Here is a 116109-nt window from a genome sequence, read left to right on the forward strand (position 1 = left end):
CAACAACTCGGAAAATCCCTGGTAATGGTAATTACCGCCTCACATGACAATTGACATTTATTCTTTAAGGGTGAAGCAAAATGCTTTTCATATTCCCCGCTATCTGTCGTGGATTACAGTGAGGGTAAAATTTACGAGCAGTTTGCTCGCCCTGAATGGGCATGGAGATTATGTATCGCTATAGGAGGCTAATATAGTTTTTGGTCTTCTATATTTGAATATGTCCGTTGGCTCGTATGCTGCAGCTTGTTGAACCAAATCGTTGGGATGTGTGGACGTCTTTAGAAAAAATTTGGAAGCTAAGGATTGTAGATAAGAGAGAATATAGGGAATATTTGTGTCTCTGTGGAGTTGGCTGTTTCTAACATACCATGGGGCGTTCAAAATCATTCTCAAGCACTTGTTCTGCACTCGCTGTATCTTAATAATGTTAGTATTAGAGGTGTGGCTCCAGGCTGGAGAGGCATAGGTGATTATAGGACGAATCGTCATCTGGTATAGCTGCAATTTGATTCTGTTGCTGAGTTTGCTATTTCTATTAATTAGCTGGTAGATCTGAGCTATGGCTTTAGAGGCTTTTGCACATGCAGACTTGATATGTTGGTTGAAAGATAGCTTTTTGTCGAGAATCACACCCAGGTAATTTGTTTCTTTCTGCCAGGGAATTTTAGTATTGAATAGTAACACATCTCCTGCAGGAGACATTGGCCTTTTTGAGAAAAGAACCGCTGAGCTTTTCTGGGGGTTGACTTCCAATCTCCACTTGGAGAACCAACCCTCCAGCTGTAGAAGATTTTCTTGAAGCTTTCTGGTAACGAAGTGGGGTCTGAGAGATCTGGTTAGTATTGCCGTATCCCGCATACAGTGCTAAAATGGAAGTCATCGGATTGTGTGGGATGTCTGACATGTATACAGAAAACAGCAATGGAGCCAGTAGAGATCCCTGCGGCACTCCAGCAAAGATGTGGCGCTGGGACGATGTAGAACCGTTAATTTTAACTTGCATTGATCTATTCTGAAGATATGAACGGATTAGATGAACCATTTTTAGTGAGATACCGGCTTAGATAAGTTTGTGCAGGAGTCCAAAATGCCAGATTTTGTCAAATGCTTTAGATAGGTCTAGGAATACAGCTCCTGTGCACTGGCGCCAGTTGTAGCTGGTGGTGATATATTCCACAATTCTGTGGATTTGCTGGGTAGTACTATGGTGTTGTCGAAAACCAAACTGTTCTTTAGGGAAGATGTTTAGGTCATTTACTGAGGTTTGGAGTCGTGAGAGGATGACCTTCTCTGCAACCTTACCCAGATTGGAGATGAGACTGATTGGATGATAATTCTGCGGTAAGTGTGGGTCTTTGCCTGGCTTATGTATAGGAATCACATCAGCCATTTTCCAGGTGGATGGAAAATAGTGAAGTCTTAAGATTGCATTTATTATACTGGTCAGATGCACTATAGCTTTTCGAGGGAGGCAGCAGCTTGATCACCCTGTTTGAGATGCTGTCTGGTCCAGGAGCTTTATTGTTCTTAAGTTTTTTAATAATATCATATAATTCAACAGGTGATGCGGGTACAATATGATCAGCACTGGTATCCGGGAGGTTTAGTGCATGCCTAACCTGTCTGTGGATTTTGTACAGATGATTGAAATCAATGTTGTTATAAGAAGGTTTGCACTGATCCTCAAGATTTTTAAGTATGGCTTCTGCCTTATCTGCATCTGTGTGGACTAGGCCCTGGTTTGAGATTATAGGGGGAGGGATCTGTTTTTATTTTTGATGTTTCTCAGTAGGCCCCAGATAGAGTGATCAATAGGTGAGATAGAAGCTAACTTTTTATCCCAAACTTCGTTTCTATGTGTTTTAAGTGCATCTCTTACTGCTCCATTCAATCTGTTAAGCACTGTCTTATCCTGAGGTGCGCGAGTGTTATGAAATCTCTTCCTAGCTCTGCTCTTCTCTCTGATCAGGTCCATAATGTCCTCAGGCAAACGATCAGGCTTGGGAACAGGTTTCTGGAAGGTTGAAACCATTATAGCAGACTTAATCTGTTGGGTGAGGCTAGTCACTGCAGATTCCACATCTTCTGGTGCGCATATGTGAGGGACGGGTCCTATTTGATCCCGAAGTGCTTTAGACAATCTCTCCCACGATATTCCTGAATGAGAAGGAGGGGACATGCATTCTTGCTCTCCCAATTGCAGTAGAATTGGGTTGTGATCCGACGACAGCTCGTTTAGTGATGTAAGGCTGTACTGTAGTTTAATGTCTTGCAGGATGGCTATATCCAGGATATCAGCAGTGCCAGATGTACTGAGATGAGTTGGTTCGGTAGGTCCAGCCAAAACAGCATGGTTTAATCCTGTGTAGCTAGAAAGGATGCGACCATTTTTGTTAGTAGATTTACTGTTCCATGCAGGATGCTTTGCATTGAGGTCTCCAGCAATGATGACCGGTCCTTTTACTCCAAGGATGGCATCCAGATCTGAGGTCAATAATGTCTTTAATGGAGGGTTGTATGCAGAAAAAATTTTGAGGTTTCCAATTGAGTTTGTGAGAACATTGATTCCTGTGATTTCGAGGTTAGTGGTAGTAGGGTTGGTTATTGAGTGATGATTGATATAGTTTTTGATAAGGGTGGCTGTACCTCCACCTCTATACCCAAGCCTGTCGTTTCTGTAAATCTGATACCCTCTGATTTTCAGGGTGTCAGCAGGCCTCAGGTGAGTTTCATTGATTAGCAGTATATCTGGGTTGTATCTATTATTGAATTCCTGGATTTCTAACAGTTTGTTTTTTATACCGTTGGCATTCCAACCGATAATCCTAAGAGAGTTTGGGACAATTTTTTTTCTATGCATCAGAGAGTGCAGATAATATGGATTGGGTTTGCTGTAGGAATCTTTTTGTGACACTTAAGAGGATGGATTTGAGTTGCTGAAATCCTGCAGCATGTTTGCAAGAGAAGACGTGATAACAGCTGATGGATTTAAGTGTGGATTATTCCGGTTCTGGGTTTGTACTATCTGATTGGAGCGGGCCACATCAGCATATGTTCTTACTTGATGTTGAAGATTCGTTTTCTTAAGGGGCTCAGTTAATGATGGGCGAGCACCTGTTGTCATGTATTCACTCTTGGAGAACTGAGTAGCCTGAGCTTCAGGAACTCTCGCACTAGATGACGAGGTAGATTGATGACTTGGATCATTCCATCTGTTTTTGGGGTAATGTATACACCCTCTGTAATTAGCAGGGTAAGGACCCCCACAATTAGCGCACTTAGCCGGGGTGGATTTTGGCTTGGCGCAGGTGTTTGTGGGGTGATTCTCGCCACATTTTAGGCATTTGAACTGAGCTTTGCATAGCTTCTGGGCATGGGCAAATTTTTGGCATCGGTGGCACTGCCCAGAAGATGATTTCTTTCTCAATGGTTCTGGGGTTATTTTGAGTCCACAGATTGATTTTAAATTATAAATGTCTTTGTAAATGTTATGAATTTCTACTAAAACTAAAGGCATATGTGTCTTATTTGATCTAAACATTCTAGTGACCTTTATGGGGGGTAGTTCCTGTAGGTTAAGGTCAGTAACTATTTCATCTGTGTCAATATCCTCGGAGACTCCTCGTAAGACTACTTTCAGATTTTTTTCGGAGGCAAGTGAAAATGTGTGATATTGGGTTCCTCTAGTGTCCAGTTCCTTTGTAAGATTTCTATAGTCAGCCACCGTGGTGGGCTGGATTCGTATTCCCTCGTCTGCATTTTTAGCAGACGTGTAACGAATCTGTGAATTAGCCATGATGGTTCTGAGTGTTGTCCATCTCTGCTTTTCCCTTAGGATAATCGGTGGCACCTTTTCATTGGGGTAAACAGAGGGATCTGAAGTGGGAACATCCTCGTCCATACCAACAACATTTGTTGACTCAGCAGCAAGAATTTTTCTCTTCTTACGTGCGTGGGTTTCTTCTTGATCAGAAGGATTAGAGGTAGAGACAACTAGATTGAGTTTTTCCTCCATTTGAGGGGAGTCTTCATTTTCCTCAACATCGACTTCAGGTGAGGAATACAAATTTAAGTAGCCGGGCCAATCCCGTTCAAACTTTTTGAGGAGCTTTTTAATAAAACTGAGTGCTAGCTTTTTATCGAGTGACTCGATAATAGTGTCGGGGTCGATCATGCTGGTAGGCCATGTCAGCTTGAACTTCTTTTGTAGTTTATCAATGAGTTCAAGAGCTGGCTCTTTATCGAGCAAATCAGTGAATACGTCTAGGTCAGGTACGCTCATATCGATTTAACTGCGTATGTGCGTTAATAAAATATCCCTGCCAGCAGAAATTTTTGTAAAATATCCCGCAGCCGCAAAGGACTGCCAGCAATATCAAGCACAGGCTTGTCAACCAGTAATAAGATGTTAAAGTACAACAACAATGGCGATACTAATGGTAGTAGGCCTAGCGTATCGCCTTTGTGAAGTCAGTTGACTTACCTGGATAAACCAGTATGGAAAATAAAATGCCTGTTTATGGCAGCAAGCAAATAACTGATATTACTAATGAATAAGCATAAATCTCTAAAATCTTATCAGTCAAATTCACAATTCACCATCAATAATACACGACACAAAACACTAACACGCGAGCCGCCATCTTAATCCCAAGCCTTGTCCCGCCTCACATGTAACAACAACAACGTTACTGGCTTGCTGGGTGAAGCATAAAATGCTTTTTATTTTCCCCTTTATCTGTGTGGAGAAGCTTGATGGGGGAGGTTGTGAGACTTATGCTCGCACTTTGTGAATTATGGAGTTAGCGCTGTTCTGCTGAAAGCAAGATTGCCTTGGGTCTTTTGTGTTTTTGATAGTCATGTTCACTATAACTGGAAGCTTGTCTGATTAGTGGATTGGGATGAGAATGTGCCTTGCTGAAGAACTTTTCCGCATGGTCATGAAGGAGAGAACGGATGTCAGGGGTTCCGGTTTCTCTGTGGATCTGCGTGTTTCTGACGAACCATGGGGCGTCTAAGATCATCCGCAGGCATTTGTTTTGTATCCTCTGTAGTTTCTGGATGTTAGATTTGGATGTGTGACTCCATGCCATGGATTCATATGTGATTACTGGTCGAATTACCATCTTATATAATAACAGCTTGTTGCGTTTATCCAATTTGCTGTTGCGATTGATCAGGGGATAGAGTTGGGGTATGGTTCTGGATGTCTTTGTGTCTCTGAGCTTGATATGGCTGTTGAAATTTAGCTTTTTGTCTAGCTGTACTCCAAGGTATTTGGCTTCTGTCTGCCATGGTATCTTTTTTCCGAGAAGTTCAATATCATCTTGGATGAAGGCTTTGCGTCTGGTGAACAGTGTGGCTGAGCTTTTGACGGGGTTTACTTGTATCCTCCAGTCGGAGAACCATTTTTCTAGCTTTGTGATAGTATCCTGGAGAAGACTGATCGCCAGGTGTGGGCGGAGAGATCTTGTCATTATGGCTGTGTCGTCTGCATATAGGGCTGTGATGGTAGTCCTCAGGTTCTGTGGAATGTCCGCCACGTAGATTGTGAAAAGTAAAGGAGCCAAAAGAGATCCCTGTGGTACTCCTGCCAGGATTTTGCGCCTAGTTGAGATGGTGCCATTTATTTTTATCGGCATGGATCTGTCAGTGAGGTATGATTTTATTAGACGCGTAAGGTTTGTTGGAATGTTGGCCTGAATGAGTTTATAGAGTAATCCTTGATGCCATACCTTATCAAAGGCCTTGGCAATATCCAGAAAAACTGCAGCTGTGTGAAGGTTCCAGTTGTATCCTTGAGTGATATGCTCCACTAGTCGGTGTATTTGTAGCACTGTGCTGTGCATACGGCGGAAGCCGAATTGTTCGTTTGGAATTATTCCCATTTGGCCTGACTTTTCTTGTAGTCTTGAAAGGATAATTTTTTCAGCAATCTTTCCCAGGTTGGAAAGCAAGCTTATTGGACGGTAGCTTTGCGGGAGTTGCGGATTGTTTCCTGGCTTTTTTATTGGTATGATGTCTGCTGTTTTCCATGCAGAGGGGAAGTGTTGTATCCTCAATATTGCATTGGTTATGTTAACCAGGTGCATAATAGCCTTTCTAGGAAGTAATTTGATGATTCTGTTAGTAATTCCATCTAGCCTTGGAGCTTTTTTTGTTGTTTAGATGTTTTATGATGTTGGTTATTTCAACTGGAGTAGTGGGGGTGATGCTGACTGGTTTGTCTTCGGACTGACTTAAGGTACGCTTGACCTGTTGGTGGACTTTATATATGTGGGTGATGTTTATATTATCATATGACGGGTTGCATTGTTTTTCTAGGTTTTCTGCTTTTGCTTCTGCTTTTTCTTTATCAGTGTGCGCCATTCCATGAGCAGTTTGCATGGGCGGTAGGGGATTGTGTTTAGTGCGCAGAATCTTCAGAAATTTCCATATTGTGTGATCTTCTGGGTTGAGTGATGATAGTTTATTGTCCCAATCCTGGTTCCTGTGGATTTGAAGTGCTTTTCTGACTTGGTTGTTCAACTTGTTCAGAGTTTTCTTGTCCTGTGGGACTCTTGTGTTGTGGTGTCTTTTCCTGGCTTTGTTTTTTGTTCTGATGAGGTCCATTATGTTTTCTGGGAGCCGACCGGATGGGTGGTTGGTTGTGGTTTTGGTCACTGCTTCTAGTGCTTTTTTAATTTGGCTTGTTAAATTGCTTATTGCTTCATCTATGTCTTCTTTTTTGTGAATGATTGGTACAGGACCAATGTATTCTGGTAGGATTTTAGCTAGCCTATCCCACGATATGAAGGTGTGCTGGTCTTGCGTGCCAAGTTTGATCAGGATTGGGTTGTGGTCGGATGATAGGTCACTGAGCGTCTCTAGTTTGTATTGATAACTGATGTTTCTAAGGATAGCTATGTCAAGTACATCTGATCTGCCATGAGGGCTGTAATGAGTGTGCTCAGTGGGTCCTGCTACCACAACTGAGTTAAGTGTTGAATAGTTGTGTAGTATGCGACCACTTCTGTTGTTGGTGGTGCTGAACCATGCTGTGTGTTTGACGTTCAAGTCACCTACTATGATGGTGGGGTCTGTGGTGCCGAGGACTGCATCCAGGTCTGTTGTCAGTAGAGAATTGCTTGGTGAGTTGTAGGCAGCAAATATCTTGAGGCTTCCAGCATTGTTTGTGTGGACTTGTATTCCTGTGGTTTCCAGGTTTGTAGTCTGTGGGTTGGATATGGCATTGTGGTGGAGGTATGGTTTGATGTAGATGGCAGTGCCTTCCCCTCTAGAGCTGAGTCTATCCGTTCGGTATATTGTGTATCCTCTCACTTTTGGGTTGTTGGCAGGTCTTAGGTGGGTCTCGTTTATCAGCATTATGTCCGGGTTGTGTCTTTGTGCGAATTCCTGTAGTTCTAATGTTTTGTTGGTGAGGCCATTGGCATTCCAGGCTGCAATTAGAAGCGAGTTAGAATAAAAGACATTTGATTCACATAAAAGTGTACGGTTTACCTGTCAAGTTATGGTATTACTTCTTTCCTTCCTGGATATCTCAATAATTAACCGTCTTATTCTTAATTCAAAATCAAATTCTTCAAATAACATAGTTCATGCAATGTGCTTAGTAAAGATTCTTTGAATTTATAAGATTATAAAGTTTTAATTTAAGAAATATCTTAACATTTCCTTCTTCGATTGTGGCAACGTAACATTTACAGCTTTTGAAATGTTATTTCTAAACATAAAGACAGTATAATTCTGATATATAATAAAGATAAACAACTGTACATTTATATTCATTACTAATTTTGTCAATTAAATAAACTATTTATATAAAATTCTCTTTTAAACTATATATGAACAAACACACATCCAAAGCCATTTTCATTCTATGAATCGCATTCATATAATAGCTTTCATTTATGTCCTCATCAAGTACATAAATCATAGTAAAAAAAAAAGAAAAATACATCATTTGCTGTCCTTTTACTGGTTGTGATAGTTGTGAAGAACTCTTTTTTGTGTTAAGCAATAACAATATGGATGATAATAGTTTGAATTTACCATCAACTTCGAAGAAGTCTACCGCAAAAGTGGCTACTGCAGCAAAAACAGAAAAAGGATCCCCACTCAAAAGAGGAAAAGTTCCTACATCCGTGGCCGAGATGGTAATAACAGCTATTGAGGAACTGAAGGAATTGAATGGATCCGATATAAAGACCATAAAAAATTACATCGCCGATCGATTTGGCGTAGATGTAAAGGGTCTGTCACCATCTATAAAAAGGTTTTTGCTTCATGGAACTAAAAAAGGCATATTGCTTGAGGTCAAAGGGAAGGGTACATCTAGTACTTTTAAAGTCACAGAAACAGAGAAAGTATTGCCAGCAACAACACAGAAAGGATCCCCACTCAAAAGAGGAAAAGTTCCTAAATCCGTGGCCGAGGAGATGGTAATAACAGCTATTGAGGAACTGAAGGAGTCGAATGGATCCGATATAAACACCATAAAAAACTACATTGCGGATCGATTTAGCGTAGATGTAAAGGATTTGTCATCATTTATAAAAATAAAAATGTTTTTGTTTCATGGAACTAAAAAAGCCTCAGATGTTTCTAGATATAAAGTAAGTATACCATTATGATATAAAGTACTTAAAGGTGTAAGAACATTTTGAGAATTTTAATGAAATTTTATAAAAAAATTAAACTATTTGCATAAAAATTAATTAAAATATAAGATTCATTATTATTTTTAAGAAAAATGAAATAAATTACGTGAATAACTGTGAAAATAGCGTGTATGACATCGCTCCAGTCTCCAACCAACACACCTTTGTCTATATAAAAAGATATTTTTAATAACTTCATAAAAAATGTGCTTAAAAGAACTTCACGCAGTTATATGTATGTAATTATTGTGATCATTTATGCTATTGAAATAAATTCTTATATTTATGTATTCAACGGTAATCCAAAAATCGGAATTATCCTGAAAAATAATTTAAAATTATTTTTTAGAGATGCAAATCGGGTCTACGCCTAAAAGTCGACTTAATTTTAACTTCTGTCGGCATTGATATCTTCGCTATCTGTCAACGGGTTTAAGATTGTTTCACAAGGCTTGCGATAACAACTAGCGTTTCTAAATAGCTGTTCGGGTCAAAGGAACGCCGGAATACTCCCCCCCCCCCCTCCCGCTAATGCACTGTTCACGTTGAAAAAGATGGCATTAGCATATCAGAAACAGACAGAGGTTGAGGCGAGGGGATCCGAATATAAGCGATGACGTAGGTATGCTGGAACTCCGGCTAAGCGGACACGTCATGCGTTGGTATTAGATCGCCGAGGTCCTCGGGGACAGCAGTCAGTCACTGCTCCGAATTGCGATTGTTAGATAGAAGGGACTTTTGCCGAGTATAATCAAGCGAGGCTGTATTGCTATGCCGGGCGATCCCTGCGAGAGAATGAATCAACATTCAGTCGGAAATAATGGTGTCAATGGTAGGGATGTTACAAGCAGGGAAAATTATTTATATAGCCCCCGGTCCCTTCTGGCATCTTACGAGGGTTGAAGTGAAAGTTCTCTGAGACGATAGAGTGAAGGAGGAGAGATTTGGAGCCCTCACAAGAGATAAGAATGCGTTTGGAACTGTTTGTAATAAAAGGAAAGAAACTGCGTTTTGATTTGTAGGAGTTTGTCTCGGAAATAAAAGCCGTTAAGCGCTGGAGTCGACATTTGTTTTTATTTATTTTCTGTTTGCGGTATTTATCCACTTGTGTGCTATCCAATCCGCGATTCTGATCTGATTTTTTCTCTCTCTTGATTGGTATTTTCAGAGAAATTAATGTTTTCCATACTCGTCAGCATAATAGCCATTTCAAGGTCTTGGCCCTGGAAGACTATAGCAAGCAAACGACGAGGGATGGTCCATCAAAGAAGGAAAAATCAGCCTGACTGGTTGTAAGAATTATATATTTGGTTTAATCCTTTATCCAAGTGTAAGCAAACAAAGTTTGCGCCTGAAGTATCTTCAGGACTGGGGGCAACTCGTGGTAAAGGTGGTATAAGTTCTGATCACTTGCCTTAGTATCCCAGAATGCAAAGCACATCTCTTTACGGACATGTATAATACTATGCATTAAGGGAAGGATCACTACCCAGACCGGTTTCGACCTTTATTGAGGTCTCGTCAGCGGAGCTAGACCCCCAGGTGGTGATACTAAGGTGGAAGCAATGTAGAAGTCATATTTACGTATACGAGTTGCCAAAAGGTGTCGACACTTATTATTAAAATTCTAGAGATAGGTTGATGGAAGTTTTTTCACTTCCAAAAGGTGTGACACCTTTTGGCAACTCGTATACGTAAATATGACTTCTACATTGCTTCCACCTTAGTATCACCACCTGCGGGTCTGGCTCCAACTGATGAGACCTCAATAAAGGTCGAAACCGGGTTGGGTAGTTTTTATTTATTCATATGGGGTTTCCTCCCTTTTCTCCCCCGTCCCTATTGAGGCGAGTTGAGCCCAATCATGGGGGATAAAGTATTTATGGCTGTAGATTCGTGTGTGTTCACGGGGCCGATTTGCGGGATGAAAAATCCCAGATAAACTGGGGGGGGGGAGACCCTGCTATCCAGGCCCAAGAGCGGCTAACTTGGCTATGGCTGAGGAAGATCCTTAAGTTCCTCATCGGCGAAGGGAATCGAAACCAGGACACTCCTTCCCAGGCATATGGTTGCGAAGCACAAAGCCACTAGGCTAACCGCGCGGACAGGTTGGGTAATGACCCTTCCCTTAATTTTGGGTAATGACCCTTCCCCAAAGAGATGTGCTTTGCATTCTGGGATACTAAGGCAAGTGATGAGAACATACCTTTGCCACGAGTTGCCTCAGTCCTGAAAATACTTCAGGCGCAAACTTTTGTTTGCTTACACTTGGATAAAGGATTAAACCAAGTATATAATTGGTAGCATAGCCAAGTGAAAAAACTTGGTTGTAAGAATATCGATCTTTATGCTTTTGTAGATTTGACCTAAAAGAGGGACGGTCAACTGCTCTCGAGCATTTTTAAACTTTACTCCAATTTTCGACCCATAAAACACTGGAATATTAGATTTTCCCAAGCCAAGCAAGGAAATGAGTGTCGTAAACAGAAAACGAAGTTTTATCGCTCGATTTAGTGCATCTTTTACTGATTTTTACCGGGAAGGTGTATTTAATCAACCCCTCTAACATTAAGTGAAACATCCAAGTAAGCGCCATACGGCGATTTTCGCTACCCCTAAATAAACCCGCATTATAACTATACGAATACCACACACGTATTAATTCTGTTATCGCCGTGAAAAACGTACCGAATATTTCCCTTTTTGTTAGCTACGCCATGAAAATTAATAGCGGGAGTTTTCATTCCGCCGTATTTTGCATTTTTTTTTTTTTTTTTTTTTTTTGTTTCTCTTTCAAAGGAGTTTTAAACGTAAACACCCAAAGCATAATAATAATGCGAAACTGCCGACTGCGGCGATCGAGATTTTTAAAAGAATGGGATTACCAATTAAAGAATAAGTTACTTAAACGAAACAGGAGGGTAATAGCGTTATTTAATAAGACGCTAATGATGGCGACTTTAAAAATACACCTCGCTTTGTAATCCAACTTTATTAGCATTTAATACAATGCGACGAATTTAGAAATAACGAGAAACGGTCTGCTCTTATTATCACGCGCTTCTTTGCATATTAATCTAATAAGCTGGAATCCTGTCGTTCGTGCGAGCGAACTGCGCATGCGTCAGACAAAGCTGAGACAAATCATTAATTAACTAATCATTATCTGATGACGCTAATGACAGACGCATCTGCTGCTTTAATTAGGTCTAAGTTTTTTTTTTTTTTTCTTCGCAAAGCTTCCCTTGAATTGATATCCTTCAAAAAACCATGTGGTTACTGTCAGTTAGTTTGTCACGAGCGATGCGATCCGCACTACAAACACGCCGTCGTAGACTGCTGTTCAGAAGCCGACATCGTCTGCCGTAACAGTTTTAAAATGATGAAGCTGGTCTAATTATAGACTTCCTTTTAGTCCGATGGTCGTCTGCTAATTTTCTGACAGGTAACACGACAATTCTATCAACCTCCTCTCAACGCATTTCACAAAGTACAGATAATTTTTACTGGGGGAGGGGGGGGGGGGCAATTTGATATTCATTACACAAGCTTTGTAGATTCGCGATCTCCAAAATTCGTGAGCGCGCAGAATATGAATAGAAGCGCGAGGAATGTTTCACTAATTGTATAACTTTATTCTCTAATTAACTGATTCCCCTTCCCCCCCCCCCCCAAAAAAAATAGCTTAAACATGCAAGAGTAGTCGTCACGATACACTACACTATTTAATAACAAAAATATGCGTGTTATACTTTTGGTACGATGCCTAATATTCGCGAAAAAAATAATATTAATATGAAGAGAAAACTTATTAAGATTTTTCCTCTTTTTTTTTTTTTATTAAAAATGCAGCCAGGAAAAGAGTATTAAATTAATATTTTCATACCTGATTCTCAAATGTTATCCAACTTTTAAAATAACAAAATTAGTATTTCAAATACACCAACTTTGTACAAGCGAAGCGCCTTAAATTAGCTATAATACGTCTGATCTTTTAGGTAAAATATCTTTTTAAATTGAAGTTAATTCAAAATTTCACTTAAAGCTAAATAAAAGAATAGCAAGAAAAGAACGAAATTCATTTACAGAAATTTATTGAATGGTTTTTTTTTATGCATGCATACATGCAGTTTTAGAATATTAAACTCGTAAAATATGTGTTCTGCGAAAATAAACATGATTTTGTTTTAAATAAAATCCATATTCCAGCAAAACATAACAATGACTGAAAAACACGTGACTTGCTGTTAGCAGAAGACAAACGTGTTTATGTGCGTATTGCCTTAGTTATATACGAAATATAAACAAATCAAAGCGATACGTTTTAAAACCATATTTAAACTGCATTCCTTTTAGTTTCCTTATATATGAATTTTTAAAAATAGTTTTTAATCTGCTTTTTATAATGAGACAAAGAAAAGAGGAAAAAGCAGTGCAATGAAAGCAAGTAGAACAGAAAATCACTTTTCGCCTGCTTCTGTGTTGGCTACCTGGAAAGGTTAATAGAAAAATTCTCCTTTTCGCAGATCGGTGCAGGTCGTTTACCTCACTGTCTTTTACGCCAAATGACACGAGTCCCAAAAGGAGCTTTGGTACTGATGGGTTTAAATTTTTCAGTGATTAAAAGTCGTGCGCAAATTTGATATTTATTCCACAGCAGTGACGTAAACGCTAGAAGTTCGTTAATGTTTTTCCCCCCCTCCCTTCTCCTCTTTTCCCCAATTTAGCTGGAACTGATACGAGCCTAGAAGCCATCAAGTGAGGAGATAAAAACGCAGTAAAATTCGAGCCTGGTGATACGAGTGTCGTTTTATGGAGCGACTCGTGAGTTCGGCCGCTGTTTCCAAACCTGCTCGCGTACACATTACAGGTGTATAGCGACCGTATGAAGCGCCAACTGCTTCTCACGGAGCAGAATGACACAGTTTTTATCTCGCACTATTTTTTACGCTAAACTGAAGAACGCTAACGGCAGGTAGAGGAAACAAATTTGGTTTTGATGGTAAACGCGAGAGTTTATCTCCTTTAGACAGTGTTTTACGGCGACTCATTTAGTCCGCTGTTAGCAATTTGATGACAGGCAAAACTGTGGGCGCGTGCACCACCTTCAGTGCTGGCAACGCCTTCGAAAAGCGGAGGTCGTTGAAGGAAGAAGGCCAGGGAATTTTAGACACTCGGTTGCGTACGGTTATTTCATGCTCTGGAAAGTTCGAATAAAACCCGATAGAGGGCTAAAAGTCTGTGATAATATTGAAGAACGCGTTTATAGTTTTCTATAAGTCAGTGAGCATCAAAACGACCGATTTTCGTTCAAAGTATCTCAAGGGAGCAAACAAAAGCGTTTTTTTTTTCCCTATAAAGTAAATGTAATTTTAATAATAATACAGTTATTAGCATTTAGTATTATGGTATGAAATGGCGGCCATTAATTATGCCTTTCGTAGCAGACGATAGAACATTGGGCAAGAAGCAGACGATTCAGTATTTCTCTGTAGAACCGATTAAATATTTGTTACTTGCTAAAAATATAAATAAGTAAGTATTGAAAATATGCTAAATCAATGAATAGTGAAAACATGAGATAGTATTTATTCAAAACTAGCTCTTCAGTGCTCATAAAAGGAAAAAATTAAATAAAATGCGACTCGTGTTGTGAAAATGTCATCATAATACGCATATTTCATTCTTGAAGACGTAATTTATTTAATTTTATATGTATTTCAGGGAAGTATGACGTCACGTTTGTCTTAGTCGACAACAAACAAACGAAATCACGATAATTAAGTTATTTACTTAATTTTTCGTGCTATGACTGCTAATTATGAAGTTACAGGTTCGATCACAACTAAAATGGAATTAAAAGCAGTGAGGTTGAGTATTTTCACTTTTAATGTTAATTCTCTTTTTAATTTTTTTTTATTTTAATTGTAAATTCCCTTTTAATGCTAGAAAATTGTGAGACTTGAACTCTACTATTAATCCAGAATATTAGTCTGTCTAAAGACCTTGCCAAACGGCTAAAAGAACATCTTTTGGTTTTTTGTGAACCTTTTCTGTTTCTTTCTGTGTCCAGAATACAAAGAAGCTGACCAAAAAAAGAATCCCAACACTCGCATTTCGTCCGCTCCTGTTTTGTCTCAATCCACACACCAATCTGATCGTCTTTTGCAGTTCGATCCGGGAACCTCATTAATCATTCACAGGGTGTCTCTATATTTTATCTGCGATCATTGGTCGTCCACCCGGTTATCGGCTGTCCCACACAATCAATAACATATCGCTCCGTGCCAGCCATCTGAAACATAATTAAGCTTGCTTGGATTCCATTGCTGTCCCTCCACGACATCCTGCTCCTGTTAATGGAATGCGTCATCCAGAAGATCGCATAAAAAGCAAGACCCCGGCTGGGTCGCAACAGGAGGTCGTTATGCATTCAAATGTGAGCGGGCTTGGGAACGCGATCGCTGATGGATGCATTCAATGGACATTAAGTTCCTCGTCCCGTGTAAAACGGTCAGGGGCCGTGTCAGCATTGAATTGACAGACTTTTTTTAGCCATTCTAGTGCAAGGGATTTCCAGTGTTGTTTCCTAATCGCCCAAGGATCCGTCTAAACTTATTTTTTAGTTTCTTTCGGTAACTCGGATCAAACTCTATTCAAGGGAAGAGATGATGCTTAATACCATAATTTCCTTTAGCCGAAAAAAAAGAGGGGGATGCCAATTGGGTGATTTTATACCCTGAATGATTTCCTGTCTTACCAAGTTTACATGGCCTTTTCCCTAAATCAGAATAAAAAAAGAAGGGAAGAATTGTTGACATTTTTTTTTTTTCTTGCAGGATTTTTATTTATTTATCAATCTCACTTTATCGGAGAGGACGTCTATCTGCTGCTTTGTTTGTTTCCACATATTAACAACGAAGATGGACGGTCTGCAGCGTTGACGTTCCTAAGAATGGTCATCTCCATCCAGAAGGTTGATCTCCACCTAAGACCCATAAGGTGCAGTAGAAAGATAAGATGGAGAGGCTCTAATCTCTTGCATCTCGTAGTTAGTATCCTATCTCTGTAGTTTTGTGTGTTCAAAGGCCGGTTTGCCTTTTTCGAGGGACGAAAAACCTGAATTTCAGAGAGAAAAACTCTTCACTTCTGTATGCGACTGGCTAACTCATCATTGACTGAAAAGCCCTGATCAAAATTGTTCTCGTCATAAACAGAATTCGAACCCGGGTCTTTCAAACCAAAGGGCTAGTCTATACCAACTGATCTGAGAAGGCTCCCCAAGAATGGCAGTCTGTAATTAATCAAATTTACGAATAACAATGGTTGTCACATACAAAGACTCAATGTGGGTGGGTGGGTGGGTGTGGCCCTTGCGGTGCTTTCTAGTCCTGGTATTATTACTCAAGCCATCAAATTAAGATTTTACCGTACTCGCTTCTAAACCCAGTTGTCCCTAAATGCATTTCCTTGATAGCACTTCGGACCATCCAGAAAGAGTTCCCTGGACTCAGCGCACTTTTAACTGATCATCTGTACTGCCCTATTCACGAAATGCGGAGTGTGTGTGCTCTTGGGCTGGTTCGCCGTTTGTCAGAGCGAAATCCTCCATATAAGACTGGTTGAACTCACTTTCAGCCGAAAGAAATTATTTGAGTGCATCGCACATCACTGACAGATATGCAATCGACATTTTTTTTATTATTTTCAAAGAATGTATTTTATTCAGCGATTTGTGGTAGATGTGCAGGCATCTACCTGGTTTCAGTCGTTTCCGACCGTAGATGACTTCGTAGGCATTTCCCACAAAGTATTCCTGGTGAGATTTTTACTGGGTAGTTCACCATCGTTTTCCCCAACCTCCCAATTTTATCGGGACATAGTTGGGACATATTCATGACTGTAATCCATGTGTGTGTTCACAGGACCGGTTTGCCTGTTCTGGGGAAGGCAAACCCGAGTTTCCTGGTGAACCCCTCTATCTCTTTATGAGACCGGCTAACTCACCTTCAGTCGAAAGAGACCAGATTAAAGTTCCTCTCGTCACTGACAGGAATCGAACCCAGGTCTTTCTGATCAAAGGGCTTCGTTTATATCGGCTGAGCTACGGAGGCTCTCGAGGCAGTCTTAAGCACTGCTAATACTTCTTTCTCCTGAAATTTCTTCAAGTAAAAGGCACCGATTACTGTGTGTAGAACGAGTTCTTTGAGATTACCACTAAAAACGCAGAAGAAAAATTAGCCACGTGATACAAAAAAGACACAATCCCAACTCTAGCGTATTTCTCAGAGAGCTTTTAAAGGGCATTTTCGGGTCCTTCGTTGCCCTTTTAATTTTTCGTCATTTTTCAGCGAAATTTGTTTTCCAGTGTGGTTGAAACGTGTGGAATGACACCAGAAAGTCATCGTCGGCGTAACAAGAACAAGAATTGGTACTTAGGTGAGCGCGTGTCACTTTTAAGCACGCACGAATTCTGTTATTAAAATGCCATTTAAAAAGGGTCCAAAGAGGAATCCCACAGCGGAATTCATAACCGTGAGTCATCCCGTTAGGCGCCTGTCATTAAGCAGCGCGCCGGCACATGACAGAAACATGACAGTAGCACGACAAGTTACACGCGAACACCACCTTGCAGCAGTGGAATCGAACAAATTTTACGGCCATCCCTTTGCGATTAATAATTCCTTCAGGAGAACGGATTGAGCGAAGCTTTTTTCGCTGGATTGACAGCCGTCATCGAAAGACGAAATCGGGGAAGACGCAAATCCACCGGGAATCGTGTTGAAGCGACGAGGGGGGGGGGGGAAGGCTCATTGTTTCAATATGAAGTCCATATGCAACGAAAATGGATGATCTTGTTAACGGAAACTCAGAATTAATCAGAGGATTAGCTGTTTGAATGCTGCAATTAAAACCATTCCTCCCAAATAACAGGATGAGCGATACTTAAAAATTAAGGAATAACTAAACGTAAATAGAATGATGGATACATAAAGATATAATGCATGAACGACTGACTGTGCGTGTGTGTGTGTTGAGATCTTCTCCCTATCGTCTTAGTATCAAACACCTCCATGGGAGCGAAAGTTAGTCAAGAAAGTTCACTCCCATTCTGTTTAAGTGACCATACCACCTGAGATTAGCTCTGCTAACGCATTCCTGGATGCTGACATTGTCAAGTTCTTTCCTAATATCCTCGTTTTTAATATGATATTGCCATTGATGCATTTGTTCATGCCTCTAATCTTTCTCAGGACTCTCATATCTGCGGTCTCTAGTCTTTGGTCAAGTGTTTTACTTCTGACCCAGCTCTCAGATCCATAAATTAAACTGGTTTGAGTACTGTTTTGTATACAGCTAATTTAGTGTTCCGACTAATTTCTCTCTTATTCCATATGGATTTATTCAATTGACTTCCCACCATACCAGCTTTGCTGATTCTGTTGTCTATTTCCATATTTAATTTACCATCTTCAGTAAAAATCGTGCCTAAGTAGCTGAAAGGTTTTACTTGTTCCACAGGTTCTCCATTCACAACACAGTTGACATTATCAATGATTCTGCCTATTTTCATTGTCTTCGTCTTTTTAATGCTAACCTTCTTATCATATCTATTACAACAGTTATTCAATTTAGTCAGGGAATCTTGCAAACTTGTAGCGGATTTATTTAGATGTATAACATCGTCCGCATAAAGCAAAGAGCTGACATTAACATCTCCAATTTTGATATCATGTTTAATACCACTTTCCTTCATAATGTGATCCATAGAGGTAATGAATAACAGAGGGGATAATGTACATCCTTGTCTGACACCAGGTTTAACATTAAACCATCTTCCTGTACTTCCTTCAATTCTAACTGCTGACTTACAACTCAAATAAAGACTAAGTATTGCTTGATATAATGCCCCATCAACACCATATAACTGTATTGAATAACTTCTCTCTTGGCACCTTCTCATATGCCTTTTCCAAATCGACAAAACTTAAATACAGATCTTTGTTATATTCTCATGCTTTCTCGAGTATTTGTCGTAAAGTGAAGATCTGATCCTGACCGCCTCTATTTGACCTGAATCCAGCTTGTTCTTCACCAAGCTTTTCTTCCACAATACTTGCATAGATCTTGCCAGGAACACTCAGTAGGGAAATACCTCTGTAATTCTCACATGCAGTTTATTTCCCTTTTTATATATGGGTACTATGAGAGCTCTACTCCAATAATCGGGAATTCGTCCCTCTGTCCAGACTTTCTGAACTATGCAGTGCAGCCACTGTAAAAACTCTTATACCACCATACTTCAGCATTTCTTTAAAAAAAAAGCTATATTCTCTTGCTTGCATATCTCTTAAATATATATTTTAATGTCACTGCCACATACGAGAGATTGGGAATTTGTTATTTCATGTACAGTTTTTTAAATTTGTTTTGGTATTTTAATTTGATATTTTTATATGACGATAGGAACACCAAGAATTGAAGCTTGGGTGCGAGCCCTTGGATAAAACCAGGAATGTGACTTCGGTGTGTCGACGACATTTTTGTCATATGGCGAAGATGTAAGAAACAAGTGGAAGAATTTACGGACCACTTAATCAATCTTCATCCGTTTTACAGTAGAATTAGGAAAGCCTTTCATTTGTAGTTTTTCCTGGGGATCTGTGAGCGGATCAAACTTTCAGGAAGCGATCGCTTACCACGACAGAGACATCTATACTACACTACATTCATTCTAACTTTCTTTAGCGCTCCACAGCCCGGTCGATGTGGATGACGCCCTTCTATCGGAAAAGATGTGGGTTCGATTTTTTTTTTTTTTTTTTTTTTTTTTTGTGGTGAGTGTAACTTCCCTTTGGCTCTGTATGATTGAATCATGCGAAGTGACTTTCTCCAATACGCAAAAATCGCTTTCTAATTTTTTTTTTTTTTTTATAAGAGCAATTGTACGGCAGGTGTGGCGATGCCAAACAGGTTTGGTTTTTCACTTTTAAAATTACAACAGACGGCATTGAGGCGAACAGAAGGAAATATTCCGTTTTCGTTTGAGTGGGATTTCCCCCCCCCCCTCATACGAGCTCTCTTCCACGGTTAGAATCTCCTTCAACAGAGAGAAATAAAAAAAAAAAAAAAAGTTGGGGGGGATTTATCATTAATTAAGACACGAAAGAAGTTTGTCTTCACGGACAGGAAATCGGCTGCTGTCTGTCTGTCGAACCTTCTGCAGTTGTACGTGCTAACATTTTTTTTTTACTTGCTTTTGAACGCCCCGTTTCTTCTTCTTCATTTGCCCTGTTTATCTCCATCGCGGGATCATTCCCCCCCCCCCTCTTAACCACCCACTCTTGACACATCGTATCTTTCAGTCCCTTAGATGCAATCCACCCCGACTAAGAATGGATCCTTCTTCCTCACCGCGCGCGCACCCACCCACCCACCCAAGTCAGTTATATAGATAGTGTCGAAGTTCCTGCTAAGCAGTACGCTGTCGCAGCACGTGGGAGCGGATGAGAAGACTCACCGTTCAATGGATCGATGGCAGCGAAACGTGCACGTGCTTGATGGAGCTCTCTGCGATAAGAGACGGCAACTAGTGGTCCTGCGCGCTAAAGGGGAAGCACCGCTGCACGGAGACGCGTGTGATGGGACGGGCCCCGATTCAAGAACAAACATCGTGCGATTTGTTCCCACGTGCGCCATGCCTTGATCGCCGTCCTGGTGCCTAGGAGGTCACACGTAAGCCCGTTCACCTGCCGACGATGGCCTGCATCAAGTACACGGTGATGCACGTGCATGTGGCCACCTCTTGGCCCGTTACGACGGTGTGGGTGCTTCTCTCTTTCCTGGTTTCGGTCATGTGCGCCGTGGCCTTCCTCCATCCCGAGTGGTACGTCCGAGAGATCCACGGACAGACGGATGTGCTGCGCTACGATCCGGCCTCGCTGCTCTCCACCATCGGCATGGTCAACGTGTGCTACCGGCGTCATCGCCTGTGGTCGCACCATCTGCACTGCCACAGCTTCGGAGAGGACTTCCCGTCAGCATCGTGGCAGACTTCGTACGTGCTGTACGGCACCGGCTGCGTCTTACTTGCGTGGTGTGCCCTTCTGGCTTTTTGTAGCGTGTGGGTGGTTGGCCATCGGAACCGTCAGTTGTTGTCGTTTCTCGTGGGACGAATACAGCTGATATCAGGTAAGCAGTCTTTGAATGAGAGTGCGAACGAATGTATTAAAGAGGAAAAGACAGAGTGAGAAAATCCACTCATTAGCATTCTTACATTAAAAAAAAAAAAAAAAAACTTCTCAAAACGTGCAGATGGTAATATCGTCTACACCGTTACATGCAAGGTTTTTCATTTAATTATGAATGTAAAGTTTTTTTCTATATTTTCCGCCTCTAAATTAGAAATCTGTGTGTGTGCGTGCGTGTGTGTGTGTGTGTTGGGGGGGATCTCTGAAAATGAATGTATGCAATCTGAATTATCAAATATTTGAATTTTCAAGTGAACGTATTAGATTTATGTGGCAACCAACGAACTTCCATATAGACTTAGATTACACATTAATAATTCGATATTGAGATTTAAATACACTAATCTGGCGACTTAATCAGTACTAAAATGCATGGATTAAGAATGTCCGTTATTTGTCTGTTATAGTAATTCAAGAAACTAGCCAATTTGTTTTCTGTCCTGTGGACGTATTTCTTTAAATTATATATATATATATATATATACTTCTCTTTTTTAAATGCATCTTTAAGTCATGCAGACTTTCTTTGGAATTCTTTTTAAAGTAATCCCTGAAATAACTATTTTATATAAAGAAATTGAAACTTTTATTGTCCTTGTAATCACCAGTTTCATTAATAATATTCCTCTAAGTTATTAGGTCTAACATAAACCGATAACTAAATAATAAAAAAGAACATTAAAAACCCATAAGGAGCAGATGTTATAGCAAATCACACGGCTTATCTAAATTTAGATTTAATTAGTTTAATTTAAATGAGCTTGGTGTATAGATCCTAGCAACCATAATTGTCATTTTTATCCCCGAAAGTTTTATCACTACTGAGTTTTTATTTATTTCGTATTTCTTTCTTAATGGCATTTTTTTGTAAACTTAAAAAAAAAAAACAGACTGACCCTGAGAAAATCGTGCAGGAAAAGCGCCATCTATTATTTCCTCACTCATTTATCTTTAATGTAATTACAATGTGTCGAGATAAAATGAGGCAGTCTGAAGTCTTGCACCCAAGCACGACATTGCATAATTAACATTATTTTGTATTAATGGACTAAATACGACAAAAGATATATTTTTATCAAGAAAAAAAAAATAACGATTTCTTTGCCAAAATATAACGGAAATAATGTCCATTATTTTTATAATGTTTTGCAATTAAAGTAAAATCTCGTATCGCGAGACGAGTGCCAAATCACGCTTTCATTTGCATGAAGGGGACAAACATGTGACCGAACAAAATGGTTTCCGTCTGACATCACAACAATGGATGGATTTGTGCGTAAAATGCTTATTATTAACACGCAAGAGATATTCATGAAAATTGACTTGTCCTGAACTAGTATTTCATGATTTCCTGTTCTTTCACGTCGTTGTTTTTCGTATGCGGTACTACTGGCGCCACCATTCTATAAAAGCACAACTTAACTTAATTATTTACAATAAGGGCTCGTTCACAAACCTCATAATGATATTTTTATTTCCGATTTTGAAATTGTTTATTTTTAGTTCAAACTCTCACAGTATAATTTACCTCCTGAAAAAGAGTTAATGTTTGTTAACATTTATATTTTAATATTCATTTAATAATGAAATTGAAACAATTATAATTAAATTATTTCTCATTAAATAATTAATTTTTCTATATTGTTAACCATTGATAAAAAAAAATTAATGTACTGTTTAATGTACAAAGCGTAAAAGGGTCGAAATTATGAAAAAGAAAAATCAGTTTATATAGAAAAATATCCAGTTTATTTAAGCGACAATCTTTGATTTGATTTGAAGGGAATTTTTCAAGAAGGTGTGATGGCCCTTACAATCAAATGACGCATTAAGATGCACCTTATACCAATCCTTGCTCATGTCGTCGACACACCGCAGTGCATTCGGCCCTTGTCGCTGAGGAGGGAAGAAATTGGCAGTCTTCTCGCGAGATCAACAGCGTCGCCGATGTGCTTGATACCTGATGTAGGGGTTACCCAATTATAGCGTCTGTTTGTTTTAGTTTCAGATCGATAGCGAGAGATGTAGAAAAGACTGGCAGATAATGAGGCCTTTGCTGTCACTGCATTGTTCGAAATTGATGCTGGTAATGACAAACAACGCTATGTCAATATTTACAGCGCTCCATAATTGAAATTTTAATGGAATTTTTATATAAAATGATAATGGAGCGTATTGTTATATTGAGCCTACAAGGGAACACGTATAATCCATCAGTGAACTTGTAGAACACGCATGCAATACGCCAGTACGGCTTAGCTTCTGAAAAACAAATATTGATAGACCAAACCTGATTTTTGCACTACTTCCGTCTCGCGGATTACAATAGCAACAAAAGAAACCAAAATATTTTGCAAACAAAAACAACAAAAGATCTTGGAAACAAAAAAAAAAAGATGTTGCAGACAATAGCAACAAAAACAAAGCCAAGAATATTGTTTATTATAATACGTGTGATATTCTTTAACAGATTTTTGAGAAGATGTTTGTATTTATTCCGTCATCTTTGAATTAAATCTATTAATAATATGAGAAATCTTCAACGAACATCCAGACAACACGGAATGAACCCCTAAGTCTGTCAAATTCTGCCTTTTTGTTGTTATAAATAATGCATTATTTATAACAACACACCCAACGAAGTCAGTTTCGAACTAGGCTAACGACCGTACTCGAAGTGGTCCAAGTTTCACTTCGTGGTTAGTGTGAGGAGGGAGTTCATTGAGGCTTTCTGTAAGCAGCACACGTAAAACTGGACCACTTTAGATAAGAGCAAAGGAAACACACTCGGTCCTTTGCAGCTGTGAAAATGGTGGGAACAAATACGGAGTTTGTCTTTCGGGGGAATCAGTCAAAAAGAAAAGGATCATTAATGCACAGCACAGTTCTTCTAAAGTTTCTTATTTTCTTACATGCATTTAGTTTGTACCAGGGTGGTCTGTAAAATTCTCGACCTCGGCCATAGATGGCAAGATTTTTTTTTCTACGTTGGTACATCTGTCGTAAGCATCCATGTGAAATTGCAAGTCATTCTATCAAGTAGCTTGTTTTATACAGCTGTCTGAAGCAAAAGTGTTGTCTGTATCTATCCCTTGAAATGGATAAAATTGAGTATCGTGTGGTTATAAAATTCTTTGTAAAAGAAGGTTTAACGCCAAAAGAAATTCATTTAAAGTTCATAAAAGTTTATGGGCACTCTTCTCCTTCGTTTTCGACAAGTAAGAAATGGGCTGCCGAGTTTAAACGTGGCCGTACCAGCCTTGAAGATGATCCACTTGAAGGACGTCCAAAAAGTGTAACAACACCAGAAATCATTGATTAAGGTCACGATATGGTACTGGATGACCGGCGAGTCAAAGTGCGTTAAATTACTGAGACTGTGGGCATTTCAAAAGAACGTGTAGGATATATTTTGCATGAAGAATTGCAAATGAAAAAGCTTTGCCAAGATGGGTGCCGTGTTTGCTCACAGCAGATCAAAAACACACTCGCATGAAAATCTCTGAACAGTGCTTGAAGCGTTTTAACAAGAATAAAACTGATTTTGTGCATCGATTTATTACTATGGATGAGACTTGGATTCACCATCACACACCAGAATCCAAACAGCAGTCAAAACAGTGGACAGAAGCCGGTTGTTCAGCGCCAAAGAAGACAAAGTCGGTTCCATCAGCAGGAAAGGTCACAGCATCGGTGTTTTGGGATGCTAAAGGTATTTTGTTTATTAATTATCTTCGAAAGGGTAAAACAATTACCGGTGAATATTATTCCAATCTATTAACCAGAATAGACGAAAAAATTTGTTAGAAAAGACCCGGTTTGCAGAAGAAAAAATCTTTCATCAGGAAAATGCACCTGCACACAAAGGTGTTTTGGCGATGGGAAAATTAAGGGATCTTCACTATGAATTGTTGGAACATCCACCTTATTCCCCAGATTTGGCTTCCTCTGACTTCCATCTCTTCCCAAAACTAAAATTCTTCCTCGCTGGTCAGTGTTTTTCTTCGACTCAAGAGGCGATTGCAGCTGTACAGGGGTATTTTGTAGATCTTACTGAGAACCACTACAGGAACAGGATAAGAGCGTTGGATCATCGCTGGAATAAATGTATTAGTCTTAAGGGAGATTTTGTTGAAAAATAAAACTAATTTTGAAATTATAAATTCGTTTTTTCATTGTTAGGCCGAGAACTTTTCAGACCACTCTCGTATGTAGTTAGTATGTATGTGTTTTTGTATTTTTCCAATCTGTTCTTAGTTCTAAATGAATAAATGGCATTAAAAATCTAAATGGCTATTTGAAATGGAGGCCTTGAAAGCATTTTGAAACGCACTTAGGCCTAACCGGAATTATATTTCAACTTCGTTCAGCGTATGTGTACAGGCGTTGATGACGTACATTGTCAAAGCTACCTATTTCTCTTCGTGCGCTTGTGTGTGTGAAGGGGGGGGGGAGGAGGAATTGTCAGTTTCGTGAAGTCATTTGTTGCTTTGTGAGAGAGAGAGGTAAGAAACCACAAATAGATCTGAGACTATTAAAAACAAACGTGGATAAAAGGGAAATGCAACCAGTATCATGAATTCAAATATTAATCAAGTGAGATCGGATATCTTAAATCTCCGAAAAAAAAATTGCATAACTGCGACTTTTATATTCCGGTTTATAAGGATGTGTCTTCACACTAAGTGGAGAAAATTAAAGAACAATAAGTCTTAGGTGTTGTTGAGAAAATGAAAATTCTTACTACCACAGGGTTGGGTGTTAGCAGCCTGGCTCATAAATAATTGCGCTCAACTACTAAGGCTTGGATTCTTTCTTTGCTGATGATGTAAAGTTACACACTGGAGTCACTTGTTCAGATGACCCGAGTTCGTTACTGGATGATCTGTAAACACTGACGAAGAATCGGGGTTTTAATTTTATTGCGAACAAATGCAAGTAATATCTGATTCAGCAAGATAATATTAGATGGATAAGAGTTGCTGAGACAGACTAGAAAAAAGTTTGAATACAAATATTTGGGTAATTTGATTCAAAGGGAATTTAATTTGATAAGACAACTAGAAGCTCCAATAGAGTGGGACTAATTTTACAGCCGTTATTATATTACGGCCCTCATCTTTATCCACCCACGTTTTTAATAGATGTCAAGAAAATTGAGGGTATTCAAAGACTGTTTGTTAGGCGTGGAGAAGGATATACGAGGTGTGGATATTAAATAACGAGATTGGTTGCAAAAATGTGGTTTATTATTACAATTGTACAACTTACTTGTTATCCCCTTCAACACACTTCCTCCATCTTCCAAGAGTAGAAAATTCATTCGAATTTTCCACTGTTGGAAGCAGTGCTGCAAGTCATCAGGTGTTATCTGCTTCCCAATGCTTTTCCCAAAGATTTCGACTTTGGGAAAAGGTAAAAGTCGCATGGAGCTAAGTCCGGCGAGTAAGGTGGATGGTCCAACACTGGGATCTTCTTATCAGCCAGATACTGCTTTACAGACGGTGGGCTGGAGCGTTGTCTTGATGAAGAATCCAAGCGTTGTTCATCCACAGATCGAGTTCCTTCTTCTTCCTCACTCGTTCTCTCAGCTTGGCCAGAACCTCAAGGTAATTATGTCGGTTAACTGTTTGACCCTCTGGTACCCATTCAACCATTACCACGCCATTGATATAAAAAATAAAAAAATAAAAAAAAACGATCAGCATTGCCTTCAGTTTTGACTTACTCATTCTTGCTTTTTTCATTCTCGGTGACGTGGGAGTTTTCCAGTGCGTCGATTATCTCTGTTTCTGGATCGTACTGGAAAATCCATGTCTCATCACATGTGATGATCTTCTCCTGCAAGTCCGGCTCCGCTGTCAGCTGGACTTCCAGTGGATGAGGTAAAAGAGAAAACAGCAGCGCTACTGAAGCAGATAACACCTGATGACTTGCAGCACTGCTTCCATCAATGGAAAATTCGAATGCAACAGTGTATAGATAGAGGAGGGAAGGATGTTGGAGGGGAATAACGAGTAAGTTGTACAATTGTAATAATAAACTACATTTTTGCAACCAGTCTCGTTATTTAATAGCCACACTTCGTGTATATCTACTCTATATATATTTTGTGAGTTCAATATATCTCATCATCGGCCTATGGAGTGCTTAGATTCAGCAGATAGTAGGAGAGGAAAAATAGATAGAGATATATAGTGGTAGAGTAGAAAAAAGAGGCCTCAGCTGACCTGTTTTAGCTGTTGACCCCCCCCCCCCAGGGGTGCTTCTAAAACGGTCGTTGATTTTTCACTTTGTAAAAGGAAACTGTAGAAAGACTGTGGAAAAAATCTATGGGAATGTTACAGGAAAGAAAGAAAAATCATGTGAAGGAACCAAGAGATGGGGGAAGAGCCTGGCCCGAGTGATGCAGCTCACAGGGAGTGAGCTGCACCGCCTCGATGTAGGCCTTCGCAACTCGGGTTTGTTCAGGTCAACCCCCTCCTGTGTGGACTAAAACAACTGTCCAGAGGTCTTTAACCTTCTGTAAAAATTGCACATCACCCAATCTGCCTGTTCCGTGACGTCTGTTATTTTACGCAGAGTGTTGTTGCATAGGCGTGTTCTGTCGTCTTCATTTAGATCCCCAGGAAATATTAGCTGGTCGGGCACAGTCATGGTAATGTCCTCTATAAGAAGGTTTTTCCATTGAAAACTGATACTTCCTCCCCGAAGGATGAAGTCTGGTTCATCTCCGTTGTACATTATTTTGAATAATTTGTCTGCGGTTTCGATGGGTCCGCTCATTTCCTTAATATTGCAAAAGCTTTACACGTATTAATGCCATATTGGTAGTTTGTTTCTTTTACAGAAGATCCCATTATTTCCTGTTCTGCTGTGACGTTGGTGGTCTCCTCAGTCTCTGATTCTGAGGTGTTTTTGATTTTTTCTTGTCCCCTGTTTCTGGGCTTGTAGGTCATTTACTGGTGTTGTTGGTCTGCGCTTCTTCCTCCTCTGTTTTTCCTGGGAGTTTCACTGTGGCGCTATTTGTCTCCATTTCTTCCTCCTCTGTATGTTCGCTTACTTCCTTCCCAGTACTTTCATATCATATGCCTCGCTTCTTCTTAGATTTTAATGCCGAGGTTTCTGTGGCAGCTGCCTTGTCTTCTTCGGCCATTGTTTTGACGTATGCATCCTTTAGAGTTGGAAAATCTCGTGCTGAGTTTTCCGAGTCTCGTTCTGGTGTGGCTTGCTGGCGTTATGATACCGCCCATCCTTTCTGGATGGGCCAGTGTCTACTTTGTGGTCGATGGTCCAATTTAAGGCAAGCTGATTCGCTTTTTTCTAGGGTATGGCCTGCTTTTAGGCAATTTTTACATTTCAGTCGAGGTCAGTCTGTCCCAAGGTGGGTGAAGGCGCCACACCTGAAGATTGCTTCTTCACACCAGGATAATTTACCATTACCCTGGTGTAAAGAAGCAAAAAGTATCTCCTTACCATGAAGGAAGATACTTTTTTCCCCCACATTCAAAACCTTCAAGTAGCTTGTTTCTATATTTTTAACCACCACTTGGTATCTTCCTCCCCCATAAGGGGCAAAACCAAATATATATATTCTCTGCACCTACGGAGTTCATCAGAGCTTTTGCTAACGTCCTCGCCGGTATGGTAGCATCCGTCTCGATGCCGAGGGTCCGGACGCGCGATAGAACAGTTGTCATAGTCGTAAGATTGACTGGAGGGGGGGGAGGGTCCTTAGATATCCCTACCACCACCGAGTGTTTATTCTTGCCCCAGTCCGGAGTTTATACTCTAACTGACTGATTAATTATCCAGAGCCTCGATGAGACCCGTATTTGATAATAACTGAAAAGAACAAACAGATACTACGTTTTTCTCTTAGCTGATAAGAACAGATACTACACTTTGATCTTAGCCAAAAGGCCGAGAAGCTATAATATAAATGATAAGCCTTTTTATGAAACGTTTTTTATGCCACATGTTTTATAATTCACATATAATAAAACATTTTTTTTTAATATATTGGTGTGAGTAGTGTAATTATTTTTATATAAAAACTTTAAGGAAAATTTATTTTTTTAAGTAGAAAAATATTAAACGTTGCAATTATATATAAGAAAGCAAAAACTTAAAATTATATCAGACAATTAAAGAAGAAAATTGAAATATACGTACAAAGTTCATTTTTACTGTTCGTATACAAAATACGTGGCACGTCTTCCATCAACAGGTTATGGAATTGGTGAATGGAAGTAACTTTAAGCAGAATTAGATAGTAGTTATGGCTGGAAGATAAACTAATTAAAATTTAAGTATGATTTGTGCAATTTGACAGTGTTGAAGGAACTGGTATTATTTGTGTGTATAAATATGTATGCAAAAAATGTGTTGACTGAGGAGGAGGATGAAGATAATCTGTAGGTGCATCTGAATCCCTCGTTCCATCTGTTGAGTATTTCGGCACTGAGTTTGTCAGTCTCGACTAAGACTTTGATTTTATTGTTTTTTTTACTTTCTAGCAAACATTAAATAGACCTCAAAAACGCATTTGGTAGCAGTTATATCTACTGTTTAGATACAATTATGAACTATTAGTATTTCATACCTTTTGCTACCTCATAGGAGCTAATACTCCGGGTGGAAAGCCCATAATAATGGTCAGTTCTGACATGTTATGAGATTATTCACACAGCATTTGAAGCTGGATCTGTTTTAAGACTTGCATCTTTCTGTCGTTCTTGAATTCTATTCTCATGTCGTACCTGATTGTTAGCAGTGGTGTCAAGATGATGGATTTGAGAACAAGAAAGGCCGCTTTTAAATATCCCAAATTGACTGGCCGGAACTAGCAGAGGTTTAGTAGTATTTCTTAATTGTGTTTTTATCGTATTTTTCCTTTGATTGATAAACAAGGCTCTCGGGTACCTTTTTCAAAATTCATTAATTAAAAAACACGACTAACACGAACCAAAGTAATGATAAAATCGGAAAAAAGGAAAAAATCGTGTTTTAATATGCATTCTTTACTTCGGTTGTTATCCATGTGAACTTTGGGATCGCGTGCTTATCATAAACGTTGGATTCTGCGCAGTATGGAAAATGAACACAACAAAGCAACAGTACCTGTTGTTCTTTTTTCAAACATGCTTCCCCTCTGACCCTGATACGTCCTTTGTCGGATGGGATAAAGTAGGGGGGGGAGTTCAATGATTCAGAAACTGAAGGTATTTTTAAGGTATTTTTAAGAAGCGTATAGAGGGTGGTTAAAAATTCCACGTACAAACTTTGAGGGGAGGTAGAGAACATCAAAATCAACCCTATTCACATAAGAAAGTATGACCAGAAACGCCACCCGAAAGTGATAGGTGGCGCTGTTCGCCAGCGCTCCAGGTGAGCAATTGGGGCGTCCTCGTTCAAGCTTTCGACATCGTACGAAGAACATGCGTCGTTTTACAAACGCTGAGATGGCAGACATGCCCCTCGTTTATCATATTATGTATCCAACTACTATTGAACTGTTCAGTTACGCTTAATAAAGTTTTTTAATCTACTTACTGCCTTGTGTTATTTCTGTATCTTTGTGTCCCTGTTAGTACCTTCCGGTGGCGCTTCCGGTCATGCTTTCCTATGTGAATAGGGTTAATTTTGATGTTCTCTATCCCCCCTCAAAGTTTGTACGCGGAATTTTAAACCACTTTATATATAGCTGACCCCTAAACAGCCGAAAGGCTGTAACCACAACAAAAAACACAATTCATAAACAGCTCTGCTGGTTCTCGTAAACTTTATTTTTAGTTTTCAAATCTATTGGAAAATCTGAGATTATGTTCGGAATTGTAATGGACTCGGTGACGTTTGGTTTCGTATATCAAATTGGCGAGAGGGTTTTTTTGGTTTTTTTTTCCCCTGGATGTTATTGTAAATTTTTTAAAGTCTCTATTTTGGTACGAGTCGGTTGACTTGAAGACAGTTTCCAATACCCGATTGAGTTTCAAGGAGTGCACGTTGGTTTTATTAATATGCATACATGAACGTACACACGCACTTCTAGCACTGTTTTGTGAGATCATTTCGTAACGAAAATATATTTACGGGGTTCACTAACCTCGCCGAACGCCTTGCTAAAGCAACCCCCGTATAGAGTTGTGTCGAGAGAGTCCGATGAGAATTAATTCCCTCGTAAGATGCGGATTAAATCCCAGGAGAAAACACGCATTCATTGAAACAGCTAGCAGTCGGCGTTTAAGACGCGCAAATAAGAAATTTTTCGTCTGTAGAATAAATCATTTTCTTTGCAGATCTCCTGGGAGTTGCGAGTATGGAAACCGTCGCGATGCTGTGATGTGCGAAGCCTCCCTGATAATCTTAGCAGCGCTCAACGAACTCTATCAAGGACATTATTTCATAAACGCACTGAATGGTGAAGCCCTTAGAACTACTCTCAGTGATCACTGCTTGAATTGCTCTTAATTTTTAGTCCCCTTGTTGGCAATTTAGGAGCAGTTTATTCTTTTCTGTATGACTAAAGACATGAGATAAACTTCCTAATATTTAATTAATTTATTTTAAGGTTTCCCTATTTGTTATATACGCAGGGCATATATAACAAATACGAATCGATTGCAGAATTAGAATTTATAGAGTTACATATTTAGTTTAATCCTTTATCCAAGTGTAAGCAAACAAAGTTTGCGCTTGAAGTATCTTCAGGACTGAGGCAACTCGTAGCAAAGGTGAGCAAAGCTTCACATCACTTGCCTTAGTATCCCATAATGCAAAGCACATCTCCTAGTGGACATGTATAATGACCTTTCCCATAATGCTATGCATTATGGGAAAGGTCACTACCCAGACCGGTTTCGACCTTTATCGAGGTCTCTTCAGTGGGAGCCGGACGTGTTATAAGAAGTATATAATTTCTTGGTATCTTTAATTTATAGTCTAACCAAGTGAAAAAACATCCAACATCTTTCTCTAATCCAGAGTAATCTAATAATAAGGTAAGACACCTTTTGGCAACTCGTATATGGAAATATGACTTCTGCATTGCTTCAACCTTGGTATGACCTGGAGATGCGGTGATTGATTCACTCAATCCAATACCCTTGGAGGGTGAAGTTCTAACTGAGGCTCGGCTATTGCTGTTACCCTCCTGCCATGATCAGAGCTTTAATATTGCTGTTACCCTCCTGCCATGATCAGAGCTTTAATTTAATAATTTAATAGCTCAATAACGCCTTATCCCTACACTGTCCTCTACAGATAACGGGGAAGATAAAAAGCATTCTTGCTTCGCCCCTTTAAGCCAGTCCTTATATTATATATTATATATATATATATATATATATAAGGACTTGGTATGACCTCTGGGTCTGGCTCTCATTGAAGTGACCTAAAAAAAATGCTGGAACTGGTTCGAAGCTTGGGTGACGAATGGCAATGGAGTTTTAACAGAGGCACGGCTGTTGCTGTTACCCCCCCCCCCCAGATGAAATATGAGTGGCTCTGCTCGGTGATGATGAGTTGAGCTAACGCTGTGAGTTCTCAGCGGCAGGGTGAGTCTGTTACTGAGGGAAGCAACGCTGAGTTTTTGATCTCTTGCGGGTCGCTCATTGTTGGGTGATGCTGGGGATCTCACGAGTTTTTGGAGAGGTAACCCCACACTGAACAGGGAAATATGAGTGGCTCTGCTCGGTGATGATGAGTTGAGCTAACGCTGTGAGTTCTCAGCGGCAGGGTGAGTCTGTTACTGAGGGAAGCAACGCTGAGTTTTTTATCTTGCGGGTCGCTCATTGTTGGGTGATGCTGGGGATCTCACGAGTTTTTGGAGAGGTAACCCCACACTTAAACAGGGAAACCGGTCTGGGTAGTGACCCTTCCTTAATGCATAGCATTATTCTATTATTATACATGTCAGCAAGGAGATGTGCTTTGCATTATGGGACACTAAGGCAAGTGATGTGAAGTCAATCCACCTCTACCATGAGTTGCCCCAGTCCTGAAAATACTTCAGGCGCAAACTTTGTTTGCTTACACTTGGATAACGGATTAAACTAAATTTATTATAGTCTAATCAAGTGAAAAAACTTCCAACAAAATTTATAAAGCTTTTGGATTTTTTTCCTCTGCATAAAATCTTGACTTTATTAAAGGTTCTTCAGATCCTAGATGGAATTGGAAATCCAGGTCTTTCAAACTGAGTTTGGAAAGCTCACGAAAGTGAATAAATACCGTAAATTTTGATATTTTTGCTTAGTGTCTGTGTTGCCTTGTGCAACGCACCTACCTCCATAGCACTAGACTGCTAGAAGAAAGACAGTTATGATTTCAATGCTAATCGCTGAGTAACTTTTCCTAGGTCTTTTCCTTTACCTCCATAGCACTAGACTGCTAGAAGAAAGACAGTTATGAGTTCAGTGCTAATCGCTGAGTAACTTTTCCTAGGTCTTTTCAATTGATTTCTGAGTTAGTCCCTGTTTGGTGTAGGTGAACCCTGTCATAAACTACGGTTTTTAAGCATACAACTGAGAAACCAGCCGTAGAACTCGCGTTATTCCAAATAGTGCGAGTTAGGATTAGGATCACAAAAATGGCGGCCGTTGTCAACCGCATACTTATCTTCTGTAGTCCTCCATTAATTAAGGACGGAGACTATAATTTTTCAAAATTTTAGTTACTCAAAACGAGTTCAGCCTACTTACTTTAAGGAATATCGGGCGTGAAAGAATTTGTATTTTTATTTTCTCTAAAATGAAATCAAACTTTTATACATTTTAGAAGTTTGATGGGAGTAGCCTGGAATGTTTACTTTTATTTTTCTCTTCGTCTGGTCATTTATTTTTTCTTACTATTCGCTTACCTATCACACGGGTATATATATAAGCTTTTAAATCCAGCAAACAACGTACATCAATTTTGGCCATTGAACTTTTAAATCGCCAACGGTAAAGAACAAAAGGGTGGAGATCAACGCAGGTGATGGCCATCTAGAAGAAAACGTCGAATGGATCGCAATCACGTGTTTTTCTTAAATGAAAATCACTTCAGATTACCGTTTTCTTCAAAACATTACGTAAGTTAAAGGCCCTCAGAACAATCGTAAAGATACGGAACTGTACAATCCGAAACTTCTGTATTAATAATAGCATTTTAGTGAAGTTAGGTCCCTTTTTGATCTTTCTAATAAAATCCGCATTTGAAATTACCCACAACAAACTCAAAAGCATTCCAACGAATCAGTACAATGTAGCAAATGTGGAGCAATATATTTTCTGTATATCTTGCTCATTACTTTATTAAATTTTTAATATATATTTATATTTATAGAATATACATTTATATGAAATATATTTTCACATACTTTAAATTTTTCTATCTATTTTTAAACTAACTAAAATAAAATGTAAAGTTTCAGCTACACCATTTTTGATCCTACTTAAAAAAAGTATTAAGTAGGAAGCATTGAGACCAAATGCTAGTGCTGGATGAATTGATTCGTCTAGCATTTGAAAGGGTTTTCAGAAGTTTTATTATTATATTTTTTGATCGGGTTCTTCAACCGAAATTTTAAACAAATTGTTTAATAAAATGTGATAATTACTCAGCCTCCGGTCTGGTTGCCCGAGTGGTTCTTGTTATAAAATTAGAACACAAAATAATAACATCTATTATTCGAAAAATCAGATCCTTCTTTTTTCAGAGCCATTCAACTAAAGATAAATACATAACATTTTAATGATATAAACGAGAATTCGAATATCGCTTAAAGAGGGTTCAATCGTATCAGCAAATATCTGATATCACATACCATCCTTTGATAGCCTCGCCACCAGATAGTTAAGATTTACGAAATGAAATTGCAAATTCGAGTTGGACATCTTCTCAAACGCTATTACTTTATTTACTTCAGAAATCTGCAAGAAACTTTAAATGAACATAACAGCAGACATCTTGCAGTCTCCTCCCACGTGCGGACTTTTTTTTTAGCTCAATTAGCCCACACAGGAAACTGAAATTCCACAGGGGTGGTTATCCAATTAATCCATTTAGTCATGCTTGCCCTGCTGGTGGTGATTTCAAATGTTAGATGATTATTTGTGCGTTTATTAACTCTGAGTGACGGTATACGAGGGGGCGCTGGGGGACATCACTGTGGTGTAGAGAGATGCTCTTTTGCTTTCCTTCTTAACAAACACGTTCTTTAACAGACGCTTCTTAGAATTGAACTTAATAACTTCTCGTGCACTTGCTGAAGAGCCAAGACGTTACGAAGAAAGATATTTCATTCAAGGATGTCTTAATTTAACGTAGCTTTTTAAGAAAACAAAAGAATGGGATTAAAATGCTATCGTTACGTTGCAAGTCAGAAAAATGGTCGCTGTTTATTTGCAAAAAAACTTTAAAAAATGTTAATCATACCAATACTTCTATAATCATTGTTTAAATATGCGATGGGCCCCCCCCCCCTTATACAGTAGTTATACGCAACTGTATAACTACTGTATAAGGGGGGGGGGGTTACTTACCGACTGCAAGTAAAACATTTTGGTCACAGCAACATTAAATCCAAAAATTAAGCTTATCATATTCTTTACATCCGCAAAGAAAAGCACGTGAAAAAAACATTCCCATTGTCAGGTAGGGAAAACTCTTCCACCTCCGAACCAGACTCGTCAACTCGACTTTAATTGAAAATTTTTTTATTAAGATTCTTTCATTCCAGGCAAGATCGAACCCGTTTCTTTCCAGTTAATGGACATCTCAGCTTTTTGGAAGTTTATTTTTCACTTGGTTAGACTATAATAAATTTAGTTGAATCCTTTATCCAAGTGTAAGCAAACAAAGCTTGCGCTTGAAAATATCTTCAGGACTGAGGTATGGTGGTGCAACACCAGGACGACTCCTTGCAAAGGTGGAGCAAGAGCACATCTACTTGCGGACATGCATATCCGCAAGGAGATGTGCTTTGTATTGTGGGTGATACTGAGACAGAAGTGATGAGAGCTTGGGCCACCTTTGCTCCGAGTTTCACCACCTTACCTCACACTTGGATAAAGGATTCAACTAAATTTATTACTCAGCTTTTTCTTTAAAGATGTTTTCACCGCTGTTGCATTCTGTTTTCGTAAAAATTATTTGGGGTGTTCTACGATCAGGTGTGAAGTCCAAAGCGTTAGGAGCTATTTGCAACGTTAAAGACTATCTTCCTGATTTGGTTTTAAGTCCGTCAATTAAGGGGATGCCTTGAAAAACAAAAACTCAGATTTCTCTTTGATTTCTCCTTCGTTTAATTGTTCTTTGTCAACACGCCGCTGGACTAACCTCCGACAACAATTCCAAGTATGTTTCCCTTCTTTAAAAATCCCCCCTGACATCTTTTTTTTTTTTTTTTTGCCGAGATCGCCAAACGAAGGCTTGTACGAGTTGGGGAGGGCGCATTCCTCGCTTTTATGCCGAGTGTGAATCCTTGAGTTCATTAATTAAAGACTTTAGAAAATCCTCTCCGAGATGGCGAAGGGTCGCGGCGATGAAAATAATTTACTCGTCATTATAGCCACATTATTCACGTGCCATTACGGCACGACCTTCCCCCCGGAGGCACCCACTACAGGTGTCGCTGCTGTTGACATTAATGAAAGATTCGCACCTCCTTCGACGTTCCTTTTGAGCGAGGCGAAGTAATTAAGCTCGGCACGTGCTCCCATCTTTGAAGGAATGGCGAAGGTGTACACGATGATTACCTTCTCGGTAACTTGTGAGGGATCTTAGCGGTCTTCTTAGGGTAATTAAGTCGCTGCGAACTCTCGGCGACGAATACTTCGCTGCGGCTCTTTGTGGCTTCGTTCGTTTGCCGAGGGATATCCCCCAATGGGATTTCCCCCCCCCCCTTATGCAGATCGGAACCACTGACGTGTGGCCGCAACATTAAAGACCTTTAGAAAGCGATGAAATAAGTCAAAGGCGCACAAAAACAGACGGGAATGAAGATGAAGGAAAGGGCCATCGACGCACGGGCTCCCGGTGAACCTTAATAGACGAGGATAAGAATGAGGCTGTGAATGGCTTCTTCACTGACTTTCACGGTTCACCTCACTTAAGTTGCTTTACCTCCGAGAAATTACACTAAAGACGGGCTCCGTACCCAAGGTGCGTCTTTCAGCATCCTAAATGCGTTAAGTGCACGGCAGCTTTCTGCTAATATGGACACTCTTTGTTTCCATTTTTGCGTCTTCGAACCAATTCTTTAACTTCTTAGCGGATACTTACAGCGATGGCATCCTCCCGAATGTGAATAAGTGTTGCTGGCAAACGAAACACTGTAACGAAGAAAGGAGGAGGATGCTTTAGCCACTGAGGGAAGTTCCAGTTCTTCAAATGGTCACAGCGCTTAACTGGGAAGGACGATCCGATGGACAAAATTCTTTTCGTTCCTAATTCGGGTTTCGACTTTCGGGTACCTTTCCGGATCTAAATCCCAATTCCTCAGCTTAAACAGCTTTGAAACCATCTTAGAGGGACCCACCGTACTTCAGGACTATTCCTAGACTGATCTCAGATTTTTCTGTCTAAAAAACTCAAAATGAGACCGTCAGTTCACCTTCAGCTGAAAATCTCCGTTTATTTGGCAAAAATACTTCCTAATGCCAGAGAAGTGAAATGGACCCAGTCTTTTGTTTCCCCTAAGCAGTGAGCTCACATCTATGAATTCCTTGTCTTCTTTTAAGTGACTTCAAAAGGTTGGAAACACACCCACAGTGCCATGGGAAAGTTAAGTGTTCCAGAAGTTGAGCTAAAGTTTATACCGGGCTGCTAAAGCCGAGATCGGAGTATTTCCTGTCATCAATCGGTTCGCCTGTTAGCGAACACTAATCCTGCTAATCCTTATAAAATACAACAATCTCGCTAAGATTACGCCCTAAAATAAAACTGCAGGAGTTTAGTTTCCCTTTAAAGTCTGGTGGAGAAAATTTTATTTTTCATTTCTGATATTTGTTCGGATGTCTACTTCAATAGTGAGTGCCGAAATAAAAACCAGCTTTTCCTTGCTGTTTTATGTCGCTTTTCTTGGATGGAAAGACGTGGGTTCGAGTCCAGTCGCGTCTAAGATGCTTAGAACCTTTTTTAAGTTTTTCAGCAGGCGGCCAGTTAGCCAGTCTGTACGAAGGTGAGAGGGTTTTCCTTCCAAGAAATTCAGGATTTTACATTCTTCAAATTAGGGAAAGCAGCCAGAAAAACGCAAGCGGTTACCAAACAGAATTCACTGATATCAGCCAGTGATTGGGAATAATTGCTGCCAAAGCAACTTAACAGTAACAATAGCTGATATGCAAGTCATCATTGCAGCCATTGGAATGATATATGTGTGGGTGCAGAATTTGGTGTACCGTAATCATTATTAGAAGAATTGACTCTCTTTTAACTCAATAGTTCTAAGAATACAGTCATCTACAGTATATATCTGATTTAATCCTTTGTCCAAGTGTAAGCAAACAAAGTTTGCGCTAGAACTATTTTCAGGATGGGCAACTCGTATATAGAGGCTAATGACTTCACATTACTTGCCTTAGTATCCCATAATGCAAAGCACGTCTCCCTGCGGACATCTATAATGCTATGCATTATGGGAAGGGTCACTACCCAGACCGGTTTCGACCTTTATTGAGGTCTCATAAGTGAGAGCCAGACCCATTGGTGGTGATACTAAGGTGGAAGTAATGGAGAAGTCATATTTACCTATACAAGTTGCCAAAAGGTGTCTCGCCTTATTATTAAATTACTCTGGATTAGAGACAAGTTGATGGAATTTCTTTTCACTTGGCTGTGCTACCAATTATATATTTGGTTTAATCCTTTATCCAAGTGTAAGCAAACAAAAGTTTGCGCCCCTGAAATATTTAAAGGACTGGGGGCTTGTCTTACTTATCTCTAATCCAGAGAATTTTAATAATTGGTGAGACACCCTTCGGCAACTGGTATATGGAAATATGAGTTCTGCATTGCTTCAACCTTGGTATCACCACCTCTGGGTCTGGCTTCCACTGATGAGCTTAATGAAGGTCGAAACCGGCCTGGGTAGTGACTCTTCCCATAATGCATTATACATGCCCACAAGATGTGCTTTGCATTATGGGATACTAAGGCAAGTGATCAGAACTTATACCACCTTTACCACGAGTTGCCCCAGTCTTGAAGATTCTTCTGGCGCAAACTTTGTTTGCTTACGCTTGGATAAAGGATTAAACCAAGTATATAATTGGTAGCACAGCCAAGTGGAAAACACTTCTAATAGAATCATCAATCTTTACCCGTGTCTAATCGGAAGAGCGCGTGGCACTTCTGATGTCTCCAGACATTTCTCGAACTACTCTGGAATTATGTGTTAAAAAGTTTCCCCCAAATGAACATTTTAAGTTTCTTTTTTTGTTTGAAGGAAAAAAATATTTCTCTTTCCGTAGGATTGGAAATATGCAACAAAGAATCGCTACTCCTTAAGATATAACCAACTTAAATAAAGATGCACCCTACTGTTCTCTTGCTTGATCGATATGATATCACCTTTAAGATTGTGTGAAGAACAACAAATGGATTATACGATTACGGTAAAAATTCGACTCTCGAGAAAACCATTTTAAAATGATAAGGAAAAGATGCAACATTCCCACTCGCTTCGTTTTTTTGACGGAGCAGGTCGTCCCTTCAGAACCCCCCCATAGAATTGCACATCCACAAAGATTAGAGCGAGCTTGTATGTCGCACTACTGTGCTGGTTCCTCAGAGAAAACAATGTCCTGTACAATCACGAGAACAAGATCACATATTGAAGGCAAAGAAATACGCATTTCTTTGTAATGCAAAGCAAGCATTTTCGCTTACGTAGCCCGATGTTCTATGAGCAATTCACGTAGAGATAATATGAGAAACTTCGAAGCAACATTACCATTTCCAGAACACAAAAATAACTAAGCAACATGGGAACTACAACAGCAGTTTTCAAAGAGTTCGATCGATGCTTTCATATTGTGAGACCCCAGACATTTGCATGAACAGGAGATCTCTCTATTTGAAGTTTCTTATTTTGTTAAGTGCACAATGTTTGTAAATAAGAAATTTTGCTTATAATAACGTTTTGAATATGCAAGTGAGTAAAGAAATGTTGTAGCTACGTTTTAAGGGTTGTCTGTTGTGAAAACATCTGTTTGGGAATGGACGAATCCACTTCCAAGTTTTTGTTAAGCCTTTTTATTCTCATTACTAAGCACACACACACACACACACACTATTTCTGTCCAAAGCGGCTCTACCAAGGCGTATGTGGATATAACTATTTATAGATGGCAGATGAGGTCTCATTTCTTGCTTTTTCAATAGGCAGTGAGTACACAGGATGAGATTCACTTCTCACTTTACCTCCTAACAGCTGTTCATCCGATAAGTATCACAAATCAGCCCAACCATTGAATAATGTCCTTACATTTGGGGATGCCCTTAATATATCTTTGTTTTATTGATTACACCAATCAGTGGCAGCTCGTGACTTGAAATCGTGGGGATGCTGCAACTTTGGAAATATACATGCACACTGTAAGTACAGTATATACGTGTTTGGATAAAATATCAAAATTATCGTAAAAAAAAAAAAAAAATTCATCATCATCATCATGCATATCAAGGATTTAGGCCTAGTACGGCCTGTTCGGGCCTTAGAAGTCATCGATGAATCTCTTTAGAGGATGTCCTAGTTTTCTTTTTCCTAGTGGTTTGTACTTTATGACTTGTTTTGGTAATCTTTCTGTTTTCATTCTTTGAACGTGTTCCATCCATTTATGTTTATATTTTTTAATTTTTTCTGTTACTGGTTCTTGGTTTAATTCTTTCATAATTTCTTCGTTTCTTTTGAGATCAAATAGGGTATACTTTGCAGTTTTTCTCATAAACTTCATTTCTGCTGTTATTAATCTTTGTCTTTTTGTTTTATTTTCCAGATTTCGCTTCCATACATTAAGACTATTAGGGCTAATGTATACTTTTAGTCTGGTCTGATTTTGAACTAAGTTTGGTTTAAATATAGAGTTAATTACTCCTGTTATTTTTAAATATTTTGCAATTTTTACGTTTATATCTTTTTCATTTTCATATGTGATCGTACATCCTAGGTAGTTAAATGAATTCACCTGTTCTAAGATCTTGTTATCTATTACTGTTTTAGTTCTTGCTGGATCTTGTCCTTTAAAGGCCATAGTTTTTGATTTTTCTGTTGATATTATCATACCATAATCTTTGGATATCTCATTTAGATTTAAAATAGCTTTCTGTAAGTTATCTTCAGAATTTGTAATTATTATTTGGTAGTCGGCAAAAGGGAGAATGTTTAAGTTTACTGTAGGAGAAAGTTTAATTCCTTGGTGTAAATTTTTATTCCATTTTATTATTATTTCATTTAGATAAATATTAAAGAGAGTTGCTGAGAGGGGACATCCCTGTCGGACCCCTTGGTTTATCTCTCTCATATATGATAGCTCGTGATTTAATCTTCTTTGTATTTGATTATTTTCATATATACTTGTGATAGCTTTTAGGATATTATTTGGTATTTGTCTTTCTTTTAATACGTTAAATAATATGTTTCTTTTAACTTTGTCAAATGCTTTTTCAAAGTCAATAAATGCAATATGTGTTTCTAAATTATATTCTCTTCTTTTCTCTATTATTAATTTTAGGCGAAAGGCCGGGTCCATACATGATCGTCCTTTTCTAAATCCATTCTGTACTTCTACAATAATGTTTTCGGAATATTTCATTAGTTTGCTATTTAAGATTCTGCTATATATTTTGTAACAGGAATTTAGTATACTGATACCTCTATAGTTTTTAGGGTCATCTCTATTACCTTTTTTAAAGATAGGAATCACAATTGCTTTTTTCCATTCTATTGGGGGGGGATACCAGTTGAGTAAATTTTATTTAAACATAATAAGAGTCTTTCTTTGAATCTTGTTCCTGCGTATTTATATAGTTCTGAACCTAGCTTATCTTCTCCATGTGATTTTCCGTTTCTTGTTTCTTTCAGGCTGATTTCTAATTCTTCTTCAGTTTGCCAGTTGTCTTTTTAAAAATATTTGTCTGTCTACAATTCTGTATAGTAATTTAGAAATTCTTCTAATTTCAGTTCAGTGTTTAATTTTATGTTTTCTTTGGTATCTGCATTTAAGTGTTTCAAAATCTTATATACATTGGGTCTTATTTTATATAAATCATGTTCTAAATTAGAAACAAATTTGTTCCATGATTCTCTATGTCTTTTTCTGACTTCTCTTTTAGCTATGGCTCTTATTCTTTTATATTCTATTTCATCTTCTAATCTTTTACTGCTTAACCATTTGTGACAGGCTTCTTTTTTCTTTTTGATTATTTCTTTGATTGTATCATTCCAGATCTTCAGTTTTTTTCCTCTTTTATTGAATTTTTTGGTCTTTCCTAAGCTTTCATTTGCTGCTGCATTTAGTATCGTTTTTATATTAAGCCATTCTATTTCTATTTCTTCATTTTGTTTTATTTTATCTAGATACTGGTTAATTCTTTGTTCATATAGCCATTGTACATTTGTGTCATTCAGTAGTCTAGTTTTATAAACAAATTTCAATTTTTCTTTCTGTTCTTGTTACTTGTAGCCATTTAGGTGGTAATCTTAATTTTATTTTAACAAGGAAGTGGTCACTGCTTATTTCATATCCTCTGTGAACTCTAACATCTAGTGAAAATTTTGATGTCTTTTCATTTAATATGAAGTAATCTAATACTGATTTCCATCCTCTATAAATTTATGTTTATAGAAGGAATTCATTATTTTTAGGTTATTATAAACTACAAAGTCAATCAATTTTTTACCATTTCTGTTTAGAGTGTGTTCTCCATGTATTCCTATATTATTATTAATTTTCGTGTTTCCAATTCTTGCATTTAAGTCTCCTGCTAAAATTACGTAATCATTTTTATTTATTTTATTTAAAAAAAATACATGAAAAAATATTGTTTATTATCGATAAAATTATACAGTTTGGTATAATTCAAAATTACTTAAAAATAAAATCCATTCCTTTAATTGTAATTAAAGGAATGGATTTACAATTTTTTGACATTACAATTAAATCCTTTAATTGTAATGTCCAAATATTTGAAAAGACGGAGTAAACACAATAAGCACTACACGATAAGCACTACGAACACTCTACTACTGGCGTAAACGGCATATAAACAACAGTGGAACTGCGCGACGGACAGTGCCGCATTACGCTAATAGCTCGCATCTCACTATGACGTGCATATGCTTGCGCGCGTAGCAATATGGCACTGTGGTAAACACAGTGCTGCTAGCGTCCTTCGCTCTCCTAAGTGCTACAAGATAGATTTTTATTATTTTTTATACAAAATAAGAGAATTGTATAGGATTGTTGATGATAAAATTAAATATTAGAAGCAAATATTAATAAATATATTTATATATCGAGAAAAATTGGGGGCGCTGCAGTTCCGCAGTGCCTATGCACGAGCCAACCATGACACCAAAGTATTTGATTCAATAGATCACAAGAAATTAATATATATCCTACAGAATAATTGAACAGGTTCAGTCTTTTATATATTTGGGATAAATGTTTACAGACAGAGGAAATTCCCTTCAAGAAATAAAAAGAAGAATCGAGATAGCAAGAAAAGCCTTTACTGATATGAAAACTGTTCTAACATTCAGAAACATTAATATAGACATGAGAAAAATATTAATAAAATGATATATCTGGTCAAGCCTTCTCTACAAAACCGTGAAATTGGATTCTAAATAACGAAGCAGAGAAAAAATTAGAAGCTTTCGAAATGTGGACCATCAGAAGAATGTCGAAATTACCATGGACATTGAAAATGAAAAACGAAGACGTTTTAAAGAAAGCAAAAATGAAAAGCACATTAATGAAAATAATTAAAGAGCGAAAACTTGAATATTTTGGACATCTAACCAGACAAGAAGGCATTCAGAAATGAATATTAGAAGGGAAATTGGATGGAAAAAGAGGGAGAGGTAGACCCAGGAGAATGTGGTCTGAATACATTGAGGATTGGACTGACTTGAATTACTATAAATGTTCCAGAGCAGCAAAAGAAAAAAAAAAGTTCCATGAAATGGTTGCCAACCTCCTTTTAGGGGATGACTCTTGAAGAAGAAGACTACACCACACTATTTCTGTTCAAATCGCTTCTACCAAAGCGTATGTGGATATTTATGGATGGCAGATGAGGTCCTATTTTGCTTTTTCAATAGGCAGTGCGTAGACAGATGAGATTTCACTTAGTATACTTTACCTCCGAACAGCTGCTCATCCAATACGTCACAAATCAGTCCAACCATTGAATAATGTCCTTACATTTGGGCATGCCCCTAAGAGCTCCCTAAAAATACTGGGGTCTCTACAGCAGGCAGCAGTTAGGGTGATTAATAACCCATCTCTCATCAGTCCATTCATTTCTTCATACAGACGTCGGTTCCCACAAATATATCCATGGTCACCGTTCTACAGAACTGTCATCGATTCCTTCACTTTCGTCTAAATCTAAATATTTAAAACGTGTGCAGTAGCTAATCGATACTCCTTCACAGTCCCACGCGAGGACTTAATCGGAGGAAAACTGGTTGAGAAAGAGGACCTATTCTCAGTTTAAAAATATTTGTCTGTTACTTTAAATATTACCAACCAGATTTCTAATGTTGCTCGAAGAGTTGTTTCTCGACTATTCAGACGTCTTCTCCAAACTAATCACCCGTGTGTTGTGCTTTTTTTTTTTTATTCTGAAAAGGCGCACGTGAGACTGATTGCTCTGAAACTACTCTAAAACAAAGTTCTGCTTGAATTGTTCTGCAAACTCGACTGGCAAAGTTGGAGTAGTTCTTGAAACTTTTAAGGAATCGATCGATAGTTCCTCTGCCTGGATTTGAAATACCAGAAACTTTCGGGCATTCCATTCAACTTAAAACAACGACGCGGAACTGTTGATGACACCAAAACACTTAACGCCCTGATTCTTAGCAGCCGTTAAACTTCTTTTTTGTCTGAAAGTTCAGATAATGTGTTCAGAGAAGATGACCTTATTACCATTCTTACTAGCGGCTTATTTTTCTTTTTTTTTTACGTTTTCCCCACCTCCTCCACCCCAAACCACATCCTCCCAGTCATGAATTTATATGAACACTCATCTCGAAGCACTGATACTCTATCTCTCTTTCCAACATTACTCCCATGCGTGGGAAAGCGAAAGAGAGAAGGGGAGAAAGTGGATTCCACTTCCATTTCTCGCTAGCAAAGACACCCCGAACACCTCATCTTTCTCGGAGTAGCAGTGTGTGTTCTCGCTTAATACATCGCGGCACTAAGGCGACTCCCAGCATAACAATTAAGCGGAGAGAGAGAGAAAGAGAGAGAGAGAGAGAGAGAGAGAGAGAGAGATGGTGTTGGGCTGCCAAGAACAAGATACGAGTTTAGTGTTACAGGAAGAAGGAGAAACGCCCGCGGAAAGAGGAGATCCAATCGGCATCGGAATGAGTGGCTGCGCGCTGCAAGAGAGGATCTAGTGTCAAACAATTTTCGGAGCTAACGCTGCGCCAGGAAATGCGAGAAATGACTGTCGACACGATGCATCCGCGCGCACCGAGACAGTCCTCCGACAGATGAAACCTCGCTTGTAAATCTTGTGAGTTTGTCTTAAGATGAAAACCTGATAAGCAATTGAAACGAGAGCAGGTGGGCAGTTATTAAGTGAGCTGTATGTTAGCAATTAATCAAACGAAACGTCGTTTTTGAATTTGGTCACGTGATTCTGCTGAAGCCGTGTTAGCTTGATTAACGTATTGGAGGCGCGAATTATGATCGAGTATCCTTCTCGAAGACCAACCACAAATATACCCGCAATCAGTAGACCTATCCTATGAAGATGGGAGTAACCACCCCGCTGTCATAGCAGTAATTAAGTTTCTACGAAGCCAAAGTTAGCTGGCAGTGATGGGCTATTGAGGGAGAGATGGGAGCTGTGTTGTAGTGCTCTTAGCAGTTAAGGCGTTTAACTAAACTGCAGACTTCAAGGAGAACTTATGAGTTAGTTCCGATCTTTTCATACATTCATTTTTATCGTTTCCAGTACTAAGCTGCTTTCAGTCCCATTTTATTGACGGAATTTGAACAAGAAAATAAAGAACATGCCTCTGCAATATTTGCAGTTTTCACTTCAATCCCGGGCCTTTATTACTAGATGATATTTCGCAAAGATGGCCGATATGTAGCGCTGTATAGCGTTGGCTTCCAAAGCGCTAAACACTCAGAAGAAAGATCTTTAAGTTCGACTCTAGTTGCTGACTGTAGGAACTCTTTCTAGATCTTTTTTTCAGCCGATGGGAGTTCGGTCGATGATTATCACAAGAAGGTGGGTTTCTTTTCACGGAAACATGACTTTTTAAGCCCCAACTGTCCCGGAGAGTTCGCACCATTTTAGACAATAAAATACAGAGTTAGGACTACAAGATAGTGTTCTGCTATAATCTCCTCTCCAGACAGATGCCTTTGAAAAGTCATTGATGGCTTTGGCCCAGCTATCTTTGATAGGAAAGCGTGGAGTTGTCGGCAAAATAGTTAGTGGCGAATGGACTTGCTTACTCCCTTTGGAATAAAAAGAGTTAGCGGATGTATTGATAAACAAATCCAGTAACGCAATTCTTCGATGACATTAGTACATTTTCCTCTTTGCATTCCTTAAGCTTATTGCAAGCGTCTATGTGAAAGCGAGGAGAGCAAGTTGGTGAGAGATGGGTCATTTATCAGTCATTGCTCTCCTTGGTATTGAGTCACGCATTTTGAGGGATCTTTTAGGAGCCCCCACTCCAAATGTGAGAACAGTATTCGATAGCTGGGCGGATTTGTGATTTGTATAATGTTAACAGCTGTTTAGAGGTGAAGTCTTGAGCGAAAGAGAGAACTTAGTTTGTTTCGTCCTGCATACAGCTAAATTGGCCAGAGAACACATGCAGTTAAATTCTATTAGTGAGTGCACCGTAGATGGTGTAGTGAAGATTGCCTTCCAACGATAAGTCCCTAGACTCCATGGAGGTATCACGTAATAATAATAATAATAATAATAATAATAATAGCTTTTAAAGTAGCTGAGGATCTAACTGGCGTGTATATTTCCTATCTGTCACTAGTTATCACGTGTTGAATGATAGCCTGTTCTCTCTCTCTCTCTCTCTCTCTCTCACACACACACACACACACACACACACACACACACACACACACACACACACACACACACACACACACACACACACACACACACACACACACACACACACACACACACACACACACACACACAATTTTGATTAAAGTAAACTCTAACAGATGCAAAAACGACCGGCAATCTCCATTAGGCTGGACTGGATGCGGCACACTCGGATACAAACCGAGCCTCCGGCATGGCGAAGACCTTTAAACTGCTGTTTAGAAATTGTGTCCCCGCATCGCACACGAACGAATGCTTCGCCCACTTCAGGTGTAGAGCCTTTTTACGCAATTTCCTTTCTCACCGTTAACTCGGTGCAGCACACTAAGCCACCGAATACCTCGCGCCAGCACAACACACACACCACAGAACGCGACTTCCATTAGCTATAATATTCGTCAGTAGTTACGCTGCACACGGCGAGGGTGTTAGCAGCTGTCGTCTTTGCCAAAAAGTTACATTATCTTTGATACCTTACTCGAAAGAAACTGTCAGAGTATCAAGAAAATGCCCTCGAGCAGTCTTGTCTTATGGACAGAGCATCTTAGAGGGAAAAGGCAGCGCGAAGATGTTTATCTCGGACATCTTTTGCTCTTCTGTTTTTCGGCAGATTCTAACGTTCTGAAGTAAAATGATAACCTCTGAACAGAGAGAGAGAGAGAAAATAGAGGAATTTACTCTACAAATCACGGAGCGTTTGCAATACTACAGAATCGTTGTGAATTTTCAGTCCTCAGGAGCGTCAAGGAGATCTGAGGTCGCAAAATCTTACTCATTATTCACAAGCGAAGATCAGTGATTTGTTTCAAAAATCTAATTATTGTTTCGTCCGCGCATGCGTGCTTTAGATTTTAAAATAACGCTCTGTAATTTTATTTGTAATCTTAAAATTTATTTTAACCATTGTTAATAAAGAAATTGAAAGATCCTTAATCGGTGAATTGAGTGAACAACAGAAAGAGGAATGGGAACCATCAATGCTATCCTAGAACTAAAACTACTAATAGAAAGATCACTTGAAAGAAATAGGAATATTTGCATATGCTTCATAGACTTTCAGAAGGCTTTTGACCGGGTAAAACATAATAAAATGTTCAATATATTAGATAAATTAGACGTAGAAGATCATGAACTTAAGATTATAAAAATGATTTACACCAAACAGAAAATGCAGCTGTTTAACGATGAGGCTTCTGTAGTGAAAATAAAAAGAGGAGTTAGACAAGGTTGTATCCTTTCACCAAATCTATTTAATATCTATAGTGACACAGTGATGAAAAAGATTGAAAAACAAAATAATAGGAATTAGTGTCAATTGTATAAAATACAACAATCTTAGATATGCTGATGATACCATTCTAATAGCAGAAAACAGAAACCAATTAATCAAATTACTGCAGCTGCTAATTGAAGAAGGTAAAGAATTTGGATCAGATATAAATACAAAAAAGACCAAATTTATGAAAAATCTCAAAAGAAAGCAGATCCGAGCCAGAAATATTCATAAACAATATGAAAATTGAACATACAACAGAATACAAATATTTAGGGGCACCTACTTTACTGCAGATGGAAAGCAAGATAAAGAAATAAAAATAAGAACAGCTATAGCTAAAGATACATTCTGGAAAAACAAAGATCTGCTCAGAAGTCCTGTGAGTATTGAGACAAAGAAAAGAATGATAAGAACATTAGTGTGGGCAGTTTTCACATATGGAAGTGAGAACTGGATATTCAAGAAGAGAGTAAGGCAACAGATAATGGCCTTTGAAATGTGGTGCTATAGGAGAGCTCTGAAAATCCCATGGACAGAACATGTGACAAATACAGATGTCCTACACAGAATGAGAACACAGAGATCTTTATTACAGGAAATGATCCAGAGAAAGATGAGATTGGCAGGACGTGTACTGAGAGGTTCAGCAGGACAGAGGACAGTAACAGTTTTAGAAGGAAAAATTAGGGGAAAAAGATCAAGAGGCAGAAAACGAAGGACATGGTTTGAAGATATAAGATCATGGACAGGATCACGTGGCTATGCAGAAACAGAAAGGAAAGTCACCAACAGAGAGAACTGGAAGGACGTGGTGCTGCACCCTCTCGCTGAGGAAGCTACACGAAGAAAAAGAAGAAGAATCTTATTTGCAATAATTATAAACGACACATCATTTAATTTGAATTAAATACGAAATATAAAGCGGAGACTCCGTATCAGTATAGACGAAGCCTTGTTATTGGAATGACATGGGTTCGAGTCTCGTCTAGGATGAGAAGCGCCTTGATTAGAAAACCGGAAAAACACACGCAGTCAACAGCATCCAATACACACTGAATTGATCTCTCCATCATAAGCAATATCAGGTTTCTAAAAAGCCAAGTTACTTGGCTATGACAGGCAATTGAACCATACGAAAGGAAGACGAAATAAGTTGAGAAATAAAAAGCACAGCAGAAAACATATGTTCCTAAATATTCTAAAAAAAAAAAAAGCTAATTATAGAGTAGTTAATTGAACTGCCTTTAAAAGGTGTTTTGGAGAGAGAGAAAGAGAGAGAGAGAGAGAGAGAGAGAGAGTCTGTTATTGCTTAACAATCTACATGTTAGAAATGAAGTGTTGGGTTTAGGATCACAAAATGGCCGCAGTTTGTCGTATTCTCACCTGATGGTTTGAGAATCATCGATACTCATGAACTCAGCTATTGAGTGGTTGACGACTAAAGGTGAGACCGTCACTCATCGACTTCCGAAAGTTAATTAGGGCTAAAAGAACCTCCCTTTGTAAACAAAAAGGCGTTTGGTGATTTTTTTAATTTAATTTTTCATCGCGCATATAATAAAACTTTATTTGCAGTTTTAAGGATTGAAAATGAGTAGTAATGAGATTAAAATAAAAAAAACTTAAATATGATACAATATTTTTCTCTCTAATTGATTAGATTCTATATCATTCAAATTCATTTTTTTTAGGAAAAGAACGCTGGCACTCTACCGTGTTGGAACATGAACTGTCTCATACAACCGCGCAGTTTTGAAATAGTCCTTAAAAAAAGACAATGAATGGGTTTTATTCACTTTCGTTAGCCTCCCATTGTCTTACTTTCGATGTTTTGATAGACTTTCACAATTTGTCAAAGGAATATCAGTCAGCAACGATTTTTATACACAACAATAACACCCCGTGCATCTACGTGGTCTCAAAAGTCGTCTGAAAAGGGTGGTCTAAAAAGTTCTCGGCCTAACAATGAAAAAAGAATTTATAAATTTCAAAATTACTTTTTTTATTTTTCAACATAATCTCCCTTACGACATTTATTCCAGCGATGTTCCAGCAGCATTATCCCGTCCCTGTACTGGTTCTCAGTAAGATCTGAAAAATACTTCTCTACAGCTGCAATCACCTCTTGATTCAAAAGAAAAACGCTGACCAGCGAGGAGGAGTTTTAGTTTTGGGAAGAGACAGAAGTCAGAGGGAGCCAAATCTGGGGAATAGCGTGGATGTTCCAACAGTTAATAGTGCAGACCCCTTAATTTTCCTATTGCTAAAACATCTTTGTGGGCAGGTGCATTGTCCTGATGAAAGATGATTTTTTTCTTCTGCAAACTGGGTCTTTTTTTCACGAATTTTTTCGCCTAGTCTGGTTAAAAGATCGGAATAATATTCCCCAGTTATTGTTTTACCCTTTTCAAGATAATTAATAAACAAAATGGCTTTAGCATCCCAAAACACCGATGCCATGACCTTTCCTGCTGATGGAACCGACTTTGTCTTCTTTGGCGCTGAACAACGGCTTTCGTTCATTGTTTTGACTGCTGTTTGGATTCTGGTGCGTAATGATGAATCCAAGTCTCATCCAGAGTAATAAATCGACGCACAAAATCAGTTTTATTCATGTTAAAACGCTCCAAGCACTGTTCAAAGATTTTCATGCAAGCGTGGCACTCATCTTGCGCAAAGCTTTTTCCTTTGTCCTATACGTGCTTTTGAAATGCCTAGAGTCTTACCAATCTTACTCACTTTGACTCGCTTGTCATCCAATACCATATCGTGCACTTGATTAATGATTTCTGGTGTTGTTACACTTTTTGGATGTCCTTCACATGGATCATCTTCAAGGCTGGTACGACCAGGTTTAAACTCGGCAGCCCATTTCTTAATTGTCAAAAACGAAGGAGAAGAGTGCCCATAAACTTTTTATGAACTTTGAATGAATTTCTTTTGGCATTAAACCTTCTTTTACAAAGAATTTTATAACTGCACGATACTCAATTTTATCCATTTCAAGGGACACAGATAACACTTTTGCTTCAGACAGCTGTATAAAACAAACTACTTGATAGAATGACTTGCAATTTCACATGAATTCTTATGAGAGATGTACCAACTTAGAAAAAAAAAAAGTATTGCGATAGTGTTGCCATCTATGGTCGAGGCCGAGAACTTTTCAGGCCACCCACGTATAAGCAGTCATTTCTCTTTGATAGGTTGTGTAGTGCTACAGTTCGCCTATTAAGATCCCAAACTATCTGGACAATATCCCTGTATCACGTAAGGGAGCAGATCCCATTAAGGGGGTAAAGGAAAGAGTGATAACTACCGAAAAACTAGAAAACGTAACAGGGAAAAAAATCCATTTGATCTTTAATGCTTCCGACATACTTTATCTCTCTTCTCCCAGTAAGAACCAATCCCAAAACGATGACATCTATCTCGAGCCTGGATCCAGCCCTCGAGGCGCAGAGGGAGATATGACGCACACAAACGATTTGTTTCCCAATTACGCGATTAATCCTTAGGCATGGAAGAGGGGGGGGGGCAAGACAGTTACTAATTACTTTTACCAAAGGGTTAGATCTCCTCGTGCAATAAAGGATTCCTGTGCATGACACATCAGCCTGATTAAACCTAAAGGCGAAGAGGCACAAGTCGTGTAATTGTAATATCCGCTTTATGTGCACCGCCCCGATGCAGACGGAAAAAACATCGCCATAGCAACAGTTGGGACAACAGGGTCTGTAAGTGAATAGCGTTAGTTTCAAGATCGGATGCAAAGTTAATTTTTAAGAGAAAATATTAACGTAGTTTGCTATTTGAAGCATTATCTAGAATAGGAATCCTTGTCACGCATAATAATTTAAAAAATACTGAAGAAAGGCGTGCATCTCCTCATAGCAATGTTATATTTTCATGGGCGATCATTGGATAACGTTGTTTGGACTCTTTCATTGGTGGTGAGCGTTATTTTAATAAATGAAGGCTTGTGTGGGTACGTTGGTCATTAAGGTGAGCCCACCTACGTGGGATCCAACATTTGCGATAAATCATCTGCCTGTCTTTTGGGTACTCAAAACCATGCACTAAAGGGTAGGGAAACTTGCTTCTCTTCAAGGGCACGTGAGCGATATTGAACCTCCAGGGAAAGAAAAATCAGTACTTTGTACGTCAACTAAGCAGCATCGCTGTTGAAACACGCTACAGCAAGCTTGAAGAATCAGAAAGGTGTCATCTTCAAATCTCAAACAAATGACTGCTTGGAAATCCAAGACATCTGAAGCTTATTGCAAAAGAGTTGGAAAACACACTTGAAGGTCACATGTAAGAGTCGATTTTTAAAATTGTGTTGTGTGAGTGATTATTGCTTTGTTTTTCAGTTTATGTTTCCTTGGTGAAGTTTTTCGAAACGTCTTGAGGGTCGTAAAAGTAGGCCTAGAAGAGCCTTGCTGTTCATATGATTGAAATTAATATGAATAAAAAGGTGTCAATCTCCTTCGATTAGTGAATTCAATCATCTCCATTTTACAGTTTGTTCCCTGAACATTCTACCAAGTTTGGAGCGAATCCTCAATGCGAATGACCATGTAGAACTGTTCGAAATCGGAAAACTTTCCCACGTGTTGCAGTAAAAGAAAATTCAAAATGTCTGCGCTAAGCCTAGAATTGGGAATGGAAGTTTAAATGGAGATTTTCACCACGTTATAAAGATGGACAACATCTTGAAGGTAATAAAAAGGACATGCTACGATCTACATTCAGAAAAAAAAATATCATTCGGAATTTTTTTTTTTTTTTTGATCTTTCAACCCGAAACCGTTTCCCCAATTATAAAGATATTTCTCTTGTGCCGAAGACCACCCAGTCCCAGGGGCATCACTCGTGCACATGTGTGTGCCCTCCTGGTGCACTACTAGAAATAAACAGTGAGACGAAAAAGCTTCGCTTTGACTCCTGTGGGAACAATCGGAAAAGGCGAACTTCCTCGCGATCCGACCGCTGTGAACGCGCGCGGAGCAAACAAGGCCGGAAGTCTGAAACGAGTCCAACCTCTCCAGCAGGGTTTGCGTGGGGGATTAGTCCCATATGTCGCGTCTTCACTTTCGCCGGATACGCGTTCACGACTGCGTTGTCAACAACCACATGTATCAGGGTCACGTGTCACGCCGGCTCGGACTTCCTCATCTTTCCATCAACGACTCGTGCGGGGGAGAAGGCGTTAATGGTCTCACGCGAGATGATCCGACACAGAGAAGCCAACGCTTGTAAATAAACGGGGCGCAGTAATTTTTTTTTTTTCTTCCGAGGCTTCTCTCGTTAGCGAGGGATGGCCAATAATTGCCTTCGTCCCACAGCCGTCTCGGGTTTGTCCTTAATCAGAACATTGTTGACCTAAAATAGAAGGTGAGCTTCGTTGATGTCAAGTAAATTCGTATTCATCCCTAAATGCACAGTTATAACTAACCCTATTGTGATGTCCACCTCCGCTTAGCTATGGTTCCATTGTTTTAATTCAGTCGTGAAATATGAATCAAAATGTAGACGATATCGCACTGAATTTTATAATTTTTACAATGTGGAGTCTACAAATAAACATCGGGTTTAAGGATGACTAAAAAAAAAAAAAAAAAAAAAAAAAAAAAAAAAAAAAAAAAAAAACTATCGGCTAACTCTCGTATTTTTTAAAATGTGAGATGATTTTTGAAGTATTGCGAATTATAGAAAATATATATTTTGGACGAAGGTCGTACTGGGGAACGACTGATCTTTTGGATGGAAAGATCAGACTTTGAATCCTAAGATGCAAAGAATCTTAAGGTAGACTTTTCAAATGAAGGTAAGTCAGCCGATCTCATGCGGAGCAACAAATATTGCATAGCCTAAGCGATATTCGTCAAATCCAACAAAGTTAGATATAAAAATGTTACTGCGATCATCGAAGCGATTTCTTTGGGAAATTATGCAAAATCGGGTTGTGGAAATGATCAGAAAATGAACGTCGCAAGTTTGTGTTCCGCTGAATTAAAAGTATCGATCAGATTGACGGAACTCCGTCCGTATAAAATGCACTCTTTCGCTCTCCCTGCATCCGACCCTTCCTGTGGCCATCAAAAAGACAGAATTCCACGTGCTACCGAACAACACACACACACACACACACACACACACAAAAAAAAGCTTTCGGCATGAGTGCCGTACTTATTCACGTATTTTGCCCACGCAAGTGAGACAATGAATAAAAGAAGGGGGTGGGGAGGAGGCGTTGACTTTCTCTGGCGCTTCCCCCTCTCTCTTGTTGCTCTGGCTTCGTTTCCCCGCATCGAAGTATGCTTAACATGCTGGTGCCCACGCGCTGCTTTAATTACTAATTAAATCCCGGATGCCGAACTTGATAAATTAAGAAACTCGGTGGTGGGAGGATTCAGACGGCTTTCTTAATTGTGCGAGTCGGGTTTCTGTAATGGTACCCCCCTCCCCCCATTGGATTACGGGGGATAAACTTCCATTGAATCCGAGGTGAGGCATTCCCGTTCCTCGCTGGGTTGATAGCGAACACTCCGTCAGATACTGTTTGGTAAATTCCACCGAACGCATTTCAGTTCCAGCGTTTTGGACTACGTTGGATTCCCACGCGATTAAAGTCGTATTTTAATCATGATCACGTCTTCGACAGTTCATTTGCACATAATGAAAGTTATAAGGGAGTTTCGCGGATTGGTTTCTGACGATTAAAAAGCAAACGCTAATGGAATACTTTCCAAAGATATCTATAAGAACTACTGTATAAGAAACGCTTGAAAAAGTGTCACCCCCCACACTCCTCATCAAAACTACAATCGAAGTACAAACCTAATCGGATATATTGGAAACATCTCCATACATGACAGATAGATGGCGCCTTCTCAATACAGTGGATCGAATATTACAAGTGTTTTATGTGATTTATTTTTTGTCGATGTTGTTGTTAGCGTGAGCATCCAGGATACCAGCATTGGCATTTGGATCCAAGATGAGGTATTGGTTGCTATCTGGGGCCATACAGACTTTTTGTTCTTGAATTGTTACCCAGGATGAAGATATTTGCGCACTGTTAGCAACCTTTTACTTTCGATTCACAAAAAAGTAATTCAATCATAACTAAAAACAAATACAAGGATACTGCAATGTGTAATAAATACACCACAGTAAACATACTACCCCTTAGATATTTATACGTCTAGGGTACTATTATTCATAAGATGTATTCGTGTGGTGGCCGGGATAAAAATAGCCCCAATGTAGCTCATGCATGTCGTACGAGGCGATTAAAATGGGTACCCTGGGAGGGTAATAGATGGCAATGCTGTAGCCAATGAAGTTCTAACTGAGGATCGGCTATTGCTGTTACCCTCCTGCCATGATCAGAGCTTTATACAGCTCAATAACACCTTATCCTTACACTGTCCTCTGTAGATAACGGGGTAGACGAAAAGGAAGATGAATCCTTATAAGGCTATTCATGAAAAACGACAAAGAATAATACTTAAATATCAAACAAGATGCTTTTCTTAGTAGACATAAGGGCCTAAAATATTTAGTTCCAAAAGCAAATAAAGAAGCAACACACAAACATCATACTTACTTAGCGCCAAAAGTATTCAACACACTTCCTTTAACAACAAGAAATGAAACTAATCCAAACAAATACAAAACTCTAATCAAAGAGTATTTATTTTCCCACAGAAATGAGGAAGTTCTGTTCCAAATAATTGTATAAATTATTGGTTTTTGCATACTAGTATTTAAAAAGATCCAGTTTCAGGTTTAAAATGTAAAAAATTTAAATGCTGTTTAAAATTGCTGCTCTTAGGTTACACATATAGTTGTCTAAATTTTGTACTAGAATATAATAAAAACCAGAAAAATTCCTTATGGTAATAATATACTATTGGATTTAACTTTACTCACCTTTCTTTGATGGGAGTCATAAAAAAAATTCCAGCTGGCCACAGCCTTTATCTTCGTATTTCTAAATGCTAATCTTCGAATATATCCAAGAATATTTGCAAATTTCTGGTTGTGCGTTGGCTATACTTGAACTGAGTTAGCCGATCTCAGGCAAAGTTTGAAGTAATTTTTTTCAGGTGCTTTGGTTTACTCCTTGGAACACTTCTTTGCAATATCGTTAGGGTAATTTAAATACACGTGACAAAAAAAACTGACAATTTTGAGTAAGTAATTATAAGTCCAATGCCATTTCTGCTATAAAATGCCCCACTGGAAGCAACCATCTATTTTGTTCCCTTAAGTTTAATATATAGTAATGAGAATTTTCTGTGGAACTGACATTTTAATTTTAATTTTATTTTTTGCAGTAGTCCTCCAGACGGCAGCCTTGTTGCTTTATCCCCTCATCTTAGGTTCTTCATTCACTCGTCTCCACTGCGGCACAGGTGCTGATGTTTATTCTCCCGGGAAGTGTCGATTCGGGTGGGCATATATGGCGGCAATTACAGGGACGGTCTTAGCCTACTATTGCCCGCTGCTGGCGCATTTTACGGCGTACAATGTGTACAGTCCTTGCTACTGGACAGACATATGAAAAGGGACAATTCCTGGGCATGTTTTGGCTAAGGAAAACAAAGGTACGTAACTTCGTTTTATATGCTTTTTTCCATTACAATAATTAACTTGTTTGTACTCAATCACCATCTCAATTCACATTATATTATATTTAAAAAAAGATGCCGTATAAATTTTTTTTAATGGATTTTTACCTGAGTTTAAGTAGTCTCTACTTACTGAGCCAGAGCCCTGATCCGACACTCCTTTAGTGCAAATTAATAATTTTATTTTATTCTATTGATAATAACACGAATATTAATTTATAGGCTAACAATTAAGAGGTCAATTCTGAGTTCTTTAAACAAATAGTAAATATATAAATCCTCTAACTCGCTTTTTAATCATCACGAGTTCTAATTATAAAAAAAAAAATTTGGAAATCGGTAGGTAGCAGTTACCATCCCCGAAATTGGAGCCCATAGCAACCGATCATTTTAGAGGCACCGGGGTGAGCGTCAAGCAGAAAGCAGCAGGATTCGCATGATTCTAATCCTTGACACTTCTAGTCTGAAGTAGTGAGTCCTAAGATACATTTTCCTGAATTACAGGATTAAATCTATCTGCTCCAGAAAGTCAACTAAGTCTGGAACTAACTGATAAAAAGGCCTGGGTTAGAGGTTGCAGTCTAACGAGACTAAAGTGGAACGCACAACAGTCTCTTGTTACTGAATTGTTTCTAGATCATGATTCAAAAAATGGCGTTATCGAGAAGAAAGACAATCTAAACAACTTCTAAATTAAAGATCAGTTTTTATTACTTGAATAAGCCCTTACCTTGTTAGTGGGTGCAAACATGTTAGTTATGAGGGAAAAATTTTAAATGTGCTGTCAATTTTACAATAATGATAACAAATACCATAGATGTCAGTATATAAGACGATATTTGAAATTTAAAAAATGCTGGATCCAGGAGGGGGGGGGGAGCATTGTATACTCGGTGCATAAACTCTCAGAAAGGCTGAGTGTCAGTAGCCAATCGCAGATAACCGGTCCAAAGATATCACTAAATTTAAACCGTCTCCAGTGAAGAGAGAAAGACAAGTGCCGCCATCTCGTTGCTTCTGACCTTAACTGAAGGTGACGTAGCCGATCTCATTTGGAGGTAGCAGGGTTCCACCCCCCCCCCCGGAATCTCGGATTTTTAATTCCACGTACAAGCAAATTAGCCATGAGAACACAGTTTTGCAAACAATATATATTAGTGGTGATGGTTGGAGGTAGATGGCGCTGCGTGTTGATGGCAGTTGTAAAATTAAGGGAGACGGTGAGTTGTAGGGGAGTAGTTGGACTCCCTTAGGTGAACGCAATATTAATAATAATATTAATAAAAGAAAACACATTTTTTTATATTTGTTTTATTGAAACCAGTAAATTGTTTTGTCTTTGATTTTTAGCGTAAACCGATTTGTTTGGACATCTTAGTTAATAAATATTTTTAAATTCTTTCTAGAATTTTTATTCGAGAAACTTTTTTTTTCCCACGGAGCATTTGAACCAGCAAAGCCACAGCCTCAAATTTTAGTTTGATATATATATATATGTGTGTGTGTGTGTGTGTGTGTGTAAATAAGTTTTTTTACCTTGGGAATAATGTATATTAGGGTTACCAAGTGATTTTATAAACTTGGTTATTTCACTCCTAATCCCAAGTAAGCAAACAGTTAAGTTTGCGCCTGAACGTAGTTCAAGTCTAAAGGTGGTGCAACACCAGTGTAGTGTCCCTATCTACGATTATTCAACTTTCTTTTATCCTTTCAAGTGAATCTCTATTTTTGTCTTTATTCAAAACTCAACTATGCACGGGATATTAAAAAAATTATATATTTAAGCCTTTTCTCCCCTTAGTGTCCCTAATATTTATATTATACTGCGCCTTTCAGGACATTTAGTTTAGGCTATATTATTCGAAAACAAGAAGAAAATACAAAAATGTGTCTGAGTGTGAAACGATTAAGCAGTCGTGGCCCTTTATCTCGTAACTCACATTAATTTCTCGCGTGATAAAAACACGTTACAATTTATTTGCTTCTACAGCATGAAGTCCACAAAACATCGCTATAACCAAAGCTTCAAATTTTACTGTAGAACTCACGTGATCGATATGCATTAACTGAAATCTAAACGTAAATTTAAAATTTTGCTAGTCGTAGCAAAAAGCCTTTTGACTGATATTTAAATTTATTTTTTATTAATTTGAACTACGATAATCCTAGAAAGGATATCCAAAAGACATTTCGCAATCTTCTGCGTTAAAACATTTCATCAGTGCAGTGATTCCCAATTATAGAATTCTTTTGCGTTGTGGTAGAGTGTGTGTGTGTGGGGGGGGGGGGATATAGTTCGCCCACCATTTCTAGATCCCTTCTTCGCTTGATGCCAAGAATAGTCGATTCATGCTGAAGGGGAGAAAGAAATGAAGAACGTACGAATTGGTCGCCAACATGCGAAATCACGTACTAGTACTAGCTTGATTTTTGTTGTTCTCTTTTTGCATTATTTTTTTATTATTAATTTGTATGATGGATCCAGTACAGTCCACAAGTTCTATTGTTACACGTTTCAGTAGCTCTTGCAAAAGAATATTGAATAATGTGCTGACATTCTGCGAAAAAGAATCGTCAGAAGGCCGTCTTCTTGTTCCCCTTTCTCAAGTCATAAAACGTGCAAGTGCAATTGCGGGCGTATCGGGGTCGACTGTTAAAAGAATTCGTAGGGAATCAAAAGGTGAAGGTAGGCCAAAATTTAAATCTCCTAAAAAACTGCGTCAGAGAAAGAAAACCATCGAAACCGTAGCTTTGAATGATTTTGATGTAGACGTTATAAGAAGAGCTATTCACGAATTTTACGTATTCGAGAAAAGAGTGCCAACTGTTCCGAAATTGATTCCTGTGCTTAAAGAAAAAATTAATTTTCCTTGGAAAAGAGAAACTTTAAGGAAAATACTTCATGAAATCGGATTTTGTTTTAAAAAGTCCCAGAATAAAAGGAAACTTATCATGGAGCGAAGTGACATTGTTTTATGTAGAACGCAGTATTTGCAGGTATTAACACTCTACGTACATTTTTCCAAATGTTATACAAGCAAAATAGTTACACTTTAAAAACAACAATGTTCGTAAAAGAAAAGCTAAATTTTCCGACCTGTAATAATAAACAAACTGAGTTTGTTTATTATTACATCCCAGAAGACAGACTGATTACCCTATTATCGGAATGGATTCTCCTTTTTCTGACATGCGCAGAAGTGTCGAGGGACCTCAAATCGGTGGGCGAACTATATATCTTACTTCCATTTGGCAAAACCACAAAATTTGGAACAGCGACAGTCAAAAAATAGAATGAAGTTCAAAATATCCTACTAATTCTATCAAATATCAACTTTACTGACCTAAGGGGTGAAGCAAAAGCTTTTCATATTCCCGGCTATCTTGAGAGAAACTGTGAGTGGAGAAAGTTTATGAGCTAATTGCTCGCCCTGAGTGGGCTAGGAGATTAGTCCTCAGTGTTGAAGTTTAGGATGGCTTTAAGTCTTTTATGTTTGAAATGATCCATTGCGTCATAATCTGCAGCCAGTTGGATCAGTTTGTTAGGGTGCATAGATGCTTTTGAGAAGAATTTGATTGCTGTAGTCTACATGGAAGTGTAAATACAGGGGACATTTGTGTCGATTGGTACACCAGATGATATCAGTTCGTATAGCGAACCATAATGCCAAACCTTGTCAAATGCACTGGCTATGTCAAGGAAAACATCTCCGGTGCATTGACGCCAGTTAAAACCCGTGATGATGTGTTCCACCAATCTGTGTATTTGTTGCGTGGTGCTATGCGATTGTCGGAAGCCAAACTGCTCCTCAGGCAGGATATTTAATCGGAGTACTGAATCTTGGAGTCTGATAAGAATTACCTTCTAGGCAATTTTGCCGAGATTTGAGACGAAGCTGATTGGTCTGTAATTTTGAGGCAATCTGGGATCCTTTCCAGGTTTATGGATCGGTATTATGTCCGCCAGTTTCCAGTAGGAAGGGAAATGTTTGTAGTGAAGGATGGAGTTAATTATATTTGTCAGATGGACAATAGCTCTACGTGGTAGAAGCTTTATTACTTTGTTAGAGATACCATCGGGTCCAGGAGCCTTTTTGTTCTTGGACTTCTTAATAATAACATATATTTCACAGGTGAGGTGGGTGCAATTTGAGAGGAATATATGACGTTACCGTGGATCTTGTATATAGGGTTAAAATCGAGGTGATCGTATGCATGTTTAAATTGTTTTTCAAGATGATTTGCTGTTGCTTCAGCTTTATCAGCATCAGTGTGGATGAGACCTGAATCTGTTTGGAGGAGGGGGGGAAGAGGTTTATTTCTGTTTTTAATCTTTCGGATGAGATTTCATATGGAGTGGTTATCAGTAGAGATGGAGGTCAGTTTTTCTTCCCATAGTTGAGTTCTATGGGCTGCAAGGGCATCTCTCACTGTAGAGTTGAACCTGTTCAAGATTCGTTTGTCTTGCGGCGCCCTGGTGTTGTGATATCTTTTTCTGGCCTTATTTTTTTCTCTAATCAGATTCATAATATCTTCTGGCAAGTGCATGGACTTGCGGGTAGTTGCAGGGGTAGTAACTGTTGCACAGGCTGCTTTAATCTGTTCTGTTAGATTTTTGACAGCTGTTTCAATTTTCTCTATTGATTTAATGATGGGAACAGGACCCATGTATTTCGGGAATACCTTGGAGAGCCTTTCCCAAGGAATGAATGAGTGAGGGGGGGGGATAATTTTTCAAGGTTTCCCAATTTTAACCGTATTGGGTTACGGTCTGATGACAGATCGTTAATCGTCATTAAATTGTACTGGAGTCTGATGTGCTGCAATATGGCTATGTCCAACACATCAGCCCGACCATAAGTGTTGTGATGGATGGGGTCAGCGGGACCTGTTACGTGAAGGTTGTTGAAACCAGCCTAGTTCTGTAGTATCTGTCCATTTTTTGTTGGTGGAACGGCTATTCCAGGTAGAATGCTTGGCATTTAAATCACCTGCCACAATGATAGGCTCTCCGGTATCGAATAAGGCGTTCAAATCCGAGGAGAGTAATGATTTTTGTGGAGGATGATATGCTGCGAAGATTTTTAATTTGCCGACAGAACTCGTGAGAATCTCAATGCCGGTGACCTCGACGTTGGTGGTAGGAGGGATGTTTATGGAGTGATGAGAGATGAAATTTTTAATGAAAATTGCCGTGCCTCCTCCTCTGCGGGACAGTCTATCAGCTCTGTACAGTTGGTATCCACAAATTTTGGGGTTGTCTGAAGGTCTTAGGTGCGTCTCATTTAGTAAAAGGACATCTGGCTGATGGCTTTGGACGAAATTTCGAAGTTCTAAAATCTTACTCAGGCCGTTTGCGTTCCACGAAGTGATCTCTAGAGATTCTGGTTTTAATTTGTTATTGTTCATAAGTGAGCGCTGAGATTATGGCTTGGGTGTCCTTTAGAAATCTGTTAGTAGAACTTTGTGAAGGGTTGGATCTGCTAAAATCCAACAGCATATTTGCGAGAGAAGAGGTAACGATAGCTGCCAGATTTGTGTGTGGTGTTGTCTGTTCAGGGGATGACCGTTTAGGACGAGTTACATCCGCATATGTCCTAGATTGCTGTTGCGGAGTTACTCTTTCGGGAACCTCTGGCTTTGTCTGAAGGACGTCTGACCTTTTATATTGAACTTCAGGAAACTGTGAAGCAGTCTCTGACATAGGTGTGGTGAATGAGGAAGAAAATGTTTCTGCTTCTGATTTTCTATTTCTTGGATTGTGACCGCATCCTTTGTAATTGGCAGTGTGAGGACCGCCACAATTGGCACATTTAGCCGGAGTAGATTTTGGTTTAGTGCATGTATTTGTTGGGTGGGCGACCCCACATTTTAGGCATCTGAATTCATCCCTGCACATCTTCTGGGCATGGCGAAATCTTTGACATCTGTGGCACTGCCCTGTTGAAGCTCTTTTTCTTAGTAATTCTATAGTTTTTTAGTCCATAGATGGATGTCAGATCATATATGTGCTTATAAGCTTGACTGATCTCAATTAGAACCAGTGGCATTGGAGTCTTGTCTTTTTTGGTCATTCTACTGACCTTAACGGGTGGTAGGTGTTGGTGGTGTAGATCCACAACCACTTCTTCTATGGATACGTCTTCCGAGACACCTCTGATTACTACCTTGAGGTTTCTTTCTGATCCTAGTGAAAAGGCGTGATACTGTATACCTTTGGCATCCAATTCACCAGTCAACCTTCGATAATCCATCACTAAGCAGGGCTGTATTTGAATACCTTCTGAGACATTCTTTTCTTGACTGTTTGAAATCTTTAAATTGGACATCATAGTCCTTAAGGACATCCATTTTTTATTTTCTCGCAGAATAACCGGAGGTATCTTTTCCCTTGAGGAGGTAGGAGAGTCCGGGTCTGGACCGTCTTCTTCCATTTGATCCGCTTTGGGTGGTTCAGAGGCTGCAGTTTTGCGAGCGCGAACCTCCTGATAATCGCTGTGATCTGCAAGGGAATTGTCATCAGCAGTTGTTTCTATTACGCTGGTGCTATCTTGATGGATACTGGGAAGAAATTCAGAGAGTTGAGAGTCATCTGAATCAACCTCTTCTATTTGATGAATGACGACTTTTCCTGGCCATTTATTGTGCAGTAGATTGCCTAGATGCTTGAAGATAGCCAGAAGTTCTTTGAAATTTAGTTCTTTATACGGTGCCTCCATGTTTGGCCCCAAAGTCTGTTCTGTGGAGCAGGACATGCCTTGTCACCATAGCAAATAGACAGTTGCTTATGATTACAAGATATGAAACAATGGCGATACTAGCGGCAGTAGGCCTAGCGTATCGCCCTCGTAATTTCAATTGGCTTACCTAGATAAACCACTATGGAAAAATAAAGTATTTGTTTATGGTAGCAAGCAATTAACTACTATTACTAATGAATAAGCATAAATCGCCAAAAAACGTATCAATCAAATTCACAATTCACCATCAATAATACACGAAACACTAACACGCGAGTCGAAAATGAAAAATGATCACCCAAATCAAAATGAATAATCTTAACCTACAAATTCTATCAACTATTAACATTACTGACTTAACGGGTGAAGCAAAAGCTTTTCATATTCCCGGCTATCTTAATAGAGACTGTGAGTTGAGAAAGTTTATGAGCTAATTGCTCGCCCTGAGTGGGCTAGGTGATTAATCCTCAGTGTTGGGGTGGAGGATGGCTTTAGGTCTTTTGTGCTTAGAATAGTCCATTGCATCATAGTCAGCAGCCAGTTGGATCAGTCTGTTAGGGTGCACAGTTGCTTTTGAGAAGAATTTGGTTGCTATAGTCTGCATGAAAGTATAAATATAGGGGACCTCCGTGTCCCAGTGCAGTTGGACAGTTCGGATGAACCATGGAGAGTCCAGGATCATTCTAAGACACTTGTTCTGAATGCGTTGTAATTTGATAATATTCGAGTTTGAAGTATGGCTCCAGGACGGTGAAGCGTAGGTGAGTATTGGACGAACCATCAGTTTGTATATGAGAAATTTGACTCTGGTGCTCAGCTTACTGTTTCTGTTAATTAACGGGTAGAGCTGGGCTATGGTTTTGGATGTGTTTGCACAAAGAGTCTTGATATGGGAGTTGAAAATCAGTTTTCTGTCCAGTACTACACCAAGATATTTGATCACTGTTTTCCACTGAATTTTTGTGTTAAATAGGAGAATATCTTCTTTAGGAAGCACTGATCTTCTAGAGAATAAGACGGCTACGCTCTTCCGAGGATTCACTTGGAGTTGCCATTTGGAGAAATATTGTTCGATTAGCAGTAGGTTTTCTTGCAGTTTCTTGATGGCTAGGTGAGGCTTTAATTTAATGATCTGGCCAATATCGCTGTGTCAACCGTTAAAGGACTTAAAAAGAAGAGAGTGAGTTGTGTGGTACCCATAAATTCTCATTTTTGTCAGACAGTTAAATGTATCATATGTTAACTTCCAGTAGGTGCATAATTTAATACTAAAGTATAAAGTTAAAATATTGTAATTTGAACAAAATTGAGTTTCTATAATGTAGAATATTATAGATCCATTCATATTTTATAGCTAAATATATAAAAATTATGGTTGGGTCCATAATATAATTTTTTAATATTCATTCTTGCATATCCAAATAAGAAAAAGCGAAATTTCGTGGCAAGGCTGTTCACACTTTTAGGCATAAAAACAATTCATACGAATGCTTCTCTTTAATGGTATTCAAGTGCTGTAAAAGCAAATAAACATGCATAGCAGATGCAGTTGATCCTCCTGAGAATCACTGCTGTCAATACTTGATTAGGGTGTGGAGTTTGTAGTTCCGGATTATCAATTAGGCAGAGTAGGCACTGGCTTATAGGCCCTACGCCATTTAGTGTCCCCGCGACCACGGATCTAAAATATATTGATTTGATCTTGAAAGAAAAAAGTGAGACTTCCAAGATATCACCACAAAAATAATTGAGGAAAGTGAATGTTTGTTTGCTAAAAGTAAAAATTCCTTACTTTTCTTTTAATAATATTTGTGTAATATTTAATAATTATTGTTTAATAACATTAATAATTGTGAATGTTTGTTTTGTGTAATAAAATTCGTTTATTAAAATTGTTGGTTTATTCTACACATTCTTTTGAAATGCGTATAGTCTCAGCAATTTACGGGTTTCCACCTTTATTGAGGTCTCATCAGTAGGAGCCAGACCCAAAAAATGTCTGGGCAGTGGCCCTTGCCTTTAATTCATAGCATCATACATCTCCGCAAGGGGATGTGCTTTGCATTAGGGGAAAATACCAAGGAAAGTGATCGGAGCTTACTCCACCTTTACCACGAGTTGCCTCAGACTTGGACTACGTGCAGCGCAAACTTGACTTACTTGGGAAAAAAGGATCAAAACCAACTTTATAAAATTGCTTGGTATCTTTAACAGTCTAGAAGCAGTTTAAGGTTGGAAGCTGTCCAACTCAACTAGCACTGTTGATTATTGCATCTGATGGTGTTTATGCAGAATGAAAGATGCTTCGTCCAGGATCTGTATTCCCAAAGAAGAAATCACATTCACCATCCGAAAACTATCATTTGAGGTATGTTTTAAAAATTCTCTTGAAAACGCCATTTGCGTTTGAAGAGTGTAATTACCACTTACTGACATCGATCACGCATTAGTAGCGCCACTTTTTCCCCTGGTGACGAAATCGTTTTTTCAAATAATCGACATGGTCTGATCCACACGAAACTTAATCAATTCATAAAATACAAATTTCTAATTATTATTTTTTGTTTCTTTCAGCAGAAATAAAAACATCTGTAAATGAACTGGAAGAACTGTGATCATTAAGAAACATTTTTAAGGAAAAAAAAAAAAACTATTTCGCAATGATCACTGGACAGTAATTTATCCCAACCATTCACTTCATACCTGAAAGCTGCTGTTGTGGTTTGGCTGTAAAACAGACAGAAACAAACCCAGCAAGCTGTAGAACATTCTAGTCTTCAATCTTTGAAGGACCTGTACAAAAACTCTCGTTTCGCGATTTGCATTCACCAGGAAGACATCGGACATCGACATGCTTGATACTTTTATATAATGTGTCTTTTTATGCATTCTTTCTACCATCATTTGATGTACACTTTGAAAATAAAATCCTTTTGGAAACGAATAACTGTGTATCATTGTGTTTTTTTGTTCTATTAAATACTAACGCTCTAAGCGACATAACATATTTCTACTTGAAAATTCTCTGTATAAAAGTAAACGGTGCTTTATCAACAGTTTATTGTTCAATACGTGGGATTATGGACATATTAAACCATGCATAAAGATTGATTAATGTGTGTATTACAAAATTACGTTTATTTTTGTATCAGAAAACTTCTGTGGGATTATTTTGAATAAATATTGTGCAAAAACAAATCGGGTACTTTGTGTCTACAAATAGATCTACAAACATACATTTAGAGAGATAAACACGTGACACGGAGAGGGCCTCGAAACGATGCACCTTTTGCGATGCACCTAGGAAGACATTTCCACTAAAGGTGAACTAACCAGTCGCAAGGTCCTTGGGATATACTCATATTCCACCCTAAAACGTCCTAAAATATTCTATGTTTGGTTCCATTAGAGTAATTTCTGAAGTATCAAATCCTTACCTCACTCACATGCTGTTTAGCGTGACTACTTATATTTTTTTAAAGACAATTTTGTTAATTTAAGTAAATGATATCAACTCCTGTTTGTGTTATGTTTTGAGACCGGTATTTGATCTTCAAGGAGAAGTACTTCGAATCTTAATGGCCTTTGTGTATATAAATTTCGATATCGCATTCTTATGCAAATTATGTCACTTAAGGTGTAGCAAAACTAATTACAAGAAATCAACTTTTTCAGGGAGAGACCACATCCAACATTCTTCTTAAACCAAAGTTATTTCTTGTTTTGCTCTGAATTATAGACTGTGATCGCGATTATTACTGACGTCAGATTTACAGACTAAAATGTAAGAGTTTTTTTGGGGCTGTTGTTAAAACATAATGAAGCTATAAAACAATACAGGATGCCGTGGTTTTGCTCGGCGAGGCAACACGCACGTGCTCTGCTCCCAAGGAAACCACAACGTGAAAGAGATTAACCGGTCTTCCGGGAGAAGAAAGACCTCCATCAATTAGTCTTTATGGAGGTGGGTAGCGCTTTTGAATTTCCTAAGTATGGGCCTGTGAGGATGGGGAATTAGCGACAGAAAGAAGACGTGCAGGACGGTTTGCATCGATGCTAAGATGCAGTATTGAGACCAACTTAGTTTATACGTTAAAAGACACTTGGTTACTTGCTTATGAGTTATTATGGAATAAGGGATTTAGAATGAATTTTTAACACGACTAGGAGGGCACTGAATCGAGCAGACTTTGATAACAGCAATATCTTTTACGGGACAAATGCTTGCTTTAATAAAACGAAATAATCCGATTTCCCCATACAGTGGGTGGACTGTTGAACCAAATCACCTGTTGTCAATCGTATCAGAAGCCTTCGTAGCTCAGTCTGTATCAACGATGCCCTTTGGTGGGAAAGACCCAGGTTCGAATCCGTCCATTACCAAACTTACCATTATAAGGGGGATTTCATTATGGCACTTAATGAGTTTTTCTACCTAGCAACTCGGGTTTCTTCCCTCTACGGAATTTTTGATAATCCTGTGATAAGCTTGTGATAATCCTGCCTTCTTTAGGTTTTAGATCGCTCTTGTTATAACGTGGTCTCCTCTGGAAGCAGGACTGGATTGCAGAAATCCGCATTAGAACAATTGTTAACGGGATGGATTCTTCTAGCTTTTGTTTTTTATTTTCTTTTTATTTTTAATGATTTGTGTGTGTGTGTGTGTGTGTGTGTGTGTGTGTGTGTGTGTGTGTGTGTGTGTGTGTGTGTGTGTGTGTGTGTGTGTGTGTGTGTGTGTGTTTGTCTCGTGAATGAGTGAGCAGTTCTTGGCATAAAATGGCAGGTCAAGGTCACTCGGCGTCAATTCTCTGAGAAGTTTTCGACGGCTTCTGTGGACCTTACTGAGGATTAGAAGAGGCTCAAAGCATCCCCCCCCTCTAGAATATTATGGGAATTTGGAACCATCGGTTGTCTGTTCGTGCGTAGCACTTTTTTTCTAATGCTTAGATCGCTGAACATTACGTTGTTGACCCAGAGGCGTAGCTAGGGAGGGGCGGAGGGGAGGGGGCGCGCTGAACCGCCCCTCCGCAAAAAGGTAAAAGGTAAAACGCTTTTCCCTTTTTGAACTTTGGCACTTGATTCTAAAATACAGTCTCGAGAACTCAGTTCCAAATATTGTAGTATTTTTGGTGTGTATTGAGAGGGGCGACAAACTCGGGGACCGCCTCGAGCGGTAAAAGCTCTAGCTACACCACTGTGTTGACCAGCTGAAGTGCTACATTCTGACAACATGACCGAACCATCGTAGCAAAAGGTAGTGCTAAGAGGTGCATGACCTCTCTTCCGACGTATCTCATCATCATTCACAAAGTACTCCCTAAACACCGCCGATCAAGCCTTCCACTTATCAATCTTACACAACACCCACATCTCGGCTCCATAACACACAACAGAGAGAGAATCAGACTTTATAAATTTTAAGTTTTGTTCTTCTTGCTATTCTGCTGTTTTTTAACACTAGAAAGTTGATAAACGTTTCAGTACAATAGATTTACGTAAATATTTTATTTTAAGATTTTGTTGGTGACCCTGGCATGAATCCATAAGTAAGAAATCCGATGTCTTGAACATTTCCGAGAAAGGCAATGTAAATTGTTTTAAATGTTAACACATACAAAAAATGGAAACATTGCAATCATCTTTGGATCCATAATAATGCTAAGCCACTAAAGAAAAAACCCATTGTGATTCTGTCGCCATTTTGTGTGCTAGTTGAAATCCCGAGTTTTCAATTCTGAAAACTCGGTGAAATTACCATAGAAATTACTGTTTTTCTGACAAAAATAAAAGCCCTCGAAATATGCTCTTTTTTTACTATTCTTGCATTTCTTTTTTTTTTCCACCGAAGAAATTTAAAAATAGGATCTTCGCTACAGTTTAATTAATGCAGACCATTTTAGTGTCGAAATTTGGTAAAAAAAAAAAAAAAAAATTTGTATACATAACTAAAGCGAAAAACGACTGGAAAACAGCCAAACCAACCGCAACACACTCAGCTGCCACAGACAGAAGACAGCCTTAATTGCTTTTATAATTCCAAAACAATAAACGCTCATGATCGGTCATTTATTTTTATTTTATTTATTATTATTTTTTGTAGGAAATTTTTATGCTTGGTTATGTTGTATATTATATTATACTTGACAAGAAATTTAACCTGATTTTATTCATCTTATTTAATCCTTTATTTGATTAAATAAAGGATTATATAAGATTAATAAAATCAGATTAATAAAATAAGATTAAAAGCAGAACGTTACTGTCTATAGGGGTGAAGCATAATGCTTTTAATCCCTGCCATCTGATAGGTTACTGTGTAGGGAAAAATTTATTAGCTACGTGCTCAGCCCAAGTTGGACAAGTTATAGATCTTGAAAGGGAACTAGAATGGCCTTAGGTCGTCTATATTTGCATAATTTCGATTCATCATAATTTGCTGCTTGTTGCACTAATCCATTTGGATGTAAAGAGGATGCTGAGAAGAACTTTACTGCTGAAGACTGCAGGAAAGAGTAGATGTAAGGGATGTTTGTATCCCGGTGGAGTTGGACATTTCTGACATACCAAGGTGCGTTTAAGATCATGCGGAGACATTTGTTTTGCACTCTCTGTAGTTTGAGGATATTTGTACTTGAGGTGTGGCTCCAGGTTGGGGACGCATAAGTAATAATGGGTCGAATCATCAACTGATAAAGGAGCAGTTTTATTTTGGTATCCAGCTTGCTATTCCTATTGATAAGAGGGTAAAGGTGTGCAATGACTCTTGATGCTTTTGTACATGAGGCTTTTATATGTGGACAGAAGGTTAGTTTTCTGTCCAGCAGTACACCCGGATATTTGGCTTCTGCTTTCCATGGAATCTTGATATTAAATAGGAAGGTGATGTCATCTTTGGGAGATATTGAGTTTTTAGTGAAGAGCATGGCGATACTCTTCTGAGGGTTTACTTGCAATCTCCATTCCGAGAACCAGTGCTCTAATCTCTGCAGCTTTTCTTGCAGTTTCTTGGTGGCAAGGTGCGGTTTAATAGATCTGGTTAGTATAGCTGGTTCATCTGCGTATAGGGCAATGATGGATGACATTGGATTGTGCGGAATGTCCACCATGTAAATCGTGAAAAGTATCGGTGGCAGCAGGGACTCTTGAGGCACTCCTGCCAGGATTCGTCGCTGGGTAGATAATATATCATTTAGTTTGACTTGCATTCGTCTGCCACTAAGAAATGATTTTATAATTTGGACTAGATCTAATGGAATGCCAGCTAAAATCAACTCGTATAGTAATCCAAAGTGCCATAATTTGTCGAACGCCTTTTCTAAGAAAGTTTTTCAGTCAAGAAAAACTGCTCCAGTGTACTGGTGCCAATTGTAACTTGTTGTAATGAACTCTATTAATCTATGGATTTGTTGGGTGGTACTGTGAAACTGGCGAAAACCAAACTGTTCTGAAGGAAGGATGTTTAATTTTTTTACTGAAAGTTGAATTCTGGAACGGATAGCTTTTTCTGCTATTTTGCCCAAATTAGAAATCAGACTTATGGGACGATAACTTTGAGGCTGCTGAGGATCCTCGCCAGGCTTGTATATAGGAACTACGTCTGCCAACTTCCATGCAGAGGGGAAGTACTTAAACTTGAACATAGCATTTTTTATTGTTGTAAGATATACGATGGCCTTTTGGGGTAGCAGTTTAATAACTTTGTTGGATATGCCGTCAGGCCCTGGAGCTTTTTTATTCTTTCAGTTCTTTATAATGTCATAAATGTCAGCTGGGAAAGTAGGTGTGAGTTGGCTAGTACAGGTATCAGGCCGTTTTAACACGTGTCTGACGTGGCGGTGGACTTTGTAAATATGATTGAAATTTAGATTATTGTATGTAGGGCTACACTGTTTTTCTAAATTTTTAGCTATAGTTTCGGCTTTTTCTGCATCTGTGTAAATAATGTTCAGGTCAGATTTGAGAGGAGGAAGAGATTTGTTTTTGATGTTTCTCAGGAACTTCCAAACGGTTTGATCACCAGGTGATATGGAAGCTAATTTGTCTTCCCATAGTTTGTTTCTGTGGACTTTAAGTGCATCTCTCACTGCACTGTTCGTTTTGTTGAGGTATGTTTTGTCTTGGGGTGCTCTGGTGTTGTGGTATCTTTTTCTTGCTTTATTTTTCCCCCTGATTAAGTTCATTATGTTATCTGGTAGTCGTTTAGGCTTGAAGGCAATTGAATTTCAGGTGATAGATGCTATGGCTGTGTTGATTTGATCAGTGGTTTTTTGACTGCAGAATCAATTTCTTCCTTGGAATTAATATGAGGGATGGGATCAATGTAGTTTGGAAACATTTCGGATAGTTTTTCCGAGGGAATGAAGGTGTGTGAGGCGAAGGGGAAGTCCCCTCCGATAACCCAGTTGGAGCAGAATAGGATTGTGGTCTGATGATAATTCATTCAATGATTCCAGGGTGTACTGTAGATTGACATTCTGAAGGGCCAGCCACTGCGCAATTTGAGCTTGTGTAGTTAAAGAGGATGCGGCCATTCCTATTTATAGACCTACTGCTCCAGGAGTGATGTTTTGCGTTAAAATCTCCGGCAATAATAACCGGCAGTTTAACGTTGAGGATAGCATCTAGATCTGTGGTCAGCAATGTTTTTGATGGTGGGTTATAAGCAGCATAGATTTTTATGTTTCCTACAGAATTTGTGATGACATTGATACCTGTGACTTCGAGATTAGTGGTTGTAGGAATAGCTACAACATGATGGTTGATGTGATTTTTGATGAGGATGGCTGTACCACCACCTCTATAATCCAGCCTCTCATTCCTGTAAAGTTGATATCCTTTGAATTTAAGATTGTCAGCAGGTCTCAGGTGAGTCTCATTAATTAATAATATATCCGGATTATATCTGTCATTGAAATCCTGCACTTCTAGTATTTTATTTTTAAGGCCGTTGGCAGTCCATGCAACAATCATTAGAGAATCCTGGGAAAATTTTTTCCTATGCATTGGAGAGTGCAGATAAAATGGATTTTGCCTGTTGCAAGAAACTTTTTGTAGTGCTTAGTGATGGATTTGCGTTACTGAAATCCTGTAACATATTTACAAGAGAAGAGGTGATGATGGCTGTTATATTTCAATGTGGATTTGGCATATTCTGGTCATGGATTGCTTTTGGGGGGCGGGCCACGTCAGCATATGTTCTTGTTTGGTGTTGAAGATTTATTTTCTTGGGGGGGGGGCTCAGTTGATGGTGGGTGAACACCTGTCATCTTGTTCAAACTAACAGGAGCCTCATGAACTTGAGCTTCTGGGGCTCTCGTTTCTGATAATGACGTAGATTGACTGATTAACTAAGTTTGCCTGTTTTTTGGGTGGCAAATGCACCCTCTGTAATTTTCGGGGTGGGGGCCACCACAATTAGCGCACTTAGCCGGTTGGTTTTTGGCTTGGAGCAGGTATGCGTGGGGTGGGTATCACCACATTTTAAACATCTGAATTGAGCTTTGCACAACTTCTGGGCATGACCAAATTTTTGGCATCTATGGCACTGCCCAGAAGAGGCCCTCTTCCTGAGTGGCTCCGGTGAGACCTATAGATTGTCTTCAAGTTATAAATATCTTTATAGATATTGTGTATTTCCACCAATACCAGAGGCATAGGGGTCTTGTTTGATCTGTACATTCTGCTGACCTTTATGGGAGGCAGATCTTGCATGTTGAGGTCAGCAGCTATTTCAATGTCTTCAGATACTCCTCGGAGTACCACTTTTAAATTTTTTTCCGATGTAAGTGTGAAGGTATGGTATTGTATACCTCTTACATCCAACTCCTTGGTTAAATTTCTATAGTCAGTCACTGTAGTGGGCTGAATTTTGATGCCCTACTCTGTGTTCTTGATCTAAATGAGTAGAGTCCGAGATTACTAGATTTAATTTTTCCTCCATTTGAGGAGCGTCTTCATTTTGATCTTCATCAGTCTCGGGCAAAGAGTAAAGATTCAGGAAGCCGGGCCATTCAAGCTCGAACTTCTTAAGGAGTTTCTTTATGAAGCTGAAAGCCAGTCCTTTATCTAGAGAGTCTATAATGATGTCAGGATCTATCATGTTTGATGGCCATTTGAGCTTAAACTTCCTTTGAAGTTTATTTACAAGAATTAACGCTGGCTCTTCATCCAGAGAATCTGTGAGGTCGTCCAAATCCAACACATTCATCATTGACGATTTGCATATGAACACAAGTAATTTCTGCAAATATTTGGATCTGAAATAGATGTGCTAACAATGGCGATTCTATCGGATGTTAAGCCTAACGAATCGCCCTCATTGCAATTACAGTCCACTTACCTGTGTTGCTGTTCTTAAATACAGTATAATCCGTAATTTAATAACTTTAATCACGTCTCTGCTAGTTAATCTAGCAGCTACTGAAAACATCCTAAATCACAAGCCAACTTAGTTACATCTCTCTCCACAAATTCAACGTTTTTATATACAAATCACACGCTTATATAGTGAACTTATATATATATATATAAGCGGTTCTGTGACACGCGATGAACCGCACTGGAAAGCTAACTCAATACAGAGTTCATATATATTATATATATAAGAAAAAAAAATGGTGTATCATCATATTAATAAATATTCTAGGTCAAAGAAAGCTTTATTAAGGATTAAAAAAAAAATAAAACGAATATAATCGTTCATAAAGTATAATATACTTTATAATCCAACAATACATATCTGTATAAGTAGAATTACGTTTGCATAAAGGATTAAACCATGGTAATCTCTGGTGAAGTATTTTTGCATTCTGAGTCATTTCCAGTCCTGTTTGTATGTACTTGGAGAAGTTAATCGATCGTCGCAAGGCTGTATAATACCAAATCAAAATTGCCAGCAGCATGCCAAGATTGATCTCATCATTGAGGGTCCTTTTCAAGGCTTCACCTAATTTCGTAGCCAACTAATCAAACTTTGCTGCCTTTCAGTCTCAGGGACATTATTAGTCGACTTTCTTACACTCTTGATATTGGCAGCGTGTAGTAGATCGTAACTTCTTAAGCGCGCGGCTGCTCTGTCGGTTTTCTGTTGGTCCAGGTTGCCAATCGATAAATATTAATCACAATATACGTGCAACCGCCGCCCTTGCTCTAACCACCTCGATGTCAATTTACGCAGCCCTTTCTTCCAATAAATATCACCTTACGGAATCATGGCTGACGCTATCGGGCACACCGCCGAACGACGGTGGTCTCTTCCGTATTAGTTCTCAGTAGTGCGCAGGAAAAACCAGCAAAAGTTTGTCGTAAACAGCCACAGTGGAACCCTCAGTCACCGCTAGATGGCTCTGGATATCCAGCCACTCCAGAATTATGATAGATAGCGGGAGTTAAATGTGCACCGCTCTTTCGCTGTTTGCGTCTTAGGGGAAACTTTGGTGTCAACTTACCGTTATCTACACGTTTTTTTGGAGGAAATGATAGCGCGCGTGGTCCCCCGACATAAGCTATTCATGTCATGTTCACAACTCTTCCAGGCAGACGATCGTAAAATGTGCGATTCGTCCAGAACTTTTTCGACAACTTTCTCGCCGTGTTTGATGCAGATGTTTGATTTATACGCTTTCGTAGTGGGTTGTCCATAAAGCAGCGAACGAGATGTGTACTATCAGTTGCGATCTCTACGTGCGCAGGGTTGGTTGCTGTCACCTTAATACTTAAATTTTTATCCTGGTTGATGGAAGGTAAAAAAAGATTTTCTTCTCATTCTACGAACTTGTCGAAGTGAAATTCCTAATTTATGGGAAATTGGTGATCCAACGGATGCGCAAAAAACAAACAACAACAAAAAAAAAAAAAAAAAAAATGCAATTTACCACCTCGATTCAAGCTAAAGAGATTCGCAAGAAATCACAAGAAAAATAAATAAATTGAGAAAATCATAAGTTTAATAATTAAACTTATTAATATTATTGACTAAACAAATACTTTAAATAAATAAATATCTTTAACAAGTTTAAAAGCCAAGATCTGGTGGGCCGTATCCACCCCTCCCCCCAACCAACAGACTGCGGATCCGAGTTCTACTGTAGGCATGGATGTTTGTGTTGGTCTCTTGGACCCAACAAAGAACTTTGTTTTTTTCTGAAATTTTTAATTTCTCATTTTTTTTTTTTTAACCTTCGTGGGTCCTAAGAATGCAATGGATTCTCATAAACACACAGTTTTGCTATTATCGAACTAGCTATGATATTTAAGGCAGTCGAGAGATTTTTTTTTTTTTTTTTTAGTAAATGTTGGTTGGAAAATAACGTACTTCTAAAAAGAAGTATATTTCTGCCCACTGCTTTAGAATGATGGTATTAAGCAAAAATAAATAAAAAATGGATCCTCTAACGTCGTTTATTCCTCAAAATGAACAGCGTATTTCCTTAAGTCCTACCTAACTTTTTGAAGATGGGCCAACAGCCAGTCTCCATCCTTCAAGCCTTCGTTGATAGTGAGCTTAAGCTATCACAATGAATCAAGGATTTTCATGGGAAAGATACAGAGAGAGAGAAAATTAATCTCGTTAATTCAAACACTCCTAATATTGTATGTAGTAGGGTGAGTTCTACACTTTTTTTCTTTTGAGATGGAAGGTCTGATTCAACTTGCCTGTGCTAAGTATCAACCAAATCTAGAATCAACCGAATAAAATTCCAGAAGGTCCTCTAATCGGCAACTAGAATTGAATTCAGAAAGACTATTTGGCTGAAGGCCTAGCACTATGGGTGCATATTCCATTCCCATAGGATCTTTGTGTACAGTGATAGAATAAAGATTTCATCTTTTTTAAGTCTATAAAAGCTTTGTCTTCACCAGTGATGCTGAAGATTGAAAATCCTTAAATGTTCTGTATCCAAGACCTCTCCATCATGAAAAATTAGTAAAAGTTAAATAATTTAAAAAGGCCTGTGTAGCTCAGCGGCGTTTGCGTCCATAGCGCTAAGCCTCCAGAAGAAAGACCTAAGTTCAACTGAAATTCCCGAACAGAAAAACATTTTATGAGCCTTTCAATGAGTATATATTTTGTAAGATCAACAAACTTCATCATTGGCCTGTAGAGTAAGATAGGCTGAGAGTCGGCAGATAGTAGGAGAGGAAATAAAGATAGATAGAGTGCATGGTAGAGTAGGTAAAAGAGGTCTCAGCTGACCTATTTTAGCTGTTTGCCCCCCCCCCAGGGGCGCAAACAGCTAAAACAGCCAAGTTTGTAGCAAACAGAACTTATATCCCTTCTATGAGAATTGCCAAGAGGTGTCCTAATAAATTACTAAATATATGAAGAGCCAAAGGCTTCAATTCGGCGACATGAACTTATTTAAGTTTAGGGATATTACATCCCATATTGTTTCTTAGTATTAATTAGTATTATCTTAGTATTCATCTTGGTATTAATTAGGTCTACCTACTCACTGATGAGACCTCAATAAAGGTTGAAACCGGTTTGGGTAGTGGCCTTCTCTCATAATGTAGAACAGTAATACAGCTCCTAGGAGCTAAGTTCACATTATAAGTAAATATTAAGAATAGTGATCGGATCTTGCTCCACCTTTGCTATGAGTTGCCTCAGCTTGCACTACCTTAAGGGTCAGTTGCTGCTATCCAGGTATTTGCTTACGCTTGGAATCGCCGAACTTTATATAATTTCTATATTCGGCATGAAACTCTTTTGAGTTTCTTATTCGGCTAAGAAACAATATGGGATGTCATATCCCTTAACTTAAACAAGTTATATGTCGCCGAATTGAAGCCTTTGACTCTTCATATATTTAGTAACATAAACTATGAAACAAATACATTTTATAAAAGCATAAAAACTACAAATTGTACTTAAACTTCATTGAACGTAATGCATAAATGTTTTAGGCCAAATAAAAATAAGCGCATATTTTAATATTTTATAGCACGAGGATTTGAGGATTGGTTAATAAACACTGCTTTTGTCGTGTAATCACCTGATGCATTACTACAAAACAGCAGAATAATTCTATCTTTGGAAACTTTGAATCCAGGAGCTGAGCTTTCATTTTTCGAAATAAAGGTGCGTTTTTGCACTTTTTTCCAACATAACCCGGATTCATCCTCACTGAGCACTGGTCTGCACTATAAATGTTTATAAACTTTGAGAGTTTTTTGTTTAATAAGATTTCCATCCATAGGAATTTTCTTTTGAGGTGCAATCTTCTATCGAAATCATTAGAGATGTCTCCATTTTCCCATTAGAATATCGCGTACACGAGCCACGCGCTTTGCACTTACCATTGACCCAGCAATAAACACTTTCTCGGATTTTATGTTCATTTTGTTTGATTGTTCGAATTGTTGATTCATTTAAATTCAAAGTCCCTGCAAAAACTCCTGATTTTTCTCCATTTTGCAACCGATCCAAGATTTTGAATATTTTTCTTCGAGAGAAATTAATTTTGTTTTCAATGTTGGTTTTTCCCTTTCGTTGCAGTTTGTGGCCATTACTAGAAAAATAATTTTTTACACAAAAAAACAAGCATTACATATTGTGTGTAACTCACCAGAAAATAAAGTGCTCAGCTTGAGTGAGCAATTTCCTGGCAGAAACGAGGACAATTTTCAACAATAAACGTTTTATACGGTAAACAATTGAGGTACATACGTGCTAAAGGGTATTTCCCCCTAATATAAATTCGCTACTTATAATTACACGCGGGATGCAGGCAGACACAAATTTAACGAAGATAAAATTTGATTTTTAAGTCGCGCGGTGAAAAACATATGAAAAAATAAAGGGTTACTACAATTTGTAGACCGTGTTTTTATCGGAATCGTGTTGTATAAGTACCGCGTTATACGAGGGTCACCTGTACACTGTACTTACAGTGTGTATGTATATTTCGAAAGTTGCAGCACCCCCACGATTTCAAGCCACGAGGCGCCACTGTGTAGAACACAAATCAATCAAGCTTACTCAAGGAACATAACAGTCAAATCGTATCCATCCTGTTTCTTAAAGCTGAGTTTTCATACCTCAGACATTACAGGATTTTGAAATATAAATATGCATCCAACAGATGGGAAGAAAAACAAAAAATGGGGGGGGCGGATATTTCATTGGTCAAATAGCCATTTGGTAATATCACGCATTCGAGAAAGCTATTTCCATAAAAGAATTGAACAGCAACTGACTTACCATAGCACGATATTTAATACTCTTTTGGTATTCGATTTTTAGAGGTCGACGTAGATTTTGAATATGTTTTTATCTTTAAAAAAAAAATCGAATATCAAACAACTAGAGATATTATATTAACATATAATGGCTATTTTAGACAGATTCGAACCCAGATTTCTTACAAGAAATGCCTAAAATGTACTCCATCTAAGCTTTAAAATTATCAAAATAAAAGAAGCCCTAAAGAATAAGTATTCGATTTTTTTTTTTTTTTTTAAGTGATTCAAACAAGACGCTTCCAATAAGTAAGCCCTTATAGCATTTCCGGTGTGACTGACAGCGGTGATCTTTCTTCGACCAGCTTGGAATATGGAACCATTCCGACTTCCATGCAGTTGCCATAGCAACGGGCGAAGTGAAACCTATTAGCTTTTCTGTGATCCCGAGTTTCTGCTTGCAGTGTTTTATAGGATTAACATCGGGTGTTCAATGGTATTCAAATCAAGATTCTGTGACAGACTTGAGACGCTTTATAGAAAGGGGTCATGATTTGACAGAACACAGTAGTGAAGCTGTTTGGTCGAATGTTATGGTTCAAATAGAACTTCAATCCTACCTTTCCTTTGACTTGAGGGTTGAATTTCTCGTACGGATAATTCTGTCGTTTATCTTTTTTGCAAAGTATGCAAACCTGACAGAAGATACACTCCATTAAAAGACATAATCCACTGGCCTCAGAGCCTTATTTATTGGGCCGTACTTCTAAACCAGCCAGCCAATTCTTTGTTGAAATGATGCACTGATGTGGGCGTTGTTTACAGCATTTGCAAATCGAACTCAGTCATCAGATCGGAATGCTTTACAGTCGAAATCTGCCATTCATATTTTCATTTTCCAAAATTCGAACAATTTTGGACTCAAAATTCGAATTGGACTCAATATCAACTAGACATTTTAGTGTCCAGTTGATATTGAGAACTTTGCACTCACTTTTTCTTCGGATGTCATTAAAGATGTTTTAAGTCTTCCGGATTTAAAAACCTTAATTTCTTGACTTCAAGAAAGAAAAATGGTAAGAAATACATAGAATCACGTATCGTTTTTTTTTTTTATTTACGATATTTCATTATTATTATTATTATTATTATTATTATTATTATTATTATTATTATTATTATTATTATTGCACCAGATCATAAAGTTCAAGTTCATTCATTTTATACAGCACCTTTTCTGGGTTGTTATAAAGTTCACATTTGGAAATATTCATACAGTTTAGCAAATGCATTGGCGATGCTTCCTCGATGTTACAGATTTTGCAGGTGGGGAAGACTTTTATGCCATTGCTAAGCTTGATTGGTCTTGTGTGACCAGTCTTGAGGCGAGAGATCATGGTAGTGGCACTAGGATTAAACTTGGAGTTGATGGTAGCTCCTGGTTCTTCTGCTGAATACCAGTGGTGATTTATGTCCTGGAGAATCGTTCATCTTATGTTTTCTTTTTGAGTGGCTTTAAAAAGATCAAAATCTGTGGTATATCACTTAATGTTGCAGCCATTTTTATTATTTCATCTGCAGTTTCATTTCCCTTTAATTCCACATAAGACGGAATCCATTCGAAAATTATTTCAGAATCCTTGTGTAGTTTGTTTATGTTTTTTGCTATGTCAGTAATTATTTCTTGATGGCTGGCGTGGTAGTTCTTAACAGCTTGAAGGGCTGCTGAGGAATCTGTGAAAAATATAAATTCCATGGGTTTTGTTTATCCAAATGTTACAGTGCTGTGTTAAAGGCTATTAATTCTGCATGGTATAAGTTGCGGCCTATACTGTTGGTTGTTTTTGCACAAGCACTATTACAATTTTCAGCATTCTGGCGCTTTGTTTCGGGCTCATACTCAAAACACCATGTTTCGACACCAGTAACGATCGTTTCAAGGAGGTTTGAGTCCTTACGAGCGGTTTTAATAAGATCCTTGCAGTGTTCAATTCGATACATTTTTTGGTCATCGGTCAACTTGTGGGGTACAAATCGCGAATTCAATTTACGAAGGCCCAAACTCTCGGTCAAAGTGCAGTTGATTTGGGAATCCCCAATTCATCTTCAATCAATCTCACGGACGATTTCAGATTTTCTTTGATGAAATCACGCACTTTTTGGATGTTAACTTCGCTCAGTCCAGTTTTTGGACGGCCAAAATCTGCTTTTCGTCGTCCTCAAGCGTCTCACGAACACTTTGAAATGGCTTAAACCACTCGTAAACTTTAGTACGGGATAAGCATTCATCACCGTATGCCTTTTGAAGCATTTGATGCGTTTCGGTAAAACTTTTACCAAGTTTAACACAAAAGTCAATCGCAGCTTTCAGTTTGAAACTATAACTCGGCTTCTATTCTAATGAAACAAATGTCATAAACAGTTGACACAACACTAACGCAGGTTGCCACTTTCGACAACAAAAAGATACAACAGGTGGCGCCACTAGTTTCTTCTATTTTCGAAAAGTTCGGTTTCTTTTTGGACAGAGAGTGTAGTTCTATATTTTGAGAGCCACGTATCACGTATCGTAATATATGAAACCATGCGAGACTACTGCCATCACGCGTTCGTAATCCTAGCTAGCATATTATTGTGTGCGGTATCGTATGTTATAGATTCGTTTCTTTTTTTTCTTTTTTTTCTACGGAATTAACAGGAGTAAAAACTTGAGTTTCTTTCATCCTGTAGTTCATTATTTTATTTTCTATTAAAATGCATGTACATAATGGCGAGATTTTTATATTAGGGATATTGTATAATAGAATAACAATGAAGTAGTTAAATTAATTATATATAACAGGCGACCATATTCACTTATATGACATACATTCAAGAATCAAATCTTTTGTATATATTGATCGACCCCTATTAAATGTTGTTTACTGCTGATAATGTTGGCATTTAATCTATTTTTTTTTTAAACTTCGCTACTATAACAAAATATTTGAGTGTAATTCGTATGATATATGAAAAGCAGAGGATAGATTAAAATATGTGAAATTTCTTTTCCTCCCTTACACATCCTCCTCTTCTTCGAAAATTTAATTTTTTTTTCTTGCCAGTATCAACAAGTCTAAAAACAAAAAAACAAAAACAAAATCTTTAATATCTGATCGGTCCTCTTGAAGATTCCCGAAAGAATCGACATTACTTAAGACTTCAGTATTTTTTTTTTTTTTGGTGGGGAGATTGACAATACATAAGCGTTTCTTTTTTTTCTTTTTTTTTTCTCCTAATTTTGTTCCAATTTCTTAGAGACGATGATCCCAGACATATCGGTCACTACGTTTATTCTTTGTGCCGCCATCTAGCGATAAGATATAAAATCACTTCGATGTCAACAAAGTGCAGATAGTGACTTTTAGGATGATTTACAAACATAAAGAAGGAAAGACTTAATGGGGACGCAAAAGCAAACTACATAGCAGTCTTAAAAATAGATTAATTTCAACAATATGAAGAAAAATTTTGAAAAGTGTCTTACATATATTTTTTCGTAAACATCATAATTTTGTAACAGAAACAACTTACTTCGTCATTCAGTGACGCAGTAACAGCTAAATAAATTAAATAGCATATTTAAAAGTGCTCAACAAATTATTCAACTGCAGCAAAGAATTTTTTTTAAAGAATAAAACACAAGAAAATTTTTTTTAAAATAGAAAACGCAAATACCGATTTCAAGTATAATATATAATATTTGAGATATTCACCATACAAATCGCTAGAGGCGCACTTGTTCAAACTGAAATGACTCGGTACTGCGCATAAACAAAACAGTAAAAAAAAAATAATAATAAAACAGGTTTAGCGGAATTAATGTTTTGCAGTTTCACTTTAAAAAAGAAAGAACGTGGGCATTAAAAATAAAGTTAGTAGGTAGTTAAAGTTAATTATGAGTGTGCTTACGCTCGAAAAGGATAAGCTTATTCATACCAGAAGTTATTTCGAAAACTAAAAAGAAATAATTAAAAAGTACAGGCCGGTATAACACGATTAAATATTTATTTTTACTTATGACTTTTACTGTGATTACTTTTTTATTTATGTATATCATTTATTTATTTCTAAATGATTCCTAGCTTTTCAAAACTTAATATGTCAAATTTGAAATGTTTTGACGATACCAAACCTTAGAATTAAAATAGTCTAAGAATCGTTTGGCCATTCCAGGAAAAATTTATCTTTTGGTTATAAGATCAGAATGAACAGTGTAAATTATTATTTGGAATCTGTTAACTGACTAATGACAAATTGCTCTATTTATTGAGTTTCGTGCTACTATAATCTCGCACACCAAGGGGAGTATCATTACTTTTTTATGGTTCAGGAATAAAGTGACATTAACTATATATTTAAAATAATGTCGTGTACTGCCTTTATTTATTTTATTATTTTCATTCAGTTAAAACGCATATCATTCGTTTGGATGAGCTTGCACTTTCATCTCCCCCCCCCCCTTAGCTTTCTTATTCTTTTCAAAACCTATACCTATTATTATCGGATCATAGAGAAAGAGGACAATAAGAAGAATCCCCCCCCCCCGTCCAAAAAAAAAAAAAAAACTTTGCGAAAAAAAAGTGAAGTTTTAAATAAATAATATGAAATCTATTTATATTTTAATTTTTTCTTATTCTTTTTTTAAATGTCATTAGCGAAAAACCGATGTAATTAAAACATTAAAAAATAAAGAATATTTTAAAACCTAAAAAGTATTTCTCGATGAACAGAATTTCTGCTCTCCCATACACCCCTAAATTCTTAATCATTTAATATTTGTCAATATTTTCGCTTCTTCTCCAAAGCTTAGCGTGTACATTCGTAAGCTAAAATATTGTGATCACCAAGCCTGTTTACGTGGTCATTAATATTTTGGCTCATGTGTGGATATAACAGGGTGCGTGCTTATGTGTTTATTTATTTGCTGTGATACTGACAGCACTGGAGAGAACTCATGTGGGAAAATGGACCAGCTCAATAAGTGGGACAAGGCGAGAGGGGCATTCTCCCCTGTTATTTTGCATATTACTGTTGATTGATGTATTGTTTTTGAAAGGGCTATCTCTAAATGAAAGTTAAAACCTAGGGGTATTATTCCGGGAGAACCTAATAAGCATCTTGTCCCCCCCCCGTAAAATGTACGTGACCCCTGGAATTCTAAATATTGGATTACGAGCGTTTTTATCTGTTTTAAATAAAATTTAAAGGAGACGCAAAATAAGTTTTTACAAGCAGATATTAGGCTGTACTACCTTTCAAAATTAAAAATATTGTTTCCCCCCACCTCCTTTTTTTTTTTTTTATGTCGTTTGTGAGCAGTGCCATTTCTTCTTAGGATATCTTAGCATATCTTTTTCAATTTGTCTGGAATCACTTTATTCTGTAGTTATTTTTATTTAGTTAGCGTTTTTTTTTTTTTTTCTTTCCATTCGTTCAAGGTACGTATTTCCTAAACGCTAGTAGCCACTCATCAAGTGACGCATTTAGTTTTACTCGAGTGCACACGTGCGGGCCTCTTCGCGTGCTGTCCACCAGGAATTCTAAATTTCTTAAACATTTAAACGCGCAGAAGAATTATGAAGAAAAGAGAACGCGAATGGTTACGACGAAAGTCTGTTGCACGAAAGCAGAAACCATCGCAAAATAGTTTTCTTCTTCTGGTAAAAATGAAAGAGAATTGCGGCCGATAAAATGAACCGCCTAAAATAAATGGAGGGGAAATGGACTGATGTATTTAGATTATACTTATTTAATGTGAGAGTGATACGAGTTTCTTGGTTTTTCAAACAAAACATGAAATTAAAAAACGAATGGCATCAAAGAAAGAGAGAAATAAACAAAAAAAAAAAAACGAAAAAAAAAAAGTTCAAGACCAGGAAAACATTGAGCAGTTAAGAATGGACTTCGACGGTTCTTGCCATTAGGAAAGCGAGCTGCAGTTGAGGTTAGTATCGTTTGAATTCAAACACTACGTATTCAGGTGGGGGGGGGGGAGTCGTCCCATCATTTCACGGTGGATTTTGAGAATATCCTGGAACTCGCAATGGTGGGTCAAGAACTAGCACTTCATCGTCATCATGCGTATCAAGGATTTAGGCCTAGCATGGCCTGTTCCGGCCTTAGAAGTCATCGTCGAATCTCTTAAGGGGACGTCCTGGTTTTCTTTTCCCTAATGGCTTGTACTTGAAGGCTTGTTTTGGTGATCTTTCTGTTTTCATTCTTTGAACGTGTTCCATCCATTTATGTTTATATTTTTTAATTTTTTCTATTACTGGTTCTTGGTTTAATTCTTTCATAATTTCTTCGTTTCTTATGTGATCAAATAGGGCATACTTTGTGTAATAAAATTATTTGGATTGTTTCTCGGTTTAAGGTCGGTGTGATAATGTTTCCATAGCAACAGTAAATTACGTCATCAAGAATGAAAGAGGCGAACCGTCCGTATCTCAGGTAAATGGTCTTCGTTGCATGAGTGTATGAGGGTGTAACTCGTATAAGGGGGATGGACATAATAATATACAGAACTCAGATATTTCAATCCTGGGGAAAAAAAAAAAAACACGAAGCAGATGATCCTTTATTGCATGCTATGCGTGCCGAAATTTTGGATCAAACATTAAAACTCCTTCAGTTATTTGATTCTGGTTATTCTCTGAAACAAACTAAAGACGGGGACTCCACTTTCACCAGTGGCGGCTTGTACATAAGCACTGCGACACTGCAGCACCCCCAAGGAAAAAATTAAAAAAAAAATAAAATGTTATTTATGTTTATAAATAATAACAATGCTTATAACATTATATAAATGCAATACGACATGTTAAAGGTTACAGCTTATGTTTCGACATTGATTGAATAGTTCGATTAACGCTTTAAATTACAAAACAAATGCACTGCGATCTAACGCAGTGTTGGGATTATCACGTTCGGCCAGTTGCAGCTAGACTCGCCAATATTCGTTTGCACTTGCCACTGCACATAACAAGTGAATCCGACACTTTGTTTGAGCAGTATCGCTAGAGATAAATTGTATCATCTTTGCGCGCGCTATTTCTGTGAGATACGAAGCTTTTATTATTAATGCGTGTTCGTGGTGAGGATGAAATATTTTTTATATGTAAATTTATTTATTAATAAATTCGTTACTTATTACGAAAAAACGATTTATTTTTTCTTATTTTGTATACGCAGCACCCCCCACTTAAAATTTTCACCGGCCGCCACTGTTTCTTACTATTCAAGGACCACACTTTCTTCATCCTCGGGGAAATCTCGAGTGTTTTGAACCCCGAAGAAACGTCGTGTCAACCTTGATCTTGCCGTACCGTTTACAGTTAAATCAATCAGTCGTTTACCAGGAAAAGAAGGCGCTTCGCAGTGGGCTATTAAGAACAGCGGATAATTCAATGACCCACGTGCGAAGAAAACGTTTCGCGAGAAAGAAAAAAAAAAAATCGAAGCCGTGTTTAAGAAACCATAACGGAGTCACGTGACCGCTCTCTGTACGATGCTCCTCGTTGCGCTACGAGAAACCCCATTAGTTATCGGAGTTACGGCTGGAAGAGAAGATAATCGCCGACCCCCACCCAGCGAGTGAGTGAACGGACAGTTTCCAGTTGTAGCGGCGTCTCCTCCGTACGCTTCTTTTATTGCAACGAGCTCCGTGGACTGCAAGAAGACGTCCGCTCGAGACTCGAGTGAGTATTTTTCTTAGTGCCAGCGAAATCTTGCGAGTTCAATGGCATCGTTACATTACTGCACCGGAGAGTTCTTCAGCGCGTACTCCAAGAGAGGGTATGATGTAAACGCACGAGCGGGGGAAAGAAAATAATTATTAAAGTGATGAGATTAAAACCATCCGATCCGTAAATTACGTTGCTTTTGCATTGTTTTTACGCAGCTAAAAAAGGCTTCATTTGAATTGGACCGAATTAAGTAAAGTAAAAATAAAAAAAGTGCGTTTCGATCCCCTCCCGTAGAGGAAGTTATTTTAGGAGGATCGCGGGATCCCAAAATCTGAGAGCCTTAAAATTAACTGCGTAATTGCGTGCAGATGTGGCCCGTGAAAATTAGGCAAAACAAGGTCATAGATCGATAATACATTCGCTTAAGAAAGGGGGGGGGAAGAACTGTGGTCGTGAATTAATTCACTACACAAAAGACGGTGCTGTGGATAAATGTACTCTTTTAGGATTGTCTGCAATTATTTCCATACTTGTTACTAAATTATAAATAAATGTTTGTTTTCGATTAGGTGAAGCGACACTCATTGGGTACACAAATATTGGTTTTTAGCGATCGTCCGTATAACTGCCACCTGTCGAAATAGATCTGTTGAATTAATCTTCACCCTTTCAAGTGAGTATTCCCGCTTGTGCGTATTTTTATGAATGCCCGTTTGGTCCTTGTTGTCGATCTTTAGTTACAGCTACTTTTATTTATTTTTTTAAATTCCAATAATTTATAATCAAGCCACTTGTATTGCTTGGGGTGATCAGGTTTTGAAATTAAGGAGTCCGGGGCAGAATTCAAGAACTATTAAAGGTCAGGTACTAAAATGTGGGTTGAATTTACACTGCTTAATAAGAAATAAGCCAAAATGAATAAACTTGATTTAAAAATATGTTGGCAAATGGCAGAATTACATTAAAGAGCTGGATGGGGGAAGGTTGGTCGTTTCCAAATTTTGAAGTCTTTACAAGATTACATTTAAACCGAATATCGAGAATTAATGAGATACTGTTTGCAGAAGATAATACAAATCTTAATGGTGCTAAGAGTTTGCTTTCAGTTTTCGCTGATTAATTTTAATCGGAATGTTGGAAAAATGTCAATTTCTTGCTGAATTAACGTCCTAAATATAATTCAAAAGTTCTTCAATGTTTGCTTTCGGATTTGCATAAAAAATTGTTTGTTTTGTTTTAAATCTGTTTTTTTGGTGTGTGTGTGTGTGAGGGAAAAGAACCGTCTTCCTCCCATTTTTAGTTATTAATATTATACGTTGTTTTTTACGATCTGATTCATTAATTAATTTATAAACCTCTCTTTTTTTTTTTTTTTTTTTGATGGTGGGGAAAATGCTTATCCCCATATTGGAAGAGAGATGTTCATTGGGACCATCCAAAAGTTTCAAAAAAAAAAAAAAAAGTATAATCTGTACATCTGAATTGTATGCTTTGTGTGTCAGTAGCTACTTGGAGACCAAATCACGTATATTATCCCCCCCCCTCGCTCCTCTCCCTCCTACCATCGGCGTATTTTCGTGGGACAGTCCCACCTCTACACCGGAGCATTTCAAGGACAACACAATCAATATCCTCGCTCCTCAATGTCATCCATTGTCTTGTCAGCTCATTAAACATCAGAATCAAGTTTATCAAGAAAGAATTGCGGGTTCCAGGCTGCCCCCCTCGTGTGCTTATTAATCCCACGAAGTTGCCCATTGTTGTCCGAGTCATTACGGTCCACAGACCGGAACTCTGCAATCAGTTGAAACCCTCGGTCAACCGGAAAAGATCTCTCGCACCTCCGACCCACTGTTTGTGTGACTGTACGAACTCTCTTACCGGAGTTTGTGTTATTCGAATGCCGTAAAATTAGTTTGTGGTCGCTAAACTGCAAGAATTGCTCCTTCATCGGGTTGTCTTAAATATTAGCTCGGGATGGCAGAAGTCCTAAGGAAGAAAGCGACACACAACTGTTGGTTAATATTTTATAAGCGCTGTTCTGTGTTTTCTTTTCTTTTTTTTTAAATCGATCACGTTAAGGATAGACTCGTCCGCCTTCTCAGCATGTACCAGCACAAAATTCGAATATTTTACGCTTTTATGCAAATATAAAAAATGTTGGTAACTCCAGCAATAGCGCACTCAGGGTTTAATCTTAGAGGGGCCGAGCACTCGAGATTAATCTTTGTTGGGGGAACAGCACTCATGATTTAATCTTGGGGGGGGGGGGTTGAGTAGACGATTTGAGAATGCACACTACATTGCATACGACCTATGACAGCATCTGCAGTGATTGCCAAAACTGTACATGATACCCGTGATCGGCTCGGGCAAACGAAGTAGCGCTCGGTCCGCATGGACACTACTTCGTTCGCCTTCTGTTCACAGCGGCAGAATTCCTGAGAGCTATAGGGTATTCCCACCTTATGTGGCCGCTAATTCATAAGTGGTGTAGAAATAGAAGACACAACATAAATTTAAAAAAAAAAAAGAATTTTAATTAGGAAAATATTTTTGGAAAATTTTCTCGTGTTTTTTTCCTTTTTCTTTTGGGGAGCCAGGGCCCATTGTCGCCCTCCCTGGGTGCGCCACTGAACTCCAGTAGTGATCCTGAAAAGTTTTTGGCGAGTACAATCCAGCTGTTTATTGACCAAAATTTTGCTCATCATTTTAATGCGATTGCCAGACAGTCGCATTAAAGCTCTCGTGAGAAAAGATTTTGTGGTAGTTAACATTTTATTTAAAATAAAGAGCCAAGAGGCTTCAATTCGGCGACGTGAAAATTATTTAAATTAAGGGGATATGTGAGAGTTAACATTTTATTTTAAAACTTAAATCGCCAATTATAGGCTTACCACGAAAGAAAAGTTGACTGTAAACAGTGCGTGGGCCATTATTATTATTATTACGTGACCTCCAGGGAGTCCAAAGGCTCATCGAGGGAGAGCACCTACTCTACAACTCTCCGTCTCCAATACTCCATTAACTGCAACTACCTTCATCTATACCAGCGCCATCTACCGTCGACCTCCACTATTTTCACAGTCAATCACGATTATTTGTGGTCAAAATAATATTTTTTATGGAGAAAAGTTCCTACTGGTTTGCTTAGTTTCTTGTACTACCCGGGGATAATCTTAAAGACACGTTTTGCATTGCAATAGAACCTTCGTTTTTCTAAGATGCTTTGAAGAGGATCGACTGTGGTATCTGAAGCACCGTTCTCGTATCATTAATACCGTAACTCGCCCATCGTGCTAATAATAATAGAGGTTTACAACTTTTGGTGAGGGAATGACATAAAATAGCTTTTAAATATTTATCAACATAGCGCATATCTCTTTTACGTGTTGCGATATCACAATTAAATTGGGACCACGAGCTCATAAAACAGCCTATCGGCACAGTGAGTGCCGAAGGGTTTAGTTTAATGATAAAAGAGGAAAAAAAAAAAAAAAAACATTGGAGAGAATTACGCTATGTGACTCCATGTTGAAGGGTTGGTCAATCAAGTATCGCGATTTAGCGCGCATATTCCACGACTGACGGTTATCGAAAGGTGAGGGGGGGGGGCGCAGAGTCGCTCTTTCGGCAGTGAATCTTGTTAGGGCACAGCACTGAAAAGGCAAGAGATTCCGTGGAAGGAGAGAGAACAATCCAGCGGCATCAATCCTTGATAATGATACGCATGGCGACCAGTTCTTCGATGCCCCTGGGCGACTAATCAACTGCATCTAATGTGGGTCTCTGGAGAAGGAGCTGCACAATTGCCATCGCAGACGTGACTCGGTACCTTTTTGGTGATTCACAGTTGCAGGACGAACGACTAATTAAACGAAGTACTCGACTGCGTCTAAGATGCTTCGACGGCAAAAACGCCCGCATTATCTCGATTTTTAAGGTTCGTTTTTTTTTTCTCCCCTTAATAATACACGAGATTTACCAGTGGTAAAATAGTAGTGATTGTGAATGAACACAAAAGAAGTCTTCAAGATAAGTAACAGAAGGGAGAGAGAGGATGCATCGGAACTTCAGGAGAAAGAAGAAAAACATGACGCGGAGTATTAACCCGTGTAAAGTGACATTGGGACAAAAATCGGTGGCTTAGTTGGACAACGCAAAAACTACTCGAGGGTTGTTATCTGCTTTGCAATGATACTTGTTTCCGTTGCATTCTTACAGGGGCGAATTCTCCGTGCTTGCTGCGCAAGCTCATTAATTGAGAAAGAAGTAATATTTATTTGTTAATAAATGCACGCATTGATAAACATTCCATTTAGGCTTTTATTTTTGTAGACAGAAGACGTCTTAAGCTTGATCGGCAATAATTGACCTTTCGTTGTGTATCGAAGGCCGATGCTTGCTCGTCTAGTCAAAGCTACCTTGGCTTGCTCGATTGCGGGAGCATCCAGGTCCTCGCAGCAGCACTGGGATTTCATGCGCGCGCATAGCCAGGTCCCTCCACGTCATCTCACCCTGTTGCTTAAACACGGGCCATACGCAGTGAACGTAGCTCTAGCCAGTGAGCTTCAGCCAGCGTTTACAAGTGTGCGTTTTGCTTGGGAAAATTAAGTTACAACCAACTTTCTCTGACGACGTTATTGACCAGTTCATAAAGAAGAACCGTAGGGTCGAATTTGTATTCAAGTAGCTAAATTGAAAAAGATAAAATATCATTTATAAAATAAATGTTGTATTTCTATGATTAAATGTACACACATTTCTAAATCTATAGTTTTAAATGGTCAGTAATTCATTATTCCGCTAATCAGACTTCAATCACACCTCTCATTCCCTGAATGATAACAGGAGCAAGCGTGAATTTCAAGACCAGCATTCGCCCCTGCATTCTTAGTCATTTTTGTCAACATTGCACGCGAATAACATAAACACTTCCAGGTATCTAAAACACCCCGTTGGTTCGTTTTATGAAGATCCGAATATTTTGCGGATTTGCATAAAATTGTCTGCAGGATTTCAGACAGCCCCTGTGCTCTGTAGGGTGGAACAAATGCTCTTACGTTAAGCTTGCCAGAAAAATGGGTCTTATTAAGGCAGACTCGGAAAGATAGAAAGCACGGAGCTTATCTCGCATGGACACTACGGAGGGCGTTCTTTTGTGCCCCCCCCCCCCCGCAGCGACTCGCAGTCATTTTTGTAGCTTACACTGCATCGAAACAGAGGGCACAATTTACTTTTGCATTTCCCCACTCAACTCCCGTTCTGAGTCACGCTGGGTGGCAAAAGTTAACTCCCAGGTCTCCTTCTGTAGGTGCCAGGTCAAAGCCGTCCCGACACAGAGCGGAGTTGTGAACTGTGTTCAGATTCGCACGATCTCAGCTGCCTAACGTGAGAAATACTCAGAACCAAAGGGACGTGGGTGAGTTTGTCGATTGTTAAGCGCAAAATGCGTAGTTAATTTAAAGACTTTCATTATAGATAAATGTGTTGAATCCAATAATGGAAACTCAATCACGTGGTTTTATGATAGAATTCCTTTTAGGATACATCATGTGCTTAGTTGAACTCTTCAAACACCAACTTCAAAACGGATCGAGTTTAAACTGTATTCTCTTTTAAATAGGGTTTTTTATTGCCAAGATTAGTCCAAAAATCGTTTCGGAAAGATCCTTTAACACGATAAATCACGTGATATGACTTCCTCGCTGAATTACTAGATTGTCGCACTGAAATTCTGCTACAGCAGCATTTGTTCCGTTCGTTCACGAACAAAGCACTTCAACATTGGTCACTCGCCAAACCTACAGCACATCTGCGCATGTGTAGTTAGTTGCTTTGACCGAACAAAAGCTCAATTTTCTTCCATCTCGCAAAGTGGTCATGTTCCAATACGTGTTTAATCCCCATTTATTTTTAATATTTACGTGACTCCTTCTGGTAAGGGGATGTTGCAGATATACGAAAAGACGGGGATTATTCCTGATTACGGAGGAACTTGATCAGCTTAAGGTGGCCCAAAAATGGTGACCTGCAGGGGTGTGCTGTTTAAAAAGAGCCTACGCTACAGCGGTCTTTTATGTGGGGTATAAAGCAGTCTTTTTATGGAGTGGGGCGGATAAAATATATTTTGGTTCTTTATTAGAAGTGTGCTAAGTACTTTCCTGTTGTTCCATTGTGTTTGAAAGCCGCTATCCGAGCTCCAAGTGCAGTCTTGGAGGTCAAAGTTTTACGTTTTGAGGGCGGTGGTCGAATGACGTAGCGCGTCGGTGCATAGCGTGAGTTTACGGTGAGCTGAACAGTCGGGGTATGCGTGATGCGAGCATCAAGGAAAACTGAAAAGAACTTTGATTTTTGTTTCTATGGCAACCTTGATTCTTAGACACACTTCAAGTGGACACAAAATCAAGGGAAAGGCTTGACCTCGGCGACTGCATCGCATATCTACACAAAAAAAAAAAAAAAAAGAAACGAATTAACAAACCTTTATTTAGTGCAATCCGCCACCTTTCGGTAGCAAAACAAATGCACGCGCGTCACGTAATTATTCGTTACACCCCAGATTCACGCGGTTATTCCTGGAAGTGCTTTGAAATTCCCTTTAGGCATCCTGTCCCCCACCGGCCGAAAAACATCGATCAGCAGATCCCATCGAGTCGCTCTGAATACTCGAAATCCGCTATTGGAAACAAAAATGCGAATTGTCAATCACCCCCTGAGTTTAACACGGAACTAAGAACTTGCCTATTAGCAAACCGAACGCCCGCTAAGATGTTAACAACCCGCAACGGTGTGCTGGTTGGATACCGGAAGAAGCAGGAAACACTTAAAATCTATAATTAGCGAGGATTACCTGAAAAAAAAAAAAAAAAAAATTCTTCTGCCTACTCGATTATGACTTGCTGGTCGAGGCTTCATTCGTCCCTCTGGTTTTAGCCACTCGCATGTAAGTGTAATTGGATCTAAATTCTCCTGTGGGGAATATTAAAAACGTAATATTTAAATGTATAAAAAAAGCGATTTTTGCATACTTGGAAATCTTTATATCCACAGACTACGTTTATATATACATAACAGGTTGATCTTAATGCCACGAATCAATAAAATTGCCAAAATTTGGGAGAGCAAGAAAAAAAGGCAAACATGCACTCAAAGAAGTGTATTTGCATCGCATAGCAAAAATAAGATTACCGATTTAAAAGATTACATTAAAAAATGCTCCATACAAGGCGGAACAGCTTGTAGCACATCGGTGCCCTGTGAGGATTGATGACAAAATCGTCCCCCCCCCCCCAGTTCGTGGTAATGTTATTTAAAAGCAAGTGACGTTTTTTCAGTTCCAGCTTTATCCGTCTAAGCCTCTGAGCTTTAAAATGATTTGAATTTAATTAGCGTAGACTGTAGCCACCCCGCTTCCGTTCGTCCTAGTGTGCTCCAAAGTCAAGTGTTCTATTTTTTTATAGGCAAGTAATTCGGAGGGGGGGGGTATTCGTATTTCTCTTCCAAAGCCCTATAAGCAATACTGCGTCTTATTTAGTGGAAATGTCTTCGACCTCGCGATGATGAGAGGCGGAGACAGAATACAAGAGGAAAATAAAACCAATTGCGGGGAAGGGGGCGCACAAAACAGTTTTTGCTTTGTCTGTTAAAAAAAAACAACTTGAGATCAAAATGGGCCAAATAGAATTCGGAAGCGCGCTTTAATGTGTCGTATTTTATTTCTGGTTTTGTCTACGAATATTCTGAATAAATATTTTTAATTGTCTTAATGTTAACTGAAATAAACAGAAAGCTTGCTCTTCTCTAGTAGCTTGCATGATTTCTGTATTTAGAAAATTTTAAAGCCGGTTCTGTAGTTACTCAATCTCTGGAGCAGTCAAGTAGGGATTTTCTTCCGGAAAAAATTCCGGTTTTTTAAATAAAATAAAGATCGTGCAACACTACACTCAACTTTGGATTAAGAGCCTCTCATCTAGCACGCCGTAGAAATGCCTTCGACTTCGGCAATGATAAGAAGTAGACACCGGTTGGGTACCGATTTCCAAAAGTTCGAATTAATAGGGTGTTCCATTTATTCTTGAATGTAGAGGTGTTAGACTATTTATTTATATGATTCACGCGGGATTAGTTGGAAATTTTGTTCTTAACAATTATATAAGTATTAAAATGCACCGTTAATGGGCTCGAAATTTCCCTGACTCGTATGTAATCTTCTGGTTTGTCTGTTTATTCATTTATTTAATATTTGTTGGTTATTGAATTATCCGAGACAGCCTGGAATTGCTCTTACTCGGATCTCGGGCACATTCGACCGAATCTGGAGATCACTTTCTTAATGTCCTCGTGTCAGAACGTAAGAAAGCATTTAACTTAAAAAAAACAAACTCAGTTTGAAAATCTGGTGATTATACTTTGGATCAGCATGCAGTGGTTGTTACTGCATTTCGTACGGTCCTATGCAGTAACGAATGTGGAGTTTAAAGGAACTGGAACCAAAAAAATAATTACTTTTTTCTTTTCAGCGGCGAATCCCCCGGAGGCACAAAGCAAGTGCAATTCTTTTTCCGAGTAATGAGGCTTCCCCCGTGCCAGAACTCCCCGACTTAAGTGGCGCCAAACTCAAAGTCGATGAATAAACAATCCTCGAGCACCTTTACTTACCATCGTCACGCTCGGTGAGCAACTCCGTTTGATAAAGAGGGCGTTGGCATCCATTCTTGTTCGCGAAAACTTTTCACAGGCTGCCAAGCGCGCAGAATTGAAAGTAGCCGCATGGAGTCGAAAGAGGAGGCGGGCGAGGAAAATGCGGATACAGTTATTCGGGAGAAACTCCAGAAAATCGAAGAACTCAAGGAAACGCTGGAACAGGAATACGGAGATGGTCTTAACAGGTAAGACATTATTTAACCTTAACCGTGATTTCAGTGCTGTGTAAAAAAAAACTTGTTATTCTCCAATTTTTTAATGATTCCATTTACGCGAACTTGAAGGGTATTTGAATGGTCAGTTCATTGTAACTAAAATAAGCGATTTAAAAGTCTTGGTTCTTATGGATTGACATCCAAGTTGATCAGCGCGAGAGTTTTTAGAAAAATTAGGGTAGTGAACAGATGGCCTAATTGGCAGAACGGATTCGCTCTACGTGAATTTGAATAATTTTTTTCCTTGAATCCACTCAAAAGAAATTTGAAAGAGAAGCGAGTTTTCGTAGAGGATGAAGATGTGACTTTCCTAACACTGGCAAACGCATTTTCTGTTAACAGAACTGATTTGTTTCTCCAGTAGTGAGCAGGATAGGAATCCACCAGATCTTCACAAAGAATTTAGTTCAATTGGTTTATTTCTAAATCTCGCGTAAAAAAGATTGGTATAAGGTGCATGTTCATCGCTGTTATTCATTGGATTTTCCTGAATCCACTCGAAAAAATGCGAGAGTAAGATCGCAGGAAATGTCAAAAGTAAAAGCAGAAGTTTCTCCGAATTCGGGAAACACCCATCACAGACAACTTTTTTTAACTTTTAAAACTAAGGTGGCAAGAGAGCAACTGGACATGCCGGCAATCTAGGTCTGAGAAACTACTCAAGAAAAATCATGACGCCATTTTTAAATGAAAGAAGAATGGGCAATGAAAAGTGTTCAGCGACCATCAATTCCCGAGATTCATGTGAATAAAACAGTTTTAAAAATTTGTTTCTAGAATAAGATTTTGAAGACCATAAAAGATGTGCAATAAGATATATAGTAAGTAAGATGCGTGCTTGCACGTCCTGTCCCACCAAAAGTATTCACGTGTGTTTTAACGCTTGTGAAGTTCTGTTTATAAAGTTGGTGTGTGAAATATTCCACGATCGCGAAGAATGTTTCCCACTATGGATGGAATATAAATGAAGATCGGACCTCTTTTCGGTTTTCTGTTTGTTTTTTTCGTTGCACTTTTTTGTCAAAAGGAAAGAATCTGGAAAATAGTTCAGTGACATTTGCGCATCTTATTTTTCCACGAGGAATCGTATACTTTTAGTAGACCCCCCCCCCCTTCTTTTAGAGAAACTCGTAAGGCAAATAAATGGAAATAAAACAGATCGCGTGATTTCGAATTCGAACAGGTTCGCTGCCCAATGCATCGAGGCGGAAATTTCCTTAAAATGTGCTTGGATAATCGTGGGTTGAGTACATGGTGCTATGGCAAAGACCTCCAACTGTAACGTCTACGCGCGCGCCGAGAGAGTATCTTATCTGAGATCGCTATATAAAACTCGTAGCATTCGTACGTGAACAAGATGATCTCAATCCATTTCAATTTCTGTGCTGTATCATACGAGTTCACCACTGTAGGGCGTTTCGTCAACCGGAGCGTGCCCATCCCAAAATATCAACTCCCGCACCACCACCATTCTTTAGACTAGCAGATAACCTATATGATAGTTAAAAAATAAACGTACAGCACGTTAACAATAGTTACCATCATTTAGACTCAAGATTTTGCTTGGGCCGGTTCTTCATTTCCTGCGAAACGTAATAACAACAAAAATGTACTAAATGCTATCTTTGTTTCATCAAGGGCTTTAAGTTGAAGCGAACGCATCAGCAGCACACGTTACAAATAGCCCAAATCGTTCTTCCAGCTCTGTGCACTTGGTTGGATTGTTCAAGTGACTGCCGCTCTGACCTTTGTGCTTGATCGCACTATTTTCAGTTCATTCAAAGAACCTTTTTGATCTGTAAATTTTCATTTATGAAAGGAAGTTGCCGAATTTTAAAAGAAACTGTGTGTGTGTGTGTGTGTGTGTGTGTGTGTGTGTGTGTTATACGGTATTTTATTTTTATACCAATTTCTTACTACACAAATGATTCCAATCTCTTTAACTACGTTTCATGCACAAAATCCCGAAAGCTTTGACAATCTCCTGTGTGAAAGCTTTGATAGGAATTTTTTTATTTATTTAGTTTTACATTTATAGCTCAATCGGTATCGATAAAGTTTTTATTATTATTATTATTATTATTCCTGATACCTCCAAGGAGTCCGAAGACTCATCGCGGGAGGACATCTTCAACTGTCTCTACGCCTTACCTCTACTACGAATCAACGCCATCTACCGCCCACCTCCAACACCACCACAACTAGTAATTTTTGTCTGTAAATTGCGTGTGTTCTGAAGGGCCGATTTGTATGTATGCGGGATGAAAAACCCGAGTTTCCGTTTTTATAAGACTTTATCTGCTTGTTAATATATTCGTGATTTATTTGCGTCTTTTCCGTAGGTTTTCATTGACTTTTGCGTATGTTCGCTAAATGCCATCGTCATTTTTTGTCAGCGTCTAATACTGCACTTAATTACATATCAAGTTTTGTAGATACCCATTTTATTATTCAATATCCGCTCATCTACTCTCGTCCTCAGCATCTTGTGCATTTTGTTCAGGTTGAAGCACTAATAAATCTACGCTGTTTCGAAATAGCTGCGAATATTGGGCTATAATATTTTGGCTTTCTTTTGGGATCATTCGATAAAGTTGATCTCAACAATAAAACAAGCTATCATAAAAATTTGACTGCTTAATTATTATTATAATAATATTCGTCTGCGAGGCTTAATCACAGACCTCTGACTGAAGCCCTTATAGCATTATGCACAAATTCTTCCTCGTATTATTTATTTATTTATTTATTAAATTAGACAAAAACTAACCCCCAAACTTTCTTGGTATGATATACCTGTATTGAATCTCAGATGTTTGGCCGTCCGTAAAAAATATAACTCCTTACGCCCCCTACAAAAATGTTCGCAAAATAATTAAATTTTTAATTCAGTAATTACTTTGAATTAATTTGAATAATTAATTATTAAAGCAAATTTTGCAATATATTATTATTGCCAGAGACCTCCAGGAAGTCAGATTAATCGAGGGAGACCAGCTGTCGTACTTTATTTATTACAAATATGGAAACAACACGCAGAATTAAATAGCATAATATGCGTACGATAAGAAACTATTACAAAATGTATTGTATATTTTTGTGATGAGATCAACCGTGTTTTATTTGTAGGCATTCAAAATAATTTTTAGGACAATCCTATCTATGAAAGGTTGTGCGACCTTTACTCCCGGAGGAGTATTCGCTTATCAACTTTGGATTTGAAGACGTGTACATTGTAATCTTTAGGAAATATGTAAGAAGGAAGTGCAAAAGAAAACAGAAGGAATGGATGAATGAAGACGAAAAATTTGTTCTGCGTGTTCGGAGTTCACCTGCGATAGGGTATTGAATAGCTGCTGTCGCACGTGTTTTAATGGATTCAGAAAAGTGTGAGAAGAGAAGTTGATGCCAATTCTGACAAACGGTGTCTGCGAACAGCGATGAACCTTATACCAATCTTTTTTTTTTTACGCGAGATTCAGAAATAAAGTAATCGAATTAAATTCTTTGTGAAGATCTTTTGGATTCCTATCCTGCTCACTACTCGAGAAACAAATCAGTTCTGTTAACAGAAAATGCGTTAGCCAGTGTCATGGAAAGTCACATCTTCATCCCCTACGAAAACTCGCTTCTTTTTCAAAATTTTTTTTTTTCCTCCAAGTAGATAGCGCTTCAATAATAACTTGTGGATTCGAATCCAACAGCAGTATTAGATTTTTGCGAATGTTGATTAGGTGGGAGCCGATTTTGCTTGTCCAGTATGAGACCATTACACTGCTATTTGAAGCCTGAAGTGGCTTGGGAGAATTTCCAGATTAGTTAACTTCAAGGCATTGGTATATTGTATAATAAATACCGTATTGAAATTGCGTGGATGAGATGCACATAAAAATGGTCAAAGTAGATCGTCTTATGATCTTAGTTACATCTTTGTAATCCAAACCTTTATTGCATCTTCCATAGCTGTAATTATGGGGAAAATATCCCTATATTGCAGTGCTAAATTTTGACTATTTTCCCACTGAAGTCCTAATTCTTCTTCCTTTTTTCGTATTAGGCCTATTGGCCTGTTAAGGAGCTATCCTAAGCCCTTTCAAGCAGTACCCGTCCTAATTCATTACCATTAAATAAAAGCTCATAATCAAAATCTTTGTCTTCGGTGATTGGCGTCAATGTACCAGGAAACACCTTAGCTGCATCATCAGTAGAAATTATTTTTTTCAAGTCTGCTTGAATTTAATATTGCAATATTATAATTATTTCTTACTTTTTTTTTCTATTATATGCGCACATAACGTTTGCTGAGTATAGAAAGTTTCCTTGTGATGTCTTTGTTAATCAAAGATCATAGGCAAACCCTAATTTAGACATTATTTCGCTTCAAATGCGCTTGTGAGTTATTAATTTTTTTTCATGTAATTTTTTTCATATTTCACATTTTCCCTTCCGGGGAGGGTTAATACTATCCACCTCGTCTCTGAGCAGCTCCTGATGCATTTCAATTAGCACGTCATTTGTCGATTCAACTGAATGAGAATCAATTAACTCTTCTACATCTACAGCATCCATTTCCAAGTGCAACCTCAATCCCATTTTGACAACTTCCTGGTTGATTACATCTTCACTTAATTCAGAATCCGGCGAACCAGAAACAAACTGTGGCCACCGTTTTCTCTCCCAACAGACGCTCATTGTTGTTGACGATGTTTTTGACTGCTTCTAAGATCTTAGATATTGTATCCTTCAGTGGCGACCGGTGCAAATTTTAAGTGGGGTACTACATATACAAAATAAAAAAAAAAATTTTAAATCTTTTTTTTTCCTAATCAGTAACCAATTTATTAATAAATAAATCTGTAGATTTATTTATTAATAAACTGGTTACTGATTAGGAGAGAATTATTATTTTTTTTTATTTTGTATAGGCTAAACCCCCACTTAAAATTTCTCCTTCCGCCGAGTTTGCTGTAACGATTTCTAGCACTTTAATTACAGAAACTGAGTTCGACAGTCTGCCACAAGATCTATTTACCAAAACATTGCCGTTAATTATAAACAAAATAAAGTAACATTTTTTCATGTATTTGGGTGTAATGTTTACACCGAATTACAATTTCGTAGCAAATGAATTATGAATGAAAAATGAATTAAATTGATTTCGATGAAGAGATATGAAAATATTTATTTTCAACAGTTTCATTCTAAATGCAGACGGACGCGGATGACATAATGATAAAAATAGTTACGAATTAATAACTTTCGGAAAATTCTGCATGTAATAAACAATGTTTCCATAAGTGACTGTTTTTATGATTAGATATTCATTCCAGAATGTTTGAGACTAGTAAGTCTATTTGAGTTGTTGTGATAGCGCTTCCAAAAATTTGGAGTTATTAAACACTGCACCATTAGTCCTATAAGAAGTCCCATTTTATTAAGGTGTGATACACATCCTGTCCCATATTATCAACCCATGTTAACGACTATTGCGATGTGTAATAAATATATATTTATTTGGAAATTTATTAATTATTATTTTTTTTTAAGTTTCAACATTACCCTATTTTCTCTTTCCAGTACTAGCACCTTTCTTCGTGCAGAATTAGTTAACCTTGGTAATACTGAATCAGCTTGGGACGTCCATCAGAAATTTATAAGTCAATTATATTCAAAGAAATTTTAAAATAAAATGTAACCATCTAAAAAATTGAATTAATTTTCAAATTTATTACCCATGTATTGACTAAAGCAGTCTAATAAGCTACTAGATTTTTCTTTATATTATTTTGGAAGCTCAGTAAAGACCTGTGTGAGTAACTCGCATTTTTGTCCTAAAAATTTTTCAAAATTTCTACACAGTGCACTAAACAGTGAAAAACTCAAAAGCGAGCTAGTCGTATTGAATATCCCACGGATTTCAAAATATAATGTTTTTGTATTTTCAAGATCGTTTTCAAATATTTTTTTATTTTTATTTTGTAAATAAAAAAAATTCCTTGTGGTTTTGGAAATAAGCATAAGGAATTTTTTTTATTATTAAACCATAAGAAACGTTAAACCAAGATCAGTACAGTTGAGGTTGACTGTAGCGGTCAAGTTAGACAGAAATAATGCATTATTATTATTATTTATAAATGGCTAGCTAATATTTTTAGACAGCTTCATGCGCCACCACTAAAGAGGTGGAGTTTATTTGAATCACAACTTGCGTCTGCTATGCATCCTTGCGTAGTTACTTGACCGATATTCAGCTGCATTTTACTTTTGCTTTCCGGTAATTACTAAATTATAAGTTCCTAACTGTGCCTCTCAAAATTTCATGCTAAGTTTCATAACCAGAAACACTTTACATTCCTCAGTAATCACGTGCTGTTTTATTGTTTTGTTTTCATCTAGCGGAAGTATAGACGATCAATTACACAAGGCCGAACTCGAATATTTACTCGTCCAGGAAGAAGTGGCTCTGCTTTCTCTGAAGGACGATCACTGGAGGGGTCAGGCGTTTCCGAAGCACAATGACACCAAAGAAGAGGTAATAAACGTTATCCAGTTTCTTAAATTGGGGAAGTTGACTACGCTGAAAACGATTTTCCTTCGTAATTTAGCAAATAGTGCAGAAAGTTATTTGGACTGCTTTCTCTTCTTTCAATGGGCGAATTGAATTCTTTGAGAGAGGATAATAATGTAATTTGAGTCCCGCTCTCCCTCGAGGCAAGGAAAAATAAATAAAATAAAAACGCACGAGGAAAGGTTTCAAATATATGAGATATCAATTACTGTTTTCATGAGTACCGAAGCGTTTGCAATAGTGAGAGGGGGATGGGTGGGCATATTACTGATATACACAAACAAACAAACAAAAAATAAACGCATTCCATCGCAATCACTTGAATTTTTTAAATTACTGTACTTGAAGAATGAAGAATTTGCAGGTGGTTTATAACTTGCATTAATATCGCCAGTTTTGTTTGTTTTTCAAGGTATTATTACCTGAATTAAGCTAACCGAAAGTGTTTATATTGATACGCACTTGCAGCGAAAGATAAATTTGTGTTTTCATGAGAAAATTGAATTGCTTTCAAAATTCGTTTATATTATGGAAATAAATCAATTAAGAAAGCTCTAAACACCAATTAAGTTTTTTTTTTTTTAATTTGAATTCAGTAAATTTTCCATCTAGAGTCATATATCATCTTCAAGTGCAGTTCTGAATGGGGCATGGAATAGATGGATTGAAATTTCTGTGTGGGAAGTTAGTGATGGGAGAAGGGTTTGTTCTTCTCTACATCGATTTACTTCATAAGTCGTTGTTGGCTATCTCGAAGGCGTGAGGGTTCGAATCTACTTACTTTTCAAGTCTACTTATGGCCAGGCTGGTCTTTGTCCAAAAGTAGGTTTATGGATAACTGATATATATAAAGTACTAACATTTACACAGAGCTGTAAATGTTTGTACTTTTTAAGTTTGCTAATATTTCCTTTCTCCCATACAGAGGATAGATGTAGACCATCGGATCCGTTTAAGTTAGGAGAGTGAAGTAAAGTTTGACACGTTTCTTTATGAAGACGTTCTATGAGGACACGACTTTTATGAAAGACTCTCGTCGTATTTGAATGAACTGTTTACGAGGGTGGTCTGAAAAGTTCTCAGCCTCTACCATACATGGCAAGATTATTGGCAAGATTTTTTTTTTCTAAGTTGGTACATCTGTCATAAGCATCCATGTGAAATTACAAGTCATTCTATCGTGTAATTGTTTTGTACAGCAAAAGTGTTGTCTGTATCTCTTGAAATGGATAAAATTGAGTGTCGTGCGGTTATAAAATTCTTTGTAGAATAAAGTTTAACGCCAAAAGAAATTCATTCGAAGTTCATAAAAGTTTATGGCCTTGATTGAAGGCCGTACCAGCCTTGAAGATGATCCACTTGAAGGACGTCCAGAAAGTTGTTACACCAGAAATCATTGATCAAGTACACGATATGGTATTGGATGACCGGCGAGTCAAAGTGAGTCAAATTGCTGAGACTATAGGCATTTCAAAAGAACGTGTAGAATATATTTTGCATGAAGAATTACAAATGACAAAGCTTTGCGTAAGATGGGCTTACTCACAGCAGATCAAAACTGCACGAAATTTATTACTATGGATGAGACTTGGATTCACCGTTACACACCAGAATCCAAACAGCAGTCAAAACAGTGGACAGAAGCCGGTTGTTCAGCGCCAAAGAAGACAAAGTCGGTTCCATTAGCAGCAAAGGTCGTGGCATTTTGTTTATTATCTTGAAAAGGGTAAAACAATAACCGGGGAATATTATTTCGATCTTTTAACCAGACTGGAAGAAATAATTCGTGAGAAAAGACGGTTTGCAAAAGAAAAAAAAATCATCTTTCATCAGGCCAATGCATCTGCCCACAAAGGTGTTCTGGAAATGGGAAAATTAAGAGATCTTCGCTAAATTGTTGGAAAATCCACCCTATTCCCCAGATTTGGCTCCCTCTGACTTTAATTTCTTCCCAGAACTAAAAATCTTCCTCGCTGGTCAGCGTTTTTCTTCGAATCAAGAGGTGATTGGAGGTGTAGAGGGGTATTTTGCAGATCTTATTGAGAACAACTACAGGGACGGGATAATGGCGCTGGAGCATCGCTGGAATAAATGTGTTAGTCGCAAGGGAGATTATGTTGAAAAATAAAAATAATTTTTAAATTATAAATTCGTTTTTTTCATTGTTAGGCCGAGAACTTTTCAGACCCCCCCCCTCGTAGTACAGATAGCATGCTTAGCAAGTCCTGACTTTTCAAGTTCTTGATGTTTAATATAAGACTTGTGTTCTTCTAGTCGAATAAAAGCAGATCTTTCTGTTTGTCCAAATTAAGATAATCCACAAGAGCAAGGAACAAGGTAGACGCCTGGATAATTGAGAGGTGGAAGTTTTTCCTTTGGAGAAGCGAGAAAGGTGCAGATTTTTCTAATGGGGCGATAGGCAACAAAAATATTCAACCGGTATAAAAATTTCCCCACACGTTCACTAATGCCTCGCATATAAGGGATAGGAATGCAAGTTATTTTTTCTGTGTTTGAAGAAGAAGAGATACCATAACTGTTAAGTGTTTTTGATAAAAGAATCCTTAAAACTATTGGATAAAAAGATGGAATTAATATGTTGCAATTCTTTGTTTACGTGAGTTATCCTCCGCTTTTGTATTAATAATAATAAACAGAAGCAGATAAAATAGTGGAGTTACTGAGTGACCACTTTTCAACTTTAAAGTCTCAGCTGTGGTAAAATTCCAAGGGGCGGAAGGAGGGAAAAATAGTTTCTTTGCATAAAGAAGACTGTAAGACTACAGTAGCAAATTATTGACCAGTTACTCGATCTGGGAATGGTGGTAAAAGTTGATCAAAGACAGAATTCAGGAATGGATGAATAACAATATGATACTCTATAGGGGACAGCATGTAAGGGTCGTTCTTCTCTTAGAAAAATATGGCGGACAGAAACCAAAAAGTATATATGGAGCAGCACGTGAATAGTGGTATGCCACAGTGCTCTATGCTTGGACCATTGCAGTTTAATTTGTATGGAAATGATTTGAAAAGAAAGGTTCAATTGTTTGCTGAAAATGCAAAATTGGGTAGCATAATAGTTAAGATGATAATGGAGAGAATTTGCAGGATGGATGAAATAAGCTGACGATATGGGAAAAAGATAATAGGTGTCATTTTAATGTGGAGGAATGTGATGTTATGCATTTTGGGATTAAAAGCTTAAAAGTGTAAATCACATTAATAGAATCGTATTACTGCAGGAAATTGAAGCCAAGGATTTTGGGACAGGAATACTTTGTTGAGGAACACACTAACAAAAATAATAAGGAAGTTATTATTCCTCTTTATAATGCCTTGATCACATTTGGATCACTTCGCTTCGGTCTGGTCGCATGACTTTCTTTGGGATAAAAAAGTGGTGGAGGGGATCCACAGGTGAGTGATCTGTAGAATGTTCCCTATGACAAACGAGTGAGAGTTTGTAAGTTGCAAAAGTTGGTTGACAGGTGGAAAAGAGGGGAATGTGATAGAAACATTTAAGTTCCTAAAATGATTTTGAGATTGATGAACAGGAAATATTTCAGCATTTGGCTAGAGAGGGAAGAACAAGAGGTCATACTTGGAAATTGAGTAAGAGCGTTATTAATAAGGGTGTGATGACTAGATTTTTTTTGGTTTGAGGGTGGTGAATGAGTGGAATGCGTTGCAGAGTTAGTTGTGAGCGCTTCGCCTGTCAACAATTTTCGGATAAAATGGTTCATCTATTCCTGTTATTTCATTAGGGCATTAATTCTCTCAAATAGGCTAATTTTGAATTTAAAATTGAAGTCATAGTTTAGTTTAGGATACATGTTGTGGCTTAAACAAATGAAGTTCTTTTATTTCAACAGTTTCATACAAAAGTTACTTGCTAATCAGGTGAAGCATTTAAAATTATGCACATTACTTCATAAAGAACTCCCTAGACATGCTGCTGAGCCTCCGTAGGTCAGTCAGAATAGATGAAACTCTTTGGTCGGAAAGACCCGAATTAGATTCCCGTCCATGAGGTGAGGAATCTTGATCTAGTCTCTTTCAACCAAAGTTGAGTTAACCAGTCTTATACGGAGGTAGAGGGTTTTTCGTCCCGCAGAACAGGCAACCGGCCCTGTGAACACACATGGATTTACAGCCATGAATACTTATAAATTGTGGAAGAGATAGGGTCCTCACCACATGTCGTTATGCCCGTAGTTAACCATTGGTGACATCATGACAATCTCCTGAACAGACGGCACATGAATGGGATGGGACACTGCTAAAAACACAACTGTCATAAGTGAATTACAACTAACAAAAGAATTTATTAAATAATTTTCAAATTGAATCAGCATTTCTCTTCTCTGCTCTTTCTCACTACCTTAGATCTTTAATCTTACATGTAAATTATACAGGTTTGATTTGCAGTAATGTTTTTAATCTTCCTGCTTAATTACCCAAAATTTAATATGATTAGGAATATTCTACTTCCCTCTTTTACGTTGAGGTGTTGAGGATTCATTTAACCGCTACTGTACATAAGGATAAGGTGGTTAGCCCTGTTCCTCCCAGTGTATCCTCTATGTAGAAACGTTGAGTTCTCCAAGCCGGTTTGCTTGCGGGATGAAAAACCCCAGATAAACTGTGGAGAAAAACCCTGCGGTCTACCCCCAAGACCGGCTGACTTGGCTATGTCTGAGAAAGATCCTAAACTCTTCACGTCGACGACGGGAATCGAACCCAGGACACTCCTTACCCAGGCATATGGTTGCGAAGCACATAGCCACTCCGCTAACCGCGCGTTTAATATGATTATAAAAGATAAATTCTCATTTAACAAGTTTATTCGACTACTTTCTTCGAGTTGAAATGTTTGCACATCAGTATTTCTCGTACTATTTTTCGATGAATCCAATAAACAGTTTGGTATTTTGGGTATGGCGGCGGCCAAGAGTAATTGCTGTAATGGCGCGAGATGTTTCCTTGGTCGAACTGGGCCTCCAAGCACGTCGTAATGTCAAGATAAATTAATGCTCATTGGAACATTATACTTTCATTCTGGACTTGTGGCCATTTTCTAGAATCGATCCATTCGACATCAATATGCTAATGGACTGTCACCCTACAAGGGTTTACTGTGAGGACATTGTATGTCCTCACAGCAAACGAAGGCTAGTGGAAGTACGAAGGCTATACTGGCAAGCTCAGTACCTATTGAATACTTTATGCAAAAAAGTTAGTTTGAACACCACATAGAAAGTGACTGTCATTTTGATATGGGAATGAGTTAAAAATATTCGTCTGTTTATCACTATTTAATGGAAGTTGACTCAGGAAAGTGGTATCCGTAATTGCTTGGTCAAAGATGGACGAAATATATTGAACTTCGTGTCCTTCTTGCAACATAGTGGATGTTATTAGTAAATATGGACAGGTGAGTTAATAACAAGAAGTGGATCGTTTTAATTTAAGTAGCCGAAATTTAAAGCTTTGTCTAGCAGCAGCGGATACAGGAGGAAGAGAAGAATGGACATTCGTCCTTCCATGAGCAAAATAAATACTGTTCGGTTTAATTTTTGTTATTTAAACTTATCTGCATGCTTTTTGAATTATAATACAAATTAAAAACTTTGAAATCTTATTAGCAGAAAAAAATGAGGTAAATTATATTAATATAAAAAATATTAAAGCCCAAAGCGCTTCTGAATCTCCCCTCCCAGCACTACAACTAGAATTTGTCATTGCTGTTAGTATCTAAATTTCTCGTGTTCTAATTTCATGTATAAAATGCTTGTTATAGGAGAGAGATGGCGACCTCTACAGTTATATAAATGCCGTGAAGCAGAGCGGAGTTGTGCCAGCCTTACACACACTTGAGCTTTCTGGGTCAGATGACAGCATCCGATTAATACGGGAATGCTTGCAGAACAGCAACACGACGGTGGCGATTAGTTGGACGGACGGAGTCACGGGCTTGAAAGCTGGAGACAGGTAATGGAAACAGTTCGCTATTAGTTATGTCAGCTGTAATTTTCTCTTAACCTGAATTGTGTAGAATTTAAACGTCAAAATAGTATTAAAATCTCAAAATATGCTGCATTGAGTAATTTACATTGTGGACAAGTCGAGACATAATGAGCCATTGTCTTCATAATTGAATAAATACCCCCCCCACACACACACACTCCCTTGCAACACCAATTAGTCGATCTTTGATGCAGATGAGTAGGGATTTTAATTTTACTACTCAGAAAAATTGATTTATAAAACACAAATATTAATGTACAAGTGATGATTAAGAATGCAAGATGGCGCAGCGGTTGTTTATGTTTTCGTGTGGCTTTCGTCTGCTCATGCAGATTATTTGATTACGACAGGAGAAACTATAGTTGTAAGATTACTAATCGCGAAATAACTCAAGTTATTAGCAGTACCGTAACGAGGTCGTGGCGAAAAAGGCTCCCGCCACGGGTGCAACTAGGTTTGGGGCGCAAAACGGTATGCCACCTACTTACTCCCTTTGGAAGATAAAAAGGCAAACTGAATTCATTTATTACTAGCATCGATTGTTAAGCGCGAAAATGAAACCCTTCTTGGGATTAAAGGAACAGGAGATGGGAAAAGTGAACCCGATGTGAAGTTTTGAATGAATTAGCTGTGGGTTCAGAAGTATTTGCAGCTTAATGTCTAAGATTAGTATAAGTTAATTTATTCTTTGTTTGGTTGACAATTCAAGGCTGCAATCTCGAAGATTTATGATTGAGATGACGAGAATGTTCACACGCATGGAAAGGATGCCGAACTGTTTCTCTCAATCACAAAAGCAGTGATTACCAACCTTTTTCCGACAAAATAACTCCAAAAATAATTTAATATCCCGAAAATCTCTTATATCAGGGGCGAATATTCAGGGTGTGTGGTGCTCATCCACCGAATAGCAATATCACCGATATTATATTTTTGCATTTATTCCCGTTAAAGACTCCCCTAATTGCTTCCTGGCTTCGCGTGATCCCTAAAAGTAAACACAATATAGTAATGCTTCATGTAACGCAGTGCTTCCCAAACTGCGGGCCATTAGTTTTGTTGATGGGGGCCGTGAAATAATGAAAACAAATTTAACATGTTTTAAGACTAAGTAGATATTTTTTTATCTTAAAAGAAAAGTATTTAATTTTTATTATTTTTTGATATTTTAATCGAAAAATTCGCACATTGGTGTTGGTTCACAAATTTTGCTTCCTGTGTATTTCGGCGCTCAATGAATATTAGTAAATCTATGCTTATTCATATGTTTCATTTCAAAGGTATTGATAAGAAGCACAAAAAGGCCTACAAACGCAAAATCTTGAGCTCATTTAAAACGGCCAAGTTTTTCGCGCTTTAAATTAATGTTTCATTGCTAGTGTACACAGGTGCGGCGATGCGCGGGAAAGAAATACGCTTGGTGTGTATGTTTTGTATTGAATATAAATACAATAAATATTATAATATGTCTGTATTAGGATTTTTTTTTTTTTCGAATTGGGGGCCGTGAAATCTTTTAATTTTTCCAAAGGGGGCCTTGATATCCATAAGTTTGAGAAGCACTGATGTAGAGGACACTTCTCGACGTGTAAACATTGCATCACATTCGCGTTAATAGCCCGGATGTGCATTCAAAATACATACATCTTTTGAGCCTTTCAAGAGACAGACAGTTGGTGCAACGTGTCAATTTATTGGCGTTCTAGTAGTTTTAAACCGCTCTGAGACAATAGCACCCAGAGGCTGTGATTGGTTATTTTGCCAACCAATCCAATTGAACGTTCTCATTTGTCATGAGTTGCTGTTTTTGTTTTTCGAGTTTCATCTATTTTGCGTAGGCGAAGTGTGAACTGACATGGTTCACAAGTCAGTTTTAATGAGATGAATGGAATTTAGCGAAGAGTCCTGCCTGCGCGTTTGAGCTATTTTAATTTAAACTTTTACTACAAACAGTTCCATCCACGTGGTTGAACGCAATCGTGCCATCAATCAGACGCAGCCTTAGCGGAGGCGGTCGGTGGAGGTAAGCTTACCACGTTTGTATGTTTACTGTTGTATGAGTTGGTCTAATTTATTTTTGAAAATAGACCAACAAAACAAGAGCGAATCCAAATTAGGTTTTCTGTGAGGGGAGGTACAATTGATACAAATATTTTAAATTACTAATCAATTCTCTGTCCAAAAAGAAAAACCAAACTTTTCGAAAATACAAGAAACTAGTGGCGCCACCTGTTGTATCATTTGTTGTCGAAAGCGGCGACCTTCATTAGTATTGTCAACTGTTTATGACATTTGTTTCATTAGAAGCCAGTTATAGTGCCAAGAGTGACATTGTGTTTTGACGAACAGTCGGAAAAGTTTCAAACCGAGAGCAGCGATTGACTTTTGTGTGAAACTTGGTAAAACTTTCACCTAAACGCATCGAATGCTTCAAAAGCATACAATGATGAATGCTTACCCCCCCACTCAAGTTTACGCGTGGTTTAAGCGATTTCAAAGTGGTCGTGAGACGCTTGAGGACGACGAAAAACCGGGCCATCCAAAAACTGGACTGAGCGAAGTTAACATTCAAAAATTGCGTGGTTTCATCAAAGAAAACACGAAATCGTCCGTGAGATTGATTGAAGATGAATTGGGGATTCCAAAATCAACTGTGCACAACATTTTGACCGAGTTTGGGCCTTCGTAAATTGAATTCGCGATTTGTTCCCCACAAGTTGACCGACGACCAAAAAATGTATCGAATTGAACACTGCAAGAATCTCATTAAAACCGCTCGGAAGGACTCAAACCTTCTTGAAATGATCGTTACTGGTGACGAAACGTGGTGTTTTGAGTATGAGCCCAAAACAAAGCGCCAGAGTGGAGACCACCAGAAGAGGCGCATCCGAAAAAAAAGTCGCTTGGAGAAATCAAAAGTAAAGACAATGCTGATTTGTTTCTACGATTCCAAGGACATTATCCGCAAATAATTCGTTCCGCCTGGCCAAACGGGCAATGGTGAGTTTTATCTCGAAGTTTTGAAGCGATTGATAGCGAGAATTCGTCGCGTATGGCATGAATATCGTGACGACCGACAGTTCGTCAAAACACTGTCACTCTTGGCATTATAACTCGGCTTCTAATGAAACAAATGTCATAAACAGTTGACACAACACTAATGAAGGTTGCTGCTTTCGACAACAGAAAGAGGCGGCACCACTCTTTTCTTCTATTTTCGAAAAGTTCGGCTTCTTTTTGGATAGAGGGTGTATAAATGCCAGAAGAAAGACAGTTAAAGGTTTGATTCCAGTCACCAGCATCTTAAAGGTTTTGTGGGTGTGTGTGTTCAAATTCATCGATCTTTCATGCAGAGAAGTAAGAAGTACGCCTTCCTGAAACTTGGATTTTTAACTTCCCTCAGCTCAAAACTACCACTTCCGCTCCAGCCATTATACCTGTTAGTGATTTAGTACCACTAAGTGGTGGCACTTCTCCATCTGTTGAATCATAGATAGCATTGAGCTCAACTATCAGTGATGGCTGAGGAGTGGAAACTGGCTGCTACCAAGACAAAGTTATGGCTAAAAGAGCTTTGCCTATTCAGTTTGGGAATAACAGCTATACAAAAATAATGCACTCTAATGCAATGCCATACTTTCACAGTATTTGTGATATACACACAAGTAGGTAATGCAATAATCATCATCAACAACTATGGGTCCAATGCACGTAGTTGTCTGCTGCCATCTTGATATGATTCTTCCATTGTATTCTATTTTGTGCAAGATGATTCACAATGTGTATAGTTTCCTCACCATTTGACGATGTCATTACCCCATTCTCTGTTTGGTCTTCCTCTTTTGTTCTTTCCTTCAGTCATTCCAAACAGCAATGTTTTTAATTTTCTCTCATCATTCATTCTACATATATGGCAAAATAGACGTAGTTTCCTTTTGATTATTTTCTGGATTAGGTTTTCTTTTGGTTGTATTCGTCTGCAGATTTCCTCATTGTTCACTTTCTGTATCCAGCTTATTCTCAAGATCTTTCTATAGCACTTCCTCTCAAATGCCAATATCCTCCTTTCAGATTCTCTTAGGAGTACTTAGGCCTCATCCATAGAGCATGCTGCTGAAGTTACAGGTATCTACAATGCGCAGTTTAGTTTGCATCTTTATAGCTTGGCTCTTCCATATTTTGTCAATGGCTTTTAAAATAGTTGTTGCTCTGGCTATTCTAATTTTTCTCTCTTTTTTTTTGGGGTCCAAGTCATGCAGCATCCAAGATATGTGAAGTGTTCCACATTTTCCAGTTGAATCTGTCTATCGTAACTCTGTTCAGTAACTCCTGTTGTCCAAATATCATTTTTTAGTTTTTTCAAAGTTGACATTTAGTTCATATCTTTTTCCTTCTGTGTATAGTGTTTGCAATGTCTGTTCCAGTCTTGCTGCATCTTCAATCAGGACGATGTCATCCACAAAGCAGAGGTAGTTTATTTGCATGCCATTTATTGAAATGCCTCCACCTTCTTCTTTAATCTTATCTAGTGTTCTTCCCATATGTGTGATGAAGATGATTGGTGATATTGGGTCCCCTTGTCTTGTGCTTTGACTAGTGGCAAACCAATCTCCAGTCTCGTCTACTATTCTGATTTTTGCTTGTGCGTGGCTGTTTATATCTTTCAGCAGGCAGATCAATTTATTGTCCACACCATAGGATTCCAAGACAGCCCATGTTATAATGCAATACTAGCAGGACATTATTTGACCTCAGGCAGAAATATCAATATAAAACTTAATATATAGATGAATATGTTATATAACTCTTCTGCAGCTCAGTCAGTAATGACTATACACTTTGGTAAGGACAGACATATTCAGATCAGCATTATGTTCCTATAACACCAAGTTTGTTGGCCGATACCAGCTATTGATCCTAACACTTTAAGGGAAAGAAGATATGTCTGTCTCTGCTTTCCAATCCTCCAGGAGGTTCTAATATCAAGAACAAGATATCCTTTAGATTACATATGCAACTATTAAAAATGGGGGAACAACAGGATTGCTGATTTGCAGTGACTGCATCACTGGTGCCTTCATCAGTATGCACAACCCCAAAGCAAAAGCTGATACTAAGTTGATGTTCTGCTTGCCCAGCAGTTATATTTTTGACAGATCTTTCCAGTATTCATTCTCAGTATTTTCTTGTGTTCATGTTATCGGTTGTTCATTCTAAAATGCAAAACACTGTACCAAACAGTCTTCTTCTTTCACTATGCATCATTCCCGCTTCCTATGCAAGATCCACCTGTTACTTAGATGCTACTTCTTGTTAGTACCACTCCCAACCGACCTGTCGCCTAGCCTGCCACTGGAGGGGGGGGATATATTTTTTGACTGTAGCAAGCTGGTTTGCCTGCTTGCAGGATGAAAAATGCCAGATAAAGTGTCGGAAAAAACCCTACTCGTGCCCAAGACCGGTTAACTTGGCTATGGCTGAGGAAGATCCTCAAGTTTCTCACGTTTTCAATGGGAATCAAACCTGGGACACTCCTTCCCCAGGCATATGGTTGCAAAGTGCAAAGCCAGTAGGCTAACTGTGCAGACTGTACCAAACAGTATAAAACATGATTAAAACAAAAACAGTAAAATATTTTAATCAAAATTGCAGCACATATTGCCTTTGGTTACCATAGCAACATCATATATTGAGGTGATCGATTTGCAATTTCAAGGTCATAAAAGGGGATTGCCATTGTTTTCCCCTTAAAGAAACCATACTGTGTCTTTGCAAGTGATCCCTCCAAGGATACCATGGATATGGTTCCCAATTAATTTTTTGGGCATTACTTTTGGCCATAACACTAATTGGTCTGTAATTTTTCCACTTTATGCAATTAACCATTTTTACAAATTGAAATAACTTTTGCAAATATCCAACTGAAGTTTCTCTTGTACCATTCATTGATTGATGGTCAAAAGTAGATTGATTTAATCCTGGCATATGTCTGCTTACGTCTGCGCGGTTAGCCTAGTGGCTTTGCGCTTCGCAACCATATGCCTGGGGAAAGAGTGTCCTAGGTTCGATTCCCGTCGGAGACGTGAGGAGCTCAAGGATCTTCCTCAGCCATAGCCAAGTTAGCCGGTCTTGGGCGCGGGCAGTAGGGTTTTTTCTGCCAGTTTATCTGGTGTTTTTCATCCCGCAAGCAGGCAAACCGGTCCCGTGAACACACAGGGATACAGCCAAGAATACCTTGAGGCATAGGAGTGACCATTCTATCCTCGTATTTCGGTTAAGAAATCCAAGCATGCTTGGAAGGTTGTGGGCCTTAAAGGCCTGTTAAAGCCATTGGGATAGATAGATATGTCTGCTTACGACCAAAGGGGATACACAGCATCACTACTTCCAGTCTGATCAACTGCCACATGATTTAAGATTATCAGCTCTTTCTTTATTCTGTATTAAGTTGGGTAAGTAAATCTTGCATTTAAGCAGTATTCCCTTTTCTCATCAGTCTTCATCACTTGCAAAACACAGCTAGATCATTAAATAATTTTCACTTAATGGTATGTAACACTTAGCAAAATAATTTTCGCTAAGTGTTACATACCCCCAAATATATCAGGATCAGTGAATTATCACAGCCAACATACCATGGCTTCCACAAAAACCTATTTCATGCTACAAGACAGTTAATTTTATCTGCATTGTCTGCTACACATTACCAGCCAGTGAATTAGAACTTTTATTTAATAACATGTTAGACCTCCTTTAGCAACTGCCAATATTGGTCCTCTTCAATTCCCTGTGCATAGTTTGGCGAGATATCAGTAGGGAACAGCTTTCATTAAATGCTTTGGTCAATTGCTGCACACACAAGAAGTTCAGTTTGTCTGTACAAGCCCTCTCAGACAACAGCAATCTCATTCCTGACAAACTGTCTTAGGATCATAGTTACACTTCTTAGACAAGCAATGTGAGCTAATTGAGAAACCAGTCAGATCTGCTGTTTTCAAAAAAAGTGGCTCCAGCTAGGTGGGCATCCACAATTAAGCCCTTTATTGAACTTTGAAAGATCCTTTGTTTTTTCCCATTGTGATTGACTTTCTCAATTAAAAGCGAAGTGGGATAGCAGTTTTTCTCCTGTAAAACATGCAAACAGTTGAGAGATCATAAACAATTAACAGCCAATGGTATTGTGGGGTAACTATGTAGCTTAGAGTGGACTCCAGTAATGAGTGTAGGAACTCCATAAAGGTTCACTACTGTAATAACATTGCATGTTGCAGCAATTATCTGCAGCCAAACCTAAAATGAAGTAAATCCTCAAACGTCCATTTATTCTCCAAATGGAGTTAGAATATTTAGCCTTTAGCCCTAACTAATGTAGCTGTTAAATCAGTAAGTAGCTAGTCCCCTCCCACCTAGTACCTAAGAAAAAAGAACATGTCAGATGTTGCTGCAAGGCTATGCAGGCACCTTGCAGTTAAACCATCTGTCCAAAATTCTATTTCTATGGAATTAACTGCTTCCATTTTTTCCCTTAGTGTATTGCCAAGAAATTAAAAATATTACCCATTGTCCACATAGTCTTGTGATGCCTTTCTATGTTCATGATATTAGACTGCTCAGAAGAAAGGCTATTATACGTTCAATTCTAGTTGCCAGCAACAAACTTTTCTAGGACTTTTTTTTTTTTTGTTAATTCAAAAGTTAGTTGACATTTTGGCACAGGTAAGTTTTTTCCCTCCCCTCCTCCAAGAAAGTAGTTTTTAACATGCAGAAATGAAAAATTGACTGTAGAACTCTC

At 38.3% G+C, this 116109-nt stretch overlaps 1 protein-coding gene and 1 pseudogene across 1 annotated transcript; one reads left to right on the plus strand and one right to left on the minus strand.

Annotated features, from left to right (window-relative positions):
* Positions 1–20225: 20225 nt before the first annotated feature.
* LOC150095774 (LHFPL tetraspan subfamily member 7 protein-like) lies at positions 20226–66633 on the plus strand. The gene is made up of 3 exons (XM_090409955.1): positions 20226–20855; positions 56855–57124; positions 66466–66633. The coding sequence occupies exons 1-2, from the start codon at positions 20423–20425 to the stop codon at positions 57079–57081; spliced, it is 660 nt and encodes a 219-aa protein (XP_090266081.1). The 5' UTR covers positions 20226–20422; the 3' UTR covers positions 57082–57124; positions 66466–66633.
* LOC150095775 (U2 spliceosomal RNA) lies at positions 28694–28849 on the minus strand (annotated as a pseudogene).
* Positions 66634–116109: the final 49476 nt, after the last annotated feature.

The sequence above is a fragment of the Typopeltis vanoorti genome, chromosome 20 (assembly GCF_054136105.1).
Source record: "Typopeltis vanoorti isolate ZY-2024b chromosome 20, IOZ_Tvanoo_1.0, whole genome shotgun sequence".
Classification (NCBI taxonomy): domain Eukaryota; kingdom Metazoa; phylum Arthropoda; class Arachnida; order Uropygi; family Thelyphonidae; genus Typopeltis; species Typopeltis vanoorti.

Bases quoted from the DNA above. Each gene is read 5' to 3' on its own strand.
- LOC150095774 (XM_090409955.1), top strand. From the start codon at position 20,423: ATGGCCTGCATCAAGTACACGGTGATGCACGTGCATGTGGCCACCTCT. The intron at 20,856-56,854 runs GTAAGCAGTCTT...TATTTTTTGCAG, and splicing joins ACGAATACAGCTGATATCAG to TAGTCCTCCAGACGGCAGCC.